Here is a 121896-nt window from a genome sequence, read left to right on the forward strand (position 1 = left end):
AGATATAAAATATTCAAAATATCTACAACAACATTGATGGAAAAGTAGGAAATTTGAGGATTGACCCTTCCTAACTTCAAATCATACTAGAAATCTGCCATAACTACGATAATATGATGTATATAAGCAGATAGGAAAACAAGTCAATAGAACAGACTAGAGATCACAAAAGAGGAGCTATTGACAACTAGTCTTTGCCAAAAGAACAGAGGCAGTGCAAAGGAACAAAGGTAACCCTTTCACAAATGGTGGTGGGACAACTAGATAGACCCATGAAAAATCATAATCAACACAGGTATCATCATCTTGGTGAAACTGTATGCTGAAGACAAAAACTAACTCAAAGTGGATCGTAGACCTAACTGCACAACACAAGACTATAAAACTCTTAGAATATTATATAGTAGAAATCTAGGCAACCTTAAATTGATGATGACTCTTAGGTATAACATCAAAATCATAATCTTTGAAAAACTAATTGATAACCTGTACTTACTAACTTACAGAAAACATAAAACTTATGCTGCACAAAAAATAATCAAAAGATAGATATTTCAGCTCTGTAATAACTTCTGTCAAGAAAATGCAACCAGAAGCTATAAATATAAAAGACACCAACTATCACAGAGAATAGTCGTACAACTCAGGATATACAAAATATACAAAGCCTACTAAATTTCAACAATGAACAACAAACTACCCCATGAAAAATATAGAAAACTTTATAGATAACTCACCACAATGATACATGTGTCACTCCGAAATTGCAAATTAAAACAACAGTGAGTTGTCACTATGCACTTTTAAGAATATATGAAATCCAAACCATTGATTGCATCAAGGCTAAAGATAGTTGGAACAATGAGATTCTCATTTATTGGTAGTGGAAATTCAAAATTTAGAAAAGATTTTGTCAATTTCTAAGAAAACTAATCATATCCCTACCTTGTGATCCAGCAATTCCCGTTCTCAGTATTTATCCAAATGAGTGGAAAATGTATGTTGAATGAATATAGCAAGACATGACTGTAGCCTTTTTAACTCATTACCACCACGATTGCTCTTAGAATTACAATAACCAATTTTTTGTTTAGTTTCCCAGAAAATCTTAAAAAGTCTAAACAACTATATTGGTATGTGGAGCTTTACAATCAGACCCTGTCACCAGGGTTAAGCCTGTCTCTGGTATTAGCCTAAAATAAACCAGGTGCATTCCGACTACAATAAAGTCACAGTAAAACCTTGTATCTGGGTGTCCCCCAAAGCCTCATGCAGTCAAACGTGATGCCTTTTCAGAGGTGGCTGGATCTAAAGGTATGAATGATTTATGGTACAGTGCTAGGGTTAAGGGTGCTGGATACTGCCTAAAGGACAAGAAGTGTCATGCTGCTAGTTACTTGCAGTTTGTTACTTGCTTGCTTTTGCTGTCTTCTGCTTGTCATGAACTGTTTCTTTACTGTGATGCCCCTCTGTCAGGTCACACTCCCTTGAATCCAGCCAACTATGTACAGAAACCTCTACAAACTGTGAGCCAAATAAATCTTTCCTCCTTTAATTTTGGGTGTTGAATATTTTCTCTTGGTAACAGAAAAAGTAACTAAGTCACTTTTCTCATAATTCATTTGTATGCCCCTCTGTATGACTCAAACTGTGGGAATTCAAGTAAAATAGCTAATACTGAGGAATATGCTTCAATTATTATGTCTTCTAATAAAATATCATTTCATGAATCTAGATCTGTCTGGCTCTCTTTCTTTAGTCTCTTTACTCTTTGGGACCAGTTTTCATATCTTAGAAGTGGCTGGTTCTAGCACACATTGTCCACACAAAAACCTGCACATGGATGTATATGGAAGCTTTATTTTTAATTGTCAAAACATGAGAGCAATCAACATATCTTTCAGCAGAAATATAGATAAACTGTAGTAGATCAAACAAGGGAATAGTATTCAGCACTATGAAGAAATATGCTAGCAAGTCAAGAAAAGACATGGAGAAAACTGAAGCACATAAAACAAAGTGAGCCAAGACTATCTGAAAGATGAGAGAGAGAGAGAGAGAGAGAGAGAGAGAGAGAGAGAGAGAGATGTAGATAGTTAAATATATATAAATATGTGTTATTATTCCAAATATATAACATTCTGGAAAGCAAAAAATCAGTATTTGACAGAGGATGAATCAAAGAAGTACAGATGATTTTTAGCTCAGTGAAACTACCTTGTGTGAATAAATAAGATTATAAATTTGCCCAAAATTCAGTTTTTTGAAGAGTTTCTATACTAATGGTAGTGGTTGTCCTAGTTTACACGACCACCAACAGTGTACAAGCTTTCCCTTTTCCCTGCAATTTCAATAGCATCTGTTGGTTTTTAATTCTTAATGATAGCCATTCTTGCTGGAGTAAGATGAAATTCCAGTGTTGTTCTTACATTAATGACTAACAATGCTAAATATTTTTTCATATTTTCTTGGTAAATGAGAATTGTAACTTCTTAGTTTGAGACTTGTTTATTCATTTGATTGGTGCTTTTTATATAGAGGTTTAATTTTTTGAGATCTTTATATATCCTAGATATTAGTCCTTGTCAGAGAGCATCTGGCAAAATTTTTTCCTATCTTTTCTTACAGAAGGTTTTTTTAAAAAAATTGATATAATCTCATTTATTGATTCTTGGTATTATTTCTTATGTCATTGAAGTTCTGTTTAGAAAGCCTTTGCTTATATCTATATCTTCAAAGATTTTGCATATTTTATCTTGCAGTAAATTCACTACTTCTGTTTTACTATCTAGGTCTTCAATCCATTTCGATTTGATTGTAGTACAGGGTGAGATAAATGGTAGTATATCCATTCTTCTGCACATTGATAACCAGGTTTGCCCGCACCATTTGTTAAAGAGGCTCCTTTTGTCCCGCATGGCTTGGGATCTTTGTCAAAAATTAGACTGTTAAATGTTCCTGGGGCTGCTTCCTCGGGTGTGTTCTGTTGCTCTACGTGTCTGTTTTTGTTCACATACTGTGCTGGTTTTATCAATGTAAGTTTGTAATCTAGAATCTGTAACTTGAAATCTGAAATATTAGCTCCTCATCGTTCATAATTACTTTGGCTATTTTGGATCTCTTCTGGTTCCCTATAAATTCCATTTCTTTTTAGTTCTGGGAGGGGTGCTGTTGGTATTTTGATTAAAGTTATTATATTGATCAAATTTATATATTGTTTTAGTAATATCATTTTAATGATACTGATTCTGCCTATCCGGGGTACAGGGGAAATATTTCATTTTCTAATGTCCTCTGCAATGTCATTTTTAGAATACTGTAATTTTCATAATAGAGGTTTTTAGGTTAATTCCAAGATGTTTATTATTTTTGAACCTTTGGTGAGTGGGCTTGCTTTTCGATTTCTTTCTTGAAATTTATGCATTGATTTTGTAACCTACTAGTTTGCTGAATTTATCACTTCTAAGAGTTTTGCAGTAGTGTTCATTGGGTCTTCTATGTAAAGGATCACATCATCTGCATACAGCACTAGAAGTGAATCCTAATGTATACTACGGACTTCAGGTGATTATAATGTGTCAACATAGACCTCTTAATTGTAATAAATATACCACTGCAGCAGAGAATATTGATAACAGAGGAAACTGTTAATATATCATGGAAGTCAATGTGTGTTTTAAAATTTATTGACAGTGTCAGCAGACAGATAAATACAGGGATCACAAATGTGTTCAAGTACTGTTGATCACAACGTCAATAATTCAGATAGCCTATAAAAAACTCTACAGCACATATACATAAAGATATATTTAAAGAGAGCCAGGCATGACAGTGCATGCCTGCAATCCTAGAACTCGGGAGGCAGAGGCAGGTGAATTGTTGAGGGTTTGAGACCAGCCTGGGCTAAAGAGTGAGCTCAAGGCCAGCCTGAACTGCATCGTGAGACTCTGTCTCAAAAAGACTAAATAAACAAATAAATAAATAAATATTTAAGGATAAAAGTAGCACATAAATTTTTCTTAGGAAGCACAATATTTTTTTTTTTTATCAGTACCGGGGAGCAAACTCAAGACCACACACTTTCAAAGCAGGTGCTTATGCTGCTGAGCTAAACCCCCAGCCCCAAGCACAATAAATTTTGTATGTAATTGCATCTAGAAGTTAGCGCAAAATGGATATTATATACAGTAGATGAAACAAAAATGTACTGCCATATCAAAAAGATCTGGACAAGGCATAGAAAAAATTAAGACAAATAGAATTTGCCCTTAATTGAAAGACATGTTCAGAATAAAGATACTTCTCACAAGACTATGACACTTCCTGATTATAATATCCTAGACAAAAGACAAATGCTGGCAAGCTTCTTGGTTTGATAAATGTGTTTTGCAAATGGAAAAAATGTTATGACAATGTGAATAAACAAAACAGAGGGAAGAAGTGTGTACTCTAAATCAAAGAGGACTAGAAGTAACAGTAGCCCAGAATGAGAAGACAACTTCTGGAACGGTGGGATAAAAAGCCACACAGACATTATTCCTAGCAAAACATCCATAACTCCTGAGTGTTGTAAAAACACATAACCATTTAATGGCTCTAGAAATTGCCCAAAGTGTCGATAGCAAGTGAAGAAACATGATTATCTAGTATATCTCAGTAAATCCAGCCATGGCTATGACGTTTGGGACTCAGTCCATTTCCTCATTCACTCATATCCCCAGATGAGCACTATAGAAGCTTCTATCCTTGTGTGTGCTACCAAGAATACAGGAATATGTTTCCACCAAGCTCCTTGTCAAGTGTTACAGTTTTTCCCCAAAAGTAGCAAGCCAATAATTTCCACCTTTCTCAGACCCAGACCCTATTCCAGGGGAAAGCAACTGAGTAGTCCAGAGCTATCTTATTTCAGCCCCAGTTAGTCATGCAGAAGTTGCATCAAGGAGCTGTATGCAGTAAGTTGTAGGGGCCCTGGCTCACTTACAATGGAGCAATTCCAGGCTGAAAGGGGCGAGTGGAGGTACCACCCTTGCACTGTGCTCTACTTATAAAGCATGGTCTCACTCTGAGAAAGCAAGTTTTTATCCTTGTCTTCAGAATAGTGGCAGAGATTTTACATGGTGGTGGTGGTGGTGGTGGTGGTGGTTGTATTTGGGAAACAAAATAAAACAGAGATCTCTAAATCTCTCTCCATGGAATTAATTTATTTGAAACAGAGTTTGCAGACATTTAAATTCAACAACACTCTTGAAAGCAATTAGAATTATGGTGGCAAGAAATTAAAAGAAAGCTCATCATACTAAAAGAACAGTAAACTAGACTATAAACCAGCTACAACTTTGCCAGATAGAACCAGAGAAAGAGACAGCTAAGAGCCCTCTTGAGGATAGAACAAAGCTTAAAGACTGGCCTCAAGGACAATCCATACAAAGGGGACTGAATTTAATTGAATCATACTGTGAAGTAATCAATGCCTGCAAGGTAATATGAAAAACAATAGAGTTATCGTGCAGCAATTAGTACGGGTGAGCAGCTGGATGTTATATTTACAGGGCAGACAGGTTAATAAGGAGATAGGGGAAAGGGAAGATCAAAAAGAATACTGCTAAGCCACTTCATCCCAGGGTGATTGTCACATACCAGAAGATCTGCCTGTGAGTGTCATCAGAGGCTGCGCACTGTGGGAAGACAGATACCAGTGTGATAATCCAGCCTGCTTACCAAACACACAAGCAAACAAGAAACTTGAAGGGGAGCTAAGTAAGCAGGGTGACTGAAATACATTATCTAAAATATACCACTTTCAATAGCCATGAAAAGAAGCGGGGAAAATGTAACACATACACAGGAAAAATTAGAGAGCAGAAAGTATCTTTGCAAGGATACAATAATGAATTTAGGAAAGGAAGATTTAAAAATAACTATTATAAAAATAGTCTGAACTAGATGATACTATAGATTAAAAAGAAAAAGAAGATATGATAACAGTGTTTCAACAAATATACAATATAGATAGATAATTGCTTTTTAAAGAACCCAATGAAATGAAATATTCAAGACAGTTCTCAATACTAGATTTAAACTGGCAGAAAGTCAGTCAAATTGTAGACGGATAGACATTTTACAGTCTGAATACTAGAGAGGAAAAATAAAGAAAAATGAATAGAGACTCAGAAAAATGTGGGACATAATTCTGTATAACAAATGGGAGCCCCAGAAGTAGAGGACAAATGGTAAGGGGCATATAAAATATTTTTCAAGATATAATGAAATTTGACAAATTTTCAATAGAAAAAACATAAAGAAATTTACACCAAGATATTTAGAGAAAACAATTCAAAGACAGAACAAAGGTAAAATATTGAAAGTAGCAAGAAAAAAGTAATTTATCAAATACAAAGGAGCCCCAGTATGGTTAATAACTGACTACTCATTAGAAAATATAAAATTAGATTTCTCCAGTGGGATGACATGTTCACAACGCTGAATAAAAATACGATCAATTAAGAATCTTATTACTAGTTAGACTATCCTTCAAAAGTGAAGGCAAAATATATTCACAGGTAAGCAAAAGCTGTGAGAATCTTTGTTATCAGGATCATCCTACAAGAAATGCTAAAAGATGCTCTTCATGCAGAAAACAAGTAAAAGTAATTCAAATCCACATGCAAAATCAAGAGCATCGTAAGTTACAGAATAAATGCAAATTTTTCTCTATCACTTTAAGGAAATTATATAAAATTATATATAATTATGTTGTTGGGGCTGTCACGTATAGAAATGTAATAATTTCTAGCAACAGTGGTACAGTTTGGGGGTGAAGTGTGACTATATGATGCTAAGGAAAGGTACCATTTGAAGAGTCCACAAGAGCACAAACACAAATGAACACTCACAAGAACAAGTAAAGAAAATCTGAAATAGTCAAAAATACATTCAATATAACAAAATCTATAAATATTTCTTTTCCGAGATTCTTTGAAAAACACAAGTTATATAAAAAAGCATTGTGTGGTTGCAATTTTAGCATATATAAATGTAATGTCTGTAATACTGACATGAGGAGGAAATAGGAAAAGTGTATAAGATGAAATGGTTTATATTTCACTGAAATTGTTAATATGCATCTAAGTAGATTCTGATAAGGTGTATATGATAAGCCTTACTGACTACTAAATAATACAAACAGTGAAAACATTATTAAAGGAATTTAAAATGTCAAACTAAAATATAAATTAGTGGTTGTCTAGTACCAAGAGAGTAAAGGAAAAACGGGAGGAAATGAGATAAATCCTAATGGTGTGGAGTTTCTTTGGGGAGTGGCAAAATACCTTAAAATTGACTGTGATAATGGCTGCAAAGCTCGGTGGAAATAAAATAAAACTACTTAATTGCACACCTTAATTGCATTAAGGGCATGGTATATGAATTACATATCAGTAAAAATGTTCAGAGGAAGAAAGAGAAGGAAGAGGAAAAAGAAAGATCACCTTCTCAAACTCTTTAGTTTGTCATGTTTGTTAGCCAAATGCATTTCTAGAAAAAGGTATAATGGACATCCTTAAATTACGGAAGTGTCTAAGTGGAAGATATAATTTTTGTCTGCCTCCTTGACAATTTTGACCACTCACACAGATCAAAGTAAGTCATATTCAATTGTGGAACTTGTGGAGACGGGAAATACATACATATTCTTGGATAACCCCACTGAGAAGTTGCTATGCTGCCTTAGGAGACTGCTTCCATTGGAAAAACATTTCAGTTTAATCCTGTTAAATGACAAAATATCTGTATGGTCACTCACGAGACACCTGAGCCTTGAACTGACAAAGACACAGCCTTTGGTTGACACTGCTGTGTAGAGCAAAAGTTGGCACAATATAAGTCATCTCTGTTAGGACAAGGTAATGAAAACACATGAATGGAAATGCAATTTGTTGATCAAAATCGGACAAAATTAAAGAATTTGTTAATAAGCCAATTTACTTTGCTTAAACAATGATTTCTATGAGTTTACCATCTGTTAGTATCAGTTGTGAAAAAGTATATCATCACTTAAATATTGCCCATGTAGAGGAAATCACTTCAGCATGGCTTCATGCAACTACTTGCTTGAAATAGGATTATAAAAATGTTAAAAGATTCTTTTATTCAAATAAAATGAGATTTATATTTTGGAAGAAAGTGAAAGTGAAAAACAAGATACCAGAAATGTCAATTCTGAGTTAAATCATGTAGAATTGTAACCTTAGAGAACATACATTAGTAAGGTTTTAGTAAATACTTCTTAATTTGCTTTTTAAGTGCAACTTTATCTTGGGAAGAGGACTCTCGACTTGCTCAGGAGCCAACAATGTACGGTTTAACACACAGGTGAATGTTTTGGGGTTTTTTTCTTTTTCTTAGTTTAACTTAAATTGACCAGGTGGTCAGAGTCTTCAATGTGTTCTAATTAGCACTTGCTTATTTTATCAAATCCATTTAATTGCCATATTTCTCATTCTCGATGTGTGATACAGAAAAAAAAGGTCATTTTTCCATGTGGATCACCTCCCTGGATAGGAAAATGATAAATAATCTTTAGGCATGTCTCAAAGATAAGCAAGATTATTATTTGTCAGTAGTTAATAATTCTCAACAATCTCATTAGAATTCCATATTCCGTGTTTAACAAATCACCCAATATAATCCAAGTTTTTTCCATCTTTCAGAAAACTGGAAAGCACTTCATGCAAGCAAACCATCAGATCTATTGTAGCAGGAGAAGGTGCTTTATTTTAAATGATATTATGAAGTACACAAGTAAAAATAAACTGTATGTTCAAATTTGGTATAAAGCAAGGATTGACTAAATATCTAAGTCATTTGATGTGACATAATCTCTCCCTAAATGAAAGGGAATGCAATCAGGCTGCCTTTACCTCCAACATCCTTGCTCTTAAACTTCATAATAAATCTTCTCTGGTAATAGGATCTGACAGTTTTATGTTGTATGTCTCTTTAGCGCCACCTCCTGAGCACTGATCTCATTTCCTAAATCTGTTTCAAATCAACTGATCTAAAAGTACAATCAAGTCAAAGTAACAAAAAGATGGTAACAAGGATTTCTCCAGGCTTTTATTTTCATTCATGCTATGTGAGTATAAGCGCAGTAATCGAGCGGTGAATGTCTCATGAAAAATTATTAGTTTTTAATTTTACCTGTATAAATATTCAACTGGATTAAAATGGCTCTACTTTGTAAAAGCAAATATTATAAAGCCATACCTGCCTCAGTCATTTCCTAGGTTAATAATAAAAATTACATAAAATACATAATGTAAACCATTTTATACAATTGGACCCATAATGCAAAAGCATTTTCAGTTTTATGAATTTATGATTCAAGGCAACCAGTGCTTTAAGGTTCAACTGAGTTTAGCATTTTGAAAGGTTGAAATACGAAATTTAACCTAAAAGGACCTTTTCTACATTAGATGGTTTGGAACTTCTTTTACATTTATTTCTCATTGCTATAAAAATGAAGGGGTTATTTTTTAGCCTAAAGTCATATTTATTTTTCAGTTCTGAATATGAATTGAATCATGCATACTGAATAGGGCATACGAAGACTTTATTAGTGAAAATAGAACTAGTGATTCAAAATTCTGATTTTGCTAAAACTACTGGAAGATTCAAAAATTATGTGAGATTGTTTATGTGGTGAAGTACTGAGTTTACTGACATTTGACTCTTCATGAGATTTATAAAATAAATATTCTACAAAAAATGAAAGATTGTCTATATAAGAAGCTTCTCACATAAATGGTCAGCATCTTTCTGTGAACTTGCCTGAAATAACAAAATAATAATAAATTAGAAAACTATATAAAAATATTTAGAATAAAATAAAATGAAACTATTTAACTACATTAAATTACACTGATTAATTACATTCATTTTTCATTTTATGCATAATTCTGGTAAAACAATGAGTTTTTGGAAGTCCAGAAATGCTCATATTGCTTATTTTCTTGTGTACAGTATTCAAGGATAGCAAGTAACCTTATCAAATTCGGAAATATTTAAATATCTGTTAACATTGAAATAATTATCATAAACTTTAAAGAGAATTAGATCCAGTGTTACTTTTCACATGTAAACTTTCATATTAGACAAAAATTAACATTGCTAAAAGGAATACTGAAGTCAGTCCCACTCTGCATGTGAAAATGTGGTGCCGTTTAATAGGAATCGTCTGCTGACACAATTCCCCACACTCCCATGTGCATCCTCATAACCCTCCTCAGCCCCTGGAGCTTTCTCAGAATGAAGAGCCCAGTAATGAAATAGATAAAGCTTCACTAAAGCCCATATAGACAGTTGCAAAGTTTTCTACAGAGGTTAAAAGACTGATATGAATTTTGTCCACAAAATATAACCTGCAGTGATATTGCCAGAGAAGAGAAGAATTTGACTGAGCTTGAGGTTAAAAGCAAATAAGCTAGTCGCTTTTATGGCAATCATTGGTCAAGGCTAAGGCTCATCTCTTCTTCTCCCCACACCACCCTTCTCTTTTTGATAACCATGTAGACAATTTGGTAATCTGATATTTTTCACAAATTGTTTTTCAGAAAATAGAAGTTGTTCTCATTAATTGAATAGCAATGATGAATCATGCCAATAAATGTCTCTCAGGATGCATCAACTTCAGATCAAATTCAGGGTGTTAATAGGTACCAGCTTCCCCATGCTTATTTTCTCTCCCTATATCTCTATGTGTCTAGCTGATGTTCACAGCAGTGGACATGTAGACTTGTTAGTATTTATTTAAGAGACATTAACTTCATAACAATCAAGAGCAAACATTTTAGTAAAAAACTGCATCTGTGTCTACAAACCTGTTTAACTACGTAATAGAAATTTTAATTCAGAAGTAAACCAGGCTAATCTTAAGAGGAAAGACAATAACATAATATGTAACTGCTGAAATTGTCAGTGCAGCTTAATGAATAAGTAGTTTATGTGCCACATATCAAGCTAGATGATTTTCAATCATTTTCTTTTGCCATATTCATAGCAACACTCTGAATTCCATAGTATCATTACTATTTTATGGGTGATAAAACTAAATCTAGTGCAATAAAATAATATATTCAAGGTCACCAAGCTAGATCATGACAGAAAAGAAAAATTTAATGAATCTTCATTGACTAAATTGTGCAAAAAGAGAAGAAGTTATATATCCAAAGATTAGGTAAAATAAATCAAGCATGGAAAAATATCACATGTCCTCAGTTACATGCAGAGATTAAAAGTTGATTGCACCGAAGTAGATTAGGGCAGAGGCTAGATGGGGAGAAATACAGGGGAAATAGAAAAAGAGTGGGCAGCAGGTGTATCTGAACAGGAGATTAACTTTTAATATTCTACATAATATTCAGTAGGATATCTGTGGGTATCAACAATTAAGTGTGTATTTCAAGCTGGTAGTAAGATTTTGAATGTTCCCAACACACATACACACACACACACACACACACACACACACACACACACGATTAAATACTTGAGGCTTAGGACAATGATTTTGCATTGTACTTTGGATCCTGAATATCTGTCAAAGTCCTATGTGTTAAATAAAGGTTTAGTGGCCTGGAGGTGTTATTGGAAGGTGGCAAACCTCTAGCGGGAAGTTTTTATGTCATGAGGGTATTCTGTTCTCAAAGAGAGCTATGAGGCCCCATCTACTGCTTCCTTTTTTCAGTTTCTGGTGACAGGGTAAGCAGTTTTGCTCCACCGTGCATTCTCACCTTGATGTACTGCCTCGCCACAGCATCAGGATTAACAAAGCCGATTATGCATGAACTGGCAGCTATGAAACTGTAAATGCATTTTTTATTTATAAGTTGATTGTCTCATACATTTTATGATCATGACCAATCAATTTAGAATTTTTCTAGCAATTCTAGGATATTCATTTTGACATTTTTGTCAAGAACGCTGTATCACTTGTATAATGTTTTGCCAGGTATTATGAAACTTACTCTTTTTTAATTCTTAGTCATTCATGCTTCCATTAATAATACAATGTTAAATTTTTCCAACAGATCTAGTAACATAAAATTTTCTTTAGCTTATTATTTCTATAAACATTATCCACTGTTATCCAAATAACCCATAATTATCACTGCCACTAATGTAATTGCTTCTAACCTTTAACTAACTACTACTAACATCCTTGTGATAACATCATTAGAAACCTGCCACCTCATCAAACTAAGTTAAGTCCTATATATACCACACATATTATAAAATCTGTTACAAAAATTTATAGTCTTAAATTCGTGTCTTAATTATTGTATCCCAATATCAATACTGGGATTGCCTTCTATTCATTTTTATGGCCAATAACAGTAGAGATGATAAGATCACTAAAGGTTACCATGACATCTATTTAGAGATCCTTTAAGTACTCCTTAAAATTTATATACCCCTAACATATAAAGACAGAAAAAGTAATTCATTCTGAAAGTATTAGAGAATATAAAATGGTTTTAAAGGTTTCTATTTAGATGATTCATAAATACTCAAATAATTGTAGCATATATTATAGTAATATAAAAATCTAATACATGCTTTCATATTTTGACAGCTATATCTACATCAGAAGATCTATGTTAGTATTTTAAAAATAAATTAGCACATGCCAATACTTAAAAAAATAGAAATTCACAGAAAAGGACATTAAAATATTCTTATAAAAGGGAGCAGTGTTTTATATACAGTAGTAGGTGTTCACAGTAGGAGAAGACATAAATCATCTCTCAACAGCTAAATTTGTCTCAAGCTAATTTTTATTCAAGGCAATAAATTTTCCTTGGTAACATGTCACAAAAAGACTAAGAAATAGAAATTCTAATGATAGCTCACCAATTTAGCATGAGATTTTAATTCAAAAATCTGAAGGTTATACACATCAGACTGATTATCACAGAAAAGTTTAATTCTACAAGCATTTTAAAATTAAAGAAATGCTACATATTTCATAACACAAAGTATGATTTAGCATATACTGAAGGTAAGAAGCAGTTACAGTATCATACTTCACTGAAATAAGGCAACCATTAATCTTTCCCACAATAAAGAACAAAAACAAAAGTATTTACATTTTCTCAGCATGCCTAACATTGCAAGTTGACAGCAAATTGATTACTTAGAGTTCACCTTAATGAAAATTGGAACTAAATCAGGAATAAGCACACAGAAATATTAGTGAGTTTGAATTTGCAGCAACTAATTTCCCAAACATCATTGATTATTGATTATCAGATGTACATGCCTCTACAGATATTTGGTTCACAAAAAACTGCACATGCACAGTTTTTAAATCAGTATTTATCAGAAAATGAATATAGCCTTCTTATCAATAAACTAATTTCATAAAATACCATGAGGTTCACTAACTCTTTAGTTAATAAAGTGATTTGAAGTAACATGCAAACCTCAGCATGCTGAGAGGTATAACTGACATTTCAGTTCTAACAAACTTGTATTTGTAGTCATCACCAATTTATTATTAAGAATACTAATTATATAGAGAGAGCCCATATAAATGCCAAGTTTCTCATTTGTTAATGATTTTTTGATGCTTATAAGAGAAGGAGGGAGAGGGAGGGTAAGGAGATTTTAAAAAAGAAACCAGCTGTGTCTGTACATGTGCCAGCTCCCCAAGATGACTTGATTGTGAAATAAACGCAGGTACTGAGAGCATGTACTCTTCTTTCTAGCTCTGCTTGTGAGGTGAATGAGTTTGCTCTACCACACACTTTCACCACAGCCCAAAACAGCAGAGGCAGTCCATCCCGGAGCCAGAAGAAACCTTTCCTCTTCATTGGTTACTATCTCAGTTATTTACTCTAACGACAAGAAGGTGAGCAAACTGCCAAATCTCTTACTGTACAAAATAAACAGTCTGAGATGAAGTTACATGCACAGAGTGCTCATTTGAGAATACGCTCAGAAATCGCCCTACTAGGAAATGAGGAAGGCAAGACTGAGCAGAAAAAGAAACACTGCAATGTGGTCTGTAAGGAAGGCTCCGTCGGTCCCAAGGGGATCGCTGAAACTGGACTAGGTTTTGCATGTTGCCCTGATTGCAATGGAAGCAGACCTGCATCAGCCAAACACTGGCTGTGTGTCATCCACTGGGAAGCTAGGAGAGACAATGCTCCACAAGACGAAACATGATGTCGTGCCCTGTCAGCAACCAATATTCCCAGTGACAGGAGGATGGCGTAGAGTAGAAGGATCATAACATTGACCACACTATCGCCATCTAAATAGGACTACCTCACTGTCTGGTGCTTGATGGACTGCATAAAGCCTGCCAAGTTTGTTTTTTGTTTTTTTTTTTTTTTTCTGTTTTTTTTTTTCTTAATGAGAAGATGCTAAATATTTTAGCTTTACAAACTATAGGTTGCAGTTATTAAACCCTGACCTTGTAGCAAAAATTAATTAGAGACAACTCGTAAATGAATGACATAACTATGCTACATTAAAATCGTATTTCAGAAAAGAGATAGCAGACTCTTGAACCATAGTTTACTGACCACTTCACAGTGGTAAAAATACAGCTTCAGAAATTAAAGAAAAATGTGTTCAGTAGGATTAAATTCACATGAAATCTCATGGAGGAAAAATCATTCCAATGAATATATTAATTTCACAATGAAACATAATGACAACAAATTTAAGAACATGATATACAAAGGATCAATTACTGTCTTCGTCTGTTTCCTGCTGCTGTAACAGAGTATAGTAGTTATCCTTATCCACAGCTTCACTTTCTATCATTTTAGTTACCATAGACAATGTTCTCCAGTAAGATTAAACACAACAGTCTAGAAATAAACGATTCCTAAGTTTTTGTTTATATATCAATGTTTGCCACCATGTCTGGCTTTCTGGCTTCCAACATTTTTTTCATTACAAATTATAATTCAAATGCGTGTTTGTTGATTCAAAGACCCAACTTATGACCTATTTATGCACACTTCCTCCCAACCTTGAAAGTTAGTCTCATCTCTATATCAAGAGCAAAAATATTATTAAAAATCTAAGTCCACATCTCATACTGTGTAATGTATTACCTCATGCACACACTTAATTACAGAATCATTATTGGAATTATGTTCTCATTTTACATGTAGAAAAACAAATTCAAGAGTTTACGTAGACCATGTAAATGATAATTGGTAGTCACAGAAAAAGAAGACAAATACTCATCTTCTGGTTTTATACTTAGTATCTGAGTTACTTTTCTCATTATTGAGACAAAATACCAGATGCCCAAAGTTGAAGGGGGAAAGGTTTTATTGGGCTCACAGTTTGTAGAGATTTCAGTTCATAATTGATTGACTCCCAGACACAGTGGCACGGCAGTGGGCCAACCATTCCTGGTGAAAGAAGACAGTAAAAACAACAAAAGAGAAGAAAGAAGAGCCAGCCTCATTCTGTTCCTTCTATTGTTGGCAGGCTACCCGCCCTAGGGTGGGTCTAGCATTCACATCCATAATCCCTGCATTAGACCATGAATCAATCACAAACTCTAAATTCAACCAACTCACAAAAGCCCATCCCCCATGACTGCATGAGGCTTTGGGGAGACACACCAAAACAAACAGCATTCTTCTTTAGAGCTTGATTGTGTGGATGGAGTAGCTAAAATAAAGTTTAAAAAAAGAAATAGTTGTATGAGTTACACAGCTAAAAAGCATAAGTTTAGAAATATTTGCCCTATGATCTCAGTGAAGAAAAGAAAATAAAATTTAACAATTAGGGCAGGTAATTGATAACACCATCCAAATTACTGGCAATAAATCTCAAAAGCAATATGATAACTCCAAACATAGTTATACTCAACTGTAAAGCCATACAATTGTGAAATTGCTTTGAGATCATAGTATGCAGCCTCTTCTTTTCAGACACACGGAAATCCAGCCCAAAAGTTTAAATAATTTACCCAAAATAACATCAGCATCTGCCTAATACTCTACTAATCCCCAATTCCATTCCAGAAACTTTAAATTGTTTGTGCAGAAACGCAAACCAAATTTTAGCAGTTCAGAGATTTCAGTGAAATGTGAGTTGTTCAGGTATTGTGATTTATTTTCTGGGCAGTTATCCAGATTGTCTTATCTCAGCTGTCCTGAGAAACATACCTTGGGGAGAACTTAAATGCACCTCTGTCCAACCCCATTCAGCAGTCATTGAGTATCTTATGAGGAAGAGGGTGAAATTTTGATAATACAATGCTAAATACTGGGAAAAAAAATTAGACAGGAAATTTATAATGTCTTGTTTGCCAGATATAAAATAAACCATAACATCCTGTCACCATACTTGGAAGGATTAAATAAAACAATGCCCCATTTTAAGCAAATTCTCAGCAGCATATATCTTAGCCACACACTCACACACACACAAAAGCACTCTTGCTTTTCTGTAAACCCACTGAAGGCAAATGTTCCCATATGTTACCAACATCTTACTCAGTAGCTGATATTGTGGGTGTTTAATATTTATCAAATGAACAAAAAAAATGAATGAAGAAGCAGAAACACAGAAAAGCATGGCTCTAAAGCAACGCTTTTTAGCTCTATTGAGGTGTCTTTGACAACTTTTTTTTTACATGCGAAGTACACAAAATGATGTTTTTGTATTCATGTAGCGTGAAATTAATCACCACAGTCAAGATAGTTCACTTCTCTGTCACCTCTTTGTGTCTGTCTGTGCCTCTGCCTTTGTATATAGGTGCTTTTCTGTGTAACTAGAATATATTCATGTACCGTCTTAGCAAATTTAAAGTATAAAATATAGTTTGGTTAACCATAGTCACATAAGTTTTCGCTGGATCTGCAGAAGTTACTCATCTTGCATAACAAATTTTATGACCTTTATCTTTCCATTACCCAGCCCATCTCTTGAGAATCATTATTCCACTGTCTGCTTTTATGAATTTGACTGTTTTAAATTCCATATGTAAATGAGATCATGAAGCATTTACCTTTCTCTGTCTGGTTCATTTTACTTATCATAATATCCTCTATTTTCATCCATGTTTCGCAAATGGCAAGATTTAATTCTCTTTTGACCAGCTAACACTCTGTGTGCCTGTTTGTATATACAACTTTTTTATACATTCACCCACGAATAGATTGTTGAATATCATATTGATTTTTAAATAATGCTGCAAGAAATACTAAAGTCCAGAGAGCTCTCCCAGTGATTGATTTCCTTCCCTTTGGGTTTATACCTAGACAGGGATTGCACTAAGTAGCTCTATTTTTAAATTTTTGAAGACCCTCCATACCATTTTCGATAATGACTGTGTTTACATTCCCACAAGACTTCCCTTTTCTCCAACACATCCTCTCTGTCTCTCTCTTACTCTGTCTTTCCATCTGCCTGCATTCATCTAGTCAGACCAGTTGCCCATTTTTAAATCAGATATTTGAATTGTAGCTATTGAGTTTGATGAATTTACTATAAAGGTTGAATTTTAACTACTGAACAGACATACAGTTTGCAAATACTCTGTGCTGTTTCATAGGTTGCATTTTCAATGTGTTGTTTCCTTTATTATGCAGAAACTTTTTACTTTAATGCAATATTACTTATTCATTTTTTTATCTTGTTGCCTGACATTTAGTCATAGCCAAAAATTCATGCACAGACCAGTATCAAGAAGCTATTTATTCTGTGCTTTCTTCTGGTATTTTTACCATTTTATGTCTTACATTTAAATCTTTAATTCATTTCAAGTTGATTTCTGTATATAGTGTAAAATAAAGATCAAATTTTAGTCCTCTCCAGTCTTACTATTTACTGAGGGATTATTCCTTGTCATGTTTTCTCCAATATTCCCTTTTTGGCAACCTTGTTGGAGATGTAGCTGTATAGATTTACTTCTAGATTCTTCTGTTCCACTGATTTGATATGTCTGTTTATGCCACTAACACCATGTTTGGATTACTGTTCTGAATGTATTTTGAAATCAGGAAGTAAAATGCTATCAGTTATTTTTCTTGCTGAAGGTCACATTGCAATTCAAGATCTTTAGTTGTTATACCTGAATTTTTTTCTAGTTGTATAAAGAGTGTTGTTTGTATACAGATCTTGGCAGAGATCACACTGAACCTGCGGATCATTTTGGATAGTAAGAACATTTAAAAACTAGTATTCTTCCAATCTATAAGTATACATGTCTTTCATTTATCTGTATCTTCCTTAATTCCCTTCATTAATTTTTCATAGCTTTTAGTGTACAATTAGTTTATTCCGAAGTAGTTAATTTTTATTACTATTTTAATTATTTTGTGAGTTTCATTTTTGGATAGCTTCCTGTTGTGTGAAGAAATGGTACTAATTTTCATATGTTGATTACTATATCCTTCAACTTTATTGAATTTATTTGTTTTAAATTATTTTAGTTTTTGCTAAGTCTTCAGTGTTTTTTGCTCACATAATTTTGTGATCTGTGAACAGAGGTAATTTCCCTTTTTTCTTTCTGATTTGAGTTTCTTTCCCTTGTTGTTCTGGGTAGGACTTCTGGTATATATTGAATACAAATAGTGACAGTGGCCAGCCCTGCCTAATATCAGATCTCAGAAAGTTTTAACTTTTTCACCATTTTGATAATGAATGGGGGAGGGTGTTGATTTGCAAGTTAATAACTGATCATATCTTACCTGTATTGTGTTGAAGTTATTTATTTTACAATTATTTCATTGAGAGTTTTTAATAGGAATTGGTGTTTTTGTCAAATGCTTTTTCTCCATTGACCAAAATGATCATGGGGTTTTTTTATCCTTCATCCAATTGATACAATGTGCTGCATTAAGTAATTGAGTAATCTTTGCATCACAGAGATAAGTCTCACTTGGTCAGGGTGTAAGATTCTTTTATTGTGCTATTGAATCCTTCCAAATTCTTGATTTTTACTAAGAGTTCTGTGTTTATATTAATTAAGGATAATGACTTCTTGTTTGCAGGCAGGTATGTTTTGTTTCTTTGTTTATATTCCTTGTCTGGCTTTGGTATCAGGATGATGTTGATATTTAAAGTATAATCAGTAAAAACCTATTCCAAAAATAGCAGTCAATATATATATATATAGGGAGAGAAGTGTGCTTTTGAAATAATTGTATACTTTCTTTTCAAAGCCAAGTATGTTGATACATAGAAAAGCAAAAATAAAAGTGATTAACAACATTGTACCAGCAAAAGAATTACAAGTGTGTGTTAAAAGAGATTGATATAGTCCAATTATAAAAAAAAAATATATTTGTAGTTCTCCAACTTTCACCTAGTAGGAAACAATTTAAGGAATCTAGGAATCTATTCAGCTGTTAACAACTCTCTCTCTCTCTCTCTCTCTCTCTCTCTCTCTCTCTCTCTCTCTCTCTCTTTCTGTGAAATAGATAAATACATTCAGCCAAGAACAAAATGTAGCTAAGAACAAAATGCAGAGCTACCAGCCATTGAAAGACTAGGGCTTATTGACCGAGCAATGGACCCAGGAACTCTTTCTGCCAAGCAATAGAAAACATTAGAGTGGAACCAGCTCCCAAGAAAAAGTCATAGACTTTTTCATGGAAAATTCTTTCTCCAAATCAGGCATAACTGCCAACATTTCTTCCCATGTGTTTCAGAAATGTTATGGAGCTGTGACATTCATGTGTCTCTCTTGCTGCTTCCTCTTTGGAGTAGATGTCTCTACTGAAGTCATCCAATCCCTGCATTGCCAAGGTATACAGATGCAGAATGGAAGAGAATGTTTTCTTTTATGTCTTGAGACTCTGGAAAAAAGGGGTCACATCTGAGTCACAACCAGAGGTAAAGCAAATCACAAAACCATGGACTTTAACCTTAATGTTGTACAATTAGATGAGAATTCTTGCATCTTGGGTTAAGATATATGGGAGGGATATGAATATATGACAGAATACGTGTGGTGGAATAGAATGTTGACCACACTTTTTTTTTCTTACTTTGCCACTCACACTTTTGCAATATGACTTTCCACATCCATGAAGAGATGAAAGCTATTTCTCAAACCTGGCTTGGTATTGTAACATGCTAATAATGGGTACTAAGCAAAACCCTAAGGAATGTTTCTACTTAATGATCACTCTCTTTTGCTTTTTTGGGGAATGTGCAACTGCCAGCATGAATAGGAGCCCAGGTTGTCACTATAACAGACAATTGTCATATATGTGAACCTGTCCTCCCACACTGACTATCTTATCTGAGAATTTACTTTATCTTTGTAAGGCAAGATGGAGCACTACCATTTATTACCTAACAACTTCCACTTGTGTACAAAAACGCTGCAGGAATCAGCAGTTTTATTTGTTTTCTTGGTTTTTTTTCTTTTCTTTTTATTTATTTATTTTTTGATACAGGGTCTTACTATGCGGTTCACGCTGGCCTTCAGCTCACTTTGTAGCCCAGGCTGGTCTCAAACTTGCAATGATCCTCCTGCCTCAGCCTCTGGAGTGCTGGTATTACAGGCATGTGCCACCACGCCTGGCTAGAAATCAGCAGTTCTATCCTGTTCTTCTCATGTCATGACTTGCAAATTTATACAGGCACTCCCTGTAGCAAAATAACATTGACCAAGACACAACAATGTACACAAGTATCCCAACTTCTCACAGAAATAAAGTGCACCACTCACCAACTTTATGTGTAAGGGCGATGCTTTGACCCCTCTATGCATTAGTCCTTGGCCTTATTGTGACATTGGATTAAATCTGTAAGGTGAAGCCTGGTGTTATCTACTTGACCCTTCATGGATTCCAACAATGAAGAGGTCTCCTACTCATGCCTTTAAGACATTTGCATTTATTCCTGAAAGGACACAGGAAGACATTGATGATTTATGCATATAACACTTGTCTATATCTGATTAAGCAATAACATTCATTGCTATACAATGGCATAAGTCAAAACAGGACTTATTCTATACAGACTTATTCTATGACAGAACTTTAAGCTGTCTCTTTATAGAAATCAATAAAAAGCAAATTTGCAATTCTGATTCCAAAAAGTCAAGACTATACACCAATATGTCTTATGTAAACATTCTGAGGAATCATTGATCTGTTCACTTTTTGGCTTTGTTTTTTGTTTTTCCTGTCCAGCACAGCATTCCTATTCAACAGTACCACTGCCCTTGTCAATGGTTGCAATTACATACATTACACAATCATTTCTCCACTGCTAGAAGAGTGCAGTAAAGGTGATTGGAATTAAAATTTTCAGATCACAAGAAACAGTGAGGCTGGGGATATAGCTAGCAGTGCAAAGTCCTGGCAAGTGCAAAGTCCTGAATTCAATTCCTGGTACAAAAAGAAAAAAGAGAGGAAGAAGAAAAGAAAGAAGGAGGATGAGAAGAGGACAGGACAGGAGAGGAGAGGACAGGAGAGGACAGGAGAGGAGAGGCAAAGTGAAAAGAGAAGAGAAGAGAAAAAGATAGGTAAATAAAAAAGATATGATCCTCCATTGGCTATGTGGTATTATAATTGGAAGGAAGACAGATACATGAGATATAGTTGGATGGAAGCAGGTATATTAGTAAAAGGTAGCCACCTGTCTGTTTGTCCCTGCTGACCCTCAGCACCTATAAGATTGTCTAACAGAATAACATACAATCTGAAGCAGAAAAGCAAAGAGAGATTGCTTTCATGATTTGTGCTAGTCTATAGTCTTATATTGATTAGCATCCCCCATCTGTGTCCTTAGAACAGAGACCTGATTGCATATTTTTTATGTCTGGGGCAAAGTGACAAACACAGAAACACTCAGTGATGTAATAGTTACCTTTTCATGTCTGTACAGGTATTCATCAAAATGACAAATACAGAAGCATATCAGAAATACTACTTATAATGTAATAGTTGTCATTGTGTTGCAATTTATTATACTTCCCAAAACTCAGTTATATTCTAGGGAAGTAAACAAGAAAGGATAGAGGATATTTCCCAAAACCTTATCTTTTGCAGCACACCTAAAGGAACACCCTGATTTACATGCAGGCAATTCTCAGGTAACTGCAGGGCTTTGAGTGTTCAGAGCCTTTGTCTGGCTGCCTCTTGCTTTGCTGGCACTCCTGGCTGGCTGGCTATGCTGATAGTGCAAGTCAAGGGATTATTAGATTGACCACATGCCCTCTGCTTTTGTTTCTTCGTTTTTGTTTTGTTTTGGGACAGAGATAGGAAAGTTGACTGGGGCCCCAGAGATCCATGAAAATGAAAAAGGCAGAAAAGAAGGAGGAGGGGAGAGAAATTTGCAGTGATAAGTGATTTCCCCTGTGAAAGGCATGAGGGAATACAAGAGTTTGATTCTGGCAGAAGCAAACTGGCAACGTGCTTCAAGAATTAATCCACAGGGATGCCAAGAGAACATCTCCTGAGACATGTCTCTAAATTACATCAAAAACTTCTATGAAGGATGTGTGAGTATTATCCAAAACATCAACTGTAGGAGTTTTTGCCATGTCTTTTAACCTCATTTGCATGAGTGTTGATGAATAACTCCCTCTACATTTATTATGATTATACGTAATAACTATGTACTTCAAAATATTTTGAATCTAGAACTATAAATAGAAAAATTCTGCAAGTATTTTCAGTTGTTCATGTTTTAAAATAGCTCACTGTCTCAGTTCCCTAGCTAAGGAGTGGGAAAAAAAAGCCACAGTGACCAAAGAGTAAACATCATTTGGTTTTAAGATAATGTCTATTAAGTTTAACACTGAATGTGTCATTTAATTTACCAAAAGAAATAGTATGCATTGTAATATTCTCATGATTTTATTTCAAAAGGATTACAAGGGAAGAAGATATTAATGGAATTTAAAGCTATGTAAATATACATATTTGATTGGTAATATGTCCCTATTTGACTGTTTCATTTCGTATTTTAAGAAAGGATATAAGCAGTCTTACACTGCAGGATTTATAATTGATTTGATGATCTCTCATGGTGTATCTTGCTTTAAAACTTTTAAATCTTAAATTTCTTGTATGATCACAAGAACATCCTTTAAAATGTCTCCTCTTCACATTTGTTTTCAACTGCTTTTTTTTTATTTCCTTCTAAAACCTTAACAGCTTAAACCACCAACCGTGATTGGTCAATTCCACACCTTGTTTTTTGGGTCCGTCCGGATGTTCTTCCTTGGAGTGTTAGGCTTTGCGGTTTATGGGAATGAGGCTTTGCATTTTAGCTGTGATCCAGACAAAAGAGAGATCAATCTCTTCTGTTACAATCAGTTTAGGCCTATCACACCACAGGTAAGATTTTCTGTTTCTCTAGAATAAGCACTAACTCTGCAAACAGAAACAGAAACAGATCCTTTTTTCTTTTTTTTTTCTAAATGTGAAATGATGTCATAAAGAGATACACTTTAAGAGACATTGCCTTGAGAATTATATTACTTTTTCTTTAGTTGGTTGTGTATTTCAAAAGTTCACTGGAGTCGGCTAGGCCTCCAATTCTATGTCTATTGATGTTACAGTTTTACTTCAGACTTGCATTTAAAATGAAGAGATTCAGTTGCTACACAAATTAAACAATTCCTTAATATCAGTAATTGATAAGCAATATTGTCAAAAATGACTGCATTTTCTTTTTAAATTTTTTATGATCATATATTTGCAATTATTATGCATTTAAATTTTAAATATCTTAGTGAAGTGTGTTAAATATTACTGTCCCCATTATATTTTTATTGTTTATAAGACTTTTATGAAACATGAATTTTTTGTTAGCTTTTGTTGAGAGTCAGTGAATTTTGTTGCATTTTGGGTTACACGTTGGCTAATTTTGACTCAGATTTTTGATACATTTTAGGTATTTTGGGCATTGCAACTAGTGATTGTCTTGGTTCCTGGAGCTATATTCCATCTTTATGCTGCATGTAAAAGCATCAATCAAGAATGCATTCTTCAGAAGCCCATCTACACTGTGATTTACATCCTCTCAGTCTTGTTAAGAATTAGTCTAGAAGTGATAGCATTTTGGCTTCAGATTCACCTCTTTGGTTTCCAAGTAAAAGCTCTTTATTTATGTGATGCCACTTCTCTTGGGAAAAAAATGACTATTATAAGATGCATGGTTCCAGAACACTTTGAAAAGACCATTTTTCTCATTGCAATGTATACATTTACTGTAATTACAATGGTATTATGTATTGGGGAGGTTTTTGAGATCATATTTAGAAGACTATGTTTTGTTAGGCAATAACAAAGGTTGATAACCTACTGTTGTGCTATAGTTATTAATCATTTTTACTGTTTTATCTGAGTTGAATACCTCAATTTCAAACACAAATGTCTGTTCCTTAAACTTTGAGATGTCTAAAATTTATGTCTCCTATAAAATAAAATGCTAAGTTCTAAGACAGAAATTATCAGACATTGCATTTTATTTTAATTTTTATCATTTATTTTATTTTAAAGTGTACACTGAACTAATGTTAACTCATTTTTAAATAGTAGCTTTAAGACTTCACTTATATACAACATCTAAATTGATACACTGTCTTTTGGACAGAGAAAAGAAAATGTTCAGTGATGCTAACTTATATGCTCAAAGTTGTACAGCCAAACTAGAATCCAAATCTATCTATTTCTCTTTCCATTGAACTATGCAGATTTTTGAGGATGTAATTATTTTTGCATTTGTAGAAAATATAACTTATTTAAGCACACAACTTTTAAATTATTAAAGAGTAATTCTATAGTTTGTCCACTAACCTGAAAAGTTGAAACAGTTTCATTGCAGTAGTATTTTCTTGAAATTTTTAATATTAAATGATATGGAATATAATCACCACAATAAATTTAAAATGTTATAGATAATGTTGCTCCTGGTTTCCTTGTTTCTTATTGTACCCATAGATATCCAGTTAAAAATAACTGTTATTCAAGATTATTGAAATGGAAAATTATGTCTATATTACATTAACTTCCTTAATAGCTATGAAATTACTTCAAAGGCAATTTTGTATCAGTTCAATGCATTTCTATGTGCCTGCTTTACCAACAATCATCTTCATTTTATATCCTATAAAATCTTTGTTTGTTACGCCTTATTCTGGTGAGTTATTAGGGAAATAGTTACAGTCAGCTAAATGCTGAGATTTTAAAATTTTTATTAAGCATCAACCAGTGTGTGATTGATTTCATGAATTTCTGCAGTTGGGATATTTAAATTAACTGAGCTTTTCCACATGAAAATACAAGAAAAAAACCAACTTCCATTCAACATATAGCAACTAAGTACCTATTACATAATACGTGTTACATTAAGAGTTCATATAAAGAGATGGTTAAGGTTTAGTATCTATATTGTATCACATCCTACTGAGTAGTCCAGTGGCAGGCCAAAGGTGTGAGGACAGAGGGAATGGCCACTCTAAAGGGAAAGAATATTTATTCATAGTTTTATTTATGAACTCTGACCCTCAGTATTGATAAACAATAGCAATGTTTAATCTGTTAGTTTTTTGTTTAAATTATATCTAGGTAATATATTCCTTTATTGCTTGCATCCAAAGTGGACTAACTGCCACTAACACTTGCCAAAACTGAGACTTTTTCTTCATAAATTGAGTCTTTTTTTTCCTATCTTTTCAAGGCTGATAATTATTAATTTCATGCCATACATTGTGTCTTTTACCTTCCTGGATGCTAGGTAGTTTTTTAAGTTTTCTATTCATAACATTCTTATATTCTGTTCTACAATATAGTTTCACCAGTTGGAAACTGATAAGCTTTGTTATATGATAAAATTCTCTACAAGAAAGGCAAACCTTTCTGAATGTCATATCAGATTCCCTTTGGCAGTAGAAAACGTCATCCTTCTATGACTTTCAAAACCTTGAGTACCATGCATAAACTGCTGTGACTGCGTTTAGTAAGTACACATGGCATCCAAGGACAGAGAGCAGAGGTTAAAGGATATTCTGATTTGCTTTTTAGGATATTTCCTAAGAAAGGTCATTTTTTCAAATAACCCACAACAAACTTTTGTTCAACATCACTGCATTCATACAGAAACACACTGATTTATTCTTGTTTGAGTCATGGGCACCATCAAAATGTGCTTCTTTTTTTAAAAAAAGGTATTTTCCACTCTGGCGGTTGGCAATAACAACTATTGTCAATAGTTATGTGAATATTGAGTTTTGTTCCTTTTATTATTTTCAAATATTTCTATGGAAATATATTTAAAGATATGATATAATTGGGACTCTGCAGCTCTCTGCAGCTCTCTTGTTTTGCCATTCTCCCCTGGACCACAGGACATCCTTTGAACTCTAGTCTCCTTTGCCCTCCTGGGCCCACTCATCAACTGACAAGAAAATGGATGCCATTTCTTGGCCAAGAAAGGAGACCTGCTTATTTCTGGTGCTACTAAGAAAACAGAAGCATTGTAGTTTCAGTGTATCGCCCAAAATGCTTGGATTGGAAACTGAATCACCCTTGCAACAGTACTGAAGGATGAAATCTATTACGAGATGAAGAGATCATGAGGGACCTGCCTATGTGAACAGATTAATGTTATCTTGGCAGTGAGTTCATTACCAGAAGAGTGGGATTTTTATAGGTTAGTCTGTCCCTCTCTTGCTCCTTCTCTCTCTGCCATGTTATACTTCCAAGAAAGGTCTTCATCAAGAGCAGAACTTTGATATGAGATTCTCTCAGCTTGCAGAATTATAATAAATTTCTCTTCTCTATAAATTATGAGTCTGTTGTATTTTGTTATAGCAAAATTCACAAAATGGACTAAGACAAAATTCAAAGAGAGGAACGGTGAGAATTTGATTACACAATCTTTAATTTCTTACTAATTTATTTCATTTTATTATATCAGGATTGTTAGCACATAGATATATTTTTCTGAATAATAAATTTTACATACAAAATTCAGATTCAAATATAAAAGATAACTTTTCTGACCAAAATACAAATACATTAAAAGTTAAGAACATTTTACATAAGTTAAATAGATGTCTGAATATTTGAAAACCTACTTAAAACTGTTGATAAGAGTTCTTGGATCAAATAAGTACTACATACTGAGGTTTTCCAGACAATATATTAATGAACAATAATCAGAATATTACAAATTAAAATCCATGATGTATAACCGTGCAGTAGAGGGGGAAATGATACTTGAAAATATATGTCTTAGTCACTTTTCCATTGCTGGGACAAAACACATGACATTCATTTAACTTAAAGGAAGAGAGGCTCATTCTGCCTCCTATTTTCAGTCCTTCACTGGCTTCAAGGCAGAAACAAGATGAGAAAGGGGAATACCAGAGGAAAATGTGCTCAACCCATGGCAACCAGGAATTAGAGAGCAAGGGAGAATCTAGGAATACAGATATACCTTTCCAGGTCTCGTGCCTAATGACTACCTCTCTTCAGATCAAGTCCTACTTCCTAACCACACATTCAGCTATGATGTCAACAAAAGGCTAATCTGCTAATGATCCCTATGATCTAATCATATTCCACAAGTTCCATCTGTGAGCACATGAAGTTTTTGAGGGACACTATATATATAAGCCATTACACTCTACCTTGACCCCAAAGAGATTCATATCCATCACTTTATGCAAAATGCAGCTAGCCTGTCTCCAAGAGATGCTGACATATCAGTAGTTCTAACATTAGTGAAAAGCCTGTTCAAAGACTTCTCTGAGACTCAAAGCAAACTCTTAGCTGTGGGCCCCTGCGAAAATCAAAAAGGAAAGCTAAATACTTCCAGTGTACAATGCCAAGGGGTAAAAATTCCTATTCCAAAATAGAGGAATGGAGAGAAAGAAAGGAAAGAGACCAAAGCAAGACTTATACTGAACAAGGCAAACATAAAATTTCATACCTGCATGTTCATCATCAGGGATAAATCACAGTGAGTCGTGAGTTTCCAAGTGCCTGGGCAGCACCACCCCGCCCCTTTGCTAGTTGTGGCTTACTTGACTTCTCTACTAGGGAGGTTCCACTCAATATCTGTCACTTTATTCCACAGATGTTCCACATTCCTGGCATCTCCTAATTCCTGACATCTCCACTATAGTTTTGATTTCACTGCCACAGCTTTGCACACTGCCTTCTCAGAGCCACACTGCCAGGCCTGTCAAGCCTTCCTCTGAAATCTGGCTGAAAGCCTCTCTGAACCTTCCCATCTTGTATTCTGCATGCCTGTTAATCAGTACCCTGTGGATGACACTAAGGTCGGTATTATGGTTGACACACCGTGTCAGCATTATGGGTAGTTTAGAAGTTTAACCAAGAGCCTCATCAGGGAGCCAGGGTTCTTCTTTAAACATTCTCATCTTGTGCAAGAGGAGGGCAAGGTGATTTTGTGAGTGTTACACTCACCCTGGAGAGGGGGTGCCCAGTGTACAATATAAGGGAAAAGATGCTTTGTTCTCCCCTACTTTTGCTTTGGTTGCTACTGTTGGCTGCTGCCTTGAAATATTACCCCAGTGCCATGCCACTGTGCCCTGGAACGAGCTGATTATGACCTGAAACCTCCAAAAACTGTAAGCTAGATAAATCTTTTCATAATTTTGGGTGTCAGGTTTTTTGTCTCAGCAATAAGAAAAATGATGAAGAGTCTGTATCAGTATAAGCAGTAGCTGAACGCCATTAAAGCATGGCTGCAGAGAACTCTAAGTGCTTGGATGGCAGGCAATTGTTAAATAAATCCCAGGGAGCCAATTCCTTAGGCCAGTGTTAGAAAAACTTATACAACTTTCAATGATACAAACAGCCCAGTGCAGCAAGTGTGCCATAGGTTTGCCACCACTGTCCTGGGTGAACATTCTCCAGTAGACAGTCCAGGAGACTTCTCAGTGGAAAGCTCTATAGTTCTGCATCCTTGAGTCCACGAAGTGTGGGATCTTGCTGATTCTTTAGAAATCTTCAAAGCATTTTTCCAATTATCCTGGCCAAAGTGCTTGGCTTCTTTTTGATACTAATCTTTTCAGAATCTATGTTCTCCAAAGCCCTAAGTTTGCAAATAATTCCTTTCTAATAAACTACAGTCTCTCCACATCTACTTTTTGCTCCTGATTTTTAAAGAACTTGGTTTGTGATGTTCACATTCCCATCAGCAATGCTGGTCTTCAGATCTCTGACCAGAATCTTCCATATTTCTCTGCTTACTCTGCTTATAATGTTCTAAGGCTTTCATAGCTGTCATCTTCAAAACTTTCCAAATTCTTCCCACAAAACACTTCCAAAGGCTTCTAAACTATATGGTCTGGTACAGTAACATCAAAATCCTCACTTTTCTGGAGCTAAAATCTGTACCAGCAGACTGAGAAATCTACAGTAGAGCCAGAAAGTAATGTCCCAGGTAATGACTAGGACTCTCCAAAATAGAACCACAGCCATCTTCAGTGACAGTGAGAATTTGAGTTCTTTCAACGACGAGAACAACTGTGGTCATATCAGAAAAACTAGCGTGACAAGCTTTTCCAGGAGAATCAACAGCACACCATCTTCCCCTCCTTTTAATGTTCTCCTTTTTACGCTGCTGGAAACAGTCCTCAGATGGGTGATCCACACCCTGCAGTATGCTGAATTATATTGGGTGTTATAAGTTGACCATTAGTCACAATGTGTGTGCCACCAATTTTTGAACATCAGAATACATGATGCAAGAATAGATTGAAAAGAGAAATGAATCAAATTACAGTTAAACATACCTGTCCTAATCAGTAGCCAGTTGACAAAATAAGCAAATAGTAAATACTAGCAAAAAGTAACTTAAACTCATTTATATTTACAGAACACTCCACCCATTTGCAGCAGAATGTACATTCTTTGCATGTGTTACATGGAACATTTACCAAAAAAGACCATGTGCTTACAAATGTATTTGATTTCTTTAAAGGATTGAATTCATACAAAACATATTTACTGATCACAACAGAATTAAACTAGAAATAAAAAAAATCAAGAATATTCCCAAATATTGAAAAAAACTAACAAGATACCTTATTAATTTATGGATCACAGAAAAATTATATTGGAAATTTAAAAGTATTTTAATTAGCAATAACTAGCAATAATTGTACCTCGGATAAACTTCACTGGCTACAATACTGCCACTGTGCAAAACTAAAAAGTATTTTAAATAAATTACTAATACAAATGATTCATCAAAACTTATTTTAGAAGGCATTACAACAGTTTTGGAAGAATGTTGAGAAGTCTAAACATGAAAGCTTAAGCAAAATAATTTATGAATTAATAGAACCCTGGGCATGGTAACATATGCGCACAATCTCAATACTCCAGGAGGCTGAAGCAGGAGACCACAAGTTCAAGCCCAACACAGGTAATTTAGCAACTTAGTAAGATCCTACTTATAATAAAAATTCAAAAAGGTTAGGGATATAGCTCAGCACTAGGCCTTGAGTTCAATTCCCAGTTAAATAAATAAATGGATGGAATTGAATACAGAACAATGATAACAGATCAAACACATTTTTAAAAGTTTCATTTTCCAAAAATTTATAAAACAAATGTGTTTTCATCTAGACTGAACACTGAAGGAAAAATTAAAAATTACCCATATCAGGTCATAGGCTTAGCTCAGCAGCACAAGCAACTGCTTGACAAGCACGAAGTCCTGAGTTCAATATCTTGTACCAAACATAAATAAATAAAAAATAAAAATTATCCATATAATAAGTGAAAAAGGGGACATCATGCTAGGACATTAAAATAACTAAATATACTTTAACATATGATACCAATAAACTTGATATTTAGGTGAAATGGAAAAATTCTTTGAAACATATTACTAAAAATTGATTCAACATAAAGTTAACATAAGCAAAATATGAAGATCCCTAAATCTATTAAATAATTAACATTTAAAATTGAAACCCTCTCCATGAAGAAAACTTCAGGCCCAGAAGACTTCTCTGATGAATTTAATCAATATTTAAGGAAGAAAGAATACTCTAATTCTTACTTTAGGAATCAGGAGGGAATACTTACCATTTCCTTTAGTGAGGGCAGCACTACCTTGAAATGAATAATTCTCAGCAAAAATACATTAACAAATGCAATCCAGCTATCCATGTATAGGTTATTACATCATGTTCAAGTGTGGTTTATTTCAAGAGTGAAAGAATCTTAACATTTGAAAATCAATTAATGCAATTGAACTGTATTCAAGGAATAATGGAGGGAAAAACAGGTAGTTATCTTAATAAATGCAGATATAACACTTTTTGATTAATTTTAAAACTCACTTATGATATGACACAAATTCTAAACCTTTTAACCTAAAATAAAATTACATAAACGTCATAAAAACAAACTAAGAAAATCTATAGGGAATACACAATTTAATATTGAACAAATGAACAATGTTCCCTATAATCTGGAAAAAAAGACAAACTGTCCACTTTTACTGGTTCTGTGACACATTGAACTGAAGGTCTATAGAACAAAAACAAAAATAAAGTATATATCTTGAGTAAATGTTTAATAGGTGTATGAAGGACAAAACGATACATAGAACGGAAAAGAGCAAACATCATTTTTACTCTTATACACAATAATATCCATTGAAAAATTAAAGGATTTACAAAAATCTATTTCTAATGAAATTATCAAAGTTAACATATATGTAGAATACTATAAATTGAATTTTACCTTTTAAAACTTAATTAAAGTTTTTGGTATATTTTAGGTATACACAATGATAACATTCATTATAGGAACTTTTTACCTGCACATGATATTACTAGATTCTTTTTTTCCCATTCCACTACCTTCCTTTCAATCTCTCTTCCCTTCCTTATTTACAAAAGCTTTGTTTTCATTTATACTTTAAATAACTATAATTAACAACAGAATCAAAAACATGAAACATATAAACATAGATTTTATAAAATATGTACTGAACAAGTACACTAAAAGTTAGGAATTAGTGCTGCAAGTAAGCATTACTATGAAGTAGTAAAGCATACAATGCCTGTTTCAGTTACCTTCTTATTGCTGGAACACACTCACAACACTCACAATTTAAAGAAGAAAAGTTTGGGGCTGTTTGTTTGTGGTACAGTTTGTGACATTTTCAGTCCGCAGTTGGTGGGTTCCAAGGCCGGGGGCATGGCAGAGGAGGCTTATTCATGTCAAGGTAGGCAAAGAGGACAAAGGATGTGTACCCTTCCGGGCCACCATCCCAGTGACCCTTCTCTTCCCACCAGACTTTCCCTCCCAAAATTACATTCAACTGTAACTCCATGAGTGATTAATTCAGTGACGAATACCACACATCCATCATTCAGTGACTTCCCAAAAACTCCATCTATGAGTGCATGAGGTCTTAGGAGACCATCTAGATATAAATCAACAATGCCCATAGTTTGAAGATTCAGTCATATTTACCATCAGTAACTCCAAAATGATTTGTTAACTTAATTTCAATATAATCCCAGGACTGTTGGAGAAATTGGAAAGCTATTCCTTAAATTTGTATAGAAATACAAAAGAACCAAATAGCTAATATAGCTTTTATAAAACTGAAAAAAATTTATACTTCATATCCTATATACTCTCAAGACTTCTTTAAAGGAAAAATAATCAACATAGTATTGAGCTGGCATGAAGCTAGGCATACTGAACAGGAATGTTAAGAGATCAGAAATAGTTCTGCACATGGACAGTTTATTATTTTTAATATTCTCATGTACTTCAACAGTGATAGGACAAGTAAATATCCATGTTAAAAAATAAACTGCAACTTTTATAATTTCAACCTGCACAGCTATTGATCAGTAAGTAGACCTGCACAAGTCTTCAGCTTCTTTTATTATTCTTTCAAAAGAATTTTTCAGGAAGAATCATCTCTATTTCAGGGGATGCTGTGAGTCTCGTGATTCTAGAAGACAAATTTCTACCATATGCAGGTAGAAATTATATCCAAAAATATAGCTACTGATATTTATTACCCTGATTACACTGATCTGACTTCATGTCACTTACTAACAAATTAGTTCCAATCAAATTGGAACGGAAAATTACTTTGAGATGACACAGACGCACAGTAGAGGGAGATGGTACAAAACTTTTAACTTCTCTTATGCAAACGCCCATTAGGCATAGTTTCTCTCCCTTTCCTTCTCCCTATGGTTATCCCCGCCCTCTGTCTTGCTATGTGTCTTTGTATACTCCTCATTGGCCACTATTCTATCATTGTTCTGATGAATGACATCAGATCCTTCAGAAAATGGTCTGAGCAAGATGGAAGAGTCTAGGTTTTTCTTCATAAAAAAACATGACAACAATTTCACTGTAAAACAAGACAAACCTACTCCACTGTTAATATTTACTTTGTTTTACAGCATAATTTCAATGTAATGCTATGTCTATAGTGTCTGCACTTCTCTCTGTCATATCAATTATCTTCTCATGAAGGGCATACAGCACTTAGAAAGAAGGAAGCATGTATTGGTAGATGCAGTAAAATCCTTTTCTAACCGTGTCACCTACTTGTTTACCACCCCCTGCAGCTGTCCCTAACTCCAAATGTATGCACATGAGTAAGCCTGGCAACCTCTAGACCTGAGGTTGGAAATAAGTGAATAACAGGAAGGTGCAGCCTTCATCAGAAAGAGGAACATTTGCTTTCCAGAAACAGAATGATAGAACAGAAAAAAAAAAAAAAAAGATAAAATACAGGGGTATGTTGTTCCACAAACACATCACTGTCAAGTAGTGATGATTAGGTCCACAGGCTCTAAAACCAAAATGACCATATTTTAATGTCACGCATCCTTACTGTCATTTTGTGCAAGTTATCTATACTCTGAGTTCTGTTTTCTTCATCTGTAAAATAATGATTATAATAATTTCATAGATGGTAGTGGACATTAAGTTAATCAGTGTAAGACCCAAGAATGTGTGTAATATACAGTAGATGCTCAGCTAATACTAGTGAGATATGACTTTGAGCTGTGACAGAAGAAAGTGAAACAATTCATAGCAGCTAGCCTTTTTTTGCAATAGCAAGAAGTGTACTTGCTGAGAGACAACTGGGAAAGACAGCTTCACTTGAAGAAAGTGGGGAAAGTTGGTCTTGAACCCCAGATGTACTGCTAAAATTTTATGGAAACCTTTGTTTTAAAAAAGATATTTGATATTCAACTCAAAACAAATCAGAATTGCTGACAAGGATCCTTTAAAAAAAAAAAACCTCTGAGTAAATCTTTATGGGCAGACACAGTTGAGAACCATGAAGTAACAAAAAAATAATAAATGGAAGTTTTTGGATGGAAAGAAGAAATATACAGTAGCCCAGTCTGCTTTTTCTTTAATTTCTCTGCCACTCCAGTATGAGTGAAAGTCAGGATAGTAGGAATAAGAAATAAAGCAAGCATTCACTCTCAAGTGGTAGTGTTTCTGCTTTTTGTTTATTTGTTGGTACCAGGGATTGAATTCACAACCTCACCCTCCCCAGGCAAGCACTAACATCACTGAGCTAACAGCACTGAAATCCACAGGTTTCAAATGGTGGTGAATGTGTTGCTGAGATTTTTGAAGAATACAGAATTTAATTTCATGGTGGGTAAAAAAGCCAAGCAAAGGATAAGATGATTAACTGTGTGTAAACAAGTGTAGTTGAAGGATACAGAATGTGATACAACAGACATAGTGTGAGGTTTTTAGGTGTTGGAAATGAGTGTTATTAGAAACTAGCAACACGAAGAGAAACCTGAGTGCTTAAGATTTGGGTTCTTGAATATAATGGGATTTCAATGAAAAGTAGTTCTAAAATAAATCCTCAAAACTGGGATTAAGACAAAATAAAGATGAAGATTATTAGAAATATTGGATAAAGTGTAAATTCAAAGTAAAAAGGATATTTTGTGATGGAGAGGAAAAAAGCGTTAAAATCATTAATCCTAGAAGGTTAAGCTGATGCCTACTATAAAATTGTACGAGTTGATAGCCCACGAATAAAGTTTCCAATACACCTATCCTCAAGTTAAGTAATGAAACTGAAAATAAGTTGCAAATTGTTAATCACTGTCCAGTAATGAGCAACCCCTACCCTGTTCATTTACTAAAATAGATGCTAACCACATAAGAACATTCAGTTTTCTTTAAGCTTCATGTGTTTAGTGTTTAAGTTAGAAAAATGCTGATTATTTTATCTAATGTGTCAGTATAGACGTTCTTAATTTGAAATTTAAACACGTAATTTCTCGTGTAAGAATTAAAGGTTCTAAAATCAAAAGGGACATGGGGTGAAAAATCTGAATAATGCCAAATGCTTGTCATTAAACATTAATTTTTTGCCTTTCCCTCTGTCACAAGCAAAAATTTTTTAAAAACGAAACGAAAGGAAACAAAACAAAATGAAACGAAACAAAGATCACTCTTCTTCCACCAACCAGCAGAGAGCGTTGGTGCCACATGCAACACAAGTGCCAGAGCGTTTATCACTTTCAGGATTGTTACAACGCTGAGTCAAGCACAGATGAAGATTGCCCCTAGTGGGCGTCCGTAGTGGACTTGACTCCACGAACCCGTACGGAGTGGGAAGGACTTGCCCTGAGCGCTCTGGCGCGCGGCGTCCCAACGGAAGCGGAAGTCTCTGTGGCAAGCGAGCAGGAAGTGCTGGTTTCTGTGGTGGAGATGGCCGCGCTGGCTCAGCTGCCCCCGCTGCCCCCACAGTTTAAGAGCATACAGCATCATCTGAGGACAGCTCAAGAGCACGACAAGCGGGACCCTGTGGTGGCCTATTACTGTGAGTCTTTACGAGTCGCTATGTCCTTTCTCACCCATTTGTACACTCGGCTCCTCACACCGGCCGAGGTTCCCGGGGCTTCCCCGCCCCCCTGGCTTCAGCTCTGAGCTTTGACCTCTGGTGTCCTGGAACGCCTGGGTCCCAGCCCTCAGGGAGCCCGACTGCAGTCCGTGTAGAACGCAAAATCGCCGACGCCCTACACTGTGTGTGTGTCTCTCCCATCTTGTCTTCAGAGGTCCAGAGCTCACTGCACGGGCTTGTGAACTGTGGAATACACTCCCCCAAGGATTCCTTCTGTACCTATGCCTAAGAACGTTCTGCCTCTAGAAATAACCAGGACGGTCAAGTACTGTAATTGACATGGGATTAAAACGACAGTGATTGCTTCAGAGGTAGTAGTAATATGTTTAAAAGGAAAATAGGTTGAAAACCGTGATAATAAATGCGGATTAGTTATAACAGCAGGCAGAACCGTTCCAGAAGACATCAGCGGTTAATTGTATACTGTGTCCTGCTCAGCAGTTGAGTTTAACTGTTCCTCCTTTTGCATCCAAATTGCTTTTTTTTTCAGCCGTATTAAGTTTTTCGCCTTTTTCTAATATCTGGAGTTGAGAGAGGTTTGATAGCAATATTTCCACCTTGATTGTTGTACATGTAATCTAAAGTTGGTTAGAAAACAGGTTGTTTATTCAAACAGGGTTATGTTCATTCATATTTTGCTTTATAGTATTTTAGGAGCTTAGTGCCGGCGATTTCTGTGTAAACTTCGTTTTTATGTATATTCAGTCTTTGCCGTAAATAAAAACAAGTGGTTGAACTATCAATCTTGGGGGGATTTTTAGAATCTAGACTCTGTTGTGCACATACTGAGGTTAACTAACAAGTGATCATTGTCATCCCTGCCATATTCCATATGTACTCCGTTTCTCAAATGTGCAAGAATTTTTGCCTTCTTCCGTACTTGCCAATCTCATGACTCAAGATATAATGTAGTTGTCTCCTTTTCTTACTCTGTGCCTTACCTAACAGCATCATGCACCACCATTAATTTAGCACGTATTTACTGAGGTTTTAGCTTGTGCCAAATATTACTGTAGCTATAGTTCCTATATTCATAGAGCTTACATACAGGGGAAGCAGGGGAATTAAACAATAATTAAACAATTAAATTATTAAATAATAAATAATTACAATTAATTAAATAATTAAACAAATTATTTGATTAATGATTAAGCAAATAATAAATAATTAAACAGATAATAAACAAAGAAACATTTGTGCATATATATTATACAGAATATTAGAAGATAATGAAGGAAATAAGGCAGGAAAAGGGGATTTTGCTGAGTTGACCTTTGAGCAAAGGAGGTGAAAGAGAAATCTTCGTGTGCATTCAGGAAAGCGTATTCTTTATGGAGGACATAAAAGTATAAAAGTCCTGAAATTTGCTTGAAGAAGGAACAAGGACATAATTGTGAGTGGAGTAGGTAGAGCTATTATAAGAACAAAAGAGTAATTTCTTGTGAGCCACTAGTTCCCCTCTAAAACCAATCCCTATTAATGGCCTGTGTGTTACATACATTTATTGCTGCCTACCACCCTTTTTTTCTTGTGTCACTATTGTCCTTGTTATTGTGTCATCTAACTGTGTCTCTCTTGCTGTTTCTTTCTAACCTTGTCCATTTACTGTAATTTTTAAAAAAAAAAAGTCTTTTAAGAGTTTTAAAAAGAAAAAACAGAAGTGCTGCCCATGACATTTCCTCTAAAGTTACAGCCCTTTGTCCAGCCACCTAGGTAAGCTTGAATTCCTCATCTACCACTGTCTTTGCATGCCTATCCTGTAGAGCCTTTCAGTCCATTGCAGTCTGGTTTGTGCCTTTATTTTACTGAAATTGGTCTCCTCAGGATATTGACAAACATTTCTTACTGCAAAATCCAGTTAGGCACTTAATAAAATTTTTACTATGAAACATGTATGTAAGAAAATGCATGTATGATGTGCATGCAGAATTTGACACAAGTGAACACTAGGGTACTTACCGTATTTGATGTTATTGGTCTCTTAATTTATGCCAATCTGGTGGATGTAAAAGGGTCTCATTGGGGTGATATTTGCAATTCTCTGAGTCTTAATGAGGTTCAATATCTTTTCATATGTTAATTAACTTTGTGTGATTCTGTCTGGAAATGCCTTTTTATTGCTTTTGATCACTTTTCTATTGTAGTGTTTGTCTCTTCTTCATAATACAGATAATTTATCCTTTCTTATGCATTGCAGTTGTTTTTTTCTAGTTCAAGGTTTCATTTTAACTCTTTGCAGACCTTATTCAAAAATTCTCAATTTTAAACTGTAGCTAGTTTATCAGTTTCTTCTTTTATGATTTACATTCTAATTTTCTGGGATTTCTTGTCTCACACTTGTTTAAACAGGACTTTGATTTCCTTTCTCTGTAGATGGATGTCTTTAATGAGTTCTGGAAGATTACTATTAGCTGTTCAAATAATGCAGCTTTTTTATTTTTGTTCTCTTGTGCAGTTTTGATTCAATGTTTTCAACACGTGTTCCCTTTAACTTCCTTGTCTCTTAATTCCTTTATATTTTTCAACTCTGTGTCACTGCTGCATTCTGTGATTTCCTGGGGCCTGTTCTCACATCCTCTGTGTATCCTATTGCTTAAGTCATTTATTGAGTTGCTGCTTTTATTTTTTATTGTGAAATGTTCCATTTTTGTTTTCAAGTTGATCTCGCCATTTTATACAGTTTCTTGTTACTGCTGATTTTTTACACACTTATTTCTTTGAACACTTTGAATGTTTTTATTTGTACTATTTGATATCTAATAATTTTTGTAGGTGCTATATTATGAATTAACACCGTTCAAGGTGATTTCTTTCATTATAGGTTGTGCACTAGGCATACTAAACCAGCTCTTTTCAAATTGGAGTTTCCAATGTGCTCTTTGAATTATAAAGAAATCAGTTTCTTATCACAACTTCTATTTTTCCTTCTTAAATTGTTCTTCCTGTCAAATATCTTGCTGTCAGGGTAGCAAAGTAATACACCTCTTGTCCTGCATACATCCTCTTCACAGTTGTCCTTCTGCTTTAATTTAAAAAAAAAAAAAAAGGAAGTGTATTTGTGCTTTTTGTGTGTTGCTTTTATTTTTGATTTTTGAAACAGAATCTCCTTGTGGTCTAGCCTGGGCTTAAACTCACTATCAAGCCCAGGCTGGCCTTGAATTCAGATCATCTTCTCTCATCCTCCCACAGGCTTGGCATTACAGGCCTAACACAACATGTTTTGTGAGTATTTTTATGGCCTATTGGCCTAAAAGAAAAGATGGAAAATCCAACTAGGTATCCAGAAAAATAAATCAATTTGTATTATTGATGTTAGGAAAGCCTACAAATTAAAGATATTAGTTAGAACTTTCTGTCTTTACCTGTCTTATGTGAAAGAAAATCAACTAGAGCAAATAATACACTTTTATTTTAAAATACTTGGCATGAAAGTTCCAAAAGAATTTCCTAGGTTAGGAAAAGAGAGTGGATATTGTAGAAAGGTGATGCAGGGAATCGCCTGGAGTTTGTCTCTTTGGGAATGGTTGGTCGTTGGTCGAGAATGGATCTCAGAAGAGAGAGGTTCTCCTTTTGGATTTGGGTAAATCCAAATCCAAACTCTTCCTCTTTGCGGAAGAGTTTGAGGCCATTGTCATGTGCAAGAGTATATGGAGAGTGATTAACTATGGGAATAAGGACATGAATGGGCCATAACAGAAAATCTGTTTCAGAGTCTTTTACATTTAGACATAAGTCTGGTAAGGGTAATGTCTCAGGATAAAACTACCTTGTGTTGTAGTGTTCTAAATTCCCACAGTGATAAAAATTCGTATTAGATGGCCTTATTATTAGTATTAATAAAGAATATTGTTGCTGAGTTGAGAGCAAAGCAAAAAGAATCAAAGAGAAGCACTTACTGCCAAAGTTCTTTGTTTCATCCAGACAACATGCTCCTCTCAACTTCTGTGGCTTATTTCTATTTTTAGAGTTAGAATTCCGAAATGAACATGGGCAGTCCAATAGTCATACTTTCCTGAAAAAGTGGCTTGGCATTAACAATTGGCTTTGCCATTTATCTAGCCTGGCAGATGTTTCTCCTTAAGTAAACTATATCTTTGCCTCTAAAGTTTGATTTTTATTTTTGTTTTGCTTTGTTTTCAGAAATACATTTAAAACTTGTAAAGGATAAAAACATTTAAACTTTTTAAATGGCAAAGGCACCTTACAATTAGCAGTATTTCATTTTTCTCAGTTATTGTATTGTCCTGCCATAAACAAGAGGCTCAGACTGAAAGAAAATGATGAATCTTTATGGTTTCTTTTTTTTGTATACACAACCTGAGTTGAGAAAATTAGTAACTAGAATGATGTCCTAACAAGTCATTTTTAGGTTTTAAAGTTTGAAACCTAATTGAATTGGCTACCATGGTATTAATAAAATACTATTTGATGATAGGCAATTAAGTGATTCTTTAGCATATAATCCTGAAGAAATTTAAAGAATTTACTAATTTTACTGTAACAGTTCCTAGTCTCTTCACTTCTTTATGTAAATTAAGTGTCTCCTGTTTATAAGAAAAATGAAAGTAGGACTAGAACCCTGAAACTCTGTCCTTGCACTTTCTGACAAGTCATATTAATTCATAGATATTTTGAATTTATCATAAGGTACAATTCCAGTACATTTTATACTTGGTGATTATTAAAATACATAATTTTGTTTTGATCAGTAATGTATTACAGTAATATCTAAGATTTACTTCTGGAGGGATAATTTTAACACTTAGTATTTTATTTCAGATATTTTGTAGAAGTTTGAATTTAAATTTTTATATGTCATTGAAGAGTAGTCTGAGAAGATAATAAAGACTAGAGCATAAAATGCATACAATGAAATTTTATAGGCTAGGTAAATGGAAATGTGAATCAAAAAAGGAAACAATGTAAACTTTGACTCTTAAAGAGCTTTCTGTAAAGATCATTATTATTGTGTATAAAGAGATTATGGTTTATCCAATTGCTATGATATTTAACTTTGAATAATGTAAGTTTTAGGTATCTGTCATTTTTTTGATATATGTTTAAACTTTCTGCTAAAAAGATTCCTATTTTAACTTACATGTGTCTGAAGGGTATACTTCTTAGAGCAAGTAAGACTTCTAAACTGATAGAATGAGGAAGAATTTTTTAAAATCTTGTTAAAGTCTATTCTGATTTATGTTCTCCTTTACTTCTGGGGTTTTATATATGCCATTTTCTGCCTGGAACTTCCAATTCTGACTTCCCCTTAATTTGACTAACGTACTCTTAATGATTCGGTACAGATTTTACTCCTTGCTGGTTGACAGATTTTTCTAGTGAGCTCCTCACATTGCATTATTAAAAGCATCTTTTTGCTTTTTAATCTTCTTGATTCTCTTGGGGACAGGATTGCTATTTTGTTCTCTTTCCTCACCTGTCATACAACTTGGATTCATAAATATTTAATGTGTGCATCCTCTCTAGGTATCATTAATATTCCACTAGAATATAAACTCTGAGAGCAAGAAATATGTCTGTATTGGTAATCATTGGTTTTCTAACTTCTAATACAGTTTAAGACATACTGAAAATCTTTTTTTTTTTCTATTAATTGGACAAATTAAGTAGTGATTCATGACTTTTTAGCAAGCTGTCACTAATTAATAAGAAGATGGAATGAATCCTAATACAATGCATTTTCTAAATTTTTAAGTTGACTATCTTTAATGTAGAATATGAAATGCTTTGAAACATAGAACTTTGGAGTGTTGATCTGACACCATAGGATAAAATTCTGTGCTGTGAAATAATTGTTTTGTATACAAAACTATTAAACTATTGTGTAGAGCTGTAGCATTAGCTCAGAGTTAGAGCGCTTGTCTAGGAGGTACAGCTCTCTGGGCTTGATTCCCCAACATATATCCACACCTGCACATACACACACACACACTTAAAGATTCTGTAAAATTTCCGTTGGGCTACATGTGTAAAGTGTAGTAGAGTGTATGTGCGATATAAATGAATTTTGTGTTTAGATTTGAGTCCTGGTCTCCCACGACATTTCATTATTACAAATATAATCTTAAGAGGTTCCCAGGTACAAAGTGCAAATGAAGGAGAAGCTTCTGGTTATTTACACTCTTATGGCTTAGCTTTCTGTCTCTTTTTTCTTTAAGAATGCCAGAAAATACTTCAGCCCCTACTGACGGCAGACACTGCATGGTAAACATTTTAACATTGCCTGGTTTGCTTCTTTCAAAGAAGCTGCATCCAGAATAATCATTTCTCCCCCTCCCCCCCACTCCACCCTTTTTTTTAAAAGTGTGCTGTAACTGGAGATATAAAGTTTTGTTTGTTTCTGTAGTTTCCTCTAGGGGGTGACATTGTACAATTAATAGACTTCCAGTGAAAGTATATAAATGTTCTTGAGGTTTCATTTTTCATGTGATCATAGAAAAATTACTTACATAGGAAGTTGAAAATTTATATGGTTATATCAGTTCACAGATGTTATATGACATATAAGCATAAATCGTTAAAGACTAAATAATATTGCATTTCTTATATGAATACATGGTAAAGCACATGGATGTTAGTGTTAATAATCAGTTACCTGTTACTTTCTGTTGTTAATCAAATAGAAATTCAGCTCTTAATTCAGTCAGATAAACTTGATAGAGGCAGCAAGGAGAAGCAGTTCTTTCCTTTTCTGGTTTCAGAATTTGAATAGTAAATTGGAGACTGTAGTCTTACTAAGTACTTACTGTTTTATTGTAGGCTAACTCAGGATATTCAGTCTTAGAGGCGACAGACAGAAGGTTGAACTACTGATTTATCTGTTAGTATTCCATTCATGTTTTGTTTTTGCCAACATGAATTTTATTTTGTAAAAATAGTCTTTTTAGTAGCTTCCTCTTTTTTAGGTAATATAAATCATTTCATTTTATAGCTCTTTAGGAAAATCTAATATTGAAGGAGTTAGATGGTTGGATTCAAACAGTCCTTAGCTTTCATTTCTTTGTCACCCATACAAATTTAATATCTTTGATAAGGTTTGCTTTTACAGTGAGTATATTTGATCGTTCAAAGTAAAAGCTTGTATACTTTTTGAGCAACACAGGATGGTATATAATAGGTTTTAGTAAACATGGTTACTGAGTTCCTGTTTTTACTTCATCATTGGACTGTTATGTACTTTTTTCCTCTGTGGCTCCTAAGGGTTTTGTTTTGCTTTTGTTTTTTGAGTGTTTTTGGTTTTTCACTTTAATTTACTATTGTTTCTTGTTGGAAACATGACTGGTGTCTTATAGGGACAATTATTTGTTGTTGAAGTGCACAGCACATTTCAGGATATCATTATTCTAAATGGTAATTGTCCCCACTCATACACTCCATTAATAAGTACAAAATTAAAAAATAAGCAATAAGCTTCCATACTTTCTAGCTCCCTCAAGAGGCAATATTGTTTTTCATACTCTTGAAAAAGGTTGCTGTCAATAATACATGCTCATTATACAAAATCTAGATTGTACAGGGATAAAGAAAAAAGCCACATAGTTAAATCATCAGTGTTAACATTTTGCCTCATTTCCATTAAATTTTCTCTAGTGGCCATCATTTTCTTGAAGTAACTACAATTAAAAATTGTGTACAAACTTATACTTGCTATTGTTGGATAACTTCAGTGCCTCCTCTTTTTTCTGCTGCAGTTCTTGTAAGGGGAAAAAAAAAGAACAAATGATTGGTTCCATAAGATTCTTACCGAACTGACATCATCTTAGTCTATGATGATCAGATTGATCCAACTGCTACAACAGTATGACAAGAATGAATGTTGCACTTTTTGATGTGACAATCAGATTTATTAGAAAAGAGATAGTGATAATGTAAAAATAGACAAAGATATTCTTGACAGTGTTTTTAAATAATAGATATATTGTAATTGAAACTCTGAATGCCATACTGGCAAGTTCAGTTCTATTATAGTTCATTAATACAATATTATGCAATTATGCAAATTACATGAACTGTACAGTTGTTTAAAGAGGCTTATATCATAGTATAAAGGATAAAAAATATAGTTCCATTGTGTAAAATGTGAATCATATGTAAAGAGAGGGATACAGGGTACAGTCACAAGAGGCAGACTGTACTTGAATTACATCCAAGCATACCACTTCCTGGGTTCATGACCTTAGTAAAATATACTTAACTTTTTAAGTTTTAGTTTATTAGTATATTCACAATAATAATTAAGATTAGCCTCATAATAGTTTTGGGGAATTGGTTTTTCTGCTTTAAAGAATTAGATCAATGTGTGAGCCATGATAATTAATGTTAGTTATTATTGTTTCTCTTACTCTAGTTCAGTGGAATCTTAAAGATAGTATATTGTTGGATCTGATATTTTTATCCAGTATGACAGTTTTAGTCTTTTAATTAGGCTACCATTTATGTTTAATGTAATTATTAATGTTTGAAGTTAAATCTGTCTTGCTATTTGTAAGAAAAATAAAAATAATAAAATAATGTATCAAAACTGGTTACTAGAAGAGTTACAGTAATTAATACATTGCCCCTATTGTTTTCTTCATTGTAGTTATTTGGAATACAAGATATAAATATGATATCTTGGCCAAGCAATATTAGCACAAATCTTTCTTTTCAGTGAGCCAAGAAAAACTAGCTGTGTAACTGTCTTGTATATAAATATATATGTTTTCTTTTTCCCTTTCCACTTTCCTCCGTCACAGTTTGTCGTTTCTTTTCAAATTGCTATTGGTTGTCTTTCTTTTTTTTCTTTTTTGGTATCCAGAATCGAACTCATGTCCTTGTGTTTTCAGGCAGGCGCTTACGTGGCTAGCTAAATCCCCAGCCCTGCTATTGGTTTTCTGTCTGACCTATTTGCTTTTCTTTCTTCATTTTTAATAATTGGAGCATTTTTTTTCAGGGTTCCATGATTTTTCCACTATGGTGGAGGCTTATTTAACATTTCCTTTTATTTTTTTAGTGATTGTTGTAAAGCTTAAAGTAACTACTCACAGTGTACTGTCTCTCGCACACTCCCTCTCTCTCTCTCTCTCTCTCTCTCTCTCTCTATATATATATATATATATATATATATATATATATATTTATGTATATATTTATGTAAATTTTATATATATTTATATTCGGACTTCTTAAGCGCTCTTTTTGCACCCTGTCTTACTTAAGATGCTATTTCTGTGTGCCAGAGCTCACTAATCATTATGTTTTGGTGTCTGTACTTATACTCAATAATTTTTATTTCAGACACTGTTTTTCATCTCTAGAAATTCCATTTGAATTCCTTTATTTATGCTCTTTTTATTATCAGTTTTCTTTAAGCCCATTTTCATAATAGCTTACTAGTATTTAAATGTTATCTGCTATTTCCGTTATTTCATCTGTTTGAACTATTAGTTTATATTTCTTAAGGTTACATTTTTCTAATGGTATCTTTAGTAATTTTGGTTTGGATATAGGACCTTGTGCATTTTAAACTTCTGAGTATCTAAAATTTCAGGTCATATGCTAAAGGGGTTTGACCTGACCCACACAAAAAAATTATTTGAGGGCTGAGGATTTAGCTTAGTGGCGTAAGCACCTGCCTGGCATGTGCAAGGTTGTGAGTTCGATCCCCAGTACCAAAGGGGAAAAAAAAGGTTATTTGAAGTTAAATTTGGCCCTTTTTTGCCTTGTTTTGCTGTTTCTAGCTTTGGGGATGAGTGTAAAGTAGCCCTGTAAGCATAGGCTTATGCCATTACTAAAGTATGGTTTTTGAGGCTCCACTGGACACCTTTGGTAAACATTTACAAATTTCCACTCTAATTAGGACTTCACTATATTCCATCCTTGTGTGAGTGCAGTGAGAAGAGCTCAGCTCTTAGTTCCAGTTCATTCTTTGGTTTTATGGACCCTTCCCATGTACATGGTGTAGTATTTAGCTAAGTCACTGGTGTTACCTTGTTTCTTTTCTCCCATTATCAACTTCTACTTTCTGAAACCTTGTTTCATGTGTTTTGTGTAGTTATGTTGCTATAGGTAGTGTTGTGGCTAAGTCTGAGTATTTCATAATGGCTAGAAGTAGAATCCATGGTCTCATTTTAACAATCAAATTGTCAGTGTCAGCGCAGTGCTACCATCTATGTTCCAAGTAAATAACGAATTTAAAAACCCAGGTAGTATCTCTTCATGGGTTGATTTTCATTACATCTTTCAGGAGGAAGTCAGGAATAGCTAACTTTTTTTAAAAATTGTGTCATAACATGGGCTCCAAAAGTTTTTATTTAATGAAGAAATAAAAAATAAAATGCCATTTAATAAATATTTATTCATTCCTTATGTTTTTGTTTTAGTTACACTGATGTGAAAGTTGGTGGTGTGTTTTTTTTTACTTTGGAAAGTAGCAAAGTGTATCTGCTGAAAATATTACAATTTTTATTGACATATCCCTTTATGAAGGATAATATTAAATGTATAGCAAAATTTACAGTATGCTTAAAATAGAGAAGTACATTGTTTTGGGTTTTTTCATGAAATTTATTTTTTTTATTTATTTTTGTTTGTTTTGAATTGGTTTTTTTGAGACAGGGTCACACCATGTAGATCAGGCTGGCCTTGAATTCACTATGTAAAAATAGGCTGGACTTGAACTTGAGGCGTGCTGTTGCCTCTGTTCACTAGTACTGGGGTTACAGGGGTGAGCCACCATGCCAGACTGAAATTTGCTTTAAAATCAATATGTATCTACCTTTTTGAGTGCCACATTTAATCTAATAAAGTGTCACTCTTCACAATTGCTTTACTAGACCTTTTTGTATGTTGTTATATCCTATTTTAGATTTCTCATGGTTATGCAAGATGTATTATGTTAATGTGCAGAGTGTAAAACTTTGAATTACGCATACCTTCAGGATTAGTACATGTTTGTTTCCTAAATGCTTCACATTAAATTAAAGTCAGGTTGGAAAGTAATCCTTTTACAAACATGTCTCATTAGTCATCTTCAAATTATATTTATTCATAAAAATAAACACATTTCCATGATGAAATAAATCAGATATATTTTGTTACAGTTTTAGCTGCACATTTATTTAGCTGCTTTCCTAAGTATTTTACATGTTAGACATTAATTTTTCATCATGCTTCTTTTGCTATGTTTGTTTTGTACAGAGTTCTGTGTGAAAGTATTCTTTTTTCTATCTCATGGCAAAAATATTTTAGTATATTTACTAATTTCCATAAGTAGATTTAAGTTCTTTTCATTTTTACTAATATTAGAGAATGCGTCTCTTGAAATATTTTCTGTATTTAACTATTGTAAACGATATAACCTATTTAAAAACATAAAAGCCAAACTAATTTCTGTTCTAAATCTTTTTAACTTTGAAAGGATTCAAATTTTCAATTAGGATTGTTACTAGATAACAGTGTCTTTGTAATTATGAAGACTGGATATACATGTAAACCAAGAAAAAAAAAATTTATATAGGCTAGTCCCATAAACTATATTGTTATATTTCAGGTATTGCTAGGCACATTTCTAAAGAATAAAAATTGAATGATAATGATTGTAGTAATGAGGAAATGGGATTTGATCTTTGCTTCAAAGGGGATACGCACACACATACTTTCTCTTTTTACTATAAAAGAAATCAAAGTAACAAATTAGAAACGATTTTTACAGTGAAATAAATTGCTCTCTTATAGTGGCAAAAACATGCTGAGTTGGTTTTCTGTGTGTTCAGTTAATCCTGAGATGTTTTAAAGCCAAGGTAAATCTAGGAACCTTTTCTTCACTGCCCAGGACTGTTCGTTACCCATGCTGGATGGCATTTCTTTCCAAAACTGATCTGCCAAGTAGCTACCCTGACTGTGCTGTATGGATGCTGGGTATCACATACCTACAGTGTTCATTATAATGGTAGGAAAATGCCAAGAAAGACCTGGAGAAATGAAATTGTCAGTACTATCATAACTCAATTATCATGTTACCTTATTGGCTGGAGTATATACAGATAGTAGATAATTATTGTGTATTAAATTTTGTGTTTCTCGGGGCTGGGGATTTAGCTCAGTGACATAAGTACCTGCCTTGCAAGCAGGCAGTCGTGAGTTCGATCCCTGGTACCAGTAAAAATGAAAAAGACAAAAAAAAAAATTGTGTTTCCATATTTGTTTTGAAGAGATTGAAGTATGTTTGAAATAATCATTTGAGATGTTGGAAAGGCAAGTACTAAGCTTATTTAAGGTTGAAAATTATGGTACCTAAAATGATACTAATCTGCCAGCAGTTTCAGCAGTTTAGATGCAGGGATACATTTAAAAAGATAGTTGGGTTTTATATATATGTTTATGACAGGAATGTAATAAAACAATTCAGAGATGGAAGGAGATAAACACTTAACATTGTTAAAAAATATATTGTAAAAAAAAAAACTTGTTGCAAAGAGAAGTAAAAGAAGAGTGATTATGATTTAAGAAATTTAAAAGCCAGTGAACTGGAAACTTGAAGGAATATGGATTATATTGAAAGAAAGATTTAGAGAGTGGATACCTGATACACTTATTTTGGTTGTTGTAGTGGTTGATACATTATATCAACCTGAGAAGTTTAGAAGTTTAACTGAGCCACTTAGGGAGCCAGGGTCCTTACTTTGTAACCTGCAAGAGAGGGCAGGGAGGTGGTATGAGTGCAGCACCTGTGGGGTGGGGGGTATAGTATGCTTACAGTATAAGAGAGAAGAGGCTTGTTCTCCCCACTTCTCGCGTTGCTACTTTTGCTGTCTTCTGCTACCTTCAAGGGTTGCCTCTCTACACAACACCCTGCCTTGGAGCCAGCTGATTGTAGACTAAAACCTCCACAGGTTGTAAACTAAATAAACCTTACCTTCCTTAATTTTGGGTACAGTGTATTTTGTTTCAGCAATGATAGAAAAGTAACCAAGACAGTTGTACAACAGTTTGAGAATGTTGATTTAATTGTGGATGACCAGTGTGTGAAGGAGAGTACATAAGACGATTAGGTTCAGTAACACTTAAGAACATGTTGCTATGTTTACATTCAAATTAAATTTTCTTGCTTATTGCAGGACATCTGAAATAATAGTGACTGAGTAAAGTAAGAAAGTGCTCCTTTATTGAAAAGAATCTCTTACATTGGCCAGACCTAGTGCCGTTGTGCCATCTCTATGATGTTCTCAGGGACCAGACCTCATTCTGGTTTCAGACCCTGCAGCCAGCTCAGCTGATCTTTCCAGAGTTGTGTGTACTCCAAGATGAGTACTGCAGCTTAGTTATGTGGTGCTGTTTAATTAAGACAGAGAAGAGAACAGACCCGAGGAGATGCCACAGAGTATAATGATCATGGAACAATAGTTCTAGGGAACTTGGATAGAAGAGATGGAGATGTCAGGAAGAGGCCTGTGCTAGATTAGAGCAAGAAAGCACAGTTCATAGTTCAGAGGCTTGGGAATGCACTAGAACAGTGATCCTCATCCTTTTTATCTTGTGTCTATATGAGTTTAAAAACAAAGTTTTGAACACAAAATATTAGTACATTATATTGTACATTATGTATCAGTACACTGTATGTATTATGAGACACATAAAAGTAGAAGTTTCAGAGTCAGGTATACAGCTCAGTGGCACAGCCACCTGCCTAGCAAGGACAAGGTTGTAAGTTCAGTTCCTGGTACTGGGAAAAAAAAAAGTTTTAAGAGAAGATTAAAAATACCAAAATAAATATCAATATTTTCTTTCCAATCCCCAGCCAGTTGTTTTGTGGGTCCCTGAGATTATGTAGATGGCAAAGGCCTTAACTTGAGCATAACTGAGGATGGTGATTCTCTTAGGAAAAATAAGAGCAGGCTAGTATAGAACCTGGCATGTGACTGAACCTCCCTCCACTAGGAGTCTTCCTTGTCAGAATGAGGTAGACACCTGATATCCTTCAGGAAATTTTGGCAATGCATATAAATTTGGAGAAAGTGTATTGTTATTTATAGATAACGTCATGTAAGGAGATGACATTTGATTCAAGATCTCAGTGAAAAAAAAGCACAAAATATAAAAAGTGAAAATATATTAAAGAACCACAGATCATTAGGGAAATGATTATTAATTTTGGAACAGATGCTTATATCTTGGTGCAGGGGTAAAAGAGTTAAACTTGAAAAATAAAACAATTGGAAACCAGAAAAATATGTAGCTGAATGTTAAGGTTCTAGAGGCTTAAAAAAAGGAAAAACCTAAGCTTAGATTTGCTGGAGGGAAAAAAAAACACAAATAGCTTTGCAAATGTGAACATGTTAAACCTCTAAATTTTGAGACAGTAATCAGAAATTCAGAGTGACTATAGTAGCTATAGCCAGTATATTTATTGACTCAAGAAAGAGTGCTTTAAAAAACAGAAATGCAGCACAAACCCAGAAGAACCAACATGGACAACATGTACAAAGGAGGTGGTCAGGGAGTTGTCAGTTTTAAGTTTAAAAAAATTGCTGAATTGCTAATACTGATACAAATCTTGGATAACTAAAAGAGATACAAGTGGTTTAAAAAAGAAAGTTTTGCAGCTATCCTTGGTGAGGGTTAGAGCAGCTGATTAGAATGAGAAATGGGTAAGAACCTAGACACCTTCTGCAAAATATGGCTGATTATGTAAAGAGAAGAGAAAGGGAAGGGGAATGGAGGGAAAGAAAAGAGAGGTTGATTTAGTCACATTTGTGAGCAAAGCAGTGTGTGTGTGTGTGTGTGTGTGTGTGTGTGTGTGTGTGTGTATTTACGTTTTTCTTGCTGTTACTTTGTTTTGTTTTATTTTGTTTCATTTGCTTCTCAAAATAGTATCTATGTGTTGGGGCTGGGGATTTAGCTCAGCGGCATAAGCGCCTGCCTTGCAAGCAGGCAGTTGTGAGTTTGATCCCCGGTACCGATAAAAAGGAAAAAGACAAAAAATAAATAGTATCTGTGTGTCAAAGCGATGACCATTGCTAGCTTGTATATACATGGTCTGTTTCTACCATATGACAGTGAAAATATGAATGACACTTTTGAAACTGTTTTTTCCTGTCTTAAATACCTAGATGGATCAAATCCTTAAATTTTGACATATGGATATAAATATTAATAAACAGATTTTCAAGCTCTGTAATCTAGATAGCCCTAAAAACCTAATTAAAATTATTTTAGAAAAAATATTTTTAAAAAATCACTGAAATTATAAACAAGCAGATTAAATAAATAGGTCACTATTATACAGGTTTTTGTTTTGTTTTGTTGTTTTTTGCTTTTGTTTTTTCCTGAGACAAGTTTTCATTATGCAGTTCAGGCTGGCCTTGAACTCATACCAATCCCCCTGCCTTAATCTCCTACCTCAGTCTCCTGAGTGCTAGGATTTCGGACATGTAACACCACTTTCAGCCTACTATATATATTTTAAGGAGGATTTTGTCAGACATAACTGAATTGGAAATCGTAAAAGAACTAACATGTTCTAAGCCCTATTTAGCAGCTCTAGTAAATAAAAACAGTAGGGGAGACCATTGGGCACCATTGTCCCACTGAAACATAATGTATGATAATGAATGATAAAAGTGACATTTAAATCAGTGAAGGAGAATGAGCTATTCTTCCATTCATGCATTTATCTATTCAGAAATGTTTATTGAGGGCCAGGCATTAGTCTAGATGCCAGGAAAGTAGTACATCAACAAACTAAATGATTAGAATCTCCATTGTCACGGAGTTTAAATTCTAGTTAGGATAGAAACCAATTCTAGTTAGGATAGAATTAAACAGAAGGTGGTCGTTTAGTTTTGAAAGAAAAGTGGGACAGTGGGGATAATCACAAGATTCTATGTAGAGGGCTGTATCTCTCCTTCATAAAGATTTGCTACAACCCTATTTGTTAAAGACGAATTTAACTAAATAGTTTTCTATAGCCACTCCTGATTCCCAAAAATGTAGAACTGTCCGACATATACCTAAGACCTTTTTGAATCCTCAGATTGACAAGAATTTAAGTTGAATAATATCACCTTTTTGTGAGCTTAAGCAAAATGAATGCTTAAATACATTATAGATATAAATGCATATTGTTGCTATTTTTTAAGGCTATCAAGGAGTGTCTCTCAAAATGAAAAAGGTACATCACACTGGGACAGGAAATCCAGCCCTTGGTATGTAGCCCAGGAAACTTTTGCATGCATGCACAAGAGAGTCAGTTAGGGCAATATCATGTGTAAAAACAAAAATGTGAGAACTATCTAGAGGTGTGTAGTTAACATGATGTATGAGTATTTTAGAAATAGTAGCCATGATACTGATTCCCAGGATTCACAGGACATGTTGTTGAATGTATGTAAGTGTACACACAGTAACATTAGTAGTCACCACCAAAACTGTTCATGGACTTACCACAAAGAAAGCTATTAAAGTGGTGGTGCTTGTCACCACCATAGCTTTAGTCTTATCTCTAATGTGCATATTGATTTTTTTCATGAGAAGTTCGCTTATTCGGCAAGAGAATATACATAAAAATGACTTCTCCATATGAAGCCCAGTTCAATACTCCTTTCTCACTACTCGATTCTGTGTGTCTTGACTTGTCAGTTAAATTGTAGCTCAATTTAACAGTTAAGGATCTAGCTAGTGTTTGTTTTGTTGTTTAGTGCTGCAAGTAGAGGTCTTGCTTGGTGAATTGTGTTATTACCCAGGCCCCTTTTGATAAGATTATATCCAAACGATGATGAGAAGTATAAAACAAAAGAGGCCTTTATTCTGAGAACACGGAGAGAGAAAACCAAAACCCCCGACCGCTGGAGTCCGGCTTTCTCTCTGGCGGACACATGGCGTTGAGGGGTATGTAAGTAGCCTGGGTTTGGAGTGGAACCTAAAGGGGCATCAGGGATGCATGGGTAGCCCATTGGTTTTTGTTTGGCGCCATAGGTAAATTACTAAGGGCAGGGAAGATGGAGTCCCAGGTAAATTCCTAGGCGTGGGGGAGATAGGAGCTCCTTGGTTCCTCATCTAAGGCTTTACCTGCTACAGTGTCCTGTCTGGGGCAAAACTCTTTCATATCCCGTCTTATGATTATTATTATGGAAAGGGGCAAAGATTTCTCTCTTTAACTATTGCCTGCTGGCAGGGGGAGTTGTACTAGGGTCTAGGGGAGTCGACGGGATGATGGTTGATGCCCAGGTAAATGCTAGTGCCAGGTGTTTTAGCCAGGACAACTTCACTGGTGAATGCACTTGTGTTAGACTGGAAAAACAAAGAGACAAGATGTTATGAGGAGACATGGCACTGTCTTAAATATTTAAGGACCCAGGTGAGGTAAAGGGAAAGGTGCCTTTGATTTAGACATGTTATTATATCAGGATGACATTGAGATAGGATCATTGTCACGGTGAGGTAGAATTCTGAAAAATAAATGTGAGGTTAGGAGGAGTGAAGTTATGAGAGGTGATTACTCCCCCATCTGAAAGCATAAAAGATAAGAGGGTAGGTGTGTAAAACTTGTCTCCGGTCCAGGAGTTGAACTGGAAAAAAACAGGGGGAGCAGGGAAGGCAGTGGCTGTACCAGTATAGGGAAGGTAAGGGCTTAGGCTTTCAGGGATGTCACGCTTAACCAGACAGCTGAGGGTAGACAGAACTACGACAGTCATCACATAGAACATCATGAAGATTATCTTATGCATGATGTGGGAGTCTTTAGGAAAGACTGTCAACAGTCCTGCTGTAAAAATGATCATTAATAGAATGTAAGAAATTAGGAACCAAAGTGGATAACAAAACATGACTTAGCCTGTTAACTGTGGCTGCGAGGGCTTTGTGAAACGGAGACGGGTAGGCAACAGAAGATAAGATGACCACTCAGAATGATCAGATTTAGTGCTGGGAGGGCACCTCTTAGCCTGAGTGTCCAGCAACTTTGACCGCTGTAGGGGTAACCAAGTAGACCAGATAGGGGCCACTCCACCTGGGTTGTAGTCTTGTGGATTTAGAACATTTGAGATAAATTAGATCTCCTGGGGATATGGGAGGATCTGGTTTGGCCTCTCCAGAGAGTTGTGGAAGACAGAGATCAGCATATTGTCACAACAAGTGTTGGAGGAAGGAGAGAACTGGGACGTAGTCAGCAAGGGGAGGGAGATTTTGGGGAGTAGGAAGATTGTGGAGTAAGAATGGCTGCCGTACATAAGTTCAAAAGGACTTAAGAAAGTAGGAGCCTAGGGAAGTGCTCTGAGCTTGGCTAAGGCTAAGGGCAAAAGTTGAGGCCAAGGTTGGTATAGTTCTAAAGTGAGTTTTGTAAGGTGTGTCTTTGTGAAGCCATTTGCCTTTTCTACTTTCCCTGAGGATTGTGGATGGTATGGGATGTGTAGGTGCCAGCTGATGTATAAGCTTGAGGATACTTGTTGAGTGATCTGAGAAATAAAGGCGGGACCATTATCTGACTGAATACTCTGAGGTAGACCAAACCTTGGAATGATTTCTTATAATATGACTTTGGTAACTATCAACAGTTTCCCTGGTTGTGGGAAAGGCTTCTATCCATCCTGAAAAGGTACAAACAAAGGTGAGAAGATATTTGAGAGTTTTGTGGCAGGGCATGTGTGTAAAATATATCTGCCAGTCCTGACCAGGGGTGTGTCCTCGAAACTGATGGGTAGGAAAGGAAGGGGGTGCCATATGTCCCTGAGGAGAGCTCCTAGCACAGAGATAACAGGTGTGAATAATCTTAAGAATGATAGCTTTTAGAGAAGGGTGTGTGACTATTGGGGCTAAGAGTTTGTATAGGGCCTGTGATCCTATATGAAAACAGTTGTGTAAGTCAGTGATGATGTCTAAGGCCTGTTGATGTGGGAGAACAAGTTTAGATCCCTGAAAAATCCATCCCTGAGTGTTTTGTGTGTAACCTGGTTTGTGAAGTAGCTGTAACTGCTTTGGTGAATAATTAGGCTGAGGTAGACTATTTGGGACTAACGGGAGAAGATGAGAAGGGCAGGGCCCTTGTGTAGCTAACTTGGTTTGTGAATCTGCAAAAGCATTGCCTTGAGCAATAGGATCTGTAGAGTTTTGGTGTCCTCTACAATGAATAACTGCTGCCTGCTTTGGAAGTTGGGCTGCCTCTAGAAGTTTAAGGATAAGGGGAGCATTAATGATGGGGGTTCCCTGAGTTCTTGCCAGATAGAGGCATGAGAGTGTAAAATGCTAAATGTATACTTTGAGTCAGTGTATATATTTATAATCTTGTCCTTTGCTAGTGTAAGAGCCCTTGTAAGGGCAATAAGTTCTGCCCTCTGCAACAAGGTGCCAGGGGGCAGTGGATTTGCTTCTGTAACTTTTGACTGGTTAACTATTGCGAATCCTGTCTTCTTTTGGTTGTCTGTGTTTGTTGAACTGCCTTCTATGAACCATGTGTCAAAGGCTAAAGGGAGAGATGTGCTACTGATGTGAGGGAAAAGGGTGGGAGTCATCTGTAGGAACTTAATACAGTCATGATGAGGATGGCCCTCTGAGGTGGGAAGTAAGGTTGTTACATTAAGAGGACCACTAGTTGCAATAGAGATGCAAGGGTCTTGAGAGAGAGCTAAGTGTACCTGTTGAAGGCGAGAAGGGGTCATTAGGGCAGGGAGCACCTTATGTGAGATAAGCTCATGTAGGTGATGAGGTGAGTGTACTGTAATAGATTGTCCTAATGTAAACTGTGTCAGGAGGGCTGCAGCTGCAAGAGCTTGGAATCAAGGAGCCTATCCTTTTACTGTGTGATCTAACTGTTTTGACAAGTAAGCTACTGCTTGAAAAGACAGTCCCTTTTTGTGTCCTAGTACACCTATAGCATTGTGGCCTTGACAAGTAGTGTATAGGATGAAAGGTTGGGTGGGATCAGGAAAGGTAAGGGCTTTTAGGTGACCCTCTTTTAATTTATGAAAGGAGGCATGTATGGCCCTAGTAAGGTCCAGGGGTTGTGATAAGGGACCCTTAGCGGCCTTGTAGAGGGGTTGAGGTAGGGCTGCAAAGTTAGGAATCCAGAGATGAAAGAAATTAGCTAAACCTAGGAAAGATGTAACCTGTTGTTTAGTTGTGGGCACCTGGAGATCACAAAGAATTGCCTTATGGTCTGAGGTGATGAAGCGAGTGGTGGGGGTGAGAGCGAGACCTAGGTATTTGACTTTTGGGGAGGCTATCTGGGCTTTAGCATGAGAGACCCTGTATCCACGACTAGCAAGGAAATTAATAAGACTGGCTGAGAGGTGTATGGCTAACATATGGTATGGAGAACATAATAGAAGGTTGTCTGTGTATTGAAGAAGAACACTAGGTTTGAGATCAAGTTCTGTGAGGTCAGTAGCAAGAGCTTGACTAAAGAAGTAGGCACTATCTCTGAACCCTTGAGAGAGCACTGTCCAAGTAAGTTGTTGAGACCTGAGAGTGTCTGGGTCAGTCCATGTAAACGCAAAGAGATTCTGGCAATCAGGGTGTAGGGGGATAGTAAAAAAGGCATCTTTCAGATCTATAACTGTAAAGTGAGTGGTGGAGGGAGGGATATGAGAAAGTATGGTATAGGGATTTGGCCCGACTGGGTGAGTTGGGGTAACAGCACTGTTAATTACCCTAAGGTCCTGTACCAGGCAATAGGACCCATCAGGCTTGAGTACCGGGAAAATGGGAGTATTGTGGGGTGACTGGGTAGGTTTAAGAAAACTGTTGTCTAAAAGGCACTTCATTGTGGGTTTAAGTCCCCTTAAATCTTGGGGAGCAATAGGGTATTGGGGAATGCAGGGAAAAATTGAAGAGTCCCTGAGATGGATTAAAACAGGTGTGGCATGTGTAGCCAGAGTGGGATTGGATGTGTCCCAAACTATGGGATCAACCAGAGAAGGAGGAAGGGGAGGGAATGGCTTTGCGACACATTGTGAAGCTGTTTGGAGGATTAGGGCTGTGGAAAGAGAGAGAAAATAAAGGAAAAATTAAGCTTTTGAAGAAGGTCTCTACCTAAAAGGGGTGTGGGACATGTTGGAATTACTAGGAAGCTATGGGTAAAGAAAAGAGTCTGGAATCAACATGGGATAGGCCCAGTTTGCAGAGGTTGAGTAGGCTGGCCTTCAACGCCCACAACAGAAATCAAGGACTTACTACAAAGTCCTGAAAATTGAGGAAGTACACTATAAGTCACCCCCATATCTACAAGCAGAGATATTATCTTACCTGAAACCTCCAGGGAGACTCGGGGCTCTGACAAGGTTACCGGAGTGGGGGCTGTGAGCCCCGAGCCCCATCAGTCTTCCACAGCAAGTCAAAGCAGGTCAGTCAGCGATGAATCTGACATTGACAGAGTCTCCTGTGAGGGCGAGGGATTAGAGGATGGCTTACCCGCTCACTGGAGGCTAGGACAGTCACTCTTCCAATGGCCCTTAAGGTAGCATTTATGGACATGGTCCTAGAGGGATACCAGGGTTGGGGCAATCTTTTGCCCAGTGTCCTTGTTTGCTGCATTTAAAGCACGGTCCAGGCGGGACTCAGGAAGCCACACCTTGTTTCGGATTTCTTGTCCTGCGATCCCCGAGTGCCACTGCTAAGAGATCAGACTGATATTTAGCAAACTTTAATTTTTGAGCTTTCCTTCCCTCTTTTTGAATTTTTTCTCTGTTGTTGAAGACACGGAAAGCTAATTTAAGTAGATCCCCTTTTGGAGTTTGAGGGCCATGTTCAATCTTTTGTCATTTTGCACGAGTATCAGGAGCAGACTGGGAAATAAAATAAGAGTTAACAGTTATCCCTTCATGAGAGTTTGGGTTCACATTAGTAAACTTAATTAAGGTTTCCTGAAGCCAATTTAGGAACACAGCGGGGTTTTCATTAGCCTCCTGGACCTGTTCTAAAAGTTTGTTACAGTTATTGTGTTTGTGAGCAATATTATTATGGCCCACAATCAGATACTCAATCATTTTATGTAATTTTGTCGAACCTTCACCGTTTTGATAGTTCCAGTTAGGATCTTGTTCTGGCTCAGCTGCAGACCCAGGGTCATTATCAGCAGCGGTGTTTGCCTTATGTCGCCGATCAGCTTCTTCTCGAGCTTCTTGCCACAGCTGATTTCATTCTTGTGAGCTGAGAGTGGTATTTAGAATCACATAAACATCCTTCAAATGTAAATCATAACATTTAGTAATAAATTCAAATTCCCTGATACAATTCTGTGGGTCAACAGAGAAGCTATTTAACTTATGGGTAATCTGAGATAAGTTGGAAAGGGAGAAAGGCACATATATATTAACAAGTCCCTCGGGGCCAGCTTGCTCCCAAAGTGGTAGCAGAGATTGAGAAGATTGCAGAGTAGATGGTCATTGGGCAGCCATCCGTCCGGTAGACTCATGTGAGCAATTATCTGTAGAGTGGCTATAAAGCGGCTGCCAGTTACCCTGGGATGAGGAAACACTGGCAGATGGTGTCTCACTGTGTGCCTTGCAGCGATGAAATTGCTGTCCATGACACAGTGAACCGTCATGTGGTCTGCAACAGGGTGGCTGTTGCTGATCACAAGAGGAGCCACAAGGGGGTGCCCCTTGACCGTGAGATCTGTCCCAAGATGGCAGCACCCTGTCATGTGGCGAAGGACCACAACATGACGACTATTCCCAGCACAAGCTGGAACAGTCACGAGGTTTGCCGGAAGGAAACAGCAACCTAGACCTATAGTATGGTGGGCTGGAGGTGAGAATGCTGTAGGGGACAGAAAATTTTCAGGAAAATAAGAAGTCGGAGACTGCAAGGAAGTGCTAACAGAGGGATTGGAGCCACTGGGGAGTTATGGGCTCTGGGAGAGGGAGGGGAAAATGATCGCACAGCGGGAGATAACTGCAACACAGCGGAATTAGAGCTGCTGGGAGAATTAGGGGTTGAGGGAGGCTAAGACAGTGGTGCGGCGGGAGATAATGATGAGGAACAGTTTTGGGGGTAGGCAGACAGCGGCTGGTAAAAAAACTGGGGCTACTTCATGGAGCAGATCATGAGGGCAAGAGGGGAGAGTTTGTGGCACAGCAGAGTTAGCTAAAAGTACCGGGGCAGGGGTACAAGATTTAATGAGAGACGGGCGTGTTCTCAGAACAAGGAAAGCCTGTACATAAGGGATCTCTGTTAACTTGTCGCCAGACTGACAGAAATTGTAGAGGTTTTTGAGAATACAGGGGTCAGACATCCCCTCTCTGGGCCAAGGGCTGCCTGCCGATAAGTGGGTAGGTCGGCCAACCCTCCTGGCAGTAAAAAGTTAATTGTTTAGTTTTTATGGGGCTTTTTAATCTTTAAGAGTATGTAGATTGGAAATTAGGCATTGCATAGGCATCTTTCGGGAATTAGAAAAAACATTTCCCATGACTAATTCAGGCAAGAAACAAGCCATGGCCTGGAGGGTGAGCTGTCACTCGTCCTGTGGTGCCAAATGGCGATTAGGGTCGAAAAACTCGTATATTCCAGTCGTCACTGAGAGATTTACGAGTGGAGTCCACGTGGGGTCAGTAACAGTTCTGCCCGTGAGAGTGTGAAGCTCTGAGGGACGTGAGGGTCTTACAGTGTGGGCGGTCCAGAAAACTCTGCCTTGGGCTATCTGAATCCAAAGAACATGAGAGATTTTCGAGTGTGGACACAAGTTGCCCAGAAAGACCCTGCCCTGGGCTGTCTTAAGGACATGAGAGTGTCACGAACCCAGGCAAAGGGGGAGAAAATCTGCCTGGGGCCGAGCCCAGCACCAAGAATTCTCCGGAGTTTGCTCACCTGAGATTAATTGGGCTGGTGTTGTGTGCAACTGGTTGGCGACAAGTCAAGCAGATACCGGGAGAGGAAAAGCAGATAATTAGTCCAGGATGTAATCCAGTTCATGAATCAACTGGGGACTCAACTGGGTGTGTCCCAGGAGTCAGTTGCCTGCCAATTGAGTCACGGCACCAAATGATAAGATTATATCCAAAAGATGAGAAGTATAAAACAAAAGTGGCCTTTATTCTGAGAACATGGAGAGAGAAAACCAAAACACAAGACCACTGGAGTCCGGCTCTCTCTCTGGCGGACACATGGCATGGGGGGTATGTAAGTAGCCTGGGTTTGGGGTGGAACCTAAAGGAGCATCAGGGATGCATGGGTAGCCCATTGGTCTTTGTTTGGCGTCATAGGTAAATTCCTAAGGGCGGGGAAGATGGAGTCCCAGGTAAATTCCTAGGGGTGGGGGAGATAGGAGCTCCTTAGTTCCTAATCTAAGGCTTTACCAGCTACAGTGTCCTGTTTGGGCCAAAACTCTTTCACCTTTAAATTATTTCTTAAATTATTTGGATAATTTTGTGTTCTGTGTATTTATAAATCATAGAAAATCAAAATTTTATTTTAATTGTGCTTAAGTTTTAAATTGCTCGTTAAGCAAAACATGTATTGTAAACATTCAGTCACTTGAAAGGAAGTTATGCTTATATCAATTTAATTTTCTTTTCTTTGTAGGTCGGTTATATGCTATGCAAACTGGAATGAAGATTGATAGTAAAACTCCAGAATGTCGTAAATTTTTATCAAAGCTAATGGATCAATTAGAAGCTGTAAGTTAAAAATAATTTATATCTGATTATGTTTTAAGTGCCATTTTATTTTGTGTAAGTATATGTGTGTTGTCAATTATTTCTTTCCTCTGATTGTACTCAGCAGTGTGTTTTTGCTACTTAAGGAAAACCATGTTGGTATTTTAAAAAGTTACAACATACAGGAGTTGTACCATAAAGCAGCTTCAGATATCTTTGCGTACATGTTCTTTCTTCTTTCTCAAGGTTATGTGTGGTAATTGGTGCTTTCTTTCATAAGTGGTGAATCTTTTCTTACCTTTCCTCATGCAGTCTTTTGGATAATTTCTTTGGGAATTTTTAAATAGCTCGTATTATAATGAAATGGATTATTTCCTTAATGAAAGAGATGATGAAGGATATGGTATCAGTTGCTTGTACTCTCTTCTTGTGTTAGTGCCAGGGCAAGATGCTCCTGTGGTTCAGGCGTCTTTCTCCCCTTGCAGGAATGTGATAGATGATTCGTTATGACTTTAGTCTTCAACATGCTGTAACTTCACAGGTCATGGTGAAGGAAAAACTAGATCCTTGCAGTTGGTGTTAGTGCATAATGAATGTGGTTCCAGCCATATTCCTCACTTACCAATCAGGGCTCCTCCCTATTATGTTATGCCCATCTCCCCCTGGTTTCTGTTTTAGTTGACCCTGGTACATCCCCCTCCTCCAAGACTTTTAGCATTGATATTTAGCTTACTTTCTGTTTGCTTACCTACTCAGAAATGTTTTTGGAGTGGTACTTGGAATTGCATGGAGCTACATTTCCAGTCCTTTTTTGTTTTTTTATTTTAAGATAGGCTCTTCCTAAATCACTAACTTACCTAAGAAGGACTGAATCTGCAGTGCTGTGCCTTTCAGACTCCTGGGATTATAGGCATTTCCCACCATACACTACCATAACCTGTTTATTTGATCAGATGCATGTTTTGCTTAGGAAAACAAAATTTAGACACATAAAAATATATATACTCATCAAGGGAGAACTCATTATTTTCAGTGTTTTTCCTTATTACTGGAAAGGTACTACTCAGATCAAGGCTTAAAGAACTACCCTAGCTGGTTGCATTAAGCCCCTGGAGGTAGTGGTGTTTCTAGCTTGGTGTGACTCTTGCCTCCTGACTCTTTAACTCCTGTCATCTACATACCACCCATGGGGGACCTGGTGGCACCACCAAGGGAATTTGGCTCCCTCCTCCCCTGAAAACCTATCTGGAATTCATCTGTAATGCTACTTCTCTACGTACAAAATAAATATGAGGACCAGTGCGCAGGTCCTGAGTGGGCTGCAATGGCCTCCCCACCCCAAGCTTTGCTTGGCGGACTGTGGAGTTCTAAGCAAGAGGCTAGGCGGCCTGGGGTGAGTGCCCCGCACTTTCCTCTAAGTCCAGTTGGTTTGAGACCCTTGCTCAGCCCTAGAAAGGGAACTTCGCAGCTTCGGGGTGCACTGAACCAGCGCGGTGGGTCCTGAGCAGGCCTGCAACAGCCACCCTGCTCCTGGCCATGCTTGGTGGACTCTGGAGTTCTAAGCAGGCAAGCGGGCGCCATCAGTTCCAGAGGCTGGGCTTGAGCTGGCCTGCCTCACACCCAATGACCCTCTCTCAGTCCGAGGAACTGGATGGCTAGAGTCCCAAGAGCTGAGGGCATAGAAAAGGATTTCAACAGACCCTGGGGAAGCCTTGAAATAACACTTGAAACACAGAAATATAGGAAGATTACAAAACAAAAGACCAAATTACAATCTCAAATCTCCAGCCCATCCTAAGAAACCTTAGAAGCTATGTACATAGAAGAAAATATATGCCATACACCTGAAATATCAGACATAATAGCAACTGAAATAAAGAAGCAGCTCCAGGAAGCTTTAAAGGAATTCAAACTAGAAATAATCTCCCAGGTAAAAGAAGAAATGATAAAAGAAATGGAGATGCTGAACATATCTAAAGAAGACACAGTTAAAAAATTGGAGGAACTAAACAAAAAGATAGAATCCCTGGACGAGCAATATAAGAAACAAACAACACATAAAGCAGATGGAAACAGATATACAGGAAATCAAAAATTCAACTGAAAGCTATAAAAACTGCCTCAATGAAAGTGAAGATAGAATTTCAGACCTCGAAGACAAGATTGCAGCTAGTGAACAGGAAAGGAAAGATCTTTTAAAAATAACAAGGATTCAGGAAATAACAATTCAACAACTACAAGATGACACGGAAGAAAAACAACGTAAGATTGATAGGGATTAATGAAAAAGAAAGGGACAACTTAAAGGATGTCAAGAGGATATTTAGAGAAGTAATAGCTGAAAATTTCCCAAACATGAGATTGGAAACCAACATCAGGATCAGTGAAGCATATAGAACTCCAAATAGTCATAACCAAAATAAAACTACACCCAGACACGTAATAATAATCATCCCAGAAATCCACATAAGAATAGAATATTCTGAAAAGCTGACCGAGAGAAAAGACAAATCAGGGGCTGGGGATTTAGCTCAGCAGCATAAGCACCTGCCTTGCAAGCGTGTGGTCGTGAGTTTGATCCCCGGTACGAATAAAAAAAAAAAAAAAAAAAGAAAAGAAAAGACAGATCACTTATAAAGGAAAACCTATCAGAATCACAGCAGACTTCTCAGCACAAACAATAAAGTCAAGAAGAGCATGGAGTGAAGTATTCCAGGTCCTAAAGGAAAATGATTTCCAACCTAGACTGATGTAACCTGCGAAACTGTCCTTCAAAATCGATGGAGAAATAAGATACTTCCATGAGAAAGGACAGCTGAAGAACTTCGTGATCGCCGAGCCAACCCTGAAAAGAATTTTGAAAGACAGTTTAGATACACTTAAGAAGAAACCACTAAGTAAAGCAGACAAACAGCACAGAAAGATAAAATGCAACAGTAGAAAGATAACATGTCAACAGTAAACCAACATATAACAGTTATAACCATTAATGTAAATGGTTTCAATGCACCAATTAAGAGAAACAGACTGGCAGAATGAATCAAGAGACAAAATCCAACCGTATGTTAGAAACCCATCTAACCCAAAAGGATACTCATAGACTGAAAGTCAAAGGATGGAAAACAATACTTCATGCAACAGGAACCCCCCACCCCCCAAAAAAGCGGGAGTAGCTATTCTATTTGCAGACAATGCGAACTTTAAACCAGTAATGATCAGAAGAGATAAAAAAGGTCACTACATACTGGTTAGGGGAAAACTTCAAGAGGAAGAGATAACTCTTAAAGATATATCTTAAATATATATACACCAAATTCCAGAGCACCTAGTTATATAAAAAAAAGTATTAACAGAAATGAAAAACCAAATTAGCAGTAAAACACATACCATTGACACCAAGGGACAGATCAACCAGACAGAAAATCAGCAAAGAAATAACAAAACTGAATCACACCTGTGAAAAAATGGACTAGACATATACAGAGTGTTCCATCCAACAACATCAATACACATTCTTCTCAGCAGTACATGGGTCATTCTCTAAAATACACCATATATTAGCTCGCAGAACATATTTAAATAAATGCAAAAGGGTTTAAACTATCCTTTGCATGTTATCGGATCATGGCGCTATGAAATTAGAAATTAATGATAAGAGGTACTGCAAAAATCCCACAAACACATGGAAGCTGAATGACAAACTCTTGAGTAATCAGTAGGTCACAGGGTAAATTGAAGAAATTAAACAATACCTACAAGCAAATGAAAATACAAATACAACTTACTGGAAGCTTTGGGATGTAATGAAAGCCGTCCTCAGAGGAAAATTTATTGCACTGAGTTCCCACATCAGGAAAGCAGAATGAATACAAAAAAATAACCTGATGTTACACCTCAAACATCTAGGAAAAGAAGAGCAAGTCAAGCCCAAAGCCAAAAGAAGAGAGGAAATTATAAAAATCACAGCAGAAATCAATGCAATAGAGACTAAAAAAAGAATCCAAAGAATCAGTGAGTCAAAGTGTTGGTTCTTTGAAAGAATAAATAAAATTGATAAGCCCCCAGCCAACCTTATTAAAAAAAAGGGAAGAAAAAACTCAAATTCATGCAATAAGAAATGAAAAAGGCGAAATTACTACAGACTATAGAAATACAGAAGATCATCAACACCTATTTCGAAAACCTCTACTCTCAAATTTTGATAACAGAGAAGAAATAGACAAATTCCTAGAAGCTTATGAAGTGCCAAAGCCAGGTCAACAAGATATAAAACTGCTGAATAACCCAATTTCTATCAATGAAATTAAAAATGTAATTAAGTCTTTACCTACAAAGAAGTGCCCAGGCCCAGAAGGATTCACTGCAGAATTCTACAAGAAATAAAAAGAAGACTTAATGCCGACACTCCTCAAACTCTTCAATGAAATTGAAAGGGAAGCAATCCTTCCTAAGTCATTGTTGGAAGCAAACATTACTGTAGTACCAAAACCTGAGAAAGACCCAACTAAAAAAAGAACTATAAGCCAGTCTCCCTAATGAACACAGATGCAAAAATCCTCAGTAAAATACTGGCAAACAGGATGCAGCAAATCATCAAGAAGATTATACACCATGACCAAGTGGGATTCACCCCAGGCATGCAGGATGGTTCAACATATGTAAATCAATAAGTGTAACCCACCATATCAGTAAAGCCAAAAGTAATCACATGATCATTTCTATAGATGCAGAAAAAGCCTTTGATAAGGTCCAACATTCATTCATGATAAGAACTTTACAGAAAATTGGAATAGATGGTCTTTACCTCAATATAATAAAGGCCATCTATGACAAACCAATAGCTAATATCATACTAAATGGCAAAAAATTGAAAGCCTTTACTTTAAAATCAGGCACAAGACAAGGATGTCCCTTATCACTTCTCCTATTTAATATATTACTGGAAATACTAACCAGACAAGTTAGACAAGAGAGAGAAATAAAAGGGTTAAAGATAGGAAAAGAACAAGTTGAGGGGCTGGGGATTTAGCTCAGCAGCATAAGCACCTGCCTTGCAAGCAGGCAGTTGTGAGTTCGATCCTTGGTACTGATAAAAACGAAAAACAACAACAACAAAAAAAAGTTGAATTATCATTGTTCCCAGATGACGTGATACTCTACATAAAAAAACCCCAAAACTCCATTGAAAGACTCTTAGATATATTAAATAAATTCAGTAATGTAGCTGGATACAAAATCAGTACTCAAAAATCAATAGCATCCCTATACTCTAACAACAAAATCACTGACAGAGAAATGAGAGAAGCACACCCTTCACACTAGCAACCAAAAAAATGAAATATTTAGGAATTACTCTCACAAAAGAAGTAAAGGCCTATACAGGGAAAATTATAATACACTGAAAAAAGAAATTGAAAACAATCTCAGAAAATGGAAAGACATCACTTGCTCATGGATAGGAATATTGTGAAAATGGCCATTCTCCCAAAACTCTTATATAGATCAGTGCAATCCCAATAAAAATACCATCAACATACCTCATAGATCTCAAGAAATCACTCCTAAAATTCATCTGGAACCAAAAGAGACCTAGAATAGCAAAGACAGTTCTAAAAAGCAAAGGCAAGGCAGGAGACATCACAATCCCTGACTTGAAGTTATACTATAAAGCAGCCATAGTAAAATCAACATGGTACTGGAATCAAAACAGAGCCGAAGATCAGTGGTATAGATTAGAAGATACAACCACAACTGCAAACACATTCAACCACCTTATCTTTGATAAAGGAGCCAAAGAGGTTCACTGGAAGAAGGACAGTCTCTTTAATAAATGGTGTTGGAAAAACTGGCTCTCCCTATGCCAAAAACTGAAACTAGACCCATACCTATTGCCATGTACTAAATTAAAATCTAAATGGATCAAAGATCTGAATATTAAAACAGAAACACTAAATCTATTGGAAGACAAATTGGGCAAAAAACTTAAAAGATATAGGGGTAGGTAGAGAATTCATGAACAGGACTCAAACCGCATGGGAAATACTTCCCAGAATCAATAACTGGGATCACCTCTTATTAAAAGTCTGTATGTCAAAAGAAATCTCCAGCATAGTGAAAAGCAAACCCACAAACTGGGAAAAAAAAAATCTTAGTGAACTGTCCCTCAGATGAAGGACTTCTGTCTAAAACATATAAAGAATTTTAAAAAATCAAACCCCCAAAATTCAAAGATCCAATCCAAAAATGGGCATCTGAGATGAATACACACTTCTCAGATGAAGAAATACAAATGGCAAATAAATACATGAAAAAATGTTCATCATTATTGCTCATTAGAGAAATGCAAGTTAAAACTATACTGGGATTCCATCTCACTCCTGAAAGAATGGCCAGGATCAAGAAAACCAGCAACAACAAATGCTGGAGAGGCTGTGGAAAAAATTGAACTCTCCTGCACTGTTGGTGGGAGTGTAGACTGGTACAACCTTTGTGGAGGTCAGTCTGGAGATTTCTCAAAAAGCTGGGATTGGAAGTCCCATTTGTTCCAGTTATTCCACTTCTAGGCATATTCCCAGAAGAACTGAAAGCATCATACCACAGTGATATATGTGCACTCATGTTTATAGCACCACAATTTGTAATAGCCAGATCTTGGAAACAACCCAAGTGTCTATCAACTGAGGAATGGATAAAAAGGTTGTGGTATTTTTACACAATGGAACACTGCTCAGCTATAAAGAAGGATCACATTGAGATATTTATAAATAAATGGGCACAGCTTTGAGACTATACTCATAAGTGAAATAAATCAAACTCACAAGTATGAATACCGAATAGTTTCCCTAGTGTAAGAAATGATGTAAATACATAAAAGTATATGGTAATCATGATTCCCCATTATATGGCTTTGAAGCCTATAAAGTTTTCACTCATTAATTGGAATGGTTTTATTCTGGGCTGTTTGATTTTATTGTCTGTGATGATATGAACAGCTATTTTGAAGAAAAAGAGACATCATAATAGCTAGTGCTGACTTAATGTCATCTTGTTTTGAAGTCCCATCAAACTATTGTTCTGTTTTCATTAGTTTTATCATGTTGTGTATTACTGGATTTTATTATATTTGATAGTATAAACAAAAATTTTTATAGGCAAAGAGATAATATAGAAACCATTATTCGTTTTCTGTTAGCTCGTTCTAAATACCTTGTAATACTTTCATCCTCTTGAATGGTTTCACACTGTCTCGATATGTTTGATGCCATAGTATACAAAGTTATACCCAAGTATTTCAAGAAAAGAGACACTATGGTAACTACTATTAATTCGGGTTATCTTGTGAAACATATGTTGCTTAAATTGTTCTGTTCTGACCTGTATTTTTGTTATGTCCTCTTTTATCTCAATCTCCCTTTTTAAAAATTTATATATTTTTTATTATTTTTTAATTAAGGGAAAAAAATAAAAAATTAGCAGAATATATTATAGTAACTTTTTTGATTTCCTATTAACTTGATTTGAAGCCCTGTATTGCTCTCACTATCTTGTTTTGACTGATTTTACTCTATTCTGTTTTGTTTGATAGTATCAAGTTTGACGGTATAGGCAACTACTTTGATGGCAATAAGATTCACTATGATACCCATTCTGGTTTGACTATTATCTTCTTTTGAAGTCCTGTAATGTCTCCAGTGTTTATGTTTTATTGGTTTTTGTCTGTACTGTTTTGTTAAATTTTATTATACATAATGATATAGGCAATTCTTTTTAAGGTAGCAAGAGGCATTATGGTAACCATTGTTGATTACCTTGTATTCTGTTTTCTATCATACTGTGTCCATCCTTTATTTTGACTGACTCTGCTTTGTTTTGTCACATTTGGTTTAATTCTCTTCCAAAAAAAAAAAAAAAAAAAAAAAGGAATAAGATCTGTGGGAGTAATAAAACCCAAAATGTGTAATTGTTATTGTAAAAAAGAGAGGAAAAGAAAGTTCTCTAAAGGATACAATTGCAAGTGTGTTTAGGTGTGTAAGATAGATGACCATATTACTAAGTTTTTGTTGGATCGTTGAACACAACTGTTTGCAGTCTCACTGTTTGAATGTCCACTTTGTATGCTTTAATTTTGTAACTTGAACAACTATTTCTAAGAAGACAGTATGTAATTTAATAACTAATGATTTTTTACTGTTTTTTTTTTTTTTTTTGAAATTCTATTACTTGTACCCTTTTACTGTTTTGGCTTTTTTTTTTTTTTTTCTTTCTTTAAATAAAATTTAAAAAAATAAATTTGAACACTCTTTGTGGGTAGTGTTAGGACTAGTGGGGAATATATTCACAATATGGTTGTATATTTCTAAAATTCCAACTCCCAAAGAGATTCTATACAGACTATGTCTATTAATTTCACAGTGCTGTGTAACAGTAATATCAAATGCAGTAGTTGTTGGAAAAGACAAAGTTCTTTTATTATAATGAACACAGCCAGGAATCTTATTTATGCGGGACATTCAGGAGTTGAAATAACAAGTAGGGCAAGTTTGCTCCCAGGGAAGACTCATCCATCATTATATGTTTGTTTTACAATTTAAAAATTTTAAATACATTATACCTCCCTTGCCACATGGTTTCTATTGAAGATGAAATAGCATACTTCCCATTAAACTTTCCTACAATTAAACCTAAAATTTTGTCTCCACAAATTAAATCTCCTACAGACATTAAATTGCTCTGTGTTTATTTTGTTTGTCTTATGTAAAATTCTGAGGCTTTTTTATTTGTTTGTTTGTTTGTTTTAAAAACAGTGTCTTACTGTTTAGTTCAGGCTGACCTTGAACTCAGTGTGCAATCCAGGCTGGCTGAAGCCATTTTTATATTTTAATTTTTCACTTTATAGCATCTTTTAAAAAAAGCAGTTTTTAAAAAACAATGTGATGCTCAAGTCTGAAATTACTGTTTTATTCCATCATGACAGTGTTGAGTAAAAAGTACTGTGTCATTTTTAAAATATATAAAGTAACAGTGTATATAAACTGGCAATTTGTATAATTGGAAATTGTTTTAATTTGAGGCATTAAAATTTAAGACGCTTCTATAATCTGATTTTGAGTTTATCTTATACCTTATTTAGATATAGATCTCTTTTTAATTCATTGTGAGCTGAGAAATACTAGGGACACTAATGGTCCTTCTATTTTTAGTTTTTTTTAATAGAAAAAATTTAAATGAGAATATATTGGGCCAGAGATATAGCTCAGTGGCACAAGTGCCTGGCATACACAAGGTCCTGAGTTCAATTCCTGGTACACCGTAAACAAATGATAATATGATGAAAAGTAACATAGTAAAAACTTCAATTATGTGTACTTGTGTTGGCTACTTTTTACTCATTGCTGGGACAAAATATCTGACACCCAAAATGAAGGAAAGGAAGGTTTATTTCTTTACAGTTCTTGGAGGTTTCAGCCCATACTAAGTTGGCTCCAAGGCAGTATAGCACAGCGGGGCAACTATTCATGGCCACTGCAAACAGCAAGGCTGGACCCAACAAGAAAGTGAGATGTCTTCTTCCCACAGATACGTAATATCCTGGCTCCACCCCTGGGCAGCTGAAACACTTACAGCACCAATTGGAGTACTAGCAACAAACCAATCACAAACATTAGATTTGGTAGAGCCCATAAGTGCATAAGGCTTGGGGGCCACTAGCATAAACCATAACAATACTTAAGTAAGAATTTTTAAATTTTCCTTTATAGTAACAATACTTGCTGTATTATTATTTAGAAATATTTGTCTTCACGAGGATATCTGGCTATTATCTTTTTATTCTCATTTATTTTGAGCTTTAGAGCTAAATTTTACTTTTAGGTTGTCATGAGTTCATAGTTGTAGAAAAATTGTATTTTGTTCTAAAGACTTTGGGCTGAGAGAGAACAACTTTTTGTTTTGGGAAGAGTTCAGTGACATGGCTTAGTGAAATAAATATAAGGTAATTTACTTAAAATGATTATTAGAATTGTTTGTGCTTCAGTAGACATTATAGGCCTACAAACTTATACCTGTAATGTGATTTTATTTTAGCTTAAGAAACAGTTGGGTGATAATGAAGCTGTTACACAAGAAATAGTTGGTTCTGCTCATTTGGAGAATTATGCTTTAAAAATGTTTTTGTATGCTGACAATGAAGATCGTGCTGGACGATTTCACAAGTAAGTAGAGAGGAACATAAAAAAATTATTTTATCAGTTTGGTTGCTAATTATATAGGGCTTTGTTTTTTGGCTTTTTTGGGTTTTTTTTTAATACTTTCTTAGTATTAAGATAATTTTGGGTCATGAATGTGAGCCTAACTTTGCAAAGAAAATGGCTAAAAGAACTACCCAGGACAACTCAGTAAATGTTCCCTTATCAGCTAGTATTTAACGTACTTAAATCATAGCCTTGCCCAATGATGTTGATTTTAAAAATACTCCAAGCAACTCAAATGGTTTTTAATTATTATGATAATATTTCAATACAAAGAAATGCATTATGATTTGAAATGGACTGAAATAATAATTACATTTCCTATAGTCAGAATCATACAATAAAATCATAGTATTTTGACTTGTAACATGAATATTGTTGCTTTCTTCTAATAACCTTCACAAAGGAGTTCCATTGTGTCCTCAAACTTTGATTTTGAGAACATTAAGATCAGAGTGCTTTTGTAAACATTAGAATTTTCTCTTGCATGACAGTACTACTATATTTTAATATTTTTCATTTAATCTAGACTACTTCTTTTTTTCTCTTTCAGAAATATGATCAAGTCCTTCTATACTGCAAGCCTTTTAATAGATGTCATAACAGTATTTGGAGAACTCACTGATGAAGTGAGTGTACATTTTTATTGTCTTATTAACTGAAGATAAGTAATGTTGCTCTTTATCTGTTTTCTTAATGCACTATTTAGTTAGAGCAGTGTGTCCATCAGAAATATAATGGAAACAATGTAACTAAAAACTTTTACCACTTTTAAAAACAAAAAAGAAATAACTGAAATTATTTCAAATAATATATTTTATTTTTTGTAGTAAGTTCTTTAAGTCTAGCAAGTATTTTGCTCTTTCTCATATGTGTGGCTACTGTTTTGGACCACACAAGTTCAGATTTTCTTATGGGTTCATATGCTATTAATCCTGTGTGTTAGTTTCTACACTGTTATTTGATGGACATACCAAAAGCAAAGACATTTTAGGATTGTTTTTTCTTGTTTTATCTGTAAATCAGATAAATCAAAGTGAATCTTACTACAAGTACTTGAAGAGAGGAAACTGTCTCATTCTCCTCATATGTCTTTAACATTAACCATAAATTTACATATGGAGCAATATCAAAATAAAATAGTGACTGATTAATACTTAAAATGTTGTTGTAGTTAACTTTTCCTTTTTATCTGTAGATGGAAATAATATTCAGACTGTTTATCCAGAATTTTCTTTTGTAACTCCTCTATTTTTACTATATTTATATTATTTATTATTTATATTATTTATTATCACTCCCCTAATATTTTTATTATATTAGGTCTCATTTACTTCTGTCCCTTTCCCAATATATTTTCCTTTCTAACTTTATGTCATTGCTTATAGTTGTACAAACTAAATAAAGTCTACATTTTTTTTAGTATTTAACTGGGACTTTTGTTTTTACTTTAAATTACATTTTATCTGTCACTGTTATGTATTTTAACTCTCCCATTTGTGCTTTAGCTATGTGTATTCACACCTTTTATCTGTGCCTTATAAATTTCTTATCAGTTTTCTAATGAATTTATTGTTTTGTAAGCTTCTCATATTCCTGTGACTCTCTGAGATTCAGTAAGTTTTGCAAATAGAATCACCAGAGTGTATCTATTTTTAACTTCATGCTTTAAAGCAAGGGGTGTATCAGAGACCCCAGTACACCCAAAGGAATGGACGGCGAAGATTTAAATAACTGAGATAAGTGGTGTGATTTTAGAGCTCCCTGAGAGAGTTCTAAACCCTCTGAGAGTTCGAAAACTCTGGTATCTAAGATGGGATGTCTCTTGATTGCCTATATTTATTTAGGGAGTTAGAGTGGAAAACACAGGAAATTGAACAGACCTTGGGAGTGGTCTAAGGACTTTTCTAAGTAACAAATTATGTTAACTAGGAGAAGTATCTTAGGAGATGATCTCCATGTTGCATTTCACTACAGGGTGAAATGCCTGTGACTACAGTCTTTACAGTTAATTGGAGTTGGAGCCAGGTGTCCTCAGCAGTTATCTTTTCTAGCCCCAGCCATGCAGCAGCCCTGCTTGTGTGTTCAATTTCCAGTTTCAGCAGTTTCTGTAATACCTTATTGCGTAATCTGTTGTCGTCAGTATTTTTAATAGGCTTCCTTTGATTGTATTTTAGATTTATTCCAGTACTAGCAGTATTTCAGGAATAGATAACATTTTTACCTTCTTTCCATCATAATTTTTGGTTAAAGTTAAATGTTACTAACTTAGGAAAAATATGAAAATTGCCAGTAAAACATAATACTGTTCTTATTTTTTGTTTCCACTAATTTTGGGTGGTGAGATTTGTTCCCTCTTGGATGTTGCATTCTATTTGGAGGCCCAGAATAACTACGATGACATATGGTACATTAATGAAGAAATACGGGAAAAGTAGTTACTTGCAACACCTGCCATTTGCCTGGCACTGGGCTTATACATGTTACATGTGTTGTGCTTCACCTTTCATAATTCTGAATTATAATGTAAAAGTTGAAGGTCATAAAAAATAAGTACAGTATGTCCATTGCTGCAGTCCAGGATAACATTTTATCAAACTGTGATAGTTATTCTTTTTAATCATTTTTAAGTTTCCAATCCTTTGCAGGTGAACACTTTTATAAAATGTAAATTCAAGTAACAAATGAGTTACTAGAGAAATGGAACTTTAAAAGGATGGACAAAGTGTAAGCCTGATTTGCTATGAGTTTTCCAAATACTGACCATTTCTGTACTACATGTACTAGACTTTACCTGTTGAGCATCTCTAATCCAAAAGTCCAAAATCTGAACTTCTTCAAAATCCAAAACGATTTCAGTCTGTAACCTGAACCTGAAGCATATTTTTACTGTATAAGAATGAATGGACCATATTTTCGTAATATATATTCTGATGTTCTGTATATAGAAAGTATATTATCAATACATGAAATTTCAAAGGAAACTGTCCTAACCAATGTTATATATTTACTTTATATTTAAATGACTTTATTCAGAAATACATAGGCATTTTGTATTATTGCTACTATGTTTGGAAATGTTACCTGTGCTTAGAGTCTGAAAGAGACAGAAGAAGAAAATACATTTGAAAAAACAATGCCAATAGGCTTTTCAAATTGGTTACAAAAAGTGGTTACAGACCTAACAACCTCAGTGAATCCCACGTTGAATAAATACAAAGAAAACCACACTTTAGAATATTGTAGTGAAACCAGTGATAGAAGAGCAAATCTTGAAAATGCAGTTTAAGCAAGTCGTACATGGCCCATAAGGTAATGGTGCTTTGAAAGATGACTGACTTATCATTTGAAAAAAGTAGAGACCATAATGAAATGATATATTTAAAGTTGTGAAAGAAGAAACAGAAAAACTATCAACTCTGATATTTATCTGTACCAAAAAAACAATAGTTCAAAGGATGAACATAAAATAAAAGATATTTCCTGACAGATTAATTCATTGATGGCAGGTCTGCACTAAAGATCTGAAGAATGCCTATAAGTAAATTTTTCAGATTAAAGGAAAATAATACCAAATGGAAAGTTCAGTGTACAGAAATGAATGTACACTGGACATAATGTAAGTAAACATAAAAGACTTTATATACATTCTTTATTTAAAAATGAATGACTATATAAGTAGAAATAATTATAATTATTTGTATGCATATATTTGATACTGTGAAAGAAAGTATGGAAGGAAAAAAGAAACACAAACAGGTAGTACAAATAAAAAACAAGTAACAAATTTTAAACTTGAGTACAACTAGGTCAGTATATACTTAGGACAAATAAACCAGAATTCTAGCATAAAAATACATATTTTTAGAAGAGATGAATAAATGCAAGGCTTAACTGTATGCTGTTTACAAAACATAATCTTTACATACAAAGATATTCTGAAAATGAATTGGGAAAAGGCATTCAGTGCAGATGGTAAACACAACCCAAAGGGACCATATTAATATTAAGTAGTCTTTAAGATGTTAATAGACACGAAAGGAGACATTTTGTAACAGCAAAGTAGTCAGTCAAGAAAACTTTGTTATAAATGTCTGTACACCTAATAATAAGAGTTTCAAGTTATATATGACAGAACTTGGAAAAAAATTTTAAATCGTTATTAGAGATTATAACATGCTGTCAATCAACAATGGACTAAGTAGTTTTAAAATGATTAAACTTAACTAAGATGAATAAAGGCTAGCTCACATGTTTAGAATACGGAAAAATAAGAACTTTCCTACTTGGTGGAAATGTTAGCTTTTTTATAACCACTTGGGGGAAAAATTTGGCAGATTTTTATAAAGTTAAACACAGCTCCTCTTTTACCCAGCAGTTCCTTTTCTGGTACTTATCCAAGAGAAATAAAAACATATGTCCAGAAAAGTCCTGTTCAGGAGCACTCATAGGAAATTTATTCATAATAACCCCAAGCTGGAAATAATCCAGATGTCTACCACCAGGGGAATTAATGAACAAATTGTGGCATTACTCAGATATAAAAAGGTGCTGACTACTGCTATAACTAAAAACATGAATGAATCTTGCAAATGTACTGAGAAGAATCTAGGAAGTCAGTCTATATGATTCTCTTCATTATGTATTGCAGCAAATTAATAAAAAATGGGCAGGTTTCTTTTGGAGGAATTGCAGTCTACGATGAGAGGGAAGTAGACTTCTGTAGTGTTGGGTTGTAATTAGAAGAATCTATTTTTTTAATATATTAGATTAATATATGTGTGTATATACTACAAATGCATGCATATATAATATATGCCGTTGTGTAAATATAAATGCAAGTTTCACTGCATAATTTCTATATGACTGTACTGGAAAGACCCAAAAGCACTAATGCTTTAGTTGCAATGAGTCCTCCTGGTCCCCGGATTGGAGTTCCATAGCCGGAACCAGTACTATTCACAAAAGACTGAATCTTGAGTAGGATCAGGGAAAGCACTAAGTAAGGCTTGACCATCTTGTGTCAGAAAAAGTGTGGTCATTATCAGGACCCAGGAGCCAACTTGAAAGGATTTCAACTATTCGTGTCAGGGTCAGCTATATGATCAAAATAAGAATGATAATAGTGAATGATAACTCACTGACTAAGAAAAAATCAGTGAGTGTGCAGACAAAGAAAATGAGTGAATGATGAAAGAATAGAGGAGGGAAGGGAAAACTTGTCATTCACCTCTTTAACCAAGTCCTGCAACCCAAATCACCAATATTGGGACAACCTGGTATCACGTGACTCCTGATAAGATGAACTGAGAAAGTCTTCAGCAGCAATACTGTCAAAAATATATAAAACGAACCTAGTCATGAAGAAAACCAAATAAATCCAAATCAGTGCACATTTTACAACTAGGTTAGAAATTTTTTTTAATCTCAACTAAGAAATGATATTACAGATTGAAATCTGAATGAATCTGACCACTAAATAATTCATACTCCTTAGATTAGATATATGCCTGGAGCATATAGTAACTACAGAATAGAGAATTGAGACAGCTAACAGAATTTACTATAATTACAGATCAAACAATAGTGAGATATGTTAAATTGCTTTTTTTGATAACTGTTGTATATGAGTGTCCTTGATCTTAGAAATGCACAGTGAAAGGATAGGAGAATGCATTGGCTTCAACTTCTCTTAAATGGTACCAAAACCAAAATTTTAGTCATTATGGTAATAAATATATTTAATACAATTTTTCAAGCATATCTCATTATATTATATTCCACTGTTTCTGGAGTTATATAAATCATTTCTTGTTTATATGTTTGGGAGGATTTAGAGACAAACTATAAATTTGTTACCTATGATGTCATAAATTAGAGATTATTACTCCCTTTTATATTATTACTTTGAATATGTTATGAAAGCTACAGGTTCTCTCTGCAGTGTGTGTGCGTTGTACTTTTGCATATAATTGGAAGAGTGCCTCACAGATACCCTCAAGCCTATCCACTAACCCTCCCATGCAAGCCTAAGTCAAGTGGTATACACAGGTTTAGTATGCATGTCTATTCACTAACAAAAAAGGTTTGCTTCAATTTAGTGGCTTTTACAGGGTGGTTTCCAGCAGACAGCAGAATTGTTTGATGTTTTTGGTAAAAGTTTGAATTCCAAATTCTATCCACTTCTTCTTTCACCACATATTTGTCAAGTTCTGTGTATCAAAGCATTATTCTAGGCACTAGCAGTCAGTAGTAGATAAAATGCCTGCTGTTGTAGGAATCACATTCCTGAGGTAGAGAAAAATATGTTAATAATTACAGTTGTATATATTGTGCCACATAAGTGTCATAAAGAAGTTTAAGACAGAGACAAGAATGTCAGTTTTTAAATAAAATTGGTTGAGGAAGGCCTCACTGAGATGATAACATTTCAGCAAATGTTGGAGGAGATAAGCGGATAATTGCAGATACTCCAGGAAGATGCAGAAGAGAGTGCAAAGATTTTGCGGTAGTTCAAGCTACTTCTTCATGTTCATAAAATAGGAAGGAACACATTGCCAAGATCTAGAGTAAAGAGGGAAAGTGATAGATGTAGATGGGGAGAAGTGAGTTCAGGCATAATTGATATGATTGTACTTTTAAAAAGTATTGTTCTTTCCACTGAACTGGACAAAGGATGGTAAGGAGAGCTATTAGGACAGTATTGGATAGTCAAGGCAAGAGGCAATAGTTACTAAACAAGGTTCGCAGTAGAAGTCATGGTGAGAACTATTTGGATTCTGGATAAAATTTAAAAATAAAGCTGAGAGAAAGCAAGAGAATCATTGGTAAATTGTGAGAGAATTCAAGGGCTCAAAGATTCCAAGGGGTTGGATTTAACCAACTGTTAAAAAATGGCATTGCTGTTTACTGACATGTGGAGAAACAAGTTTAAATTTAGTAGGGAGAGATCAGGAAGGTGTTCAAACATACAAGTGAAGTGTCAACTTGGATGTATAAGACCTGGGTTCAGAAGAAAGGTCTGAAGAGAAAGTACAAATTTGGGAGTTGGCAGGAAAAGGTGATATTTAAAGCCATTAGACTGGACAAGCGCGCATCAAGGTAAAATGTAAGAAGAGACGATGAGGAGTCTCGGAACTGAAATCTGGCACTCCCTGCCTTGAGTCAGGAGAAAGAACCAGTCTAAAGGTCTGAAGGGGTACCAGCCAAAGGAACGAAAAACGAGATGTACTCGCTAAACAGAAAACCAAGTAAAGAGAATCAAGGCAGGAGAATCGATGAACATTTCATTTCAAGGCTGAAGAAATGACGTGTGCATTGAACTTAGCAATACAGAAGTAATCTGCAGCCTTTACTAAAGGAGGTACAACGAATGGTTGGCGTAAGAAACTGACTAGGCTGGATTCAAGAGAAAATCAAAATGGAACAATTGGATGCAGGTTGTATGAAACATTTTCCCTCAAGATGGTTCTTTGGTGCATTATTGGAAAATGTCTGGTATATTTTTCATCAGTTAGGCCAAAAAAATTTTTTTCACTTACTGCCTCATGTCACCTTCTGTGCACTAAATTTGAGAACACGTGAGCCCATCTATGGCAGTTACAGTGTTTTCCTACCTAGTCATCTTTGGGGGAGTGCAAGTGAATTAAAAATTAAGTGAAGACTGTATACTGCTGCTAAGTTTAGGAGCTGAAATTTGCTGTTGTCAGTGATTTTCATCAATCTGGTTACAAAACAGGAACTTAAGGGTCCAGAGACAAAAGTAAAAAGTTCTTTATACAATTCCTGTTTCCCAGAAAGGATGTCTAATCAGCCAAAAGGAGCGACTAATGAATTTCAAAAATACTGATATCTTGAAAAATTTCCTCTTGAAATATTGTGTAATCTCTAAGATTCTTTATCCTAAAGAAATAAACATTAAAACTAATAACTGTCAGAAATTTCTGCTAAATATTATATATGCCTGTTTGGCCAAGTAAAGATATGTTGGGGACTGTGAAATAAAAATCAAACTTCATTACTTTATGGGCTTTGAGGAAACTTTTAAGTCTGATTGCTGTAAGAAACCATATTTTCAGCTTAAAATTAATGTTTTTAACTTTGCATACTAGTCAAGGAACCCAACTAGTGTGGTTTGAATCTTTCCACCCTCCTCATACTATGAAATTAGAACTAAAACGATCTTCTAAAGTAATTATAATATGAATTTTCCAGTAACTTTGTAGCCAGGATTAAGTTACCTTAGGTGAGGGAACATTTTATGTTTAAAGATCTTAAAAGCAGGCAGTTTAACTTTTCCTAAGCAATTTATTCATTTAGTTTCAAAATGATTTGTTTTTATCTACCAAAATATATTTTTCATCAACATACATTTAAACAGCTGACCTATTAAAGCCTATATTCCCTTATTTAATGTATTTCCATTGTAACTAGAAATTACAGTGATAAGTATAGCTTGCCATGACAGTGCTGAACCTGCTTTACCTCTAAAATAGTAGTGACTTTGAGTAAGTCATTTTCTAATGGCATTTCTTCATTTCTGCAGTGAAAAAATGATAAATACCCTAACAGAAAAAGATAAAGAGCCCTCGTGGGATTGCTGTGGTTTATAAGCTCCCCCCAATTCATGTATTTCTGGTTGGTGCCCAAGAAACTTCATTGCTTTCACTTATGTTCTTTGTTCTCAAAGAATAAAAGGGAAAGAAGAGTGAACCTATAATAATGCAGTCTCTGTAGGTCAGAAACAGTCAAACATGAAATTGAATTTTAATTATACGATGAACGTAATTGTGCTTTCTAACCCTGATACTTCATTACCTACCACAGAAATTACATTTTCCATTACACTATCACAAATAATTTGTATTGGGCAGAATGGCTTCCAATAGAATCAAGGAATTGAAAGTTTCAGACATGTGTATTTGTTGAACCACTAGCCAAGTGCTTAGAATGAACAGCAGGTGAACAGATATCCCATCATACTGCCTAGAGCACATACACATATGTTTTAGGGTGGTCTCTAAGCATACATAAAGATACGTATAATTAACTTGTCTCCTTCCCAGAATAGAGGTGTGTGGTCTTGCCTATAAATTAGGATAAATGTTGTTGAAGAGAAGATATCAGATTGCTAAGTAAGATTGGAAAGGTCAGGGAAACTTTTTCAAAGAAAATGAAATTTGATCTAACATAAAAGGAATGAGTTGTAGAAGTGAGTTCACTTGTGAAAAAAGTGGGAGGCACACACAAGAAATAGGTCATACTTGCCATGTAAATGTGCTCACGTAGCTGAATGTTAGTGAGAATAGGATAGGCACATTGGAGGAGGACCAGTAACCCAAGTTAGAGTTTGTTTTATGTTTTATATGCATTGGGAAGCCACTAAAAAGATTAATATAAATTGGTTTTTATTAATAATTTAGATCAGCCTGAGTACTGGGCAAGGAAATGTGATGGAGGGGAAAGGCCAAAGAAGTTTTCATAGATTTATACAGATCTTTAGTGAAAATAGTTTGATCTATAGTTATGATAGTAACTTTTATGTTTCATCTTAAAATTCTATGTATCTCATGTAACAAAAATTCCAAACTTTGTTAGAGGAACACTTCAATATTTCAGTTGCAGACCTTTTCTGAAATGCAACACCCTACAGGAGAACAAAGTGTGTGTTTTAAAGACAGCTTTTCATGAAGTGTCTCAGACTCTCCATAGTGGTACAATAGCAAAAGGGTGGGATTGCCAGGCTCTTTCAGAGATGTACAATGCCAACTGTGTTTTATCTCAGAAACACTTCTTCTCTATGGTATAATATTAATATAAAAATGCTCTCTTTTAGAATGTGAAACACAGAAAGTATGCAAGGTGGAAGGCAACATATATCCATAATTGTTTGAAAAATGGAGAGACTCCTCAAGCAGGCCCTGTTGGAATTGAGGATGATAATGGTATGTACTTATTTAAGTAAATAATTTAGTAGAATCATAATTGTTCAATAGATTATTCAGAATTTGAGAAAGAGCAAAATCAGGTCCAAAATCCATGAAAATTAAGTATAAAAATAATTTAGAGAGAGTGAGCAATAAGACTAAATTGTTCTAGTGTGTGTCCATGTCAATATAGTAACTTGGCTGTCTCCTATTTAGAAATTTCACTTCTACATACAAAAGGCAAACCATTTATTATTTATAAAATGTGTCCAAACCACAGCAAATATAATAGTTTTATACATCTGTTTGATGTGTGTGTGTGTGTGTGTGTGTGTGTGTGTGTGTGTGTGTTATTTTTGAGGGAGTGGCTAATGTATCACAAGGTTGAAAAAAATTATAGAGTGCATAAAAAGATACAAAAGTGAATTTATGATTTTCTACTAAATCTGTGATCTCCATAGATCCTACCAAAATTCAAACAAGTAGATACTACTTTTAGTTTTTGTATATCTTTAAAAAGATTATTTTATGAGTTCATAAGCAAATACGAATATTTATATCTTCTTTTCTTTACATAATCGTTAATATGTATACTGTTTTTCACTTGGATTTTTTTAACTTTATATATCCAGCAAAATCTCACCATTGTATATTACACAGCTTTTATAATATTTAATCATGAAAAAATGAGCATCTGTTTCACTTGGCATTTCAGTTATTATGGGATATGTATGATGAAAAAGAAAAGGAAAAACATTTTCATTTACAGTGCTTTTTTTAACTGATTAGACATTTAGGAAGTATAATAAACTGTTAAAAGGAGAAAAACCACTGTTCTGTGAACAAAAAAATTCTACACAGTCCTTGCATTTTATTATACAACGTATAGGTGTCCATGAATATGGTCATGTAGCACAGGGGTCAAAAAAATTTTTCTTATAAGGATCAGAGATTATTTTAAGCTTGTGGACCGTACAGTCTTGATTGCTGTTGTCCATCTCTGTTAGGCAAAAGTAGCCATAGTCAATATTTAAACAAATATGGTTGTGTTCCAATGAAGCCTTATTTACAAAAGCAGGCAGTTATCCACTGGCAGAGTCAACTCTAGTCAAATTCAGTCACTTAGGTTTGTTTATATAATGAACTATATTAAAAGGTTACCTAATATTGGACCAACTTTACACCACATAATGAGCCTCTCTTGGTCTTTTGCTATGTTTTGTAACAGATTAAATACTGTTGGAATGATCTGCTATTTAACTCCTAGAAATCTTGGGAAGCAGCTGGCCCTGGTACAAGATGGCTCTTTGGTACTATCCTATGCAAGTCAGTCTCCATGGATGATTTTTTTCCTTAATCAGTACTCAGTAAATGAATGTATACTGATGAAATAAGTGATATTTAACTGCTTTTATGTGATTTCTACATATTTGTGCAGTGCTCACTGTTTTCTGTTCTGCACAGGAATGTGCATACTGTATAAGAATATATGCATCCTCTGAAGAATGACAGCTGAGGGTTTCCATGTATCATTTAAGAATCAGTAGGTGGTACATAAACACAAAAAGATGTTGAGATCTGGAATCATTAAGGAATCTTAATGACTAAGAATCTAGAGCTAAAATTTAACAAGCAGGTAGGAGGAAATATTGGGAAGTATTAGGAACAATCTGAAACTCTCATATATTGCTTATGAAAGAAAAAGATGGGGCAGAATTTGGTAGTTTTATAGAAAATTAAACATAATACTTCATGTAAGACCTAGCAGTTCCACCCCAAGCTTTACAGACAGAAGTCAGATTAGTGAGTAGTTGGGCATTAAAAAAAGAGGAAATTTCCTAAAAAGAATATGGGACAGGCTTTTGGGATAACAGGAATATCCTGTTATGTAGCTATGGTGGTATTATCACAGTATAAGTTTTTCAAAACTATTCACATACCTCTACAAAATGTGAATATCACTACTGTATATAAATTGTATCTTAATGAAAAAGCCCAAAAAGCCCCCACCAACAATGTTTTACACATTTATTCAAAGGGGTATTAAGAGTTATATAATGCCACTCAGTGAAAAAGAAACACTATATTTGTACATGGGAATGCTGTATACAAATTGTTTTGTAGTTTATCTCCTAAAGATACACACTTTCATCCAGCATTTCAGGTACACAGTTTTTATACAGAATGCTTCTAGCTATTTTATACTCTTACTCATACAGTGCCAAGTACCCCTCAAAAAATGCACAAGAATTAGGTGAGTTATTATTCATATTTAACAGAGAAATTGAGGTTCCTCTTGCCTTTTAGGCAGAACTAAAGACTTAGCTTTTTTACTCTGAATCTTGTATTTTTTCCACTAATGATACAGCAGGAATAATGTGATATTAACCTTGTTACTAAGTATTTAAAATTGGTTATGTTCTAAAACATGGTTATGTTTCCAGGTTAGTCTCATGATGGTAGAATTAGGTTTTTTTTTTGTTTTTTTTTTTTTTTTGTTTTTTTGTTTTTTAAGTACTGCACATTGCCAAACTTTATTTCTCTAGAATGTTTTACATATTTCTTTCCATACTTTTAACACTGACCTTAATGAGGGATGTCAACAATAAACATTTTTGAGATTCTTAGCCTATCAACAAGACATACTCCTTTCTATCACCAGCACATTTTACCTGAATTTGTAACGACTCCTTTGAAAATACACATATACTTGTTATTAGCCAGGTATCAGAGATGAGTAAAAGTAAAACACTGTTCCTTTGGTACAGAAAATTCTAATTTGATCAGGAGTGGTAAGTTAGTAATTATTTACAGTCCATAGTGATAAAAGGCTGAGTCTGAGCAGTCTTGAAAGTTATTTGAAATAAATGAAGTAATAAAAGTGGGGAAGGAATTCTACAACTGAAAGATGAGCAGCTATAAAATTAGGCAGAATATAAGAACAAGCAAAGAAAATTGTTTTGGGAAGTGAATTGGAAAAAGCGAGACAAATCCAGGGGCTGTTAGTAATCTAAATGGTAAATGATAACAGCCTGGGTGAAGTGTTGGCTGTGGAGTTGTAGGCAAGAGAGGTCAGTAAGAGTTGAAACAGTCTGATCTGGGAGGAAAGAGGAAATGGAAGATAATAGTCGTGTTCCCAGCTGAGGAGACTGCAGACATGGCAATTACAACTAAGATAAAACTAACTTAGGATGAGCAGGTTTAGGGGAAAACTTCAAGAAAAGATATTAAGATGCTAAGGTAATTACTCCTTGAAGCAGTTCACCTGTAATTAGATATCCTACCAAAGATTTCAGAAGAAAGTGCTGGGAGAAAAGTAGAACTTTGAAGTTTTCGATTAAAAGCAAGAGTTAGAACCAAAGTAAAATTCTGGCTTCCCCAGGGAGAATGTAGGTAGCCTAAGAACCAAACTCTAAGATTGAATGGTTCTTCATGTTTAGTGCTTTGATTAAATTGAAAATTAAAGCCAAGTCACTTCTGATATATGAAGCTTCTATATGAAACTTTTTATATACACATACTTTTGTAGTAAAAGTAAAAATGCATGGTAAATATTTAACTTAAAATACTTGTTTTAAAACATTTGACTAGGGCTGAGGAGTTAACTGAGCGACATAAGCACCTGCCTGGTAAGTGCGAGGTTGTGAGTTCAATCCTCAGTACCTAAAAAATAAAAATAAAACATTTGAGTTTTGCCTTTATGTGATTATGCATATACTTTTTTATGTGTGTTTGTTTTTTGAGATAATGTCTCATGTAATTTAGACTGACCTTGAACTCACTACATGGCCCATGCTATCCTTGAACTCCTGCCTCAGCCTCCCAAGTACTGGAATTACAGGCATGCGCCACCATTTACATTTACATACAACTTTATTGTCTTAAATATCATGTATCAGGCCTATTTCCGATGGGTCATCTTAAGTGCATTAAAATGTCTAATCGTTAGTTTTGTTTTTAAGGCATCTTATAGTATCACTGATTTCTTTGACTTTAAAGTTTTTATTTTTTCTCTTGAGAGAAAGAAACATTATATTCATTTGTTCATATTTGGGAAACAGAAATGGTAGGGTCAGAATCATACATAAATCTATACTAAAATAAAAAATGAGCATACAAATTAGTTTTCTGTTTGCCCATTTTTAAAAAATTTTCTAGTGTCTCTTTTCTGACATAAAACTTTTATATAATGAAATGCATGTACATTAAATAATACGTGAGTGACTTTAGAGACAGTTAATGAATCTGAATACTCTAAATCTGAAAAATTTCCATTACCCTCAAAAAACTGCCTTATAACTCCTTGCCAGTCTATTCCCAATGGACAAATTCTTTTTTTAGCCATACTTTAGTGCTGCCTTTTCTAGAATTTGAAATAAATGGAGTCATACAGTATTATTTTGTGCCATCTTCTTTCTCTCAGAACTGTATACATGAGGTTCACCAATATTTCAAACATCCGTATTCCTTTCCATTCTACTGCTAAGTAGAATTTCCTTAGGATGACAAACAATTTATTTCATATACTAGTGGACATCATGGCTGTTTCCAATTTGAGGTTATAATGAATAAAGCTGTTGAATATTCAATCACCTGTGCTTTTTAGACATACTTTACATGTTATATGTACATACATAAATGTTTTGTTTTGAGGCAGTGGTTAGGGCAGAATTGCTAGGTTATATATTTTTAACTATTTAAGAAAGTCAAACGATTTTCACAAATACTGCACCATTTCCATTTTCCTCAGCAATGTGTGAATTTCTGTTCTGCATCTTTGCCAACATTTAGTATTGTCAATCATTTTAAATTTAGCTGTTCTGATATAGTGATTCCTCATTATTTGCATTTTCCTTAATTTGCATTTTCCCATTGACTAATGATACTGAACCCTATTCTTTGTGTTTACTTATATTTATTTTTATTTTTCATATGTATTTATATATATTATGTATATATGTTTATTCATCATTTGTTAGACTTTCTTTTTTTTTATTTAAGGAGAAAAGAAAAGAAAGAAAAAAAAACAGTGAAGGGGTACAAGTTATACAGATTTACAGAAGAAAAAAATGCGCAGTAGGAAATCACTAGTTAATGGATTACATATTGCCATCTTAGAAACAATTGTTCAAGTCACAAAATTAAAGCTTGTAGAGTGGACATTCCAACAATGATACTGCAAACAGTTCTGTTCAATGATCCAATAAAACTCTGTGATACCATTTTCTATCTTATACATTTAAATATACATGCAGTTATATAGTTTAGAGCACTTTCTTTTCCTCTCTTTTGTACAGTGACTATTACACATTTTGGGTTTCATTGCTCCCACGGTTCTTATTGCTTTTTTGGAAGAGAGTAAAACCAAATGTGACATAACAGAACAGAATCGGTCAAGTCAAAAGGGTGGATATAATAGATAATATAAAAACATAATACAAGGTGATCAACAATGGTTACCATAATGCCTCCCGCTATTTCTAATAGAATTGCCCATATCATTAGTTGTAATACAATTGAACAAAACAGTAAAGAATAAAACCGACAAAACCAAAACATTGGAGATATTGTGGGTCTTCAAAAGTAGATAAAAGTCAACGAGAATGGGCATTATAATGAATCTCATTATCTTCTCAGCTGATGCCTAAACTTTCGAACCTGATACTATCCAGCAAAACAGAATAGAGGGACCTCAGTCAAAAACAAGATGGTGAGAGCAATACAGGGCTTCAAATCGAGATAATAGAAAGTCAAAGTGGGTTACTATATTATATCCTGCTATATTTTTCCCTTTAATTAAATGGATAAAAATAAAAAAGTAAATAATGGAGTGGAGATTGAGAAAAAAGAGGGCATAACAGCGAAACAGGGCAGATCAAAACATAACCATTTAAGCAGAATAGTGTTTCACCACCAGATATTTCCGACCCAAAAGTAGTTACCATATTGACTCCCTCCCCGAAGTCCTTGAGTACAACTTCATACACTGTAGCATCAAGTACATCAAAACAATGTAAAACCATTCAAGAGAATGACAGCATTATAGAGTATTTAGAATCGACCAACAGAAAACGAACAATGGTCTCTGTATAATCTCCTTGTCTTTAAAAGGTTTTTGCTTATACTATCGTACATAACAAAATCCAGTAAGATACAACCTGTTTAGACCATTGGAGACAGAAGAACAAAAGCTAGATGAGACTTCAAAACAAGATGGTACTAAATCAGCACTACCTATTAAGATGTCATTTTCTCCAAAATAGCTGTTCCTATCATCCAATCTTCTCTGTCTCATTTCTGTTGAGCTCTTTTTCTGTCAGTAGCTGTCAGTTTGTCTTCTTCATTTTGTTCTCTGCTCCATTCGTTGTGGCCTCCCCGCCACTATTTCTGGGTTCTTTGTATTTTTCTTTTTTTAGAATATCCTGCAATACTTTCTGTAGGGTTGAATTGGTGGTTGCAAATTCCCCCAGTTCCTCTTTATCCTGGAAGCACCTCGTTTTTCCATCAATTTCCAGGGACAGTTGTGCAGGATATCTCAATCTTGGCTGGAGATTATTATCTTTCAAAGCTTGAATTATTTCCCCCCATGCTCTTCGTGATTTGATGGTTTGTGAAGAGAAATCTGCTGTAATTCTGATGGGTGTTCCCTTGTAAGTGATCTGTTTCTTGTCTCTTACAGCTTTTAATATTCTGTTCTTGTATTGAATTTCTGGAATTTTTATTATTATATGCCTGGGTGTTTCTCTGTTAGGGTTGTAGGTAGCTGGGGTCCTGTATGCCTCATACATCTGAGTATCTTTACCTTTTGCTAAATTAGGAAAATTCTCCTGGATTATTTCTGTGAGTAGCTTTTGTAGTTCACTTGTTTGTGTCCCTACTTCTTCTTTTATGTTCTTAATCCTTAAGTTATGGCTCCTCTTATCATCTTCTTGTCTTTGTATTATTGCTGTTTGTTTCTTTGTTATTTTTAAGAAGTTTTTCATTTCATTCTCCCATATTTCAAGTCTGCCCTCCAGTTCAGATAGTCTGTCCTTAGTTTCTTTCAAGCTGTTATGCCAGTCTTGGATAGACTTCTTAATTTCTTGATAGTCCCTTTGAACCTGCTTCACATACTCAATGCTTTCTCTGTTTTCTCCATCAAGCAATTCTCTCCTCTTTTTCTGTTCTTCCATTCCACCATCTGTTTTTTCCTGGGTGGTGCTTAGCATTTCTCTAACTATTCTGCATACTTCTAGCTTCAGGTCATTGATAACTTCATTCCTGAACTGGTCTATGAGGCTCTCTATATGGCGCTTAATGTATATTGGTGCGGTGTCCACTATTGCCTGTTTCTCAGGATTGGGGGCTGAGGAGCCTTTTTTGTTGCTTCCTTTCCCCATATTTTCTGTTCCTTATAAAATGCAAGCTTACATAGGAAGCCCGGCTTCCCTGCCTGTCAGCCGCAGCCTGATCAAATTGCGCTGGCTAGTTGTTCCCGCCCACCGCTGCGCACCAGGGAGTTGCGGAGGAGGCAGCCTACGCGGGAGTCAGTCGCTCCTCCGGGCCTCCGTCAGGCTCTGGGATCTGGGTTAGGCCAGCCTAGGGAGTCCGCCAGCAGCGTCACTCAGGCCAGGCACTTTTCACCAGTCCCGTCCGAGAGGGGAATGTGTGGCTGGAGTTGCCACCGCGCCCTGCTCTTACAGGACTGCCTGAGCCCAGAAAGTCCTCCGCTGGAGTCAAACTGTGGTAGGTGGTCAGTTTCTCACTCACCTCGCTACCAGTCAGTTTTCGTGTACGCCTCCTTGTCCGTCCTGTTTTCGACTCCGTTCGCAGACTCCCGTTCCCAGAGCTCGGCGCGTCTCTCCTTGCCAAGCCGCTGTGGAGGCAGCCAGCTGCCGGGCGGCAGGAAACCCAAATCGCGGTTTCCAATGGCGTGGGGTCAAGCCTCTATACCGAGTCTTTTCTGTTCCTATTTTAGCGCCAGGACTGTATTCTAAGTTGGTTTCTCTCAGCCCAGTTCGTTCCTGAGTCAGCAGAGCATATCTCTACTGGTTCGTGTCTCCTTAGTCCGCATCATTCCTGGCCTCTGAGCCGAGCCTTTCAGAGAGCCTCCGGTAGTTGCTGTTGTCTGTCCGCTATGTTCTCCCGGAGTCCCCTTGTTAGACTTTCTTTCCCCATTAAATGTCTTAGATTCCTTTGCCCAAAATTAAGTTAACACTATCAATTGTGACTCTTATGTCTAGACTCGATTCAGTTACATTTATATATTTTTCTGGCTTATGCCATTACTATATATTCCTTTGCTGCCTTGTAAATCTGAAAGTCAGATGATCAAACTCCTCTGGCCTTTCCCTTTTCAAGACTTTGTTTGCTATTCTAAATTGTTTGAATTTCTACATAAGTTTTAGAATCAAATTTTCAGATTTTATTTTTTTTAAATGTGTAATAAGGTTACAATCCTTGTTGTATTGATTGAGGAATATCAAAATGTATAGAATGTCACTAGATCAGTGCTTAGAGGGAAATTGATAGTTTTAAATGCTTATATTAGAAAAGAAGGTTTACTTTGGGGGAAAAAAAAGGCTACATTTCTTTCTTGGACATCTAACAAAAAATAATAGCAAAGTAAATTCCAAGGATAGAGAATGAAAAAGTAATAAGAATGAGGCCAATATAAAGAGCATAGAAAAAAAAGAGAGAAAACTGATACAATAAATATTAAACACAGAAGAAAAAAGTGGATATCAATAAACATTCTGCACATATGAGAAAGATTATGAGGGCAATAAGAAAATACCAATCAACTGGAGAACCTAAGTGAAACAGAATAACTCAGTGAAGGGCATAAGCTACCATTATTTACCCAAGAGATGATCTTACTACTACTATGTCCATTGAAACTAAATTCATAGATTTAAAACCTTCATAAAAACATGCCTTATATAGATTAAATACTTAATTATGAAAACATTAGCAGTCTTATACAATACTTTGGTAAAACAATATTAAAACTTCCTTAATGATTTCTTCTTTGACTAAGCTGTCCTTTCTCATTGTTTAATTTCAAAATATTTGAAATAGTTCTCAATTATCATTATTGATTTCTGTTTCAATTCTGATTTGGTTGAAGAACATACTTAGTAAAATTTCAGTAATAAGAGTTTACCATGATTTGTTTCATGGCTTACGATATGGCTTGTGTTGGATGTTTCTTGTGTACCTAAATACGTTTGGTGGTCACTGGTTTGGTTTTCTGTGATTGTGAACATGAAGGAGTGGCAAAATCTCCAACTCTGGTAATTTACTAGTTTTGTCAGTTTTTGTTTCATTTGAAGCTCTTTTATTTTATTAGACACATGTTCCTTTGTAATTAATTTTATAAAATGAACTATTTAATTTCCTTTTAAATTGTTTTGTCTGTTATTAAAATGAATCACTTCATTAGTCTGCTTGGTGTTTACATTAGGTTTTCACAGTAGTCTCCCACATCAGGCAACAATGTAGTGGATATTAAAGTCTAAAGTCTACATTTCTAAACAAAGGATCTCCTAACCTCTTCTCTATAGATAACTGAATGTGAAATTTCATTCCTTTTCTTTTAACTTAATTCTTTGAACAATACACAAATCGTTTAATAGCTAGTACACAGTAAATTCTGAGTGACAGGCAGCTGCCAAAAAATAGAGTTCATACTGGGTAGCATAAATGGGTCATGCTTGCCAGAATGTCCTTGTTTTTCATTTTTAAAAGTTTATTTTTAAAAAAAAAATGTATAAAAATTTACAGAATTGAAAAGCGTTAGCCTGAAGGAAGTGATAATCTATAGGAGACACAGTTTTTTCAGAAATCAAAACACAAAGCATTTATTTTGAGATGACCTATGTATTAAATGAACTAAGTGGTATTGCATTTGTACTTTTCTTTTGTCATGTGAATATAGCAAAAAGAATATATTCACATTTGAAAATACTTGCTTTAACTTCGTGTCTGTTTGATAGATGTTGAAGAAAATGAAGATGCTGCTGCAACCTCTCTTCCCACTCAGCCACCTCAGATGCCATCCTCTTCAGCCTACGACCCGAGCAGCATCCCGTCAGGCAGCTACACTGGAATCCAGATTCCTCCGGGTGCTCACGCTCCAGCTAACACTCCAGCAGAAGTGCCGCATGGGCCAGGTAAGAAATCCTAGTCCCCTTTTGTAACTACAGACTTCACTTCGGTCATATGTGTGTCTCATAGAGATGGCTTGCAACCTACAGAGTCAGACCTGCAAAAAACACAAAATTGTTCTTACTGATGTTTTACTGTTTATTATAATCTAAGTTCTGTGAACAGTAACAAGTAGTATAGTGTATTGATTACTTTTAAGTTTGTTAAAAAGAGTAGTTTCTACATATTGTATGTATTAGTTTTTCTTTTTCTTTCCCATTCGCTGTCATTTAAGAATAAAATTGAGGGGAGTGAGGTTTCTTGTCGGCTGTGTCAGTCAGGGTTGTACTGTGGTAACAAGACGGGGCCTCTAAGTCATTTTGCATGAGTTAAGCAACATCTAAAAGTTTTCTGTTTTGATCATCTTTTTCTTCGTATTTTAAAACCTTTACCTGTGGTTTACCTGTAGATCATGCTGGTATTTTGTGTTTTAAAGTTATTAATTAATGAAATTTATCATCATCACAGCACTTGCCATCACCTGGGATATTTTACCTTGATTTTTCAATGCCTTATTTATGATCTGGGTGATAACATTCATAGTCTAACCTAGGTGAAGTTTTTAAGTAAAATGTCATGGCTCTTTTAAATACTGTAGTATCCTTTAAGAAGCCTTCCAAATGTACCTCAGTGTGTTTGCCTTAGACGATATATTGCAGAATTTACTTGCCCTTGTCAGCACTGATCCAGAACCCCACACGGCATTGTCATGGAGGGTCACTCAGTACATCCAGGAGTCAGCTAATGCTAAACCACAAGCTTGCTAATCTACAAATCAATCTGGTTCTCAACTTTCTCAACCTAGGTTTTTCACTCTAGGTTCTTTCTTTTTCTAAAATGAAATTAATCATGCCTACTTTTCAGTTACTTTAATTTTTAAGAGGAAAATTAAAAATTTCACAGTAAACCTAACAAGAAAATCCATGACCAGCAAATTAGCTTCCTTTCCTTCATTACTTTCCACTTCCTTCCATTTGTTATGCCAAAGAGAGGGTATTTAGTGGTGAATTAATGCACATTTAAAATCATTTTTTGATTCAAGAAAAGTGTTACATTTACAAATAAAAGTTTAAAAATCTCTACAGAAAGATTATCCAAGAGATAGAGCCTTAAGTAATATCTTTAAGGGTACAACTGCCACATACATCCTGATTTATATGTAGTTTATGTGCATGCACATATGCGTGTTTGTGTGTGTGGGTATATGTGTGTATGCATGTGTGTGTAAAAGCACTTTTAGTAGGAAGGCTGTATTAAGTTAGTGAAATTGTTTTTGTACAACAAAAATGAGAAAATATGGGTAATTTCACATTCAAACAACATATACTTGAAATATTGGTGACATAAAGATAGATATTAGGAGATAGTACTCTTCTTTCATTTTGATCTACTGAACTTGAGCATATGTTGTTTTTCCCTCCCTCTCCCCTTCCTTCCCATTCCTTAGAGAAGGGAATAACTAAACATTTTAAAACCTTTATAGGATGAGGCCCTATCTTATTTTATACATTTAGCTGTTTGTACAGTTCTTACAGCAACTGTATTTGGTATCATCTCTTATTTACAGTCCAAAGAGATTAACACATTTTAAGAAAAGAGTCATACCTAATGAGAGAACCAAAATTTGAACCTAGATCTAGTTTCATGCTTTCACCATGCCTCTGATGTCCTTTCCTCCAAGAAACTAAAATTCTGTGAAGTTCTATCCCTGCTTTTCTGAGAATCTGTTTCCCTTCAGTGTTGGTTTGAGATATCTTTCCTGTTTTATTTGCAATATTTCAAAACTTAGTTTATAGGGCCAGTGACACAGCTCATGGCACAATGCCTGCCTAGCAAGTATGGTGTCCTGAGTTCAATTCCTGGTACAAAAAAAATTAGTTCATAGTTGTCTAATAAAAACAAGAATAACATTTTTAATTTATAAATATGGCAGATGTTTCCCCTCTTATTCCCTTTAAAGAATGATTTACTTTCTCACATATAAAGGTTCAGGATGCACTTTTATCAAAGGGAAATCCTTGAGATAGCCAAAAAGAATAGTTTGTACTAATTTACAGTTTCATTTCTTCCATAAAAAAGCACAGTGGCTACAATGAGGGCAGGCATAGTGACTGTGCACACTGTATTTCCCTTCTGTGCTTTAACACTGGGCAAGTATCACATGGAGGCAATTATGGTGTGCTTCTTTTCCTCTTGAAACACATACCTCTTACAGTTTACCATACTGTAATAAATCTAGGTGCAGTAGAATCATGTTCAAATAATACTAGCCTTTTAATTCTAAAAGAAGCTCACCTCCCACGTAGACAGTTGGCTGTGTTGAGTTCTATTAGGCTGTGATGCTTTGTTACTAACACTCTGACTTACTGATCCTCTCAGTGCCATTCTCCTTGATTAAACTGAGGTTTTACTATTTTGTACCTTCATTTCTCCAGTTCCTCTAGGTTAGTGCATCTTTCTTTCCTTTTCTCTGCCTCTGTAAGTCCTGCTTTCTCTCAGGATTTTACTTTTTGAATAATCTTCTCTAGTTTTCTGACCAACACCCATATCTTCTTTTTCACAATCCCCACATCATTTAGTCTATACAGCATCTTAGTACTTAACTGGAAACTTTCCATTCTTTAATATGCATTTATCCTATCTAATATACATGATATGTATGTACTTTAAAAATTAGTCAGAAGTTACTTATTAACACTTATTCTATATTACACAATGGGAAAAAATTCCAAACCCATTCTACTTTCCTCCAGTAGTGTTTTTAGAGTCATGTATCTCCAGCACACTGCAGTCTGGGAGCTATAACTCTTTGGACATTGTCAGATGAGACATATCCAAGTCAAGACTGAAGGGAAAAATAGCTCTATGTGGGCATCTCCATAAATAAGTAGACAGCATGTACTAATTTAACAGGTATTTATAAGCATGTGTTGCACCACTCCTCTGGGCCTGTTGGACAGGCCTGGCCTGGCCTCTGCACTTGCAGATAAACAAGGGACAGCAGCGGCTTCTGACTGTGCCGCCTGAGGCATGTTGAGCTGTTCGGTTCAAGTTGGAATTGAATGATTGTCAACACAGCCCGTAATGAGATGCAGGCTACAATTTCTTTTGTTTTTAATATTGCTCAAATGAAATTTTACTACATATCTAAACATTTTCTCCCTGTAAATTCAATTTTGTCCTTGTTAATACTACTTAGTCACCTGGAGTTGTACAAATAAGCATTTGAAAGTTAGAGGTCTTGACCAAAAACGATGCCTTTTCAAAACATCAGGTAGTTGGTTGGAGGATTTTAATTTAGGAAAACATACAAATTATTTAGCAAGTTGATATATAGGTTAGATTCTCAGAAAGTTTATAAACCTGCCTTTTAAATAAACATCTGTGTAACAAACATATACTATCAACTACAAGCATTTTGAGTACAGCTGTTTCAAAACATTATACTTGTTTTTGAAGATCCCTCTCAGACTGTATAATATTTTGCTATTATGTTTGTGCTTTGAAATGTTTGGCAAGTTGGTGGGGGAAATTATTTCAAATATGTGTACTTTCAATATACATGTATTTGGTTAGCTCATCAAAATCAAACAAAAAATAGTAACAGCTGGTTAATTTAAAATTTCTATGCCTCAGCATTGCAGTAATACTTACAAAGCTTTTTCTATATTTTATGTAACTGTACATAAGAATATTGACTAAAGCATTAACTGTCCTTAACACTATCAGCAGTCTCTGTATCAACCTAAATGTTTATCATAAGGGGCTACTTTTTGAATTACAGTTGTATGCACAGAATGGAACAATACCACACAACATTAAAAAGAACAAGGCAGTTTGAAATGTATTAATCTGAAATTATTGGTAAGCCATATTTAGTGAGAAATGCACACCCAGTATAGTATATATGCAAAGCATATTACCATTTGCAAAACACACATAGAATGCCTCACTGATGGGGAAGGGGATTTATTTAGAGGAATTTGATTTAGGAAAAAACACAGACCTAGCAAAGAACAGCACTGAGATAGATAGATAGATAGATAGATAGATAGATAGATAGATAGATAATTAGAATTAGAAATGATTAGATGATTGGAATTAGAAACACATGAGATCCACAGAGGCCCTGAAATGGGTAATACTCCTAAATTGGCTAGGACTAGGAATGATAGTCAGGCTTTCATTTACATATTTTTTGTACTAGTTAAAATTTGTACTTGACTTTTCACCTGTATACTATGTATTTTTCAAGATTTTTTTCAATTTTTAGGTTACAAGATAAATTTTTCATATGTTTAATAGTTCTACTAGCTATAAAAGAAGTTTTCCCTAAGACAAAATTAAATGATGTAAATAAATGTAAACTTTTATTTTCCTTGAATGGGCGGGTTGATTCTTTGAAGTCAATGTTTCATACTAGGGAAACTACTTCAGAACGTTAATTATTCTTTGTGAAACCATCATTCTAGTATTATATTATGTATTTGTCTCTAGAAACCTTTTTATCTTTTACTTTTCCTGTCTTCCTGTTTCCTTTACCACTTAACCCTTACTGCAAATTGCCTATTCCAGTTTTACAGATTTGAATTCAATTCAGCTTGGAACAAACGAACTTTGAGAAATTGACTTCATTGATTTAGAATAATAAACTTTTCTCATTCACCTCCCTGTTATTTTGTCTTTCTTTTAAGAAAGTTAACACTATTAATTTCTTTGATAAATAATCTTCAACTCTAATGTTAATTTCACTGCTAGTTACTCATTAAATATAATAATTTCAAGATGTTCCAGCAGAAAATCAAAGTGAATTGCTCAACAGTCCTACAAAAATACCATCTTAACAGAGTGTTTACTGGGGTCAGACATGGCGGCACAGGCCTGTAATGTCAGTACTTTCGGAGGGTCAGGTCGGAGGATCGCAAGTCAGAACTGAGCCTGGCCAACTTAGCAACTTATCCCAAAATTAAAAAAATAAAAAGCTGAGTATGGTCACACATACCCGTAATCTCAGCAGTCAAGAGGCTGACACAGAGAGGATCATCAAAAGTTCAAGATTAACCTGAGCTACACAGCAAAACCATAGCTCAAAAAAAAAAAAAACAAAAAATAATTAATTTTGTAAACGGGATGTGATGGAGCTCAGTGCAGAGGCACTATGTTCAGTCCCCAGTGTCAGGGGGAGGGATGTGGTAACTAAAATTTGAGCTATAAAATTTGAATTTTATACAAAATGATAAAATAGTATTCATAAGCTAAACTGTCATAATTATGCTTGTCCCCAGCATATTCAATTGGCTAAGAAATTAAAAAAGTAAATAAGTCTGTTACTTTTATGAATATATGGTAATTATTAATTGTAAAATGAGTTGAAGTACTATACATGATATATAAACACTCTTAATATATTTTCCTCTACATGTTCTATACCATTGACTAACATCAATTAAGTATAAGTTGGAGCCCATAATAAGGTTTCAAGAAAGTGATTAAGTGACATAATGAAATTCTCACATGATTCTTTAAATTCTTCCTTGGTAAATAATTAAGAGGTATAACACTTTATATTCATTTATGGTTTTCTGATTTGCAGGTGTAACGAGTAATACTATCCAGCCTACTCCACAGACTGTCCCAGCCATTGATCCGGCACTGTTCAGTACAGTTTCCCAGGGTGAGTCAGCTATCTTTTCTAAGGCATATTGGCACTCTTCAGTTGAGCTGTTACTCTATAATTTTACCATAAGTACTATATATGTACATGTTCTTAATTTAAATTGGAATACTTAGGATTCGTAACAGAAGTCTTTGCTTATGTTCACCAGATTTCCAGGATTGCTTCCTAGTCTAAAAAATACCTAAGTCCAAAGGTTTCCTTTTGTTAATGTTCTGCTGTACCACTTGAGACAGTGGCACAAACATCTTTCCAGGACTACCATGAAAGTTTAGTGCTAGATTAGTTTGGTTCAGGATTTCTGTGTTTTATGATGATGATATTTTTTAACTACACTTTTGTTAGATTTTCTCACAAGAAAGGAACTGACCTTTGTTGAAATAAAAATCTCTGAAGTTGATTATTGCAATTGTTTGGTTTATAGGCTATGTAATTGGTTTGTTGAGTATAATCTTTCCTGCGTTTCTTCTGTTTTTACCTCAAGTCAGATGTTGGGTTTATTTTGATCTGAGTTTATTTCTTCATATGTATGATGAGATTTGGATTTTTTATAATTAAAAATCATGACTGTTTTTAAGCAGTTATTGCTTACTTTCTGCTGATGTTATATGGTTAGGTGTCTCCTCCACTTGATTTTATGTTCTCCTTGTGTGATGAAAACTGGTCATTATACCTGCCTGTCAGCTATGCTCTGAGCAAAGCCATTAAGGAAGCTGTGAGGCAGAGGTGGATCCCATACAACTTTGTCAGCCTTGGCTCTGTCCTGGCAGTTTGTTCCACAGTTTTAGAGTGCTGTCTTGTATCTTTTTTGCCCAAAGTTAAAAGTGAGAGTTGAAAAGCTGTGAGGGTAAGGTAGGTATGCAGAGGTTTACAGAATGGGGAAAGATAGGAAACAAATATATTGTGTTCTTACTCTCTGTAAAGATTCCCATCCTCACTCTTATGAAGAGTGTGCTTCCACTCTTTCTGAACTTTCTCTAAAAGACAGTCCATTCCTAAATTGAATTGTGCTTCTGAATTGAGCTTTTTTTTCTGTTTCTCTCATAGCATGTATCTCCTTCTAGTGGATTTCTGCCTTTCTAGAAATTTATCAGTTCTCCATTTTCAGCTTTCTTACGCAGTCTCCTCTGCTTTTGCTTTTCAGTTTTATAGATTTATTTACTTTTGTCCTACCATATCATTTTATGATGGTTTCAGGATGATGAATATCTATCACTATGCTTAGTCGGCAACCTAGAACAAGAGCCCCAAAATTCGTCACACATTTTATCAGTCCAGAGTGAGCATAGTACACTCACTGTTGATAAGGTGATTGTGTCTTCAAGCACCAGAAACTGTGAAATGTTATTATATCCTATATAATAAATGATATATACATATATATAGTTCTATATATATAGTTATATTAGTCATGTACTTATAGTGAGGTGCATGAATCATTTTACATTTATTCTACCTTTCCAAGTTTTGCCAAAAGCAAATGAGTTACAAGAACTAAAGTTAAGAGCTATAATGACCTTTCAATCTTGGATTGAAGATTTGAAGAGCATTTGAGTGTTTCATAGGGGAAAATAGTGTTGTGGTGGTAAAGATAGATAAAGAACCTGTACTAAACTCTGGCGTATTACCCAAGAACATAGTGAAAGATGTTTATCTGTTTCAGACAAATACATAGCCTGCCCAACTTATGCAATATGCCTCTGTTAAACTTGTTGTCCAGATTCGTGCCTGTAGATACAAAGATTCCACCTTCATAGGCCCTATGTACAAACTAACATGGGAATACCTGAAAGAGAAATACACAAGCAGGTCGATGAACCAGAATAGAGAATCCAGAAATCAGATCATAGCCACACAGAATAGGAATTCAATTAACGATAAAGCAGTACTTTATTGTCACAGCAAGAGTATGTATTAAAAAATAATGTTAAAACCGTTGGCTAGCAAGTAAAAAAATTTACATTAAATACCCATCTCAGTTCATGGTTTAGCTATGTCTTAACAAATGAAAAGTAATAAATTCCATAAAGCAAAATTTCTTTTCTCCCCAATTGTATTGTTAAAATGCAACTAAAAGACGTGGGGGTAAAATTTGATTCTTAAATAATAATTAATGTCCAAGTGTACATAAAAACTCCTATAAATTAATAAGGAAAACTTAACTCAGTGGAAAAAATAGGTGAGAATGGAAACAGATAACACAGTGAATATGTGAAAGATACACAACCATAATAATAATCAAAGAAATTGCAAATCAAGTCAGTTTGGTTGTGACCAGATGCAAAAATGATGTACAAGAATGGCAATCTACAGTGTTAATAAAGATACAAAATGTGACTCTTGCATCCTGTTGATGGGAGTATAAATCAGTAAGACTTTTTTAGTAGCAGTGACACTATCAAAATGACAAGTGTTTCTACCTTTTGACCCAGGTGTTTCACTGGTAAGAATCTATCATAAATGTATACTTCATGAGTACAGTGTATTTCTACAGAAACTTATTTTGGAATTTTTGTGATAATAGAAAATTATTAAATGTACATTACAGTCTGTCCCTGATATGTAATAATACATACACATATTTAAAAAGAGTATGGTAGTTCTCATGTGAAAAGATTGCCTAGATATACTAAGCAGAAAGGCAAAATGCAGAGCATAATGTAAAGTATAATACTTTATAGAAGAAAAAAGACACAATGAGCTGGGGATTTAGCTCAGTGCTTCAAATGCTTGCTTGGTAAGTGTGAGGTCATGATCCCCGGTACAAAAAAGAGACACAAAACTGACTCTGTGTGTGTGTGCATGTGTGCACGCACACACATATTCTGAGCTACAAGACACAGCTAAAAATTTTTTTAACCTCAAATCATAAAGTGTCTACACTGAGACTACAGTGGAATGTAACAGGAAATCATTTACAGAATAATAAACTACAAAGTTTTTGTATACTAGCCCGGTGTGGTAGCTCACGCCTGCAATCCCAGTACTCCAGAGGCTGAGGTGGGAGGATCGTTGGGAGTTCAAGACTACAAAGGGCTACAGAGTGAGCTCGAGGCCAGCCTGAACTGCATAGTGAGAGCCCATCTCAAAAAAGACAAAAAAAAAAAGTTACAGAATACTTGGGAAATCAGTAGCATGCTTCTAAAAACTTATGGCCAAAGATGAAATCTCAAACATTTAAAAATACTTTGAAGTACATGAAAACAGAACGTAACAAACTTGGGGAATACCACGGAAGTATTGCTTAGAGGAAATGCACATAGTAGAAAAAGAAGGTCTATAAAAATGAACCTAAGATTTTGCCATAAAAGATTAGGAAAAATGTAAATTTAAAACCTGAAGCAAAACACTGATGAAAAAATTGAGTATACCAAAATATTTCAAAGCTTTCCATGTTCATGGAATAGAGTTAAAATACCCCTTATTACCCAAAATGATTTACAGATTGAATGCAATCCCCATCAGAATACCAATAACATTCTTCATATAGCTAGAAAAAGTAATCAAAGTTCCTATGCAAGCTCAGAAGATTCCAAGGCTCAGAAGATAGCCAGAGCAGTCTTAAACAAATAAAACAGAGCTGAAGGCATTACAATACCCGATTTCAAGACATACTCCAAAACAGTAATCAGAACAGTGTAATACCGCATTTATGAAGAATTATAGACAAATGGAATGGAAAGGAATGGATCAGAACAGAGATCCTATGTAGAAATCAACCCACATATTTACAGCTAATCAGTAAAGGGTCTAAAAACATACATAGGAGCAAAAACAGCCTCTTTGCTAGCAAATACTTCTGGGGAAACTGTACATCCACATGCAGAAGACTGAAACTTGACCCCCACCTCTCAATCGGTCCAAACTCAGAATGAATAGACTTAAATGTAAGACCTGATACTCTGAATCTTCTAGAAGACGTAAGGAAAATACTTCAAGACATTAATACAGGTCTTTTTTTTTTTTTTTTTTTTTTTTAAATATGACCCCAGAAGGACAGGAAGTGAAAGCAAATTAAAACAAAAAGGAAAGAAACTAACACGCATCAAATGATACAATCAACACAATAAAGAAATAACCTGCAGGATGGGAGAAATCTACTGACTGTTCATCTGACCAAAAGTTCATATCTAGAATATAAAGAACTCAAAAAAAAAAACCTTCAAGTAATTCAGTTAAAAATGGGCAGTTGATATGAATATACAATTTTTGAAAGAAATACAAATTGCCAACAAATGCATGAAAAACGCTCATGTGTGAACCATCAGAGAATTGCAGATCAAAACTACAATGGAATTGTGTTTCATTGTAGTTAGAATGGCTTAAAAAATTAATGAACACATAAGGAAGAAGGAAATTTATATACTATTGATGAGAATTGCTACAACTGTTATGGAAAAGAAGATGGAGGTTCTTCAGAACACTAAATACAGATATAATACAGGATTCAACTATTCCACTTCTGGGTTTATATTCAAAGAAAATTGAATCAGTATATGAAATAGGTAGCTACAGACATATGTAATTTGAAATTATCAGTACTTTCCTTCATACATTGCTATTAACATTACATCTGAAACTTTGCTACCAAACTCTCTAGTTTTGCCTATGATAACTTTTTAAGAGTTTTACCACTTTACATTTTATGTTAAGCTTGTGATCCACTTTGAGATCATTGTGAGAAAGGTATAAAAGTCTGTTTTGGGTTTTTTGTTGCTGTTTTCTGAAAGTGAATGTCTGTAATTTCCAGCACCATTTTTTGAAACAAGTATCATTTTTACATATTATTGCCTTTACTTCTTTGTTAAAAATCTATGGTTTATTTATTTCCTATTTCTGTTCCAGTTATCTGTTTGCCTTTTCTTTTAGTAACACCTCAGCATCCTAATTAATACAGTTTTATAAGATGTCTGGAGTTTGAAGGGTCAGTCTTCCAACTTTGTTCTCCTTAAATGGAGTTGCCTACCATGTGTCTTACCATTCCGTATAAACTTCAGTTATTTTGTTGTTGAGCACAAAATTAAATTCTGGGATTTTGATTGGAATCAGTAGAACACAGTAGAAAGAACTGACTATCTATGAAAAACATGGAATATTTCTCCATTTGTTTATTTTTTCCTTGGTTTCTTTCATCAGAATTTTGTGGTTTTCTTTTGCATATTTTACTAGATTTATACTTGAGTATTTTGTGGGTTGCCAGTGTAAATGATATACTGTTTATATATGCACAAACACAGTGATATGGTACTTTTAATTTCAAATTATAGACATTTGGTATGTTACTACTCAAAACAGCGAAAGTTGAATTAGCCTGGGTATTTATCATCAAGTGAGTATATGAGGAATAATGAAATTCTCAAAATACAAGCTTATCAGTTGATTAAAATTTTCTGCTCAGCAAAAGACACTGTCAAGAGAATGTAGAGATTTGCAACAGATGGGAGAAAACATACAAAAGACTTATCTGGTAAATATACAAAAATATTATCTGAATTATCAGGTGATATACAAAAATAATACCTGAAATATAGAAAAACTGTAATGAACACTTAAGAACACGTAGCTGTTTGTAAATGGCCAAAAGACTGTATCAGACACAAAGAAGATGAATAGCAAGTACGCATATGAAGAAAAAGATGCTCCATATCCAAATGTCATCAGGTAAATGCGAATTAAAACACCAGTTGAAGTCCACCACGTACCCATTAGAGTCCCCAAGATCTGCAGCACTGACACCACCAGTTGCTGCTGAAGGTCTGAAACAGCAGGAACTCTAATTCATTCGTGGTGAGGAATCAGAATTGTATAAATATTCTGGAAGATACTTGAACAGTTTCTTAGAAAACTAACCATATTTGTGCTGTAAAATCCTGCGCCATGATTCTTGATTTTTACCCAAAGATGTTGAAAATAAGGCTTCACAGAATGCTGCACACAGATGTTTATAATGGCTTTGTTCATGATTGTCAAAACTTAGAAAGTAACCAAGATGTATCCAGATGAAAGAATGTTATTCAGTGCTAAAAAGAAATGAGCTGCCAGGACATAGACATAGAGGAAACTAAATGCATATTACTAATTTAAAGAAACAAATCCAAAAAGCTGCATACTACGATTCTGACTATGACATGCTAGAGGCACTGTAAAGATCAACTGTCGAGATTTGAGCAGAAATGGAAAGATGGCTATAATGGAGCACAGAGGACTTTACAACAGTGAAACAGTTCTGTGTGCTGCTGTGATGGTAGATGCATGTCATTGTGAATTTGTCCAAACTCAGAATATACAAAACCAAGATGAACCTGAATGTAGATTCCAGGTGTTAATGATGTGTCAGTGGAAGTTAATTACTTGTGACAAAGGTACCACTCCTCTGGGGGATCTTCATAAGGACACAAAGTAAAACCAGAGTGAGTGTATGAGACATCTCTCTATCTTCTTCATTGTTGAAGTGAACTTAAAACCACTCTGAAAAGTAATTCTTTAAAATAAAAACACTGGGTTAGTGATGGGAGCATCCCTTGAGCAGTTGACCATAGGCAATGTAGCAAGTTGGGGAGATTCCTTTCTTCCATCTCTTTGAAGGCAAATACTTTTATCCCTGTTTTGTTTTGTTCTAATTAATGGTGTTGTTTTAGCCTGTTTTGTTTTGTTGAACTTCAGTATACATGAAAGTATGGGCAGCTATTTTGAAGAGAATGCGACACTTCAACAGCCATTAGTGACTTCCCTGTTGTCTGGTTTTGAAGACCTAAAACACCTTCCTCATTCTGTTCGGATCAGTTTTATTCTATGTTGTTTTGTATGAATTCTCTGTATGCGAAGACACGGACAACTATCTGGAAGAAAACAAGAGACAATATGATAGATAGTAAAGATCTCAGGTCGTCTAGCTTTGAAATTTATATCTTACATTGCTTTCTTATTTCCTATTTTGTTCTGTTTTGTTGTGTTTAGTTCTACTCCCTTTAAAATAAAAAATAAATGAAATAAAAACACTGGGTTTATAACTACCATCAATTCTACTGTCACCTCCACTCTAGTTCTTCCTTTGACCCTTTTCCTGCTGTTTTTCTCCTTAGGGCTTTTAATGCATAAGTGTAATGTTAATGTATATATGTCAATACTACTGTGATTATTTTTGTAGTACATTTGTGGCTAATTTTAGAAGAATGGAATTAGAAAGGTAGACATTTAAAGTAGTTCCTCTTTTACCTTTTAATATATCTATATAGTATTTGAGTGTGAATAATGACTTATGGCTGAACATCTTTTTAATCATAAATGTCTGCAAAGTAGCTGGCATAATCAAATTTTATCATATTCTGATACGCTTGTTGATATTAAGTGATGTATCTAAGCAATGCTTGTATAGAAGGGTCAGCACTGTTTTATATTTCACCTAAGGTTAACTGCAGGTCAGGTCATTTACTTTCACTTCCTTCTGTGTCTTGTTTATTAAGTTGGAGGAATAAAGTACACTAGAATCAGATTATTCAAGACCCTTGACATATGAATTACTGGAAATAGCTACAGAAATTGGAATGAATCTCCAAAGACCCATTTTTGGATTCCTCTGTGTTGGCATTAGATAAATCAACCTTGGAAATGCTTGCTCATGTCAGTTGAGCATGCTTTTATTTCTCTTCACACCAAAAAATGATGTCTCTTTTAGGGCTCTTTTAGGGCTCCCGGAGAGTCAAAACCCTTTAGCTGAGTTTGAAACTCAGGGCTAAGACAAAGACTTCTCTGGACCACCCATTTTTATTAGATCCAACAACAAAGCATGGGGAAACTGAGGAAAGCATGGGAAATGAGCAGGACCTTCAGAGTCATTTTAAAGACTTTTCCAAGTAGTAAATTATGTCAATTTAGGAGAACCGTCTTATCTCTAAGATGACATTTATGGTAGGATTGAGACTGCAGGAGTGAAATTCCTTCAGCTGCAGTCTCTATTTACTTAATGAGTGTTGGAGCCAAGGTATCTTCATCACAGCTGTGGCCTTGTCTTGCCCTTTGAGGTATCTTTGGCCTCATAGGCCACTACAAGCCTCAGCCAGAACCAGTGATTCATAGAGATTCACTTATTGTGATAAATCCGCTCCCATCACTAGGCCAGGGGTCTAGGCTAGGACAGACTCACAGATAACCGTAGAAAGCCGATTAGTTAATTTTAAATCCTGCTCAGAGCCACTTCATAGTAGTCTCCGATCCAGTGCTGAGCCAGCCTCCCTTTGCCATATGCTGTGTTCTGCCTGTTCTTGTCCTGCCCTGTACTGGAGAAAAACTCATTTGTAAGGATGGTCTCATCCACAGTTTGCATGCAGCTTGGAGGCACAGTTTCAGGAGAATACTGTATTACACAAACCTATTTAAACAGCATTTGGGTCCACAGTGTGCTTCCTCTCTTACACTGACCCTGACTTCTAGTAAACCCTAGTGATAGGAAAAAAGCAGCTTTTATTTTACTCTACAGAGCGTTTACTGTTTTGAATATAAAATCAGATAAAATGAATTTGAACATTTGTTCTTTTTCTGAAATATGTTTTCCTTAGGTTTTAAGTGCTACTTTAAAGGTATCATAACTAGGTAACAGATTTTTTTTCTTAAATTTAAAATTTAATCTGTTTCATTATTAATGATTTGTTGTCTATATTTGTGAAATGAAGGAAAGCCCAGTATGTTACAAAAGTGACCACTTGACGTGACTTTTCAAGTTCTTTGGAATGTTGAAAAGAAATGTAACATAAGGGAGGGAGGGAGGGAGGGAAAGAAAGAAAGAAAGAAAGAAAGAAAGAAAGAAAGAAAGAAAGAAAGAAAGAAAGAAAGAAAGACAGACAGGAAGGAAGGAGAAAGAGAAAGAGAGAGAGAGAAATAAAGAAAGAGAAATTTAACATCCCTATATGTTTATACATCACACTTTTTGTCTACTTCCACAACTTGGTTATTACATGTATGTACTATCCTCTAGGTACAAGTTATATAAATTGTTATGTATGTTTGTAAGCTTGATATAACAATATTTTTCAGTTAAAATATTTCATCCACATTTTCTAAATATTGAGATTATTTTACTAAATTGCAATAGTTTTAAGATAGTTTTATCATTAGTAGTTTATAGAATGTAACACTTCATTATAACATTTTATCTTATTAATGAGTAAGTATACGTCAGCAAAATAATGCTAAAATTAATGCTATAGAAATAAGATTAGTGTTAATATTACTGCTTTCTTCCAGCAGGTTCAGTAAATTTTGGATGGATGCCTTTATGTATTTAAAAGATTTCCCTGAGATAAATGTGCCGAATATTCAGCGTAGAATGAACAGTGTTAAACTTGATTTTTCAATTTCTTCCTTACCTGTGCATAGCCAGGGTACTAGAGCCTTTTGAGTTCTGAAATCTGATAGGCATTAGTTGGGGGGTGGGGGACACATAAATTGAAGTGAGCCTGTCTAAATTGTACACAGAACTGAAGCATAGCTGTTTTTTAGATTTGAGAAACGAATGCCAAACTAAAATACCGAATTGTGGAGAAACTGCTTTTTGTTTTTTATAATTGTAGTTTACTAATTGATTGTATTTATACCTTTTTAAAAGCAAGACCAAAATTCAAAAAATTAAAATAGTTTCTTTTGGAATGTGTAATCTGATTCACAGCAATAAGAACCAGATTTTATGTAATCTTCAATATTTATTCAATAAGTATTTGAAGACTTACTGTATGTCATACCCTACACTAGTTGCTGCATGTAAATTTGTCAGTGTGTTTTCTTAAAAGCTGAACTCTAGTTGTTTAATTGTGTATGAACTTTATTTTAAAATATAGGACTCATTTAAAATATAGACAGCTTTTTGTATAAAATTACTGAGCTCAGTCACAAGTACCTGGCCCTGAGATAAAAGCTTTAAAGTTACAGTATTCTGAAAATTTCAGAAAATAGTAGTATTGATTAGAATTTAGTATCAAACTTATCTGGGATTGCTACCACTTATCTATAAGGTATCAAAGATTTCACTTTATCTATTGATGGTGAAAATTAAAAACAACTTTAGAAAAAAGTCATTCTCAGTTCAGCCTTGTAAATAGAACTGAAATATGTTATCAGCTTGTTATATTCTGTTTCCCTAGCCTCCTAATCAGTAAATACTTATTCCTGGTACCGTTTCCACAGAAAGGGGTATTTCAGTAAATATACCATGTCAGTTTGGGCTTGTCCTTAGAAATACATATGCAAATATATTCATGTCTTAAAGTAAGTATATTTCAATGTATTTTTTTACCAAATTATTATTAATCATATATTCAAGTGGAAAACTTGACAGAAGTAAATTTTAGAAGAATAATTTGTAAATTATTGTTGTTTTCATGTTTATATTTAATTTAAAAAATTTTGGAAACTGTAAGAATTTTATTTGGGTTGCACAGAAATATAAAATGTCTTCATTTTAAAAATGTTTAATGCTGTGTTTTCTACAGAAAAATATGTTATTCACCTTTCTTACTAAGGATTACATTTACGGTATACTGTAGCTCCAGTGATAGTTGAATGGTTTAATCTGTGTGTATTGTTCCATGAAAAGAGCAACTCAGTGCATTTAGCATAAACTTCAAAGCTGCTTTTCTTTTTTTAAATGAACTACTTTTTTACAATTAATTTGCTAAGATATAGTGATGTCTAAGTTACTGCTTTTTTAGGAAAATCTTACTGTAAAAGTTATTTTATATTGCCATAAGTGGCTTATATTTATAATTAAATATTGAAATGAATGGAGAAAGTTATCAAAATGAATATGAGATTGAAAAATTTACTTTTACTTAACCTTAAATAATGTCTTTGATTTCAAAGGTAACCACCTACATAATCTAAAAACAACTTTTATAGTCTAATAAATACCTTAATCTTCTTCTAGGTGATGTCCGTCTAACTCCAGAGGACTTTGCTAGAGCTCAGAAATACTGCAAATATGCAGGCAGTGCTTTGCAGTATGAAGATGTAAGCACAGCCATACAGAATCTACAGAAGGCTCTCAAGTTGCTGACAACAGGCAGAGAATGAAGCCTTTGTACAAGAGAAAATTCATGTATTTTTGGCATAAGGAGCTAACGTCTGCTACTGTATCATCAGCCTGTTGGAAGCACAGTGTAAGGGAGACTTTAGTTCCATTGAATGTGACAATGAAATCTGTGTCTGTCTGATTGCTGCTGAAGTATTCAGCAGCAGCCTCGGCCAGTTTTCATTGTCCATTAAGTGAATCCCATGAACTTTGATGTTAGCAAGATCCTTAAAAAATGTCAGTTGGACCCTACTTCAAAAATTAAAACACCACTATAAAATTACATTGAAAATAAGCGTTTTAATTCAGGTACATTTAGGAATTTTCTAAAAATCAATAATATTTGGAAAAACCACATTCCTTTGCTATAAAACTCTAAAGTTAACTTTTAATAAAGATTGCCCGAATATTCTGGAGATCATGTTTTTGTTTTCTGCAAACTTCACAAAATTAATATGGACATCTGAAAATGTTAGGTGAATCCAATAGACATTATGTCAAAACCCCTAATTTATGTTTGTATTAGCTATAACTATGATACAAATTTAAAGCTTTATGAAAGGAAATAAACATGAGGGCAAAGGTTGAGTCACACTCAGACTCCAGTACCACATTGGTTACCCCTGTCCACTGACGCTGAAGGTGGACTGGCTTTGCTTCATGGGCAGTTTGACTGCATGTATTGGAAGATGGAAAATCATGTATACTAATGCCTGGGGACTTGGTGCTCTAAGTGAAAGTTTTCCACAGCTGCCGTGGAGTTGATTCCAGAGAATACAGATGAAGTGATACTGAAGATTGTAGGACTTCAGATTCTCAGTCTTTAAGTTTATAAGTTTTGTGGGGAATTATAGATTTACTGTATCACCTGCATTTGTGCTGTGTAGAAAATAAATACAAGGATTCTTTTAATTTGTTCAGCTTACTATAAAGCCAAATGTGTTTTGATTTGCATGATAAAATTATCTTTTTAAAACATGTTTATATTTATAGAAATACAAATGTTTCTGTAGTAAGAAACAGTTTGTTTTTTTGTTTTTTTAAGGTGAATCTGACAAATTTACCTGAAGTTTATGTGTTCCCTTTTGTTTATGGCACTTAGTTGGAATCCTTTCTGTGTCAGCGGGCTGTGGCCCTCTAGACTGTTCACCTGTAGTGTAAAGTTCTACTGGAACAAAACCACATCCATTTATTTGTGTTTTGTCTGGTTATTTTGCACAATAGTAGAGTTGCGTGGCTTGCAAGCCTAAAACATTTAACTTGCCCTTTAAGAAGTATACTGATATCAATTGCCTGGTTAAAAGAAAATGAATAACTAACTCATAACTATTTGTGTTAATCATTCTTTGCATCAAGATGCAAAGGTTCGAATGAGAATTCAGATTAAATGAATAACTCATAAATATCACAAAAAAAGAAACAAGCTACAAAAAAACATACTCCCTTGAAAAATGTTCTCAAATCTTTCAGAAAATACATAAGAAGGTACACGGTTCAGCGTTCATATTTAGGAGCACAGTGCTCTAATACAGCTCTGTAGAAATCATGGTAATTGAAAACTGACTAGCATGATCTTTCTGAAAGTAGTACATTTAGTTCCACAAATTTTATTTCAAACCCTAACACACCTGTACACTAAAACTGCTGCTTCCTCCTATTTCAAACTTTCCTGGAAAAGCACACAGAGGGAGGAAGCACTGGTAACCATGGGAATCCCCCGACCAGCAGGCCACGCAGTGTTGCAGAGTCCGGTCTGTAAAACAGAAATGACTCCACTTCATAGCCACCTCGTGGTTTATTATGAGAGTTAAATGAGGTAGCGTACATGAGGTGCTTATTAGCACATGGCAGTGTTCTACCATGTTGATTGTTAAATGTAATGCTATAATAATTAATGTAAACTGTTACTTATTATTTATTTCCCAAATGCCAGAAAATCCCAGTTGTCTTTGTAGCCCAGTGCTTACTAAAGCTTTCTTGCATGAAGGGACTGACCTATATAGTGTTTTCTAACTCTGTACTTGTATTTCTTCATATAAAATCCGACTATAGAATTAGGGTATACTTTCTGATGTAACGCTAGGGTAAGCCATTTTCATTTCTTCAACTTTGTATTCATTGAGCAGCTATTATGTGCCTGGTATTGTTTTTAGCAAAAATCAGGAAATAAGAAAAAAAAAAATCTCTGCCTCATCAAGTTTAATGGAGAAGAAAGGGACATATTGAATAAAAGTATATCACATTTATTTGGCCAGTGGTTCACAAAAGGCAGTTTGGAGAATTGCAGTTCTCAGACCCCAACCTAGACCTCAATCGGAAACTCTAGGATCAGTACCCAGTTTTTTGGCTTTTCAGACACACTTGGTGGTCCCTGAAGTTTGAGTGGGGTCCTCACCCAAGTCAAGAAGATTGAGAGCCTGGGGTGAGAGGTTACCCTGAAGCAGTGCTTCTCAAAGATGTACTTGGACCATCACTATCAGCATGAGAACCCGTTAGAAAGTTCTGGGGAGCGCACTTAGGAAATTTCTGCATTGGATCATAAATATTTTGGAGAAAACTATAGAGCGCAAAACATTCTTAGGTGTATGTCAGCATGCACATATTTAAATAGGGCAGGCAGGACAGCAGAGAGACGGTGCAAAGCCACGCAGGAGCACAAAGAAAGCACATTTCTGACAGAGTAGAAATGAAGTTTGGGTGTCAGTGGGACAAAGTCAGGTGGGGAGGCTAAAGGCCTAGGATGATACAGGTATTTTAGAAAGGGCTTTGACTTGAATAAGCGAGCAGTGAGCCAGCATGAAGAATACTCTGGTAGAACTTTTAGAGGAATCACGTAGGCTTCAGTGGCAGGAACAGATCTTTATGGAGGGGAGGGGTGGGGGCTGGCAGGCTAGTTAGGAGTACTGCAATAATGAAGATGAGATAGATGAATGTTAGGCTGCCGGTAGCCGTGGAGGGCATGAGACATGATTCGTTTGTGTTTTGTTTTGTTTTTTCTTGTAAAATCACAGAATTTCTGTAAATAGGATATGAAGTACCGACATAGGAATGAAGATTGACTCCCCAGTTTTTAGCTTGAAAACTTGGAAGGAATGATTAGTCGTTAATCCCAGTTGGGAAAGTTGCCAAGTTCTTGTAAAGGTCCAGAGTAAAATGGATAGCAGTGTTTTTTATCAGTATGACAAGAGGAAAACAAAATGAGATAAATTTCTGTCTATGTGATTGTCAGAGATATCAAGTCCCTGCTCAGCTGGGGTTAGAAGCAGGAATTGTACCCAGGGTTAACATGTCCATATAGGCTTGCAGACATCTAGGTCACACCAAGAACAACTGAAAAAATCAAGCTTTAGATTACAGGCCTTGAAGACTAACATCCTCAGGTAGTAATAGTAGAATTTATATCCAACAGGTACTTACAGAAATTTGAGATTTCTGCATATACATTAAAAGTGTATGTATCAGTCTTTCTGAAGAAACTTACAGTGTAATAGCAGTGTGAACCAAAAACTAATATAGGTTGAACATTCCTAATCTTAAAGCCTCAAATGGCCAGAAATCTAAAAATGGTCAGTAAACCCAAAATGATTGGAAATTAGAAGAATTTTGAGCATCAACAAAAAGTTTGGATTTTGGAGCATTTCAGTTTTTGGATTTCCAGATCAGGACAATTCTGAAATCAAAAAAATATTAAAATTTGAAACACTTCCCAGTCCCAGGCATTTTAAGAGTTTTAAAAAATTCTCAGTTTGCACTCAGTGGTCACAAGGGGAAATAGGTTTTAATTTTTATCTCTGTACTATCAATAATTGAAACAATGAGGGAACACTAGTACTAGTACTAGACTCATGCAGTATTTAGGGCTCTGAATAAAACCAGCCATATGGGAGAAAAAGCAAAGAATAATTTATTTTCAACCCTGATCTCATCTGTTAAAGATTAGTATTACTTATTATTCATATATGCTTTTTTTTTTCTTCCTGCCATACTGGATAGTCTCCACAAAATGTAAAGGTCTGGACTTTTCTAATAAGCTTTGATCTGTTGAACCACTGAAGGTGGACTGTCTTTGCTTCATGGGCAGTTCAGTAAGCTTTGTGTAAGGAGTTTGGAATTGCAGACCACTCAGGGGCACAAAGTTTCATTAGAGGTTTCTCTACTTTGCTTTAAATCTGTGTGAATACACAAATGTTCACAACTAAACAATTGAAGGCATGGTTTAGGTGCCATAAAGAAAACACTAATGCATTTCTATTAAAAAATAAATAAACTTTTTGACCCAAGACTGGAACCTGCAGCAGGCCAATCCAATGGGGCTTTGGCGTTTGAGTTGTATCTTGAGAATGAGCAGGAATCCAATAAAGCAGTATGAATGGTTAAGATGGAAGGGAAGCATAGAAAGGAAAGTAGAGTTGTAGGAGAGCACATGCTTTTTGCAACTGCAGCGAAATAGCCATCTTAATCCTAAGGCAGATCTTCTAACAGCAAGTATACATCACATCCAGACAGGTAGCAATCTCAGGATGCTCTTTATATAGCCATTCAATGTATCAGTAGGTAAAGTACTCCTTTTTTGTATGTTGTACTAATTTGAATTTTAAAATGCAACATGTTGCACTACTATAATCCAAGCAAGATCTCAAATCAAAGTATACATTTATAAGCAATAAAATGCATTACAGTTCTAGAGGCTGGGTGCCTTCAAGATGGTGTCACCAAATTCAGTGTCTGGTTTAGGCCCATTCCCATGCTGTATCCTCAATGGACAGACCAGCTCCCCCAGTCATCTTTCCTACGGACACTATTCCTAATCACCTCCCCAAAGGCCTGCCTGTTGCCTTAGGGATTCATTTGTAATATGTAACTTTGGGAGGGAGACAGCCATTCAGACCAGGGCGTGCCTGTAGTGTATTTTCTGAACTTCATAGCTGTAACATCTACTACATAAATTAATAGTATGGACACTGAGCATTTAGAAATGGAAAAGTGTATTAGCAGACATGAGAAGCAAAAAGAGGAGGAACAGATCAAGTCTAAATCCCTTTTTATACTTTTATTCTTCCTAAAACTGAACTTCGCGCCCCTGTGTTGTATAACACAGTGGTCTGCAATTCCAAACTCCTTACACAAAGCTTACACAGAACTGAACCTGAAGCTCCAGTCCTAGTGATCTTCGTTTACTCCATCCTGCGTTTTACATTACTGAAAATTTGGGTTCATCACAGGGAATTAGGTGTGCCTTTGGGTTCACTACAGGGAACCCATCTTGGACTGTAGGTTCAGGGGCCGAGTGGACAGGCCAGAAGGAGGGTGAGTGGCAGAAGGAAATGAGAGGCAAGTTAAGGGTAAAATATTCTAAGACAAAAGGAAGGGCTCAATTTCACTCTCAACAAGGTCTATAAAATGTCACGAAGTTCTGCGCTGGATCGCGTGTGAGTATTGTTGCTGTAACCCTGTGTGCAGAGAATGCTCAGGTTGAGTCACCAGTATGCTGCAGTTCTTGTGAGAAAGTTGAAAAGTTCACAGCATGCGTTGCCTGAAAACCTCCCAAGGACCTCGCCCCCAACCCACTTTCATCTTTCCTGACTGGGGCTGAAGACAGCATATCACTCCAAATGAAGTTTTTGACAAAAAAGAAAATACTGTATGTTAGAAGAGGTCTGTTTGACATAGTCACAAGTTACCATCTCAGAATATTTTAGTTTTCACACAGTGTAATTCTTATACTATTTGGGAATGTTGATTAACCCTAGGAACCTGATATTATTCCTAATCAACTTTTAAAAGCTTTATCAACATTGGTGAAGGTGACCTAAACTCTTTGAGTCACAAACTCTTAAGGATAGGGTTTAAAGATTATCTAATCCAAGTTTTCCATTTTACGTGGGGCGGAACAGACCCAGGAGAGATGCAGCTGCTTGCTTAGGATATCAGAGATGTCAGTGGAAAAATAACAAAGGACAATACCTCTGACTTTTAGACCAAGGATTTTTTTTTTTTTTTTGGTATGTTCAGGAAACTATATCAAAAAAGACATTCAACTAACAAAATACATTTTGGTAATTTGCTACTGTTGCCAGAATGTTCATAGACATTCATTACTAATCCATAGTTGGTTAGTTACTTCATAATTTATAAATATTGTCTCCTTTTTTACCCCAAAATGCCTTCAAAATTCCAGAAATTAGAAATACATATCACTTTCAGGCTCATCAGGACAATAAGAAACATATACATGAAAAGGTACTCATTGCCCAAAAGCAATGTGATAAAATGCCAAATTAAGGAGAAAAGAATAAAGCTTCCCATACCACTTTGTCCTTAGAAAAATGGCCATGAAGGCTTTGTGTGGAAAGCAGAGATTGAAGACACTTGAATTTTTTGGGATTATGAAACTCATCTACTTGCTGTCCAAGAAAATGCGTATGCCTTAAATAAAATATTCTATATTTCCTTGCCATTGTCAAGGCAACATCAGTGTTAATCAGTGTTTCTCAGAGCAAAAGTTCTGAATCTGAAAAGGTCGCTGATATTGGCTTTGATTTTTTCTTATTCCCTGGTTGAAATTTAGCCTTTTGTATAGTGAACTTTAATAAAACCCACAATAATATTAGAAGTTTTTATCACCAATAAAAAACTATAGATACTTCCATACCCCATGAAGTCATTTTGGTTGCTACTGATTCATTGAAAGTTTACTTATACCCATTATTATTTTGATTTTATAGATATTAATAGACCTACATTTTATTTAATGCACTAATAAAAATATATTATTGTGTCACAATTTGACTTCTAATGTATATTTATTTCTACATTTTTAACTTCTAAAAATATTTTTATTAGTACGTGTTCTTAGTACATAATAATTATATTCATTTTGGGGCATTAGGGACACATCTTAATTTTTTTTTTACTTCCCTGTCCCCTCTTCCACCTTCCCTTTATCTCTTGATTCTCTTCACATTTGCTAAAGATCTATCTCCTGGTATTTTATCCATAAACATGTTAAGTAGAAAAAATAGCTCTTACAGATACCCACATTTTAATCCTCAAAACCTATAAATATGATGCCTTACAAATGACACAAGGAAAGAGATTTTGTTTGGCACACACTGAGCTATCCCTCCAGCCTGCAACTTTGCAAATATGATTAGGATTAAGGAACTCAAAGTGAGGCAAGAACTCTAAATTATACAGGTGGACTCAATCTACTCACATGTGCTCTGAAAAACAAACCTTTCTTCAGCCTTTTGGGGTCGGGGAGGAAGAGCTGTAAACAGAACTGATCTACTTTTGCAGGTTCTGAAGATGGAAAAAGAATCCACTGGGAACTAGGAATGCGGATAGACTCCAGAAGATGGGAAAGGCATGAAACAGATTTACCCTTGGGTCTTATAAAAAAGAATGCAGCTTGTCATCATGTTAATTTCAGTCAACTGAGACCTCTGTCAGACTTGACTTCCAGAACTGTCAGATCATAAATTTTTGGTTGTTTAATTGACTAAATTGTGATAATTTGTTATAACAGCAATAAAAAAAACTAGTATATTAATTCACTTCATTGTATGCATTTAAAAATACCACGCTGAGGAACTTTACCAGACAAAGGTGGTCAGGCACAAAAATTACTTGGAGGGCTTTGCCCAGTGGTGTCTACAACCTTCTGTAGTTAACAATGAGTAGCATCAATGTCCATTGGGTCCTAAAAGGAAGGTCTGCATCTATATTTTCATGGTCACCAAAATGTTTTAGTAAGAATTTTGTTAGTAAAATCATAATTTTCATTCATATTGGCTTTTCACTGTACTTTGTCACTGATTCTTATTTTGTCTGGCTTTCACTGTCTCCAAATTTGGATTACATTGATATATGCAATTCATTTGTGCAAGAATGAGAGCCAAGAGGAGAGTGATTTTCAAGCTTTTAATCAACATTATTACTTTATGAGAACCCAAGTGACCCCAGCAGTTACTAAAAGAGCGTGCTAGGGAATTGTTGTAGGAAAATTGAAACCAGTAAAAAGGACCTGTGCCAAAGGAACTGCAATTCTGTTTGTCAGTGATGATAAGGTCTCTGGCCATTTCTTGATTGGAGTTTTTGGGGTAAATTGCTATTCCTGCTAAAATAACTTTTAAAATTGTTTCTGTTATCCTACATGTTAAATGTAAACAGCACTTGTTAAACTATATGACTACTTGAAGTTGGTAATAATGGAAGAGTTCTATAAACTTCCATACAAATTCCTTTATGTATTTCTAAAAGAACAGTTTAAAGTACTTTACTGAAAACCATTATCAGATTTTTTTTCTTACTGATATATCTTTTTCCTGTTAAATGTTTAATTTTTGAACATATAAAATGTTCACATAACTCAAAAGTCCAAAAAACAACTAAAAAAATGGCCTCTGACTATGTAATATTATTTAATGGGCGAGCCCTTACTTATTATGTTTCAGGTCCTGCATTCAATCCTGGGGATTACATTAAAAACAAAAAAAAGAAAAGAATCAAAGGTCTCAAATAGATTCTTCTCTAAAAATATACAAGTGGCCAATAAATACATGAAAAGTTGCTCTAATCATTAAGGAAGTACAAACTCAAACCATGATGCAATTCCACTCCATATCCGTGAGAATGGCTAAAATTAAAATGCATTATTATTTGGAGTTGGGGAATATTTCACAATCTAGGAGGTGTTTTGTTCTTGTTTCATTTGAAATTTCCCTTATGAACAAACACTACTGTGAGGTAACTCCGATTGACTGTGTCTTTATCAACAAACAGGATCCAGTCTATCTACTGTTGGGCACAAACAGTGCATCTTCTTGCACAGTGTCCACGTCCTTTGGTGACACTTTTATTAAAAGTATGCATTTAAGTTAAAGTCATCATATCACAGGCATACGTGCATACTCTTGAACATAGCAGCACATTTTATAATAGGTGTATCTTGCAAACAACATATATGTCCATCAACATATACATGGCTAATAAAAATGTATTTATTCACAATGTAGTGTTAAACTGCCATAAAAAGATAAACTTGAGCCATTCATAGGTAAATGGATGAAATTTGAGAACATAATGTTAAATGAAACAAGTCAGACACTCAAATATCACATGTTTTTTCTTATATGAGAAGCACAAAATGTAAGTATACAAATAGAGCAAAATAGAGTGATAAATGGGAAGTAGGGAGTTCAAATAATTACACAAATTACATATTTTGTTGGTTCAAGAATACTTTATATACTAATTTGTTTCATTTCTAATTTATTTTAGATTCTTGAAAAAGTTTTGTGTTTATTTTGTTTTGTTTGTTTTTTGAAGAATCTTTTTGACATGTCTTGAACTCTGAGTAACAATTAGAAGATAATATATGATACACAGTATTGCATATTCACTTTATTTTATGTATTTAAAACTTCTATGCTGAGGACTATTTTGTTATGAATTTTTATTTTTCATCAAATAGAAAATCATCCCCCAAAACTGCTAAGATGGTTAACCTTGATTGTCATCTTGATTGGCTGTAGAAAAGCCTAGATAGTAAAGCACACTTCTGGTTGTGGCTGTGTGGACATGGGGCATGACCCTGGGCAGTATATACTTAGTTGTTCCCTTGCTCCTTTCTCCTGCTCTTCCCCTGCTATTTCCAGCCACCATGAGGTGAGCAGCTTTTCTCCTCCACATCCTCCTACAATGCTATGATGTTTCTGCCTTGGAGCATTCAGGACTGAAACCTGAAAAACAAGTTTTCTTCTTTAAATTAACTTTGTCAGATATTTTGGTCACAACGAAGAAAAGCTAATACAATTGCCTAATAGGAACTGATTAATAATTATCGCCAAAGCAGTCCTGTGAAGATGATGGATTGATAAGTAGCAAGGTAAAGAGCCTCTTTGAGAGAAACAGCTCAGATGCTATAATTTACCATGGAGAAGACTGGACAAAAGGAGAGGGATTCTCATGACCCAGGTAAAAACTAAGGAAAAAGAAAAGAAAAACATGGATGGGAGGCTGGAGCCAGAAGTGTTCCCACCGGAGCCTGTCCCACACTCTGCCAGGCGCCTTGGGGTCAGATGACTCGCGGTCACACTGAAGTCGCAGTCACGCTGAAGTCAGGGGTTGGTGAGCCTGAGTGGGACATCCTCAGTGGGAGGATGTGTTGCAACAGAGAATGGAGCTGGCATGGAGAACTGCACTAACCCTTGGTGAGTGCTCAGAATTTGGTCTTCCCATGAGATGGGGGTGACTGGCTGGATGACATATTGGAATTGAGCAGGATGGGCCTGGATCAGGAACTGCAGTGGCTTCTGTTGGCTGCCTCTTGCCCAGAGCAGGTTAGTGGGATCTGCTTAGGCTGGTTCATGCCCCTGGTCAGAACCCAATAGCCAGGAATGAAATTGCCCCTGAAGTTGTCCCGAACCAGTTCCATCCTTGTGTGGCACATACTAATGTGGTGAAGGCCCCTGCTGGTTGACTGGCTTGGAGGAGAGGGGCCAGCCACCTCAGCTTGCACCTCAGTGGTCAACAGCAAACTGGAGAGGATAGCAATCCTAGCCAGCAAGCTTCAGAAGAACCATAACCAAAATGAAAAGGGGCTGGGACCTCCACCATACAACTGTATAGAAACCAAAAACATGACAAGAGAAAGAAACAAGAAAAAGCCTCCAGCCACCATTCAATTATCATACTCTGGTTTCTAATAGATATTCTTGGACTGCAGTGGAGACAGACATCTCTAGCATGCCTGTCTTTTTATTACTCAATTTTTTTAGTTCTGAGAACGATTATGTCTCTTTATGCATAGTTGCAAAAGTAATTAACCAGTAACTTGTAAATCAGTGTTTGCATTGGCGATTATTATTCCTATGCTTGAGAAGTTTTCCTTAATTATTTCTGTGAATAGCCTTTGTATTTCATTTGTGTTTACCCCTGCTTCTTCACTCACATTTTTTATTCTTAAGTTATGGATCCTCTTGTCATCTAGCCTTTGCATTGTTACTGCCTGTTTCCTTGTTATTTTTTAACTTTCATGATGATACATTGCGAACCTATCTTCAAATTTTGGTAATCTATCTTTAGTTTCTTTCAAGCAATTTTGCCAGCTTTCAATAGAGTTTTTAATTCCCTGGTAATCTGAATGTTTCATGTATTCTAGGTTTTTAAAAATATTCTTCATCAAAGATTTCTCTTTTTTTTTCTGTGTTCCTCCATTACTCAATCTGTGTCTTCTTGAGAGGTACTTAGCATTTCTTTTATTAATCACCACTTTAATTGATAAATCTTGAAGCTCAGTTTTCTCTTGCTCTTGCTCTTGCTTTTTGCCATGCATCATAATGCCTGACAGGAGGTTGGAGCCCACTGCAAAAGTTCCCAATATTTTGTCCTGTATTTCTGCTTTATTTATTTATTTATTATTCTTTATTTCTATTAATTTTCAGATTGGTTTTTCCCTGTTTTTCTATTTTCCTGAAATGTGACATTAAAAAGTTTATTTGAAATCTTTACAATTTTGACATAGGCATATAATTACAAGATCCAGGAAAGTTTTCAGATGATCCTGATAAGTACATTGAGCTCTTTAAAGAACTTGCTAAGACCAAGAAATTCAATTGAGGAGATATAATACTGTGCTTAAATCCTTGACTTCTAATGAGAGACAATGGGTACAGAATTTAATCAGTGTGTTTCTTAAGTGTACTACAGATATCCAGGGATACATATTTTTAGAGTAGATTTAAATATAGCCTAGTCAGCACAGCTGTAAAGGAAATTTATCTAGATGATAGAATAGAAAACACCAAAAGTATCAAAGACATCTTTATCTTTAGGTTCATCATAAAACTGTTTGCTTTTACAGTTATAAAATGTTTGATTCCTTCTGATTCTTATTACAAGAAATCTGTGTTAATTGATTTATAAAAGATTCTCACTAGTCTATTTATAGTTACAAACTTAAAAACTGTAAAAAGCAGTTATAATTCAGATTGGCCGAATATATTTGAGTGTATTATGATTTTATAAGCAAATTGTCTTATGTGTATTTGTTTGTTTGTCTGTCTGTCTAACTTTAAACAACCACTTTATTGGAGTTCAAGCATTTTCTTATTTTTACATTTTGGAATTTTTGAAATGTGTCTGTAATTTAAGTCAGCTTATAGATAAATGTCATTGAAATTAAAGACATATTTCCATCCAAGTTGCCAGCTGGTCAAAATGATGTTCAAATTGATTTTGTGAATGGAATGTATATTGTCCGTGTAAAATCAATGACTCAAGAATCTTAAACTAACGTGTTAATTGATCTGATTCTGATAGGTCATCAAAAAATTGTTAAGATAGTTAAATAGAGATCTTTTAGGGTTGGGGAGTGGTTGGACAAGACTCCTCTTGGTGAATAAAGGAGTAGCTGCCTGGAAAAATCTTATTCCAGTCTTTGTTCCTTAATGGAGCTCCAGTGGAAGCTCTAATGGAAGACACCTCAAAAAATGTTAAATATATTATTGTGATATGTTTACATTGGTCACTGTCAAAAAGTTAGCTTTCTATAAATAAAATAAGTTTTTCTCATTAAAACATGCTCTTGGTATAAAACTAAATAAAAATTTTCATGTGGCTATGACACTCATTATTGCTAATCTCATGCTATATAAATGTGTCTAATGCCTTCCAGAGTTACAGGTTTTCTAAAATGTTAACTGAGATTGTTTATAATGATGTTTTTTTTTCTCTTAGATTCAGATATCTTCCCTTCTCTTATGCTCCAGCTACTTGTAATAAGAGGTATATTTCAAACCAACATGAAGCCACATGTTAAAAAATAATTTTTAAAATAGAAGCTTCTGTGATGTTTTTGTCATATGTGCATTATTATACTTAGAGATGCATAGGCATTAAATAATTCAGATAATTCCACAAATTTTCTCAGTAACACATCCCATTAATGGACAACAAATTAGGTGAGAGCTTCTTATATACTACATAGTGATGATGGACTCAAAAGGCTATTCTATACCAAAATAGAGTCTTAAGTATATTATAAAAATAATGTCATCAAGATTGTCATCCTAAAATATTATGTATGGCTTTTAAGCTCAAGTTTTCTTTATAAATTATAACTGCTGTCTCTTAATAATCTAAAGGGATTCAATGAGGACAGCAGTGATTGATAAGGAATAACATTCTTCTGGCTCTACGTTGTATTTCAATGTACTTGGTATCCAGACAAAATTATAATAGTTAAACTCATTGCTCCTGCTATAATACTTTCTCAGATTACAATGAAACAAAAAGGCCATCATCTATGACAACACTGTTTATTGGTCTTTGCCTAAAACCATAAAAACAGCTATCAGCAGATCCACTCAACAATTTCTTTCAGCTTTGGGGAATTTAGCACATAACCTGAATTCCCTACAATCCTCAGAGACAAGCAAGCATTAAAGGATCTCATTTAACTTTAACACAACAGTTAATAAAAAAGGGGAATCCAGGTGTCCCCCCAAATGTGTATTTGGTAATACACATTTTTAATTTTTTAAACCCAGCTCCCAGGTCCTCATCATCTCTTTGCCGTACTTCATTAGCAGCATTCTTCTTCCTCTTTAGCTGAAGGAAGTAGGCTCTGAGATCTGTTGCACAATCTTTGACAGGTCAATGGAATGGGCCCCATCAAACTGATGACCTGGTGTCTTAGTTACTTTTTACTCGTTGCTGACACAAAATACCTGAAGCCCAAAGTTGGGAAACAAAAGGTTTATTTCTTATAGTTTTTGGAGGTTTCAGTCCATACTCAGTTGGCTCCAAGGCAGGGTGGCATGGCTGGGCTGCAGTTCTTGGCGGTTACGAACAGCAAGGAGGAAACAGGCAAAAGAGAAGAAGACACACCTTCTTCCTGCCATTACATTACATCCTGGTTCCACCCGTAGGCCAGTGTAGCACTCATACCTCCAATCCAAGCGTTAGACAATGAACCAATCACAAATGAACAATACAAATGCATGGGGGCCACCAACATAAACCATGACACGTGGGGAGGAGAGTTCGCTTGTATTTCCATAGATAATGGAGAAATGCTATGGCTGTCACCCTAATGTGTGCAACCATGGAAAGAGAAAAAAATTAGACTGTGGTAGTGCCTGCTGACAGCAAGACCATGAGTCAACCCACCTGCCATCAAGAGTGTTTGTCAACATAATGAGGCCTTCGACTCCATTCCACTGCCAACTGCTTCAGTTGTGAACCCAATAACAGCAAGACAGTTGAAGAAACAGCACAAGAAGTTAGG

General features: G+C 35.2%; 2 protein-coding genes and 1 pseudogene across 2 annotated transcripts; 2 read left to right on the forward strand and 1 right to left on the reverse strand.

Moving 5' to 3' along the window:
• The first annotated feature begins 22324 nt into the window (after nucleotides 1–22324).
• Nucleotides 22325–24934, forward strand: Gje1 (gap junction protein epsilon 1). Its single transcript, XM_003465637.2, has 3 exons — nucleotides 22325–22498; nucleotides 23157–23339; nucleotides 23899–24934. The coding sequence occupies exons 1-3, from the start codon at nucleotides 22460–22462 to the stop codon at nucleotides 24289–24291; spliced, it is 615 nt and encodes a 204-aa protein (XP_003465685.1). The 5' UTR covers nucleotides 22325–22459; the 3' UTR covers nucleotides 24292–24934.
• A 5139-nt stretch (nucleotides 24935–30073) lies between these two features.
• Nucleotides 30074–30193, reverse strand: LOC111755589 (U4 spliceosomal RNA; annotated as a pseudogene).
• Nucleotides 30194–35670: 5477 nt separating this feature from the next.
• Vta1 (vesicle trafficking 1) lies at nucleotides 35671–108795 on the forward strand. Its single transcript, XM_003465650.5, has 8 exons — nucleotides 35671–35844; nucleotides 60436–60530; nucleotides 70593–70720; nucleotides 71310–71385; nucleotides 80592–80700; nucleotides 90660–90836; nucleotides 96464–96544; nucleotides 107460–108795. Exons 1-8 carry the CDS (start codon nucleotides 35733–35735, stop codon nucleotides 107603–107605), a joined length of 924 nt encoding a protein of 307 aa, XP_003465698.1. The 5' UTR covers nucleotides 35671–35732; the 3' UTR covers nucleotides 107606–108795.
• The last annotated feature ends 13101 nt before the right edge of the window (nucleotides 108796–121896 follow it).

This window comes from Cavia porcellus, unplaced genomic scaffold (assembly GCF_034190915.1).
Source record: "Cavia porcellus strain 051 isolate PalLab524CR breed Dunkin Hartley unplaced genomic scaffold, mCavPor4.1 scaffold_22, whole genome shotgun sequence".
Taxonomy (NCBI): domain Eukaryota; kingdom Metazoa; phylum Chordata; class Mammalia; order Rodentia; family Caviidae; genus Cavia; species Cavia porcellus.

Coding starts and splice junctions, on each gene's coding strand:
- Gje1 (XM_003465637.2), top strand. CDS start 22,460: ATGTCTCTAAATTACATCAAAAACTTCTATGAAGGATGT. Junction 22,499..23,156: donor AAAACTTCTATGAAGGATGT/GTGAGTATTATC, acceptor AAACCTTAACAG/CTTAAACCACCAACCGTGAT. Junction 23,340..23,898: donor TTAGGCCTATCACACCACAG/GTAAGATTTTCT, acceptor GATACATTTTAG/GTATTTTGGGCATTGCAACT.
- Vta1 (XM_003465650.5), top strand. CDS start 35,733: ATGGCCGCGCTGGCTCAGCTGCCCCCGCTGCCCCCACAGTTTAAGAGC. Junction 35,845..60,435: donor CCCTGTGGTGGCCTATTACT/GTGAGTCTTTAC, acceptor TTTTCTTTGTAG/GTCGGTTATATGCTATGCAA. Junction 80,701..90,659: donor TGGAATTGAGGATGATAATG/GTATGTACTTAT, acceptor TCTGTTTGATAG/ATGTTGAAGAAAATGAAGAT.